This window comes from Tenrec ecaudatus, chromosome 7 (assembly GCF_050624435.1).
Source record: "Tenrec ecaudatus isolate mTenEca1 chromosome 7, mTenEca1.hap1, whole genome shotgun sequence".
Classification (NCBI taxonomy): domain Eukaryota; kingdom Metazoa; phylum Chordata; class Mammalia; order Afrosoricida; family Tenrecidae; genus Tenrec; species Tenrec ecaudatus.
In genome coordinates, this window is record NC_134536.1 from 8,601,283 (window position 1) to 8,745,461 (window position 144,179).

At 46.0% G+C, this 144,179-nt stretch overlaps 1 protein-coding gene and 1 non-coding gene across 2 annotated transcripts; both read right to left on the minus strand.

Annotated features, from left to right (window-relative positions):
- Positions 1-3,463: 3,463 nt before the first annotated feature.
- Positions 3,464-115,435, minus strand: FNDC1 (fibronectin type III domain containing 1). Its single transcript, XM_075554307.1, has 20 exons — positions 115,248-115,435; positions 61,791-61,997; positions 58,239-58,337; positions 55,934-56,051; positions 53,381-53,568; positions 52,537-52,644; positions 47,695-47,883; positions 43,056-45,620; positions 39,332-39,432; positions 37,759-37,870; positions 35,108-35,623; positions 26,766-26,834; positions 24,629-24,772; positions 22,247-22,477; positions 16,274-16,382; positions 9,962-10,041; positions 6,699-6,728; positions 5,825-5,986; positions 4,404-4,526; positions 3,464-3,834 (listed from the first exon to the last, which is right to left on the minus strand). The coding sequence occupies exons 1-20, from the start codon at positions 115,342-115,344 to the stop codon at positions 3,719-3,721; spliced, it is 5,364 nt and encodes a 1,787-aa protein (XP_075410422.1). The 5' UTR covers positions 115,345-115,435; the 3' UTR covers positions 3,464-3,718.
- LOC142454061 (small nucleolar RNA SNORA42/SNORA80 family) lies at positions 68,229-68,362 on the minus strand. The gene has a single exon (XR_012785592.1). It is a non-coding gene; the product is annotated as a small nucleolar RNA SNORA42/SNORA80 family (small nucleolar RNA).
- Positions 115,436-144,179: the final 28,744 nt, after the last annotated feature.

A 144,179-nucleotide genomic window follows, 5' to 3' on the forward strand; every position in this document is an offset into this window, starting at 1 on the left:
GTCAACTGGAGGGATCAATGGCTAGAGGGGGACACAGTGTTTGGTGCAGTAGCAGGTAAAGATGGTGAGGAAGACCCTCAATGTGATGGGTCGTCACCAGGACTGGGCAACTTCTCTTTATGTTGTAGGTGGGTAGCCACAAGTCAGAGCTCACTCCATGCAACAGACCACAATTTAATATAGAATAGTTTATAGATGGTTCATTCTCTTAAAAAGTTTTTTTCTTGTTATGTCCCTGTAAACGGCCTTCTTAAAATGTGACTTCCAGAATTTACACAATACTAAAAACTTCTCTGGCTGTAGGTAAATCTGCAGCACAAGACCTCTTTAGCGTGTGAAAGAGCAAGGTTGTCACTTAGAGAACTTAGGTGTGCCTGACCCGAACCGTGATCTTTTGAACCACCTCTAATACATGTGAAAGTTGGACGATACATGAAGAAGACCGAAGCATCAATGCATTTGAATGAAGGTGCTGGTGAAGAATATTGAAAGTACCATGGACTGCCAGAAGAACAAACACATCTGCCTTGAAAGAAATATAACCAGAGTACCCCTTAGAGGGGAGGATGGCGAGACTTTTTCATACATCCTTTGGACGGGTTATCAGGAGAGACTAGTTCCCTGGCAAAAGACATTATGCTCAGTAAAGTAGAAGGGTAGCATTGTACACAGGGTCTCTGAATCAGAAACTACTTGATGGCATCTAATAACAACAACAAATGTAGACTCATTTAAACGACTGTTGCTATCATTGTTAGGTGCTGTTAGTTGGTTCTGACTTACAAAGATGGTTTAACCCAGTTTGGACAGAGTATTTGCTAATAAAAGTACCTAAGTTTAGATTCTCGTTTTCTGTGTGTGTTTTTGTTTGGGTAGCTGTATCACCCGAGGACTGTATTTAATTTCCATTTGAAGTTGAAAACATTTATTTGTAATAAAAGTTCAGAGTTTTGCAATCCAATACAGCCTAAAGATTCCAGGCTGGGTTCAAAAACCATTGTATGACTGAAGGCCAGTGACTTATTTATGTTTCATGAAATGAGACTTAAATTCTTCAGGGGAAGCATGCCGTGTAGCATATGAAGTGAGCGTAAAATCCTTCAGTGGGAAACACACCCATTATTCTATGAAAAGTATGAATCACAGGGAGAGGTTGGCTGCCTGTCTATGCTGAGCTCTAATCCCCATTTCTTCCCAAATCAGCCGCATCACCAAGACAGGCTCGCGGGGTAGACCACGTAGCTCTTCTCATGTGCACACATTTTATACCCAAAGAAACATTTCCAGGAAATGTGAAATCTGCTAGTTCTCCCCAAAGGGCCTCCGTTTGGCATCGTCCTCACTCTCCATTAGCATCCTAGAAAAGGTGCAGCGGACAACACAGCAGAAACTGGGGTGTGGGGGGGCGGGGTAAAAGAAACAAGCCATCTGTTTATCAGGAGAAGTTAGTTATATTTAAAGATTTTATCTCTGGCTTGTTATGGTGAAACATTTCTGGATATTAAAATAAAGGTTTTATTTTAGTTATTCTTGTAAAGTAATCCCCCTTTCATGGACAAGAACCCCCAAAGCTATGTGAAAGCTCCTACTCTATTTTGCAAACTGAAATGTGTGTAACATATGAGATGAGTATCTAATCTGTCCTCGTAAGGAAGTCTAGTACTTTCCCAGGCAGCAGGCTGCCTGCATTTCCTGCACTGGTGTCTCTTGTAGAGCCGGAAGTACATGTGAGACACCATAGCACCATCACCAGCACATGATTTGTTTCCTGGTACATTCTATCAGGTTCACCAGGATTCACCTCACCACAGACTACAGAGGCTTTGGGCAGGAGCCGACACTGCATCCTGCCATTAATCACTTACATAACAGTGAAGCCCTCAGGTTGGAAAAGAAAGAGTTTGTCTCGAGTTCATTTCCATCAGGTTTGGTTTACCATGAAATCATAAGAAGACAAAACCTATATCCCATAGAGCTGCCTGGGGGTCACAGATAGCAAAGCCCATAGATAATACATCTTCTCTGAAAACATTCCATTCAACTGTCCTCAATGAAAACCCTCTCTTGCCTGCAGTCCAGAAAGACGAGAGGCTTATTGCTTGTGTAAACCATTTGGAACCTACAAATCTAAACAACTATGGGAACTTGGTTACAAAGTGTGGAACTCCCCCTTGTTTGTGTTACTGGTTCTTGAGAGCTGGACCACTCCTAAAGTCAATGAATAGGGTCTGGCCAGACCATCTGGCCAGGGAGACCACCTGGGGGCTAAGACTGACAAAGCTTCATCAGGCATGATGTCATTGATGATGGCCACGGGAGAGGGCTATAAAGGCTTAGGAAGATGAAGTGCACTGGAGCTGCTTGTGTGGAGAGAGTTAATAGTGAATACTCTTGGGAGGGTCAATGTGTCCACTAGGCACTAGGCACACTCTGTTCTGAGCACCCTCCTGGACCTTGCTCTATGAGTTTCTTCTTCTCCTTGGTGTAGTAATGATAGGTTTTTCCCTGGATGCATGAGTTATTTCAATGAATTATCAGACCTAAGAAATAGAGAAGAGGTTGCTAACCACTGACCTAATACCAAGTGAATGGAAATGAAAGATAGAAACAGCCAGTGTCTGCTGACCTGACCCCAGGTGAATAGGAATGGGTGAAAGGGACTGTGCGGAGCATCTGGGGTCTGTGCTAAGTAGGGAAGAAAGGCTGAAATTTCCACAGGACACATTTGTGATGCAACTGGTGTCAGAAGTGGGATTCACTTACACGGGCCTGGCTTTGGACAGTCACCACCTTGAGAACGGTGACCTGGAATCCTGACTGGTTGGTCATTTATATGAGCTATCGCAAAGGCATAATGCATGTTCCAAGTTCAAGAAAAGACCACCACCTGAAGTAGAAAGTACCCTGCCCTGATGTGCGGTTTAGTTCAGGTACAGACCCCTGATAGTATCTTAACATTCCAGGAACTCCCCTAGTCCAATAACTTTGTACTTCGGTGTACATCTTCCCTAGAAACTTCTAGATGTTAACAAATAGCACTTTTGTTCCAAAAAGTCCCACACACGTATCCATAGTGAACCATTACAAATTTAGCCATTTTAATCAATATTCTTGCAGACAAGAAGGTATATGTATATGCATATATACATATATTTATATATAAAAATTGAGAATTTACAAATAAGATTTGATACATTTAGCTTAGCAGTGGGTAAGTCCATGGGATAAACTTCAAGTGGGATACAGTTGCACTGGTGGTATTTTTAGTCATTCCATTCTACTGCATACAAAGAGATCTGAAGCATACAGTCAGTGAGCTTTGTAGGAGTGCAATGAAAAGAAAATGTGTTTAGCATTCCGTGAGGCAAACTTAGCATGTTCGTGTTGTTCCCTGCAGACACAAAAATGCCTGAATTTTGTGTCCAAAAAAGATTGAAAATCACAATGGAGCAGTGGCCTCCCCTGTAGCGGACATTTCTGATGTCTCTGGGGATGTGCTCTCGCCAACAAAAAACTGAGGAGAAGCGGTGCAGACGTCCTGATTGAATCCTGTTTGTTGTCCTGATCATGAAGAGAAACAAGAGTTCCAGATGGAAGATAACCAGGATGTACAGTGTCGCCACCTGCAGACAGGAGAGCAGATCGCCTGCCCCCGGCCCCTAGTGCAAGTTCGTCCATGGGGCAGATCAGGGTAGCTCTCAGCATGATTGCCCTGTGGCTACCACTTTCCGGGGATGGAGACCCCACACTCATACCAACCCACATAGTAGTAGGGGGTTCCAAAGCCAATCTGACCAAAGCTGACAGGTTCCTGGCGATACTGGCGATGGTAGCCTGGAAGGAAAAAGGAAAGAGAGGGAAGGGAAATGAGTCAAAAGCGCCTGAACCAACAGGGAAAACTGCATCCTTACAATCTCTGTTCAGATGGAAGACCTTTGATTGATTGTGTTTATGGCAATTGCTCCTGCCCAATAAGTATGACCATTTTGGGGTGATGGTTCTCCGGAGTAGGAGGCTCTTCCCAGGCATGATCTAGGGACTACAGCAGGGCCACAGGGTTTGTCACAGGTAAGAAATTCATGACCTCTGAACCTTGCTCACTTGCCATATGTACTGTAAGTCACTCCCTCTTACATACTTTCAACATATTATTTTTTTCCCCAGCTACAGGGAATGCTCCTGTGAGCAGAGATGAGATCATATGCCGCTTTGTGAACCTTCTCCTCCAAAGCCCACCTTAAGCCCAGCACCTGGCAGGAGGATAGTGTTGGTTTGGTTTTCACTTTTGAGGATACAAAACGCTACCAGCATCCATTGTCAAATGGCAAATGGAAAACTGCAGCCATGAACGTCCTCCTCTTCTTGCACCCCAGTACAATGGATCAGGCACTTGGCCACATTACCTTGGATCGGAGGCAAGGCTTCTATGTAGGACTGAGGCCCTGTTCTTCCATCAAGGTGTGAATCCACAAACTGGCAGTGGTCTTCACCTCTTCCCCAGCTGTCTCCAATGCTGTAGAAAGTGTCTGTACAAAGGAGCATAGTGGGCCAGTAAGTAGCCAAAGAATGGTATAGTGTTGAGGAGTTTCACACACATTGGAGGTGCTCGGCACATTAATTAACCTCCACGTGCCATACTTACTTTGTATGGAAATTGTTGTTACTTCCGCCAACCTGTTCAGTGTTGTAAAATATTTATCATACAGCAAGGTCTTAGATGCTAAGTACTGAGCAAATGTTCAATAACTGGACAAACTACTCAGAGAGGATCAGCTTATAAGTGTTAGATTTATATTTTTACTCCTTGTTTTTGTTTGTTTGTTGTTTTGTTTTTAAGAATTGGGTAATTGTGGTAGTTGCAGAATGTATTAGGAGTGTTTATGAAAGGCATGAAGGTATGTAAAATAGTAGAACCTATTTTCATCCACAACTCTTTTATAAGGAAAGGTGAATGTGTGTGGGGAGGGGGGGAGGGGGGTGCACATAACTGTCCATGGTGCTGACCTTCCATTCACAGTAACCCTACATAGTAGGACAAAGTGGCTTCTCCCTTCACTGGGTGAGTGGGGATGGCTGTGCTAGTGCTCCTGGAGACTGTGGAGCAGGAGACGGAAAAGTGGGGGAGCGATAAAGAGCAGAGAGAGCCAAGTATGGAGGGGGTGTTAGGAGAGGCATCAATACAGAGAAACTGCCATGGTGATGGGGAGGCTGGGGAAGGGGTACACAAGAAACAATAACAAGAAACAAGAAAACACGGCCGGTGACGAACTAGACACCACCGGTGGAAGAACTTAACTACTATATGTATCCAACAATGGAAAGTTTTTAAATTTTCTAATTAAAAGACAAAGGGTGTGTGTTGGGGTGGCACGGGAGGGGTAAACTGTCAGCTGGGTAGAAACCGTGTGGTTATAGTGTTCGTCTTCCATGGTCTTCAGGTTCCTTTTTGTCTTAACTGCCTAACATCACGGAAACGACGTAGCGTTTCGCTCTAACACAATGTCTTTCACTCTACAGCTTGCCTCTGTGAAGTCGTATGAGTGGAGGGGCTGAGAGGGGATGGTCCCTGATCACTTCCTGTTTTCATTGTCCATGGATGAATGGTTCCAGACAGGCCTTTGCCTAGCAGTTCTCGGGTTTTATCACTAAAGAAGCAGTGGAATTTTTTTTTCTCGTCTGTCCCAAGTAGAACTGGCTGAATGATTGGCATTTCAGGCACAGTGAGGTATGGTGGGTCCATGCCTCAAACAGATTCTGACACACCTCATTTGTTACATTAGCTCCTGAAACGATAAGCATCGTCCACATCATCCCAAAGACCTACCTTTCAGGTTATCACTGAGGTAGATCTTATAACGCAAGGAGTTACAGAGGACGACGCCCACAAACTTCCTGTACCATGTCCGCTTCACGTACTTCCGGCCGTGGCAGTCGGTGTAGCCAGGATCATGTTTGAAGGCAAATGGGATCCAGATGGGCTCACCACCTGGATGGTACAAAAGACACCTCTCTGAGCCCTGGGGCTTCGCAGAGTCGAGTTCTGCCCAGAGTGTCAGGAGATCTCACTCATCCATGGGCCTTTGCGTCCTCACAGGGTCTGTCTGTGGAAAGCCTTCCCATCTCCCCCATGGGTACCTTCTTTCCCTCTCCCCACCTTTCTAGGTTCTGCAGTCCCATGGGGGGGGGGGACTCCTTTCTGCTGATCAGTTGAGGTCTTGCCATTTCAACTAAGAACTCCAAGAGTGAAGAAAAGGCTTGAAACTCCAAGGAAAATACTCTGGAAGGGCTGTCGTTTTGAGACATGGCACCCTCCCCTTAAAGTGCCTAAACAGTGGGGGTTATCAGTGTGTTTGACAACCAAGAAAAGATACGTTGCACACAGTGTGTTTTGCTACCTTTTGAGCAATCTAAAAAATCCAAAAGGACTGCATAAACTGCGTTGTCTGCTTCATAGCTATTGGGTACCCATCATGGGTTGTTCTAGCTATTGGCTGCTATGGGCTGCCCCTCCCCCCACCATCACTCCACCCCATAAAAGACCCCCAGGTCCTTCTTTTCTTCACATCAGGAAGCGGCCAAACCATAGCATTTGTCAGAAAATCCTAAAAACGAAAGCCGATGGTCCAGCATTTATATTTGTCAGTAATCAAAGCAAGCTCATATTCCAGAAGAAACCTGATCTCGGGCGAGGCACTTACCTGGTGGCCTGACGACTAGCAGGGGGTTGTCTGTGGAGGGAGAAGAAGACAAATAACATCACTACACACCAACAGCCCAAAGTGACGGTGCTGCCAATCACAGCGACCCAGGCTGCCACTGATTTGTAACAATAATGCTCCTTGGGTTCTGTCTCCCAGCCCTATTCTCTTAACACTCTTTTTAGTCATATTCCCTTGTGATTTACTTGTCAGCCTTGACTAGCGCAGGGGTTACGGGGCCAGGCCTCCCTCACAGTCAAAAATCCATGTACAGCTTATTGTGGTGGCTTCTTGACCAGTGTGGGGCTGAACAGATTTTTCCCCTTGTTTCCACGGTAGTGAGTTCAAGTGTTGTGATTTTCTGCTGAGAATGCTGGTGTGCAGGGGGAAACGCAGCTAGAAAGTGTAGGTCCCTTTCATTGTGTATTGGCATTGGATGACACATCATCACCCCACTGTTTTGAAAAATGCCTGCCTTTGATAAAAGGGAAGAACATGAAGGGGGTGGAAAAGGTCCCGTTATCTTTTAGTTTCATTTTTTTCATGCACTTTTTGAAGGTACCCCCACTGCCACCTAGGTGGAAGAAAGCTATCTTGTCAAAACTTTGCATTTTGGAGCCAGATAAGCATTCAGACCCATTCCTATCCTCGGGTGCATCGCAGACCTGAGTTTATTGGGATGTTTTCGGGTCTGAATGATCTTATATTTCTCCAGATCCTTTGATCAAATGAAGTTTAGTAGTTGCCATAGATCCATCTTATGTTTGGAAAATGCGGCCATCAGCACAGAGGTATCTCTAGGCTGACATTAATCACCGACCATGGCTGTTTCTCTCTCTCTCTCTCTCTCTCTCTCTCTCTCTCTCTCTCTCTCTCTCTCTCACACACACACACACACACACACACACACACACACACACGAGGGAGAAAAGAGACTCTCATATTTCACAGGTTAGAAACACCGATGAGGTCTTTCATCTACAGTCTTAGTGCATTGTTTTCATAAAATATTATATTTCCCACATATTTCAATTCAATAGATTTTGAGTCATTGTTTTAAAAACCCATTCCTATGGCAAATCTTCCCAGATGATGCTACATTAGGGGAAATAGAACCAAGTAGAAACTGCAGCCACTTTGGTTAGAGACCTGGTTCAACCGGGCTGAGGGAATGGGCCTGGCTTAGGGCCACAGGTTAGTCTGAATCCTCCAGCTGGTTTGCTGTATGGCAAGGTCACTGAGCCCAGAATGGCCACAGGGCACCAGCTCTATCATGTGTTGCTCAGATCACAAACCAAAGGAACATATTCTTCTTCTTCTTTTTTGGAGGGGTAAGGATAAAATAATAATCATATAAAGATAAAAATACAAATACTGAGTAAGAAAGAAAAGACCATCATCAATATTTTAACAGCCAGGGAAGAAATGTTTGTCATGGAACAAGTAAGAAATACTTGAAACTAGAGCAAATTCGGGTTGGGTCAAGAGGGAGGTCAACTGACCAAGGATCAATTCTGATCCAGCATAATCAAGTTTACAATGATCTCTGTCTGACAGTAAAGTTGCCTGGGACCCTTGCCTGCGGCTACAGGGGGTCTGCCAGACGCTTCATCAGGCTAGGTACTGTGCAGATAAATTGTAGGCTCCCACTGCCCTTGTCCTCCAAAGCCTTCTACAAATTGGGTGTTCACAATGTAAGTTCCAGTATCATTCCCTTCTTCAGATTGGAATTATATTATTTACAATCCTTGGATAACACAAGCTGGTGTGCCTCTTCCATGAGGACCTCATTGACTCCTCACTGGGATGGCTGCTTGTTTGAAGACAAGCCTTTAAGACCCCAGATGCTATCAGGAACATATTCCAGATGATTGAGTGAGGCCTGTTGGCCCAGTGAGCGAAGCACGGGAATGTTAACAAAAAAGTCATCTGGTTCCAACCCACCAGCCGATCTTCAGGAGGAAGATGAGGTCGTCTGCTCCTGTAAGGATTTACAGCCTTGGAAATCATAGGGAATGGTCTTACTCTGTCTATAGGGGAGCTTGAATGCCATGGTGGCATAGAGGTTACACAAAGGGCCGCTAACTGCAAGGTCAGCAATTCAAAACCACCAGCCCATCCTGGGGAGAAAGATGGAGCTTTCTACTCCTGTAAAATTATAGTCTCAGAAACTCACAGAAGCAGTTCTACTCTGTCCTATAGGGTCAGTATGAGTCGGCATCAACTCGAAGGCTGTTTGGTTTTTTTATAGGGAAGCTATGAGTCAGAATGGACTCAAGGGGACTGGTTTGGGGTCTCATGCACAGCCACCACCATCTCTCAGCGGACGTTTGTGAACTGCTGTGGTGCTGAAGAGGATTCCGTGGTGCTTCCAGACTTCAATGGAGTAGGAAGAAAGGCCTGGAGATCTGCTTCTGAAAAGCAGCCAAAGAAAACCTCTGGATCCAATGGGTCCATCCCCAACCGTGCAGGACTAGGTTGGTTTCCTTTTGCCATGAGTTGGGAGCCAGTTGCAGGTCAGGTCCCAGCATGGTTTCTGAACACCAGCACCCACAGGGAATCCTCTGAGTGTTACTGCTGTGACCAATATGTCTAGCTCAATCATCAACAGCAAGTCCAGCCACCCTGCCTCCTATAAGGGCCGTACCTCAGGGACTTCGTTTATTGGAGAAGCCACTGCATTTCAGCTATTTACTGAACAACAACAAAATAAAACAAGTCTGTAACCAAGCTTTTCACAGATCCATCCAAATTTGTTCTTTGCTGAAAACTAACCCCTCCCCCCTTTTGTTGGCGTTAACCCATCTCCTCTACTAGGTAGCTCCAGTCAAGCCTACTTTTAATGTTATTTTGCATGTTTTCACATAGGAGAAAGAAAAGGATGCCTGGTTTGTAACGGGCAATCCGGTATCCGCCTTTTAAGTGAGAAGTGAGAATTTAACATCTTTCACATTTGCTGGACAGGAGTCCTTATTGTCGATCAGGGGTTGGCAAACTTTAGAGATCGAAGAGCCAATCCTGTCCCTCACAGCAATTTAAAAATTACTCAAGAGTTACAATAGATGTAATTTTATAAATAAATGGCATCACCACGCCCTGGACATGGATATATTTGCATCTTCAATTTTACGTCAGAGTCGATGTGCGTCTCAGAAGAGCCACGTGTGGCTCGACAGCCGCAGTTTGCTGACGACCCCTCGTCTAGATTCGTCCCTTGGTGTCTCAGAAACGAGAGTGCCAACGAGAACGGAAGTCGTCCGTACCTGATTCTGTAACGAAGGAGACGGAGGGGCTGACAGGCCCATAGCCGTGAGGGTTTTTGGCTTGAACTTTGAAATAATACCTGAAAGTAGAAGAAGAAGAAGAAGAAAAAGGGTTTTGATAGGGACAATTTTCAAACTTTCTGGATCAGGAGACAGATTCCAAAATGAGTCAACGAATACTGGGTATCAATCCTTGAGTCTTATTTTTACTTGTTAAAAACAACACAGGTCATCGGTACCTCTTCATATTTTCCTGACCTTTTCCATTTGGGGTTGACTTCTCAAAATCAATTACATGAAAAAACAGCATTGACAGGGAGCACCAGGGAACAGAGAGGTGTGGACATGCATGTGGGACTTCTCACCCCAAGGATTACCCCATCTGCAAAGCTCTCTCTAGTTGCCTCTCTGATCAGCTGTTCCTCTGACCCCTCCTTGCTAGGAACTAGCTCCTGCTAAAGCTCTGCCGCAGTCCAAGAGGAAGGCTTGGAGTTGAAACACTCTACCAAATACAATCCAAATTTTTTAAAAATAAGACCAAAAACACTCTTCTTATTACGGTTTGGCTGGAAATTTGCAAAGCAAATCCATTTTCTATTCAACAACAGATACACAGCCCCTTCCTGCCTCCTGAGCTGTGTTTGGGGGACAATGCTGCCCTTTGGGGCTTGTATGGTTGATTGTTCTCGGAAGCGTGCTCTTCCCTGGTGCTACTCTTCACCGCATATACCTGTAATATGGCCAAAATTGATCTCTGGGTGTGGAAGGTACATAATCTCCTGTCAACTTGAGTGAAGAGGTGGAGTCTAGTCTGTCAATCAGGTCAGAGCCAATGAGGCCTCTGTGTGGCCATGGCCTTCTGAGGATTCTGGGAACTCCTGTCTTCCTCTCTGGAGGGAGGACACACTCTTTGCCTCACATTCCTGTTGACAAGCCACATGGAGCTGATGGACCTAGAGCCCTGGATCTGGAGGATTCATGTGAAGACCCATGCCAGCACTGAGATGCTTCCACTGCCACTGGATCTAAGAGACTTTGCACCCACTGGCCTGTGATCTTCCTGTATTTGGCATCATTGCATGGCTTTGTGAGTCCAGAGAGGAATTTATGGATTAGTATCGGACATATGGGCTACTACAAGACCTATGGACTTGATCTGGACTGGGTTGGGATGTTTCTTAATATACAATTGCTCTTCGATATAGTCTTTTACACATATATGACTGTCAATGAATTTGTTTCTCTAGTCTCCTCGGACTTACACACTGGGGGAGGGAAGGTATTCAGTTTCAGGTTTGAAGGCTTTTGGCAGGGCATCTCCTCAGGCTCCAATAGTTTCTATCATATCAGAAAAATGGTTTTTGTTTTTTGGGTTTTTTTTTTTTAGTTTGGGTCCACATTTTTCCCCCACATAGCCAGAACCTTTTATTGTGATCCCGATCAGAGCAATCAGTAGGGGTAGCTGGTCACCATCTAGTTCTGGTCTCAAGGTAGTGGAAGCTGAGGGTCAAATGGTTCATTGGCCCTGTGGATTCACTGCTTGCTTATACCTTTGATTTTCATCACATTTATTTCCTCCAGTCAGAGAGAGACCAATAGTTACACCTTCCATGGCTTCTCCCTCACTTTTAAGATCTCAGTGACTACTAACCAAATAAAATGTAGAACATTGTCTTTGTGTGTCTATGTTGTGCTTATTGACCTAGAGGTCCCCTGAGACCCATGCCCAGTGACCCAATTCTGATCATGCCAGGCCATGGAAGACAGTAGGATATCTGACCCAGTCATGGAGCAACTCATGGTTGGCAGAGAGGATGGCAGCAAGCCTAAAGAAAGAGCAGTAAGTCCAAGAAGGGGAAGTGGTGGAGGCTTGCAGAAAGAAGGGTTTGTTGAGGATTAGACTTTGGCTTGGAGCAGAGAATGTGCAAGGCAGTACTTCCCTGGGCCGATTCCTAGCCAAGTAGGTGGGGAGTCATCTTACTTTTCCATCTTATAAGCTGAAAGGCAAAAGGTGGATAGAAAAAGACGAGACCAGCTTCAGGGTTGCAACCCACTACCTCTATGCTTAATCTTCTGTCTTCCCTTCACACCCGGGACTCCACATGTTCTACGAGGGGGTACCCCACAAAACTGATTTTTTTTCCAAGGCTATGTATTTAATTTTTTTTAGAAAACAACCTTAAAAGTGCTCTTCATTACACTTAATACATTTGTCAAATCTGTAATTCCATTCTTGGAAACATTTTTAAAACTCATCTGTTAGGATGGCTGATAGAGCCTCCCTCGTTTCTTTCTTCTTCACCTATTCTACGTTGTCAAATCACTGTCCTTTCATGTCTCTCTTCATTTGAGGAAACAAAAAGAAGTCACACAGAGTGAGATCAGGTTAATAAGGTGCGTGGAGCAAGAAAGACATGCTGATGTTTGCCCAAAACTGGCACACTGAGATGGCTGTGTGAAAGGTGCAATGTCATGGTGGCAAAACCAGTCCCCCGCCTGCCACAAATCAGGCCTTTGGGGTCACAATCTTTTCAGAACCCTAAATAGAAACCTTGATTGAGATTGTGTATTTGAGCACAAGTACACGAATTTTGTGAACATTTTCATCTGTTCGGGAATTTGATGGGTGTCCAGAAGGAGGCTTGTCATCAATCGACATTTTGCCTTTTTGGAAACAAGAAAAGCACTCATACACTTGAGTTTTTCCCATTGTGGTGTCCTTATAAGCTATGTTCAACATCACCGAAGTTTCTGCAGCATTTTTCCTGAGCAGGAAACAAAATTTCAGGAAATAGCCACATGCTGTTCTCTTAAATTGGCCATCACACACACAAAAAACAAGCTTCTAGCGAAACTGCTTTTACAAAAAAGTTCACTGTGACCAGAGAGAACCTTCTCAGGTGACACCACTCAGTGCATGAACTCAAATCGAGTTGCTCAGAGCTCCCTGAAAGCTCCACCCGAAGAGCTTTTTCTGTAGCAACTAGGACTCTGGCAGGGTAGAGGATTAGGAGTTGGATCGGCAGTCTGAATGCCCCAGCTGCATCATGGGAGAAAAATGAGACTTTCTACTCCAGTTAAAAATGACCAGTCCCCCATCTGCCACAAATCTGGCCTTTAAAAAAATCATTTTACTGGGGGCTCTTACAACTCTTAACACAATCCATACATCAGTTGTATCAAGCACATTTGTACATATGTTGCAATCAAACATTTCCTTTCTACTTTAGCTCTTGGTATCAGCTCCTATTTTTCCCCTCTCTCCCCTCCCTCCCTCCCACTCTTGTGAACCCTTGATTAAATTATAAATTATTATTGTTTGCATGTCTTACACCATCCACTGTCTCCTTTCATCCATGTTCCTGCTGGTTGTCCCGCTGGGCGTGGGGTTTTTTAATACCTCAACCTTGTGATCGGTGCCCCATTTCTCCCCCTTCTCCACCCACCTTCCTCCTAACCTCATCGTATCTCTACTCCCATTACTGTTCCTGGGGAGGGGAAGGGCAGTATCTTTCCTGGATTCTGTGTGTTGACAGTTCTTATCTGTACTGGTGTACATGCTTCAGTCTAGCTGGGTTTGTGAAGTAGAACTGGGGTCATGATAGTGGGGGGAGGGGCATTAAAGAATTGGAGGAATGTTGTGTGTTTAGTTAGTGCTATACTGCACTCTGGCTGACTTGAACCTCCCTTGTGACCCTTCTGTCAGGGCATGTCCAATTGTCTACAGATGGGCTTTGAGTAACCACTCCAATCCCCCTCGTTCACATCAATATGCTTGTTTGGGGTCTTCTGATGCCATTGACACCTTGAGAGCACTCAGGCTGGTGTGCTTCTTCTATGTGGGCTTTGTTGCATCCCTGATAAATGGCCACTTGTTTAACTTCAAGCCTTTAAGACCCCAGATACTAAATCTTGTAATAGCCGGGTACCATCAGCTTTCTTCACCACATTTGCTTATGCACCCATTTTGTCTTCAGCGATCATGTCAGTAAGGTGAGCACCACAGAATGCCAGGTTATTGGAACAAAGTGTTCTTGCATTAAGGGACTACTTGAGTAGAGGCCCAATGCCCATCTGCTTCCTTAATACTTGATATATAAATATATGTATATGGGCCTATATCCTTATTGTTATATATTAATATATTTACTTATGTACATGCCTATATTTATAGCTCTATAAATGCCTTTTACCTTCTAGCTCTTTCTTCTATTTCCTTTTACTTTCCTCCTGTCCCACTATCATGTTCGACCTTCATTCAGCTCTCAGTAATTTCCCTTGGCTACATTGCATTTGATCTAAACCCACCAGGCATTCTACGCCCTCCTTACCATCAAATTTAGACCACTTGTTGTTCCCTTGTCCCTGGGGTTTTTTTGGCTTCCCCCTCCCTTTCCCCCACCTTCCTGTCTCCCCTGTCCCCCAAGAACTGTTGGTTCCATTATTTTCTTCTTGGGATTATTTATCTTGCCTATCTTATATAGATAGACATGAAAGGAGGAAGAGGAGGAGAAGGAAGGGGCCTACAACAATTTCATCTCCACATTTCGCTAGTGGCAGAACCTAGCACCTGGATCGTGAGGACACTGATAACACAGGCCTCTGGGGGGTAGTAGTATACCACTGCTCGACCCTCATGTGCTGGAACCTTGCCTATGTTCCTCTCCAAGGGAGCTTTCCTGGTGATCATTAACACCCAAACCAGACTGTATGAGAAGACATGAGCATTAATCCTGTTTGTAACTCTAGGAACAAGCATTGCATACTGCCCACTCAGGGCGAAAAATGAATGACACTCCAGCCAGCAGGCCACTGCTCAGTGTAGGCAGACATATTTTTAACCTATATGAAGGGCTACCATACATCTTTCTTAAGTGGCATGAAATGGACTTCTTGGAGTTTAAGTGTCAGCTCATCACAATGGTGTTGTTGCTATTAGGGGTCAACGAGCTGGTTCCTACATAACAAGACTATGTACATCATGCCCACAATCTTCATTATGTCAGAGCCCACTGTTTCCGCCACTGAGTCAATCTATCATTGGGTATCATTCTTTCTTCTTCTTGCTGCCCCTCAACTGTACTAAGGATGGAATCCTAATGGAACTAGAGACTTGTCTCTCCTAATTGCATGTCTGAAGTACGCGAGATAAAGTCTCTTCATCCTCCATTCCAAGGAGCATTCTGGTTGCATTTCTTCCAAGAAAGATTTGTTTGTTCTCCTGTATGTCTATCATACTTTCACGAGTCCTCATCAACATAACAATTTAAATACAGCATTTTTTCTAGTCTTCCATTTCATTATCGAGCTAATTAGAATGCTTAAAAGAAATCCACAGTCATCAAGTTGATCCCAACTGTAAATCTGTACAGGTTTGGAGAGCCTCAACTCTCCCCTTAAGAGTGGCTGGTGAATTTGAACTGCACACCTGTGGTTAGCAATACCCAGGCTCCTTATTAAGCTGCACCAGTGACTCTGTGGGTTAAGCACTGGGACGCAAGGTCATTAAATCAAGTCAATCAGCTGCTCTACAAGAGAAAGAGGATGCTGTCAGTTCGCACAAAGACTGATCCTTTCAGAAACCACAGAGAGCAGTTCCACTGTGTCTTCAGGGGTCACCAGGAGTAAGAATCGACTAGAAGGCCATGGGTTTTTAAAAATCCCATTAATATTATACATAAAAGTGTTGCCACTTAGTGTCACTAGTTGGGTGACTGAAAATCAATCGATGTTCTTTCAACCTAGTTAACAACCTTTCCTTCCCAAATGGAAGTTAGCATGTGGTCTCTGGGTCTCATGAAACAAAGCAGAGGCAGTCCCAAGGGTGTGAAAGAGATCTGTTCATAATTGTGTCTTAAAACGTCATAGGCTAGTCACACCAGGGGCATACACTGAGCTTACTTCAGTGCAAGGAAAGACTGGAGGCCTGCTCAATGATTTAGAAGCTGCCTAGGCAACTCATGAAGGTGATCGTGATGAAGAGTCTGTTGGGAGTAGGGCTTCGTTCCATTGTTTCAGAGTGAGGAGGGCAAGTTCCCAATACCATTAAAGGGCAGAGAGGAGCTGTCTATAAGGTGAATGTTCACAACCTAGGGAATGCCTGTATAAACATAATAGCCTGTCCTTACAATACAGGCAGCAATTTTCTCCTAGGAAAAATGGTTGGGATACAGTAAGCATACTTTGATATTCTGTAAGAAAGAACTTAAAATAAATCAGAAATACATGTTGAGCAATCCCCTCATTTTCAAACTAAGTCAGTCTGTGGCCACACAAACATTGTTTGGTTTCCAAGCAATTGACACCTCATACCTTGTGTTTGGCTTCAGGTTCTCGATGGGCAAATGAGTCACCGATGAAGATTGAGTGGACCACTTGTTCCTGATGAAGTCTTCATAGGATGCGCTGTAGACCAGGTAACCTGCCAATGGAAATAAGGAAGAACCCATGGGCATCGAGGAGGCAAATCCCATGCAAGGCACAACCCATGGGGAGAAGGATGGGGATGAGACAGCATGAGAGACCCAGCTTTGGGACAGAGGCTCTGGAAGAGGATCCATGAACAAGTGTTGTTAACATTGAGGTGGGTCAAAGATGGCAAGTTTCCAATGGGGACTGAAAGCTTTCTGGGTAAAGACAAGCAGCAGGAGAACATCAGCAGATCAAATGCATCTAAATGGTAAACGACTTTATTGATTAATGTTGTTACCTGGCCAAGAGCTATTTTGATGACACAAAAGAGTGAAAAATTAGATTAGGGTCACTCTATGGAGTGGGATGGTGGAACATGAAAGCAACGGAAGCCAAAAGGAGGGGGCTTTGAAGCCCTTTCCACATAGAACAGGCATTAAGGACAGTCATTCTTACTGGTTTTCCAACAGATAGCTCACATACTCTGTAGTGTGTTGTGCTATCTCCACAGGATTCTCTCTCACTTTTATGATGAGAAAGTTGTAACTAGACATGCTGGGTAGGAAGGTTGCATATAGGAGTGATGCGCAAACACAAGGCTGTCCCCAGGCTCCAAAGTGTGCCCTGTAGAGCCTAGCCCCTGAGGAGCAGGCAGTATAGCTCATCCTCTTGAGCCGGTAGGTTCCACCAGTTAATGACTGGATTCTGATGCCTGGATTGTTTCCTGCTTAAATTTGTGTCTGTCTGCATTTGGAGGACTCCACGGTTTTGACAATGTGCTTTCCTGTGGGTCTGATCTGCAGGAGCACCTTTTGTTTGAACCCCGCCTTGTTATGCATTGACTTGACTACGTGGGAAAGAAAGGCCAACAAATGAAAACTTGGCACAGCACGCAACATATCCCACAGCTACCAGATTCTAAATGCCCTGCTGGTGGATTCTGATAAGGGGACCTTCTATTTAGGGAGGCTTGTGGGTTGCTATGATGCTGAACAGGTTCAGTGGAGCTTCCAGACAAAGATGGAGTATAAAGAAAGATCAGGGGAGCTATTTCTGAGAATCAGCCAATGAAAGTCCTATAAATGGAGGCACAGGGCATTTATAGAGGTCTAAATACAGGCATGTACATGTGTAAATATGTTTACATATGATGATAGGGAAATAGATATATGTACATGTATTTGTAGGTTAGTATTAAGGTAGCAGATGGACATTGGGCCCTTAATCAAGCGCTCCCTCAATCCAAGAACACTTTGTTCTAATAACCTGATATTCTGTGGTGCTCACCTTTCTGACACAATCGCGGAAGACAAAATGGGTGCATAAGCAAATATGGTGAAGAAAGCTGATGGTGCCCAGCTATCAAAAGATATAGCACCTGGATCTGATCCAAAGAGCCACACACACACACACACACACACACACACACACACACACAAAGATATAGCACCTGGGATCTTAAAGGCTTGAAGATAAACAAGCAGTCATCTAGCTGAGAAGCAGCAAAGCCCACATGGAAGAAGCATACCAGCCTCTGTGATCATGAGGTGCCGATAGAATCAGGTATCAGGCACCAAATACCCAGAACAAAAAAATCGTATCATTGTGAATGAGGGGAAATGCAGAATGGAGACCCAAGGCCCATTTGTAGAAACTGGACATCCCTTTACAGAGGGTCGTGGGGAGGAGACGAGCCAGTCAGAGTGCAGTAGAGCACCAATGAAACATCTAAACTTCCCTCTAATTCTTTAATGCTTCCTCCCCTACCCCACTATCATGATCCCAATTCTAACTAAGAAATACAACTAGACCAGAGCATGTGCATTGGTACAGATAAGAGCTGGAAACACAGGGAATCCAGGACAGATAAATCCCTCAGGACCAATGTCAGGAAGATAAGAGGAAAGTGGAGGGAGAAAGGAGGAATCAATCACAATGATCTACATATAACCCCCTCCCAGAGGGATGGACAACAGAAAAATGGGTGAAAGGATACATTTGTCAGTGTAAGACATGAAAAAAAATTAATAAATTATCAAGGGTTCATGAGGGAGGCAGGGTGGAGGGGGGGATGAGGAACTGATACCAAGGGTTCAATAGACAGAAAATGTTTTGAAAATGATAATGGCAACCAATGTACAAATGAGCTCCACACAATGGATGGATGGATGGATGGATGGATGGATGGATGGATGGATGGATGGATGGATGGATTGTGAAAGAGTTGTATGAACCCCAATAAAATGATAAAAGACACCCCTATGAATCACCACAGTCCAATTCTATTGTATATGAAATTATTATATATGTAGGCTGACTCAATGGTAACTAAAAACAACCACACAAATGAGTGAGTTTCAAAAAGGTCCATGCAATATGGGATTAGAAGGTAATGGGGCTTTGCCATGAGCATTCTGAAGCTCTCTCGTAGATCCATTTGGCATCTTAGTTCAGCAGGTAAGAGAATGAGTAGTTGATTCCCTCATGAAAGAAGATTTTCTCCTTCCCCCTCGGGTTTGCCATGCACTGGAATGTTCCATCAGCAGCAGCATGGTTCAACTTGAGATAGGAGGGCCAGTGTCTATGATATCCATGGGAATGTCCTGGGCACTGGTGGTTAGTGTGCCATTGAGTCAATTTGACTGGTAGGACAGGGTAGAACCACCCCTGTGGGTTTCTGAGACTCAAACTCTTCAAGGGAGTCAAGTGCCTCACATGTGTCCCCCAGAAGCACTGCCTCTACAGATTGATAGAGGATTTCACCTGAATTAAGTTCCAGAGACACGGATGTGGGAGGTGAATTCTAGCAGGGCTTGGTCCTCACTGCACTGGCCCCGTGGTGCCTCCTTGTAGCCAAGCAACTCTCCCTTGTCAGTGTTTCATGAAAGCCCCGGGGATCTCAGAGTCCTGGCGTAGTTACGTGAAGAATGTATATTATGTAGCTGATCAAAAGCCTAGTAGCTTAAAATAAGGCCTGCAGTTATTTCTGTGTGTGTGTGTTTGTTTGCGAGCACACATGTGTCCATGCTTTGAGATACTGTTCAATTAATAAAAAGATATATATTTGTTTGTTTTCTATTGGGAAGATACTGGACTTCACAGGAAAGGGCCTGTCGAGCACATTCAGACAAGCACTTCTAATTTCCATTGAAGAGACACATTTCCCGCTCCTTGTCCTCTTACCACCTCTGTAGACTCTTTAGGGCCTCCTTCCCTATGTCATGAGTCCTACTTCTTAAGCAGTGGTCAAACCCCATAAGAGAAGCTGCTCTTTGACTGTTATTAGAGGTTTTTTTCTAATTCTAAGAGATAAAGTTGTAAATGTAAAATAAAAGCACTAGGGAAAAAAAGAAAAAAAGCACTAGAAATTCAGAATTATATAATTTTTTATGTAGTTGTTAGGTGCTGACGAAGTTGGTTCTGACTCAGAGTGACCCTATGTATGACACAACAAAATATGGTCTGGTCCTGTGCCAGTTTCACAATTGTTATGTTTGAGCCCCTCATTGCAGCCACTGTGTCCGTCCATCTTGTTAAGGGTCTTCCTTTTGCCTGCTTCCCCTCTACTTTACCAAGCATCGTGTCCTTCCCCAGGGACTGGTCTCTCCTGACAAGTCCAAAGTACGTGAGACAAAGTCTCACGTAATTCTATTAACTATACTAGCATAATAGTGACAGATAATATATAAAATTCTGACCTTAAATACCACCACCACCATCTACCCTGTGATAGATAGGTTTATTGTGCCAACCTGGCCAATAGGAACATATGGGATTAATAAGGTCACAATTGATTGGAGGGCAAATGGATAAATGGTTCATCAAGGCCTGCGGTGATCAGACTAGTGTGGGGTTGATGTAGCTGTTCTCTGCCTCAACTTGTGCGCTACACTACCTGTGGGACAGCCAACCCATGAATCATGTTGCTAAAGCTTGAGGTTCCTTTGAGACCTGCTTCACCATGCTACTGGTGTATACATCGCTTAAGCCTGTCAGATCCTGTCATCTTGCATTACTTGAGTTTGATATCTCATCCGGACCTGCTGCGCTAAGCTCATGAGCTGCTGATTATTGGTGAGCCCCCTGGCTGTTTGCTGTTGTGGCCGGATTGCCTGCATTGCCCTAAGGAAGACTCAGTTGGCTGCTTCCTTGACCTTGGGCCCAGCAGCCCTCCTGAGTTCAAGGACTCCCAGTATATTAACTGTTGCACAGAAGTCCCAGGTGTGGTGAATGGAGACCTGGTGTAGGCAACTGGAGACCAAAGACAACTGTCTTTTTCACTCCCTGTGAGACATTCCTATGGACAAGACACGTGGATCTATGCTAGAGCCCTGGAGCTGAAAGAGCCACATGGAGATCCTTGACAGAACGGAGATGCTTTCACCGCCACTGGATCCACAAGACTTTCCACCCACTGGCCTGTGATCTTTCTTCCTGCATTCAGCTTCATTGCACGTGCTGCATGTGTCTGAAGAAGAATTTATAGACTGGTAACAAGCATATGGGCTAATATCAGATTTATGGACTTAACCTGATCTGGATTGGTATGTTTTCTTAATGTACCATTGCTCTTTGATATAAAGTTCTCTCTTATACACATATAAGTGTCTATGAATTTATTTCTCTAGTTAACCCAGACTAACACAAACCCCAAGACACACAATCATACACATACTCCTTTCTCTTATACAATAGAGAGAGGAAGAGATGATTCAAGGAAGATACCTATTCTCTTTTTACAAAATATACACTGATCCTCATATTTTGGAATACCCCGGTGGTGCAAAAGAGCCCTAATGGCTCTACAGGGAAAGTGCTGGACTGCTAACCACAATGTTGGCAGTGCAAAACCACCAGCCACTCCTTAGGAGAGAGAGAGGAGACTATCTGTTCCTATAAAGATTGACAGCCTCTAAAATCCTATGTAGACTTGCCATGCATTGGAATCAGCTCAATGGCAGTGGGTGGGGTTATAAATGGTTAAGCGCTCAAGTACTTACCAAGAGGTTGGGTGTTTGAGTCCGGGCAGAGACTCCTTGGGAGATGGGCCTGGAAGTCTGTTACTGAAATGTTCAGACCCTTGAAAGCCCTGTGGAGCACTTTTTCTTTGCACACACGGATCACCATGAGTTGGAAACAGCTTAACAACAGCTAATAATGACAACATCCCCCAATAGACTTGTCTCCTTGACAGAGTCAGATAAGCTAATAAACACTCATAGGATGAAGCCTGGCTCATACACTCAAGATCCTTGAATATTTTCCTATCAAATCCAATTCCCACAGATGAGAATTCAGAAGCACCATAGCGCACAGTTGAAGCCCTTTCCTCACTCTTGCCAGAGTACCCGATCTTCCATGTGAATATTTCCAACTCCCTGGCCATTTATAGGATTATAAATGTTCGAATTGCACAATATTTTACAGGCATGAAAGATGAAGTAGCTAGCTCAAGGTCATAAAAACCCGTCAGAACAAGAATTCAGGTCTTCTGATTTCCATTCAGTGCTCTTTTTACTACCCCCAAAAAGCTTCCTTGATTGTCCACATTTAATTCTGTTTAAAGATGTTATCTGAATTCATTCATTAGTCTACTCATCCACCCATCTGTTTATCCAACAATCTAGACACCCATTTATTCACCTATCCATTTGCCCATTCATCTAACCATCAACCCATTTAACCATTCATCCATTCATCCAACAATATATCGATCCATCCCTCTATCCATCTACCCATTCAACCATCAATCCATCCACTCACCCATCTCCATTCATTCATCCAACAATCAATCCATCCATCCATCCATTCACCCACTTGTTCATTCTCTGCTTGAAGATCAATGGAAACACAGAGCATCTGCCTAGAACATACCTGTTACCACATCTCCTGGCGTGGCTTTGTCCCAGTCCATAATGACAAACGAGTGGCAGCCTTCCATGGCCACAACGGTGATGTTGCGAGGAGCATGCTGAGGGGCTAGATCACTCTTCCTCAGGTCACTGGGAATGATTTCGGCCAGGCTATCTACTTGGAAGTGGTCTAGAGCATCAGTCAGAGAGCATGGCGATGAGGGATCCTTACTTAGGTACGTCACATAAGGAGCTGGGGGGAAAAACAACCCAGAGACGTCTAATCAAAATGCTGAAGGCTTTTTCTGGACTCAGGAACATAGCTACTCCATGAAGCCCGACCTGCCACTCAGTGTCTCTCAGATAGACAGATTCCAAGATCACTGGTGCAAACCTCAACGTCTAAAGCAGCACCCCACCCTCCAAAACACATGCCCCCAGCTCTCCCTACTGATCCTGAATAGACCCACATTAACCTTTCAATCTGGTATCTTCAAAAGATCCTGCCGCCCCGTCTATACCAATGACTACCTCCTCAAAGTGATTATGAAGGACTCTTTAAGGGATCATTTGATCTAACACAGGCCTACAATGTCTTGTCATTCTTTTGTCCAGAGGTTTGGGAACGTGTAAGTCAGAACCAGCTGACACTGACCTAGAGTTCTCTACACTCATTTAATTCCTAGACTGTTTTAGATCCAGAAAAAGAAGACCCCTGACCAACATGCCCACCCTTTACTGGACTGCCTCCTAGCCCCAAACCAAGCCCTCTGGGAGCTCTGCATGCAAAACCAGGTCAGAAAAGCCTTCTACAACATTACTCCTCTGTAGAACAATGTCTATTTACCATCAGGGTCAAGGTCACGCTTTTTCTGTACCCATCACTGCAGTCTGTACAAGAGCCCTGTGAGTCAGGCAGGGCATGCATTGCTAACCCCATGTTCCGGCCAAGGCTACAGATGATGAGAGGGTACCAATCAGGAAGCAAGGGCTGGACTGGACATCCTTTAATGCCTGTCCACCATTTTAAAAACTCTACCCCATTCTTTACAACGTGAGAAATGCCTGGGGCTTGATTCATACAAGACTCTCTAGCACTCTCAAGTGCAACAGTCTCTGGTGTCTTCTGAACATTCCAATGCGTCTTCTTTGGGCACCGGATGCTCATTTCGAGTGGCTGTTTGAACCGAATGTCATTTTCAGTTCTGTATTTCCAATGCTTTTTATAAAATTCGGTCTTTTAAGCTTGTCCCGGGGTCTACGGGGAAGCTTTGGGGAGGCGTGCTGGCTGTTTAAAGCCATAGACATATGAAAATAGCCAGATGATAGTCAGCACTTCAGGCCGCAGAAGCTGTCTCCGGGACAGCTAACAATAGCACTGAAAGTGATTCCCTCTCTGCGAGGAACTGGAGAGAGGAAAAGCGGGGCCTGTCAAGTTCAGCCAGGCTCCTGCCCGGCACGGAACCCCGCAAGCTTGTGCCTCTGGAATGCTACCTCTGCGCTGTAGTGTGGGAGGTCTAGGCACTCCGTGACCACATCATGGCTGGCAAGACCAGTTCTCTGCTCATGGCAGGACATTTGCTTTGGAAACGGGAAGGTGTGCTATTAGTTTAAGCTGTTTCTTGTCTCCATCCGTCATCTATGAATCCAACAGCTTCATTAGTAACGTTCGTTAAGGGCATGGGAAAGGAAGGCTCACCCTGGACTGAGCCATGTCTCAGTTAAACATAACCTCCTACTTGACGTGGTTTTATTGACTGAGGGGGAAGGGTGAAGTAAATGTCCGGATCCCAAGTCCTTGAGGAGAATGTAGGCAACAATGGAAGGAAAAGAGCTCTGGCTTCGACAGATTACAGCCACTCTTGGAGACCCTGGGGGACAGAGTAGAATTGCCCAATAGAGTTTCCAAAGACTATAAAGCTTGGGGAGCAGATTCCACATCTCTCCCCCACAGAGCCGCTGGTAGATTTGAACGGCCAACCTTTTGATCAGTAGCCTAATGTTTAGGTACCACACTACCGTGCGCCTTCTCAATTTGGCCAACTGCAAATCTTTTAGAACAAAGTTAGCAACCGCAATGTGGAGGACATCAGGAGTGATTCTGCGCTCAGGAAAGCTGGCTACCTTAAGAATACTCATTCTCCCTGGGCCCCGATGACTTTTTTAAAATGTTGTTTACCTAATCTAGACAAGGTCAGCCTTTCTAAGCTCTGCATTGTCCGGCAACAAGCTGCTTCCTGCGTTCTCGACTCTGACTCAAGAAGAAAGTAAATTAACATGCACATACACAAACCTGCTCTCACAACTCTAAGCCAAGAGATCTGTTGTGTTCTTCTTTTTCAAAGCACCAAGGAGTGCACAAGTCAACAACTCATATTTCTCTTATTAAGAAAACTCTATTTACCAACAAATCGTTTCTTTCCGGCCAGATCGAATTCCTCCTTGGGGAAAGAGCTGATGGGCCCTTCCGGTGAAATGACTCTCGGGATTTCTACAGTGGTTGAGGGCTTGGTGGTTGCCGGTGGGCTCACAGTCTCCAATTCGTAATCTGAAAACAATTGGACGGGTTTATCATCGGGCACTTCTGACACAGTGACACTATGTCCAGGCAAAAGGCACCTTTACAAGGTTCAATTCTCGGTTTTAGACTATGTGTATAAAAGGCAAGCAAAATGGAAATGCACGCTGTGGCTACACAGAACTGGTTCCTCATAAAACGGGAGAAGGATTGAAAAAGTTCGGGGGGAAATCCCATAGTGTTTACATCCATTTTTCTGTGAACTTTTGGAAGCATCCCTGTCATAGCTTTTCCCTGATTTCAGTTCTCTCAGAAGAGCAGCTCCAGCTGAGAGTAAGGAAGAGAGAAAAGAACCCCAGAGGACCGGCAGAACGGGGCCAAGGAAACAGAGCGGGAGCCCTTAGGATGCGCCCAGCTTTGGGTCTTAGGTCCCTGGTCCAAGGCCATTCTCCAGGTGGGTGAGCTTTCTTTTGGAATCGTAGAAGATTCACACCAAAAGAGAGCCACCCTGAGCACCTTTCTAGACTTATCTTTGCGAGTGGCCTTTGCTCTTTTTTCTTTTGTTCTTTTTTTTTTCCAGGAAGTGGGAATGCGGCTCGTTGTGATGAAAGCAAATCTCTTCACAAAGCAGAAAGAAAATTAATCACTTCTCCCCTTTCAAATGCTCAAAGATCATGGGAAAGTTTGGTATTTTCAAAAGAAGAAGAAAATAAGGATGGTGAGACTCTGACTCACATTCTTTGGAAAAGACCAATCGCTAGGACTCAGACATACAAACATTCGTGGTGAAGAGGGACACAGGACCGGGCAGTGCGTTACCCTGCTGAACGTCAGCTGGTCACGTGTCTCAAAGCATTAAGCCAAGAGATTTGTTACGCTCTTCATTTTCAAAGAGCCAAAGAGTATGCAAGTTAACACCACTGCACGGTGACTAAGAATAAGCCTTTCCCAAGGTGATCAGAATCCTTCATATGCTTTCTAGGACCTGCTGGTTTTGCTTGCAAGCCTCGGGGTGAAGCCACTACGGCAAGCCGTGGTACAATGGCATGACGTGCCCACTTGTAATGGAAGTCAGCGAAACTGTAGCTAACAGATGGCAAATCGGGAGTCAGAGGCGAGCACTGGGCTGGGAAAAGACTCTCAGTAGACCTCTTCAACTGGAGAGTCAACCTATAAAACACAGGAACCCAAACACCCAGAGACCCTGTAGTGATCACATGCCAGTTGCCATGGGCTGAACCTAGGTCATGGTAACCTCATGTATGCCAGGAGAACTGCTCTCTGCAGGCTGTCTCTGGGGAAGGATATCATGCTTGGTAAGGTAAATGGCCAGAAAAAGAGAGAGGATCGCTATGTGTTGGAACTGGCTCAACATCACCTGACAAAATGAACAGAATTTTCAGAACGAGGCCATCAGGCCTTTCTGCCCAGGCCCCTTGGGGAAGACTTGAACCTCCAACCTTTGGGCTAGCAACTGAACAAGTTAACCATTGGCACCAACCAGTGACATAGGCATATCGAGTGACTGGCCCAGAGACTGTTTGAGACCTTCTATATTTTCAATCCTATAAACTCACCCCTTCTTGCAGAGATGCTACATAAGAAATGAGTGCGTTGCCAGCATCACCCTTTTTATGACATTCGAGAAGGAGAGAAAAAGAATGGACGAGAAAGGCTAGAGAGAGGAGAAACTGAGGCGTTGGCTGTTTTAAACATGGTGCTGTGAACAAAGGTGGGAGGGGAGCACAGAGGACCCAAGACTCCCCAGAGAGGGGGGCGTGGAAGGGAGGAACGAGGGCACACGGAAGCCACGTTTGCCGATCAAGCTACTGTCTCTCTTTAGACCACGCCACAGCTGGGGACAACTTGGGAGAGTGGAGGGCCAGCCAGTCACCCTCTCTGCACCCAGCCCAGGTGTCTGAAGGAAGCATCAAAGGAGACCGTGCATCTCATCATTGGAGTTGAAAATTGGAGGCTCTGAGAGGCAAAATGTTGATGGCAGTGGTGGTCCAAAGCCGTGTACCTTCATCATAGATGGCGTAGACTTCCTCGGTGGGCATCAGTGCGTCACTGTCCAAAGCCGAGCCCTCATCTGCCAAGGAAGAGAGAAGGGGTCACCGAGGCTCGCCTCTCCCCTCCCCTCCCGTCTCAGACCCTCCCAGGGCACGTCAACCCTGTCCACCAGCTTCCCTGGGAACAGGACACCAAGGTCAGGTAACAGGAAGAGACAGGTAAGCTCTGCTTTTCAAAAATTCACTTTAGGCCACCTTGCTTTTGTGAAAGACGATTTCCATAAGGCGGAGAGTGGAGCAAACGCTCATCCTTCTTCATCATTGCTCTGCAGACAGACAAGCCTCTCTGGGCCAAGAAGGGGCGGTGTGAATCCCACACAGCAGTGAGAGTCACCCAGAGAGTCACTTTGGAGTCAAGAACATTATAGCTTGGAGAAGATTCACAATGTGCCTAGAGCCACAGAGCTGGGAAATGACAAAGCTAAAGAGAATCTGAACTCCATGCCCTTTGGTTCCTAAGGGTGTTTACTGTAGATTTTTAAAAGCTGCCTCCACTTTCTAAATGGTGAACTAGTACATCAAATTGTTAAGGAATTCTGTTAGAATTATCAACCCCATGTAATGAAGGGGAAATTGAAGTCAAACATGCATAAAACCCTCTCCATTAACATTTTCCCCATGAGGAAATTATCTATCATTCACTAGAAATACTCCCAAATAGCAATTATTCCAACCTCTTAATGCCTCATTTGAATAACATCATGGAAGTGACGGTGCCAAAACCAATATCAGCAGCAGAGGACATAGGGTCTGCCTGTCTGACCCTCTGTGTGTTACAGTGGGCAGCCCCCAGCTCATTTCAAGCCCAGGTAAGATGCCAGAGCCCCTGCTGCAGCCGCCCCACTTCTGTTGGGGTCCCGGGATCTCAGCTCGAGCCACAGTGATAGAATCTACCCTCCAAAGGTGAGCAGAGCCATTTCATGTAGTAAAATCATTAAACCCAGTTTTTTCCATAGGTCATTCCAATGTCAACCTGCCTGTAGCCAAGAGGAATTCCTTCTGGGATGGGTGTAATCAGAACCACCTCAACCTAAAGTTTGGGGTTATCTTGCCAAGCTGCCATTTTCTTTCCCTTGTCAATTAACCTCAGGAGGACAGTCTTGTTTTCCCTCCTGACTTGTTCGTTTCATTGGGCCTGGGATTTCTAGCTAGAACTGCTTCAAAATAACCTCACCACCATGGAGTCAATGCCAACTCATGGTGAGCCTGTAGGACAGGTGAGAACTGTCCCTGTGGGTTTCTGAGACTGTAATTCTTTACAGGAGTAGACAGCTTCATCATACTCCCAAGCAGAGGCTGGTGGCTTCAAACTGTTGACCTTGCAGTCAGCAGCCTAACATGTAATCACTGCACCCCCAGGGCTCTAGCTGGAATTGCTAGGTGGTGGCAAAAGGTCAATGTGCTTGACTTCTAGCTCAAAGGTTGCAAATGCAAGGACACTTCGAGATGCCTTGGAAGAAGTGCCTGGTGACCTACTTCCAAGAAATTGGCCACTGGGAATCCTTTGGTGCACAGTGATGCCCTGGAACACCTAGAGCTGCCATGAGTCCACTCCATGGCAATCGGCTTTGCTATTTTTAGCCAGATCAAGTGTGGGTAAATGGTACAGTTTTTGCAACCCAGTGTGAACATAAAAGTGAAAGAGTATAATAATGTGTGTTTTGTGGATTTTGGGCGTTGAGTGTGATTCTCCAAAGTGCTGAAATATCTCATGTGCATGTGCTGGATCACAGAAATAATGCCTTTTATCTACCAAACAAGTTCAGATTTTGAGATGATGGGCAGCGAACTCCTTTGGTATCAGTAAGCTCCCCGCAGGGCCATCTGCAGCTCTTTTTCTACAGCAGGTGTAATTTTACTAGAATAACACCATCTCGAATCTAAGTGACTTCCGGAAGTAATGGAGTATATTTGCAAAGAAGCTTCTTGAGAAAGTGACCAACAGAATTAGCCACACTTGAATGCCATCCTGAGCCACGTGTAACAACGCAAAATGTGAGGCATCCGAAGTTCACATATCCATTGATGTCAGAGCCTCAGATCTCTTCCCACAGAAGTGGCTCCCAACATTTGTCATATTGATGTGATTTATTCCAAGCAGTCTATACAAATCATCCTGGTAAATGAATGCAAACCATCTCCAAAGAATTAAGACCTTCACTCCAGAAATAAAATGAGGGGAAAACATTCTCAAGAGAAGTTGTCATTGAATAGGTAGACAATAACCATTTGGAAATGAAGACTATTAGCAAATCGCAGGTCTGATCCAGCTCAAGTGAACTTTCAATGATCCCCTTTGTATTTTTTGTCTTAAGGGGGGGATGTGGCAGGCAATAAGCATACATGCATGGCATCCACAAACAATGAAGACTACACAGAAATGCTGGTTGAGTTACTGTCTTAACCAAACATATCAAGATTATTCCTAAGACATGCTTTTAAAGTCAGATTCTCAAGGGAAATAAGAATATCATGGTTTCACGAGGGAAGCCCAAACTTTGAGATTTGAAAGATGATTTTTAATAGATAGATAGATATAATAGAGAGCTATGAACACCATTTTAGGATGTTGAATCTTGGAGTTGATGGCAGTGGTCAACAGAGTGGGTGAGGAGTGAAGGGGAGAGGGGCGGAGGGACAGGTAAGTCACCTGATGACCACTCCAGGTGCTAAAGCACAGGCATCATATGGTAAACACCTCAGGCTCCTGAGCTACCAAGCACCGCATCAAAAGCTGTGGCCAAGGTTAGGTGAGTCTGCTGTGTGGAGAATGGTGTCTCAAATGATATTCAATAAAGCAAATGTGAGCCAACATGAGAGAAAAAGCAACTGTGTGTGAGAGACTCCTGGCCTTGAGGTCCTGCTAGATTTTGAGTGTGGGAACTGGGTGGGCAGTAAAGTTGGGGTGACGTGAGGGCAGGGGGCAGTTCCCACTCAACACTCTGAGTGGTTCTCATTGCATCTCTGCTCCAAGAACCAATACGGTGTTCACACGGTGCATTTCAGCACATCGAGCCATGGAAGGATGTTCAACTAAGAAATGGTATGACCAATAAAATGGTTTTAAAAAGAAAGAAAAAATATTTGTCCAAAGAATATATTCTATCTTACACAAATAACACGTACTTTCTACATCGGTTTGCCAATCACTGTGCCCCATCCTGGGAATACTTTTGTTAGGTTGCACAATAATTTTTTACAGCAATATGGCACGGTAGCACCTTAAAAATACCTTTCAGGAGAAAGCGCAGCAGGTAAACAAACCTAGAACGCGCACATTATTTGCGTAAAGAAACCGAGAAGGGTTTATCAGGATACAAAATTTAACTGTGCTCATTTTCATAACTCATACAAGGAAATATGAACAATAGCTATGCAAAATCATTCATCGTTAGGGAAATGAAAACCAAGATCACGGTGAGATATTTTTAAATGAGAGGTACACTAGGATACTCATCACTGAAAAAGGAAAATAAGAAGCCCTGGTGAGGACGTCCAGAAACTGGAACCTTCATGCAGTGCTGGTGGAAATAGAGAATGGTACAGAAGCTGTGGAAATGTGTCCGTTCTCCCAGAGAGCGTGCACCAGCGCTCGTTATCTCACTCGTAGGTATAGCTCAGGACATGGAAGGCATCATATCCACACAATACTGTGCACCGATGTTCACAGCAGCACAATGAATGAGAATCAAAAAGCTAAAAGAACACCACAGGCTAATCAACCAAAGAATGGAATACCAAAGATGGTATATCCATGACAGGGATATTCTTTGGACCTAAAAGGAAAGTAAGGAAGTGCTACATGTGATAACATGGATGAAACTTTAAAACATATACGCTAAGTAAAGGCCATGTATTGCATGATTTGATTGACATAAATGACCAGAACAGGCAAATCTATTGAAAAGAAAGGAACAAAAGAAAATATCAAAATGGATGTCAGAGAAGAATATGAAACTTGCTTTTCATCGGGTTCCTCTGAATAATACAGTACCAAAGGCAAATGGAGGAAATGATGAAGTCAAAGAGCTGAGCAGAAAAATTTTAAAGACAGCTCGAGAAGGCAAAGTAAATGCTGTAATGAAATGTGCAACGACCTATAGTTGGAAAACCAAAAAGGAGGGGCACGCATAGTGTCTCTTACACTGGAAGAGCTCACCAGGAACTCAAGCTTCATGGTGCAATATTGGAAGATTCTATGGACAAAAGATGGAATCATGCAAAAAGCATCAAAAGATGGAAAGAATACAGTCACTGTAAAAACAACCTGGATGATATTCAAATGATCTCAAGATGTAAGCATATGAGGAAGAGCCAATGGTGCTGGAGGTAGAAGTTCAAGCTGCCCTGAAAGCAATAGCCAAAAACAAGCTGCAGGAATTGATGGAAGACCAATTGAAAGGTTTCAGCCAACTGACGAAGCACTGGAAGCACTCCCTCATCTGTGCCAGAAGATTTGGCAGACAGTTGCTTGGCCAACAGACTAGAAGAGATCCACATCCGTACCCATTCCAAAGAAAGATGACCCAACTGGATGCCCAAATTACAGAACAACATCATTCCTACGACATACAAGTAAAACTTTGCGGAAGATCACCGAAAATTGTTGCAGCCGTGCATTGATAGAAAGAAGGCTGCCAGGACATCGTGACTGATGTCAGATGGATCTTGGCTGAAAGCAGAGGATAGCAGGAAGGTATTTATTTGTGTTTTATTGACTATGCAAAGTAATTCTAGTGTATGGCTCATAGCAAACTATGGATGACCTTGAGAAGATTGGAAGTTCTAAAACACCTCATTGAGCTCACCGGAAACTTGTGCATGGATCAAGAGGCAGTTGAGCAAACAGGGTTTATCTCCAAGGGGGAAAGATGGGGCTTTTTACTCCCATAAAGAGTTACAGCCTTGGAAACCCATAGGGGGCAGTTCTACCTTGTTCTATAGTCACTATGAATCAGCATGGACTCGATAGCAGTGAGTTGGAGTGGAGTTTATATGCAGATGGCACAACTTTGCTTGCTGAAAATGAGGAGGACTTGAAGCACATGCTGATGAAGATCACGTGTAGTACCCGTTGCAACTCACTGTGAAGAAAACCAAAATTCTCACAGCCGCACCAATAGGTAACATCATGACAAACGGAGGAAAGACTAGAGTTGTCATTAAGGGTTTTCTCAAACTCGGATCTACAATCAATGCTCATGAAAGAAGCTCTCAAGAGATCAAAAGATGCATTACTGCATTGGGTAAATCCGCTGCATAAGATCTCTTTAAAGTGGTAACAAGGAAGTTGGTTTGAGGTCTAAGTTGTGCCTGACCCAAACCATGGTATTTTCAGTCACTTCACATGCATGTGAAAGTTGGCATTGACTAAGGGAGACCAAAGAAGAATTGATGCATTTGAATTATAGTGCTGGCAAGGAATATTGAAAGTCCCGTGGATTGTCGAAGAGCAAATATCTCTGTCTCGAAAGAAGTACAGCCATAGTGCTCCTTAGAGACAGGACACGTGGTCAGGAGAGACCAGTCCCTGGAGAAGGACATCATGCTTGGTAAAGTAGAGGGGCAGCGAAAAAGAGGGAGACGCCCAACAAGATGGATTGACACAGTGGGTGCAATGAGAAATTCAAACATAAGAACAGGTGTGCGGGAGCACGCAGTGCTCACTCTAGTGCACATAGGATTTCTGTGGGGGGGGGCGACTTAACGGAGCCTGACACCAACAACAGACAAACACACAGTGACAGGAAGTGGCCGGTGCTTTCCAGGGGAGAGGTGCGAGAAAGAGGAGAGACCGCTGAAGGATGTGAAATGTCTTTGGGGGACAATGAATAGGTTTTGCAGCTTTCAACATCTCTCTGAATATAGTAAAAACCACTAACTTGTATATTTAAAAAGCTGAACTTTATGGCCTGTGAATGATGTCTCAATAATTCTGCTATAAAATTGAAAATAGTGAGGACTAGAATTCATACAAAGAGAAAACAAATTAAAGTTAGTGGAGCAACAGAAACTTTAAAAACTGAAGCCATGCCATAAAGTATTTTTAAGTATTTTAAAAATAATAAGCATTTTTAGAATACAAAGGACATTGTAATATTTATGAGAATGTTACATTTCTCTAGCAAATTGTAATTGTCCTCCTGGGACTTAGTACGTATTCATACTTAGTTTCAAAACGTGGCCTATAGGAAAATGATAATGAACACTTAGATATATTTTTGGTTTAGATTAGGAAATTAGAAGAATGGATATGAGTGAAGCAAAAAAATATAGACATACGCCTATATAGACGTAGATTCATATACATACACATACATGCATGAGGTGGCTTCAAAACGTCCATGGAAAATAAAATTAAAAGGCAATGTCGAGAACCTTATGCTCAATAAACTTAGTCAATCTTATAAAGATAAATATTGAATAACACTATTATTATCAGGAAAAACAAAGAAAAACAAATGTGGTTTTTACACCATAAGATTTGATGACGATGAGGAGCAGAGACCGGGGTGGGAAGAGGAAGAGGGGAAGAATAGGTTATTGGGAAGGAGGAAGGAAGGAGGGGGGAGGGGAGGGTGACCACAGTTATGGAGTGACTAACAGCATCTTGTTGATTTCACTTGTTGAGAGGGGCTATGGAACTATCTACAGTGTTTCTGTAAAATCCAAAACAAAAATTTAAAAAGCTCTTCAGACTCCTTACCCCTGGGACCTAAATATTGGTCTAAGGGGCTAAAGGGCAAAGGGAGCAAAAAGAAAAACTAAAATGGACTTGGAGTCTTTACTGACAAGTTCTTTTCAAATATATGGGGTCGGGGGCGTGGAAGGGCAATGAAATTTGTCCTTAAACTTTTTTAAGTCGTGTGTGTGTGTGTGTGTGTGTGTGTGTAAAGGAAAGAAAATAATGACTTTCATGCCAAATAATGACCCAAAATATCAATGAAAAGAACGTGCAACAGGTCTATTAAAAGCAGACAAAATAAAATGTGAAACAACGATACTAGTAATACATCGAGTCCACAGCAGCTGCTTTTCTGCTTACAGCCGATTATCTCTTCTAGTCACACTGCGTGTTGCGTTTTTGGGAAAGCACGTGCATGTCTGCGGAAGTAGGAAGTCAAGGAAAGCAGCATCGCATCGGCGTAGCTGCAGTTCAAAGGTAAGTTCAACTCTCCTCGCTGGGAAAGTTGAACGCGTAAGAACCTTCCTCCCGCTGGCCCTCCTCCCTGGATGTGAGTTCTTGTCCACTGGTCTGAGTTTTTGGAGAGGTCAAACTTAACTTTATGTGGAACTCTTCCCTGCGTGGACTGACTTCAAAAAAAAAGTTCCACTCTGGGCACCACGCTCCGGTCCAAATTGATTGGACTTATCACAGTGAAAACTTCTGAATGTGCCAGGAATTCCTGAAATGAAGGATCTTCGTTCTGTCTTAGCTTAGAAACATAGATTTTACCAGCGGCTCTGCACTTCATTCCACTTGGATAAAGATGATAGGCTTGGCTCCCACATTCGGGGTCCACAGAGGACGGAGCAAATAGAAAGATGACAATTCTTCTCCATCATGACAGGGCCCTTCTGTTCTTTAAGGTGAAGGTGCCTGCAGCTCTGGTCGGAAAACAGGCAGACTTGGGCAGAAGGTGTCCTAGAGTGGGGACATGGTGCCCTTTGACCTGGCATAGAGCCCAAGTTCCCAGGAGAAGCCCCATCACCCAGAGGTTAGCGTTCTCCTGAGGGTCCCCAGAGGAGCATCCCCTTTCCTGGCCTGCACTGGTCAGAAACGCCTTCACCTGCCAAACGGTCTTGGGAAACACAGCTTTTCTTGGAGACTCACAATGAGACCATTCAATGATCTGAGTAAAAATGCCGTTTAACCTTGTGTGCATCACAATTTATCACAGCATCCTTTCTAAAATGTCAGAACGGCTAATCTACCAATGTTCTGTGGATCACACCTTAGAAGATACTAGTTCACCGTAATCGTGTCTGTGTGTTCGCTAGTTGACCTGAGCTCCAACAGGGGCTGCCGGACATAACGCAGGATGTGGAGTTAATTCTGATTTTCAAATAAACAGTGATTACTTTTTTTTTAAGTGTAAATATATCCCTGCAATGTGTGTATTTACGTAACCCGATCATCCGAGTTGTGGTTATCAACATGGTTATCAAAGCTAAATCTCTGGCGTTAGAAATGGCGCCTGGAGCCATTGGGCTGGCTTGACCCTCCTTCCATCCTGCTCCGGAATGCAGCATGCTGGGTCAGTGGGGTACCCTTACAATGAAGACCACTCACCTTCTTCGGGGTAACACTCAGGGATCCCGTTAGCATCCATGATCTGGTTGCCATCTTCATCGTGCTGTTCTACAGTGCCAGGGGGGCAGGTGGGGACTGCGGTGGTAGGCGCAGGGGTGGTGGTAGTAGTCTGTGTGGTGGTCCGGACTGTAGTCCGTGGGCGGGTGGTGGTCGTCCGGCGGGTGGTAGTGGCCGTCCGGCGGGTGGCGGTAGTTATCCGGCGAGTGGAGGTGGTTGTGGGTCGTGGGGTTGTAGTGGTGGGTACAGGAGTGGTGGTGGTGGTGGTGGTGGAGGAGGTGGTGGTGGTGGTGGTGGTGGAGGAGGTAGTGGTGGTGGTGGGCTGCACACTTGTGGTTGGGGCACGGGTGGTTGCTCTGATGACCTCCAAACCTACCAACGGCTTCCCTCCGAGGCTCAAAATAGGCTTGTCTGGAGCACTAGCCAGGGGTTTGCCATGTCGCCCCTGCCCAAAGAGGGGGAGGCCATCGGGGCTCACCATAGGGGTCCCGCTCAGATCTGAAACAGAGCCAAACAGAACCCATGCAAGCCATCACGTAATTAGAGAAAGATTAAAAGGAAAAGTGTCTTCTCAAAGCACAAGTGTTATGTTTCAATGAATACAAGACAAACATGTACTTAACGGGCTGTCAGCTGAGGAAGCAGCTGTTTCTAGCCTTATGCTATTGGTCGTGCGCTACATTGCCCTGGGTGTCGATGTGAATCTGCCATCTGGCTGCCTGTAGCCCCGAGAAAGCACGTTGCCTCTGGTTGCTGCTGTGTGACATGGAGTTCATTCCAAACTCCCAGAGGAAGGCTGGCTGCTCCACGGGGTTTCCTAGCTGCAATTTTCATGGAAGCAGACCGCCAGGCCTTTTCTCCTGCGGCTTCAACCCACCCACCTTCCAGGTCAGGGCCGAGGACTTTACCACCGCCCCGTCCCCGGAGGCCTAGTCTCAGTCAGGAAATGCAACTCCTCACATTCCCAGTCTCCTCCCTCGCGGGAGGAATAGTGCTACAGCTATGCAGGAAAAATGCTACTTCTAGGGAAACTTTGTGATTCCAAGTTCCAATGATTGAATTCTGTTCGCAGCGGTTTCTTCTCATTTTAAGTCGAGCCCCATCACCAGATGAAGGTGCTGACGGCTTTTCTCCCACGGGCTTTACTCCACCCACGTGACTGTGGTGACTCTACTTTCTGGAGACAGCGCTTCCTCAGGCGTACTCTGAGTGCTTCTGACCTGAGGGACTCATCTTCTGGCACCGTCCTCCGACAATATGCTGCATCTGTTCACGAGGTTCTCAGTAACTGACAATGTTCCGATGCTATTCGTAGTTCTCAGCGACTAATTCCTCGGTCCACTTCAGAGGATTCTGCTGATTCTTCATAGTCTGTTCTTAGTCTGGAAGCTCTGCTGAAACCTTTCACTTTGGGTGGCCCTCCTGGTTTGTGAAACAGACCAGCTTGGCTGTGGCATAGCTTTAAGCATCACAGTAATACACAAACCACGACAATAGGACAAACTGACAGGTTGTGACAGGTGCCATTCACTCAAAAACTCAATTGGCATCAATTGATTCTAACTCACAGTAACTCTAAAGGGCAGAGTAAACTTGGCCTTGAGGATTTCTGAGGCCATAACTCATTGTGGGATTAAAAAGCCTCATCTTTCTCTCATGGAGTGGCTGGTGGCTTTGAACTGCTGAACTTGCAGTTAGCAGCCTAACACATAACCCACTATGCTACCAGGGCTCCTCTACCAGGTGTCACCGAGTACTATTATTCTTTGCATTTTCCCCAAATCATTTAAAGCTGTGGAAACAATTCTTAACTTATGAGCCATCCAGAGACACCAAGCAGGATGTGCCCAGCAACCTGTAGTTTGCTGGAGACATCTCAATTTTAGGAACATAAGATAAAGTCACATTTTAAGAGGGTGTGGTCTGTACAAGAATATGTCTAAAGTTGCATCAGGACAAATATTCAGTCTGCCTCTCGTGAGGTGAATTCCTTTCTGTAGAACAAAGCCAGCCAATGTCAAAGAGGAAAGGGGGGGAGGGGAGAAATGGGAAGAAGAGGTGAAGGAAGAGAAAGAGGAGGAAGAGGTGGCGCCAGAGGAATATACGAGGAAGAGAAGGAGGAAGAGGAGGAGGCAGAAAAGGAAGAAGATGATTTAAAGGAGGAAGAAGAGGATAGAGGGGAGGAAAAGGGAAGGAGAGGAGGAAGAAGAAGAGGATACAGGGGAGGAAGAGGGAAGGAGAGGAGGAAGAAGAAGAGGATACAGGGGAGGAAGAGGGAAGGAGAGGAGGAGAAGGAAGAGGAGAAAAGGGGAGGAAGAGGGAAGGAGAGGAGGAGGAAGAAGAGGATAGAGGGGAGGAAAAGGGAAGGAGAGGAGGAAGAAGAAGAGGATACAGGGGAGGAAGAGGGAAGGAGAGGAGGAGGAAGAAGAGGATAGAGGGGAGGAAAAGGGAAGGAGAGGAGGAAGAAGAAGAGGATAAAGGGGAGGAAGAGGGAAGGAGAGGAGGAGAAGGAAGAGGAGAAAAGGGGAGTAAAAGGGGGACAAAGAGGAAGCGAAGAAGACACTTCACCTTAAACTAGCTATTTAAAAAACCTTTACAAGACTCTTTTCACCCTAAACATCATTCTGACTTACCCACAATGGTCCTCCCGTCTCCTCCTAGTTTAACCCGTAGAGGATTGCCATTCGAGTCTTGGAGGTACCTTCCTTCTGCATTTAGCACTAACCCACGGTCCAGATCCACGACCTAGATCCATGATGGACATGAAAGAGTAGTTGGGCATTTCACAACAGCCATGGCTAATCCAATTGCATGCACCTCTGTACGGAACTTCCATAGAAAGAAACCATCAGAGAACTTGTGTCCCGGTCACTCAACATGCTTATAAAGAATAGAATGCTTTTTTCATACTACATGGTATGTACTTCCTTGCCCACAAAACATGCCGATTATTGTTGTAAGTTCTCAACTATGCTTGCCATCTAGGGAATTGTGTCTCATACTGCAACTTAGAAAGTGGCCTAGCAATTGAGGAAACATTCTAAATAAAATATGGCACATCCATGAAATAGAATACTATGCAGTCAAGAAAAAGGGTGGGTCTTCATATATATTGGCACATATGGGCATGGGTGATGAGGAAACTACGATTACAGGAATGAGATTTTTCAGAAATAAAGCAAACTTATTTTGTAAATAAATTTAAAACTTCAACTAAAAACAAAAAAAGCCTGGAAAGACAGACCGTGAATCACTGATAGTATTTAAGGCTGAGAAGTGGTTTGGGGTGAAGCTATTTTTGCCCCTGTATACCTCAGAATTGCTTTAATTTCTTTCTATGAACATGTATAGCTGCTGAATTGAAAACATGAAATGTCTCCATTTTGCTGTGGAGGATAAAACTCAAGGCAGCTGTGACAGAAACATTTGATTTGTAACTAGATTGCCTAATAGAACATGTGTATAAACTTAGCATTTCAAGGACCTATAGACTATTATTGTTTCTGGCTGGACACATCTCATGCTCTACACCGGTGGCTCTCAAAGCACGGCCCTGGAGTAGGAGCCTCAGTAGGTCCTGGGAACTTGCCAGGCCCTCCCCACAGCCTGTGCTGGAGAAGTGACACTGCTCGGGGCGATGTTGACAACATTTGAGAACCAGTGCTTGGCACCTACAGATCATCGGGGCCCCTCTGCAAGGAGACCACTTTGCTAAGGGTTGTTATGGTGATTAAATGAAATATCTTTCTATACACCATATCAATTCAAGATTGACTACTATAATGTTTCCATGTTCATCTGCAATCTTCTTATTTAAGATTCCTGATCGTTTTCAAAATATGTATCTTAAAGGTCATTTTCAGATTACCAATGACTGAAATTTTCAGGGAGTCCTTTAACAAACTTTCTTAAACTGTATCCTTACAAATGAGAAGCTTTGACTGGAAATTCTAATAAATCTTTATGGTGTTTCTTGTTTTGGTTTGGTTTGGGTTTGGGTCTTTGGAAAGCTATTCAAAGAAAAGAGTTAGTTCCTCAAGAGAGGTTAAGGATTTCTGAGGACAGAAAGGAATGCTTGCAACGATCTTCACATATGCGTGGTTACGACTGAAGGTGGGAAAAGAGAAAGGTCACTTTATTAAGTGGTATGCCATGTCCCACAGCATCAATCCAATGACTTTGAAAATATAAAGAAGTTTACCCTACCCACGTGGTTCCTTGAGGGCCATTGATAATTCTTTGTCCACTTTGTCTTCCATTGCTCCCAGGAAGAACATTCCCATCTAGGTTTGGTCTGCCGTTATAACCTACACAGCACAAAAACATAAAATAAAATAACAGACTCGGATGAATCCTGCAATCCTGAGAAGCTGGCTTCGTACCCAAACATAAGCCGTAACACATTATGCACATTATTTCAAATGTGCTTTGAAATAAAGAGAGCTTTAAACCATTTTGCATCTATTGGGCAATCCCAACTCACCGCCATGGAGTTGATGCTGACTCGTAGTGACTCCACAGGACAGGGTAGACCTGCCTCTGAGTTCCCAAGACTCTGGGAGTAGAAAGCCCTGTCATTCTACGTTAAATCAGCCGACCTTACCATGCCTAACCACTAGACAACTAGACAACCAGAGCTCTTACTCTCGGCAACGATTGTCATAAATTGAGATGTCTACAAGGTACGCCAGAATGTCCACTGCAAGTATCATGGAGTCCAGTGTGTGATGATGCTGAGACAAGGAGAGGCTACAGTAGTGTTCGCTTTCTGCCAGCCAGTTGGAAGCTGGAGGGAGAGCTGGAAGCAGGGAGACAGCACTCTCTGAAGTGTGCTGGATGCTTTCCGGTTCTTCTCAGCAGATGACATGAAACATGACAACTGCTCCCAGCGACTTCGCCTCACCGTCACCAGTGTGTACATGCACACTACTGTCCCAAAACGTAGTGGCCTCTGTGTGGCTGCTTGGAAAGTATTTGCTAAGGAGAAAGTTTGCTACCACTAACCTAAAGGTGGGCGGTGTGAACCCACCTCGAGGTGCCTCGAAAGTAAGGCCTGCTGGGCCTGGATAGGACAGAGGCTGTACACTGGTACATATGAGGGCTGGAGGTACAGGGAATCCAGGGTGGATGATACCTTCAGGACCAAGGGTATGAGGGACGATGCTAGGAGAGTGGAGGGTGAGTGGGTTGGAAAGGGGGAACTGATTACAAGGAGCCACATGTGACCTCTTCCCTGGGAGAGGGACAGCAGAGAAGGGGGAAGGGAGACTCCGGATAGGGCAAGATATGACAAAATAACGAGGTATAAATTACCAAGGGCACATGAGGGAGGGGGGAAAGGGTAGGGAGGGGAAAAAAAAGAGGACCTGATGCAAGGGGCTTAAGTGGAGAGCAAATGCCTTGAGAATGATTGGGGCAGGGAATGTATGGATGTGCTTTATACAATTGATGTATGTATATGTATGGATGGTGATAAGAGTTGTATGGGTCCCTAATAAAATGTAAAAAAAGAAAAGAGGAGAAAAAAAATGATTAGGGCAAAGACTGTACAGATGTGCTTTATACAATTGATGTATGTATATGTATGAACTGTGATAAGAATTGTATGAGCCCCTAATAAATTGTTAAAATTTAAAAAAAAAAAAAGTAAGGCCTGCTGATCGTCTGTAAAGATGAGAGCCAAAAAACCCCTGTGGAGTTGGAATTGGCTCCACAAAGGTTGTGTGTGGTTGATAAATAAGACCGCAAAGGGTTGACGCCCTGCTCTTTCCTCTCCCCAGATTCCATGTGCCCCCTTCGCGTGCCTCTCTTTCTGACTCCTGTCATTTTTAACCAGCTACAATGGCCGGAGGTTTCACCTGGAGATCCACTTAGAAGAAATCAGTCTTTGAAAACCCTGCAGAGCCCTCCCTGTTCTACTCTGACACCCGTGGCGCCTCTGTGAGTCAGAGGCATGGCCATGGCAGCTAGTTCCAAACCCAAACCAAATCGAGTGCCATTGAGTCAAAATCATTACGGGAGTAGACAACTGGTGGGGTCGAACCCCAGACCTTGTGGTTCTCAGTCCACCATTCCCCCAACAGAACCACGGGGGCTGCTGGACAACCAGTTAGGTTTGCTTAACTAGTCAATGTTTATGGGGACCTGACCTCCATGCAGGGTAGCTGTCTGCATGTCTATACATGCGGGCTAAAACTGTATGCTATGCAGGCTGATGTATACAAATACACTCACCTGAAGGAGTTTCACTCCACACTAATTACCAGCGAGGAGAGCACAAGGTACATTAACTACATGCAGATGTAATGCCCTGAGGTCCCTATAAGACGCTAGTTCATAGCTGCCCACATCCTGCCTGTCCTTTGAAGCCGAAATATAAGACACTCGCCTGCTCAGGATTGCTCTATGTGGCTCTGCCTCCTGCATGTGTTTTCTGGTGTTAATCGGCATCCTTTGGATGTCAAAGCAGCCCCTACCCAGCGGGAGTGTTTCCCAGATTTGCTTCATAGAGGGTTTTTAAAATGCAGAATCAACAAGAACAAGACGGAGCCTGAAGACCTAAATAATCAGTGGCTGCTGAGTCCTGAAGTACATGCTGGCAAGTTCAGCAACAACTAAACATATCCCAAGACACACGCAGGGCTTTGAGGCTGGCTGTGACACATGTTCAGCAATTAGGAACATGTGCTAAGGCACCCTGTTGGTGCATCCATTAAGTGCTCACCTGCTAACTACAAGTTCATGGAGCCCACTAGCCACTCTTTCGGGGAAAGAATTGGCGACCTTCAGCCCCAGAAGCCCAATGGGGTCAAATGGTTCTCTCACATGGGCTCACTGTGAACAGGCAGCTGGCCGCACAGCACAAGCATCTGTTGAGGAATTCAGTGACGGGTGGGGGGCTCCGGATTGACAAAATAAAACCCTCACTGCCATCAAGTCAATGCTCCGAGACTGTAACTGCTTACACAGTAGAAAGGTCCGTCTTGCACCCTCAGAGCTGCTTGTGGTTCTGAACTGCTGACCTCACGGATCACAGCCCAATACTTTACCACTATACCACCGAGGCTTGTCTCTGGACTGGACTATTTGACCTGAAACTGCAGCGGAGCTACTGCAGACTGGTTGTCTGACCTGGCACAAGCCAGCACCACCTCTGCCCCCCTGTGCCCCTCCCTATTTGAAAACTTCGAGTAAGGAATGCAAACCCCACGAGATGGTGATTGTGGTTAAGTGCCGGCAAGTGGGCTCTAGGGGACAACAGCCCCAGGGCAACTGAACACACCACTGCCTGCTCCTGAACCATTCTCCATCGTTAGGTTGGAACCCACTGCTGAGGCCACTGTGTCCATCGCCCTCTTTTCGGTGACATTACCAAACATGAGACCCCTCAAAGTAGGTGAGAGGGGTCCAAACTAATTCCCTGCCCTCTTGTGCATTCTCACACACATCACCCCTCCCTACTGGACACGGTAGAACTGCCCTTGCGGCTTTCAGGGACTGGGACTCTTTAGCAGAGTAGAACACCTCATCGTTCTCCTGTGAACCAGCGGGTGGTTGAGAACGGCTCACCTCGAGGTTAGCAACCCAACTCGTCACCACTGTGCCACCAGGCTCCTCGGGGAGATAAGAGGATGGAATTAGGGCCATTTGTAAAACTCGCCACAGAGTGTGCATCCTCATTAAGAGAAGGAATCCTCCCGTAATTGTTCAAACATTGAAGATGAAGAAAAACCAAACGCCCCGCCTTAGACTGACAGGGGTCCTTTGGTTACCAAGGCTGAAATCTTTAGGAAAACACCCCCAGCGGGGCAGCTGGCCAGCTCCCAGATGCCCATCTTTCAGGTAGCAGCTGTGTGTCACCCCTGTGTCACCCAAGCTCACAAAGAGCACTACTAAAACGCATGACAAGAAAGGGACAGTAAAGAGTCACCTTGTCTCGAGGAGGGCCTGATTGGCGCGCGATGCAGAGGGTTCCGGAACCTGGAGTGCATCATCCGCTGCCGCAGGGACAGCATCGGGGTGGGGACCGCGTGGTTGGGGGGTGGCGCGCGTGTCGGGGGCGATGTGCGTGCTGGGGCGCTGGTCCCAGGACTGGGAGAGCTGCGCGGGGCGGGCCGCGGAGGCGCCGGGGAGGCGCGGGCAGGAGGTCGCCTTCGAAGGGGTGCGTCCTCTTCCTGCCTGGAGCGCCCCCAAGGCGCATGGGGCGAAAGCGCTGGCCTACGCGGGTCCTCGTCGGGCCCCTCGGCGCCCGGCTGCCCCGCGGGGACAGCAGAAGGCCGCTTAGAGGCCGAGGCTGGGGCGGTGCCGTGCTGGGAGGCTCGGGGAAGGTCCACCACCTCCTCGTCCTCCGCGGACGCGGACGACTTCGGGGACGTGGGCGGCGGGGACTCGGGCTTGCCCCCCGCGGGCTGCGCGGTGCGGGAGGGGACGCGGGTGCGCGGGGCCCAGCCTCGGGGGACGGTGGCGCGGCCGCGGGCCTTCTCGTCCGCGTGGCCGGCCCCGGGCTGCAGCTGACGGTGCTTGATCAGGCCAGCATCGGGCTCCCGGGCTGTGGCCGAGCGCGCGGGGGGCCGCACGTCCTGGGCCACCCCCTCCGAGCTGTCATCCTCGTCCGGGCTGCTCTCGGGCTCTGAGTCCCGGCTCTGCGGAGAGGGTGCCCACCAGGGTTGGCGGGCCCTGGGGCGCTGAGGATGAGAGGATGAGGTCTGGGAGTCAGTGGGATGTTTCTGGCCGGCTTTGGAGAGCGGGTACCCCCGATCCTGCTCTTGGTGACCTCGGGGCTGGTATGGGGACACAGGGCGGGGCGGCCAGGCCTGCTTCTCAGGAGCGGAGGCTCGGGAGCCCAGACCTTGGCCAGATGCTGTCCTTCTAGGGACACTGGGTCGGGAGTGGGGTTGTGGCCTCGCCTGAGAGGAGGGCTGGCGCCCTGGCGATATGGGCTGAGTCCAGGCGACATCGTCGCCCTTGGAGTCAGAGCTCTGCTGAGTCTCTTGTTCTGGGGACGCTGCGGGTGAAGGCCTGGAGGATTGGGGGTTCTCTGAGAGAGGGTCTTTTCGTCGCAGGCTGGACCCTCTCTGCAGGATCTTCCTGAGGTGGTCCAGTCCCCGGGAAGCGGGCACCTTGGAGGAGGAGGAGGAGGAGGGCAGGACGTCATTGACAACGGTGGCGGGCAGCGGCAGTTCACCCTCAGGGGGGTTCTCACCATCATCGCCGTGGCCACCTGCGTCAGGCCTGTGGCTGGAGGGCACCTGGGGGGAAGCCGTAGTCTTGGAGGCTTGGGTTCCAGAAGGCTGGAACCGCATCCCTCGGCCATTGCCAAACCTGTTCGGATATCGGCCGTTGGCCCCAAAGGGCCTGTTTCTGAACAAATTGAGATGGCCAGAGGCGGGCCTGCTGGCCGGCAGCCGGGCTCGGAGCGTGGGGGCTGGGGCCTCTGTCTGCCTGCCCCTGTATTCTGCGTCATTGTTGCTGGCGCCATCGGAGGTCTGTGCCCTGGAGGAGAGCCGGGTAGAGGCTGGGGAAGGTAGCTCAGGCCTGGATTGTGCGTTCTTGGGGTTGGTGGCCCGCACGAGGTGACCGTCCTTGAGCCCCCTGGAAAGTGGAGCATGCGGTTCCGGTGGCAGCAGCCTAGGTGAAGCCCCAAGTGGGGACAGTCTGGAGGGTGAGCTTGGAACACTGAGCTTCTCCTCCGGGCCCCCAGAATGGAGTGTCCTCCGTCCCGAGGGCACTGGGCTTCTCTCGCGCCCAGCGCTGGTTGCTGACTGCCGGCTGGCCGGCGGGGCTGGCCGAGAGTGTGCTGCGCCTCTAGAAGGCAGTTTCTCCGAAGTCTCTGACTTGGGGTGGGAGACACTGGCAGCGCGCCCCTCCCCATGCTCCCCATCCTCTTCCTCATCGATGGGGTCGTTCTCAAAGCTGTTGGCTGGCAGGTTGGCTGAGGGCTCCCTGGAACTGGGGTGCCTGGAGGTGCCTTGCCTCAGCAGCTCCGTTTCCCCATCCGTGTGGGTGTGCTGGGCAGACAAGGTGGACATGGAGGACGAGGCCTCCGGAGCAGGGCGCGAAGGCAGGGAGGAGCCGAGCCTGTCCGTGGCTTCTTGTCGGGAACCCATTGGCATTTGGGCTCGAACCGGCGCCCGCCCAGGAAGGAAGGCACCAGTGAAGGACCTCTGAGAGGGTGGCCTCACAGTTCGCCTTTGGTCGCGGGTCTCAGAGGCCGACGTGGGGGGGTCTGCACGCGGTTCGGGCTCCTCCTCGGTGAATTCCGTTGACTGAAGGTCCACGTCTTCGGGCTTTGGGGGACGGAGCTGGGGCTTTCTGGGGCCCCCACCGTTCACCAGTATCTTGTTCTTCAAGTCGAGAAGCGGGGAAGAAACAGGCAAATGAGCGTGCCTCGAGGAAGCTGGGAGTTTGGGAGAAGATGGCACAGGCTTGGGATTTCCAGGTTGGAAGTCACGTTCCTTGTCTGCTCCCTCTCCTGCCTCGGACTCCTGGGCACTGGCTGTAATAGATGGGAGAGAATGGACCGTCAAGGGAAGAAAGCCCAGCGCTCTCCCCCACACCACGTGACCGCCTACGATGGCGGTGTGTAAACGGTTAGACAAGCACTGCCCATGGCATCCTGCGGCTTTTCATTCCTGGCAAGGCGGGACACTTTAGTTCCCCAAGTAGCGCAATTTCTGTGAGCTTTCTATTAGCTCCGGGGTCCTATTTTTGCTCTAAGTGATCGAGAGAGTCCTAGAAAATGTGTGGGGATGGACCCCCTGGGCACTGAAAAAAGCACCAGGAGCAGTTGTGAAGGAATTGTGAAATAGGAGTATTTTGAAGTCATCGATGTGATGCCGTGAGTTTCTGAGCACGGAGTTGCCCGTGTGTTGCAAATGAACAACCGCCCTTCTTGACGATGTGGAGAAGAAATGTGGCTAACTGCAGACAGGATGCACGCTCAGTGGGGGGGGGCGCTGTGTCTGCCTCCCAGGTGTTGGGCTGAGCCACACTTCAGAGGCATTCCCAAGAGTTCTCTGCCCTCTTCACATGTCCTTCCTTGCCGGGCCCCTCTTCCTTAAAGTCCCTTTCATCAGGAACCTATTTGCAATCCCACAACATGCCTTAAAAGAAGACTCCTGGATAGGACAAAGATCACGCGTACAACATGCCCTATGGTTTCCTTGTCTTTTCAGCGTTTTAATGTTGTACTGTGACTCGGATGAAGGTTGACTGAGCAGATCATCCGCTTTTTTAGCCAACAATCCAAACACATTCTGCTTTGCGAGTCCCTTGCAATCCCTTCAATACGCCATCGCGTCTCCCATTACCTCATTGTGTTTCCTGTTCCCAAGCCTCCTTTCGTGGCCTGTCTGAACTCTGTGTTTGGGTAACTGCTGTCCTTTGGATCTGAAGTGGTTGGTTCTTCTAAGGTATGCATGCCTTCCTCAGTAATGGAAGGTGCCGTCAAGTCGGTTCTGACCCCTAGTGACCCGTACATAACAGAACTGCCTGGCCTGCACCATCGTCACACTGCCCCTGTGCTAAAGCCCATTGTGGCCGTCACTGAGTCAGCCATCTCATTGAGGGCCTTCCTCGCCCTTGCTGCCCTTCTACTTTAATTTTAGCAAGGGACTGTCCCCCTGTAAGCCTGTCTATTGTTGGGCTGAAAACTGAGCCATGGGAGTGAGTTCAGTTCCAGGCCTGAAGTATGAGTAAGGGTCATAGTCTCAGAGGTTCCAGCGGCCTCTAGCTGACCAGTAAGCCTGTCCTCTTTTATGAGGTGGGGTTTTGTTCCACCCTTTTCTCCCACTCTCTCCAGGACCTTCTGATGTGATGCCTCTCATTGCAGTTGGTAGAGGTACTCTTTGTTGAGAGTGGATTGACAGAGGGACAGGGGCCGGAGTGTGAGGGGAGGAAGCTGGACTGTACGCAGCAAGGGTGGAATCTAAAAGAAGCGAGGTACATTTGCTTCGCCTGGTTTTATTCTAGGACAAAATGGTGTAGCATTGCAGCAGACGATGGGAGAGAGAGAGTAGGCGGTTGTTTGTTGAAAATGTGAAGAGGCAAAAAAGGAACATGGAGTCTGAAAAGACCCCCTCTTGAAGACTCCTTTGGGATCATTGCTACCTGGTTTGGTTTTGATACAGATCAGATCAACTGGATGACTGGGAATTCCCCTGAGCAAAGCTGGGTCCGACCCCCACCCCCACCCCAAATGATGGATGGAAATTCCATGCGATATTCAGGAGTTGAATAGGGAACATAGTCAGCATGGTAACAATTTAGCATGTCACATTCCATTTCTAAAGCTGCCCTTTCCGGGTTGCAATAGACCCAACACTGAGCAGTGATAAATCTGTCTTTTGCAGGAGACATGTTTATAAGTTCATTTAAATATATGTTAAATAAACTAAACACATTTTGGTATCTTTTAAAAATGCATACACAAATCTACCGTAAATCTGTAGGCAACTTAGCCCTTAGATGGAAAACAAAAATTAACCATGGGCCATGACTTAAAGAAACACAAAACAAACAGCAGCAATGACAAGAGAGAGGAGGGAGAGCAGGAGTCACGGGATGCTTACTTGTTGGCATAGCGACAATGAAGGCTTTGGACTGGGGACCCTGTCCTCTCCTGTTTGCGGCCCGGATTTTGAAAAGATAGCGTTCCCCAGGCTGTAGACCATCCACCATTGCAGAAGAAGTCTCTCCGGGGAAGGTGAGGGATTTTGCTCCAAATGGTTTGAGAGCCGGGGCGTATGAAAGAATGTATTCTGAAATGAGTTGGTAGATGGTTGGAAGGAGGAAACAGCAAACAGTCCTGTGTCCATCAGACAGACCGCATGGGCAGAATGAACTGGAACGTGCATTACTGCCATGAATACACCAGCAATGCACATGAAGCAGCCACTGGAGCAGACAGACACGGCAGAAGGTGAACCGCATTCATTTGGGTGACCAGACTGGCTCTGTGGTTAAAGAGCTGGCACCTCACACTTCGAACAAATGACACATATGGAATCTTCATACAACTGACCAAAAATATTTACTCTGTGTGTGTGTTCATCATAAACACAATTGGGTAATTTGCTGAGATGGAAATAATACATGCTGAGAGCAGAAACTGAAGACAAAGATGTGACAACTGCTAGGAGTTAATGCTGAATGTTGACATCGTCAATGGATTCCGTTTATTAAGCTCTGGCTGTTTTTGTTAAGATACATTCTATAGCTAGGTGCATTCTAGACTTGCGATCTAATTGTACTTTGGTAGGGATTTGTCCAATGTTAACAGGATATATTCACAGCATTTAAAACTGAGGACATTTTGCTAAGTAGCAGCTTTCTGTGATGTCTAAGGTTTCCATCTTTACCTGGCTGCATGTTTAAGCAGAGCTCCTCTGAGGCTTTGAGAACCATGGAGACTTCAGTCTAAGGAGCTCGGACAGCTCTACATATGGGGAAGCTGCCACACAAGAAAGTCATCATTTGAACCACAGTCTTCACTTTCACTGCTCTGTTCTCCATGAACTCAAGATTTATAAACCTTATGATAAACTTATTTAGAAAACTTATTTACAAAACCAGATTCAAATCATTCGGATTGTAGAAAAATCCAGTAATTGTCATCCTTCCTAGGACCACATGGAAGATTTTGCCCCCTTTTCCCTACATGGCTAATCTTATACACACACATTCATTTTAAAACGTTTAACCAAAAATGCTTTTCCAGTGTTGATCTGGAAAAGCCCGGCATTCTTTTCTCATTGAAAATGAGCAAACTAGTTATTTGTGGTGGCCAAAAGTAAGAATTCAGAGTATCCACTGTCTACAAAATTTTGCAATTCAGATTTTCTTACAGATTCAATTGATCTGCAAAAAAAAAAAAAAAAAGCTAAACTATGTCACAGCATAGACTTCTGCTCTTCTCTAGATTCCCCATACATAGAACATGTTCCGGTACAATTATGAATCTTGAATCCCACAACTATAGCTTTGAAAGTACTCGGGATGAGATGTCTGACTTCTTTTGGACATTAAAAATTCGCTCTCTCTTATTATTTCTGCCAGTGCTTACTTGACTAGGGCATGATTTGAACCAAAGAGCTATGAATCTTGACTAAGGAGGTGGAAGGGGAACAGAAAACAAAATAAATATATAAATAAATAAATAAGTGGCGTGGTATTGAAGTCACTAAGAAACAAAACATTGTGCTCAGAGTTGATTTCAATTCATAAATCATGATGGAAACAGACCACCACATCTCTCTCCCGTGGAATGGCCACTAGGTGCATACTAATCCCCCCCACCCCCCGGGTTTATTCAGGGGAGGACAATTAATCACATTTCTTCTTCCTTGGGGAGGTGATCTCCGACACTACCTAAGGGTGCCGGGAGGGGAAGACGGGGGTCTGGAGAAGGAAAGGAAAGGCCACAGCAGGGGAAATGGCAACACAGGATCACAGGCACTACGGACGGACGGACATCACAAACACAGCAGAGGTTGCAGGATGGGGCCCCAGGTGGGGCTTCCAGTCACCCCAGGGGTGTGGGGAGGGAGAGAGGGAGGGACCAGAGTTGGTTTGGCCCAGAGACCTGTTGTCTCTGTCCTCTGATTTCCTAGTAGCCCGGCACAAAGATGGACAAGGACGTGGGATGCTTCTCCCTAGAGTCCACTCCTCACCCTCCAACCCACACCTGACAGGTCTTCTTAGCTGCTCCCATTCACAGACTTGCTCAGGGGATTTCCCCCTAATCTTGATCAGGGGCATCCCTGCTTCCCACAAAACACAGCCTGCAGCTCCAGAGCAAGCACTCTTTCTCCGACTGCCCACACCCCCTGGTTTTCCATTGCCCCATTGTCAGGGAGGTGGGGCATGCCCCACTCTAAGCCCTGTCCATCTGGGCCATGACCATGAGCTCACCCCAAGGAAGTGGTCTTGTGCTCAATTCTACTTGCCTTGCTCAGGGTCTGCATCCTTTAGAAATGCTGCGTGTTCCAAAGAACATTCCTTCCATAGACCCTGGTCTGAATCCAAGCCCTCTCTACTCTGGAGCTTCACTCACTGCTGGTTCAAGCCCCACTGCCTCTAAAATCATTCTCTCTGACTTCTTCCAAACCATGTTTTCATCTGCCATGTCACACTCTTTCCATGGCCCCATCCCTTCTCAAAGTATGTTTTCCAAGCCACGCCCCCCCCCCCACCAAAAGTTCCCCTGTCTTGAGACTCCAGTGTGTCTGTAGTTTATCCGAATGCCCTGCTCACTCTTCCTTCCCGCGCTTGGGTCCCAAGCTGCCCTTGCTGCCCCAAGCCCCCACCCAGTCTGCTTTTCTCCCACTCTCGGGATTGAAATTTACCCTGGCCGCCCCTATTGAGGCAGTGCTGGAAGAACCAAGGCCAGAGTTAAAGGCGGGGAGGGGGAGAAAGAGGAGAGAGTTTGAGGTCACACCCACCCTCCCCACAACCGAGGTCTGCTCCTCCCAGAGCCCCCAACCTCAGGGGACAGCATTGTGGAGTAGAGAGAAGTTGAGCGATGCAGGGGAAGGGGCTAGATTGAGAGAGGCGCCCACTCCAGACCAGGCGCCTGATGCATGGAGTGAAGACAGGGCTCAGACAGATATATATGTACACACACACACACACACACACACACACACACGGCAAAGACAGAGTCTCCTAATTTGAGGGATGGAGAGCTGGGAGTGGGTTGGGGAGGGGCAGGCCTTCTCCTCAGCCCATGGGGTCCTCCTGGGCTGTATTCACGCATTGGAGGATTGGTCCGCTCCTACTGCTAGCTTTCAGATCGCAGCCAAGTTCTTTAACCACCAGAGCACCTAATACAATCACTGAAGAAGCAATCACGGTTTTTTGAAAACTAAAAGAAATAAAATCACATACACGTACACACATGCACGCACACACACGCACGCACGCACGCACCCGCGCGCGCACCCTGAAAATTGTTATTCGATTGTTAAATGCCTTATTGGCTTCACCACAGCTTGGGGAGAGTCAGGGTCTCAACTGCTTCCAAAATAATGATGAAGAGGGGCCAGCTAACTGTCTCTCCTCTTCATTTGAGGATTCGAATGGGAAAAGAGAAACCAGCAAAATAACAGAACAATGTAGTCTTTTAAAGCTATTATCTGATGAAATATTGTTTGGAAAATCCATCCTTAAATTAACTTCACCGTTCCATGAAAAAAACCTACTACAGACCAGAAAAAAAGTAATACATAGTCAAACGGGGCGGGGGGGGGGGGGGACATGTAAAGTTTCTAAATCTTCTATGGAAATTAGTGGCAAGTTTTTTTAATTCTCCAAGTTTACACCAACATTTCAAGGTTTATGGGCAGATTAGACTTAAAGCTGTTTTCCAAATTTTAATGAGACCTTGAATAAAATCTCCATTCCTTCTGACCCTTTAGCGACCTTTGTGCAGGATGTGATGGAGAAACAATCCCAATAGAGCCCTTTAAAAAGCCTCCAGAGTCTAGAAGTTTCTTGAATAGGCTTTTTAAAACTTAAAATGGGGGAAGGGAGGGAAAAAGAAAGAGCTAATACCAAGGGCTCAAGTAGAAAGTAAATGTTTTGAAAATGATGATGACAACATATGTACAAATGAGTTTGATATAATTGATGTATGGATTGATATAAAAACTGTAAGTGCCCCCAATAAATGATTTATTAATTTTCAAAAAACAGAAAAAAAGATATTGATTCATTTTGGAAAAAACTTAAAATGAAAAAATTTTTAAAGCTTTTACATTGAAATGAAAACAGTTGTACTTTTTAGTATTTTCAACAGACTATCTTTTTTCAACTTAACTAGCTGTTCTTATTTTATTTTTTAATAAGATACAGTATATTTAATTTATTTTAAGGCATACTTTCCTTAACTGCCCGCTCCCACCTCCACAAAAGGGAATAAATCAATTTTCTGACAAATAGAGAGTAAATCCACTCTCTAGCAAGTATTACTTGAGTTTTTCAAATCCACGAAGACACTTATGAGATCATTAAAGATATTTATGGTCTCATGGGAATTTCTGCTAGTTCCCATTTTCCATAATTCTACTGGAACAACAAGACCCAGAACATGCACACAAAAGTATTGTTTGGATGAGTCAAAGTTACAATATCACACCTAGAAAATCAGAAACATCTGCCTAATGACAGCACAAGGGATTGCCTGCAGAGAGCCTGAAAAGAGCAGTCATCTGCTTCATGACTACCTGGACATTGCTGAGAATGAACCCACGGCACCTTTCCCTGGGACTGGCGCCTTCCGTACGTAGCGGCATCCCATTTCTCCCTCTGTCACCGAGTCTGTGGTGAGAGGCACAGTAATGGTCTGCCTCTCTACTTCTGCTCTGTCACCTGCAGGTAGCTGCATCTTACACTTTCAATGACAAGATACCTACCTTTCACTTTCCCCTCTGTCTCTGGAAGTAGATCCCAAGATGCAGTGACGGCTGTCAGTTTGCCATTGACTGGCCAGACGTTTAAGTTTTCAGGAGCTGTGGTAGGAGCTACACAAGGATAAAGTGCCAAACAACATTTAGAAAGTGTCCTGATGAAGTACCCCAAGAGTGACGCATGGCCCCTGGGCACACATCCTTGACTGAGAACGGCTGTGACCAGCCGTACTGTGCATGAGAGGCACGTCTGTTCTCGCTCCTCCAGGCACAGCTAGCGGGGTGGCTCTGTCGCTTCTACCTGCTCTTCTATGAGCTGAGACCTACCCAGGGACAGGCTTTTAGGAACTCAGAATTCCCTTCACTGCTAAGTATTAAGAAGTTACAAAGAAGGTTACAATCCAGTCCCAACTCCATCTTAGTAAAACCTACTAAACCCGCATTTGAAAGGACATAATTGCTATCTTGGATACAGGGCAAAACCTCCTCCCAGAACTACACTGAACCTCAGCCTGAGGGGAAAAAAGCACTCTAGCGCCATGTCTTACCTGAGGGCAGCCATGCAGACAAAGGCGGTTTATGTAGACCACACACTAGACTTGACTGTGCGCCAGAGTCAAAGAACTAACAAGCTAAAGAAAACATTCAGGGAGAGGATAACACATGCACCCCAGGAAATAGCTGCTTGGCATCTCTGCGTTCATTCTTGAAAACACCGCCAACTGAGGCTCACATGAGTGCTCGGGCTGGCCTTTGACCCGACTGGCTTCCTAACCATCTGCCTCTACTTCTTATTTTAGGAAGAATTCCCACAGATTGAAAAACCCCAAAGGTCATTTTAAATACAGACCAGATTCTGGAGTTCTCTGGAAGACGGAGGTGCTCCATTTGCCATCTCTCTCCCCCTGAGAAATGCGGACTGCGAATTCATACATGGTGTCTGGGGCCAGGTTCTCCACCAGCACGCGCCTGTGGGCCATCTGCTTGTAATCCCATCGTGCTGACTCGCCCTTCTCTCGGTAGCGCACTGTGTACTGTCTATAAGAAAGTGAAATTGGACCTTGTGCCCAGTCAACCAGATTTTCTGAAAATAGACCTTAAATTCCTTGCTGTTTTCCCTTCCCCAGAAGTGATGATTTGGGGGACTAAAGTAGGGGAAGCAAAGAAAAGGCTAAATCCTTGGCTCTAAGAATCAACTTAATTTCCAAGCAGGACTGTCTGAAGCAAGTCAGGAAAGCTGAAGGTTACTATCTTTTCAAGACGGAAAAGTCTTCCTCTCCCAAAGACGGCATAATGATAACAAAAGGACTTAGGAGGATGAGCGCGTTATCCAGGGTGTCAGATGTAGGAGGATGTGGGCGGTGTGCACGCACTGTGGAGATGAGCAGTTAGAGACTGGAATCACCCAAGGCCTCGTGCCTATTTAGAAAGGAGAGACATAAACACCGTCTCGCCATAATCTGACCCAAGCATAGCTCTGCTAGGCTCAGGAGGAACTGGAACACATGGCTTTGAACACGTTTTACCATGACACTGAACAAAATACACAGCAAATAGAGCAGGAGAGGAGAACTAACTCTCGGACGGTGCTCTAGGGTGCAGTTATCAGAAAGAGCAAGCTTCGGTGTGACCACGCGTGGAAATACACCACAGCCTCCCGTAGCCCCAATCTCCCCACCACGTCAAGAGTCACAGTGAGGTTTACGGCGCTCCTTTTCCCCAGAGTGTGTGTGTGTGTGTGTGTGTGTGGCTCCTTTACAACAGAAAGCATTTGATGAGTTCAGAATGTGTTATTCATTATGACACTGGACGAGGAAAGGAGCTTAGTGGGATAGAAGTCATGCCAATTAACAGTAGTTCTCCTAAGAAAAACTCGAGCCTTCTGTCGCTGTCTTCAAGCTGTGGGAAGCCAAAGTTTGGGCCGTTATTAAGAGCACTTTACGTGCACGGCTAGGCAGATACTCGGGACGACCCTTTTGCAATCTTTCAAAAGAAGCGATGTCTTTTTGATGGAGCAGAGAGTGAAGGAAACTGTTGCGCAATAAGAGCAACACAACCATCATGTAGCTCAGCATCGCGGTCTACCCATTTTGAAGTCTTTGTCTTTGCTCACTGCAGATAGGTTCGCAAGTTACCACATAACAGTACGGCCATCGGACTTCTAATTTTCTCTTGGGATATAAACACTGCGGTCATTCCACAAGTGAGCCGTTGAGGACTCTTTGAGCCGACCATTAATTCCATGGTGTTCACCAGCGGCCTTTAAAATGCAAACCTGATTTCTGTCTTAACAGCTGGTTTTCCTTCTTCTGCATTTGCAATTAAATATGTAGACCAGCGAGGTATAACATCGTGGCTTAAGAGAGGTTGTTTTGCACCCAAGAGGAAGCCATGAACCAATTGGGTGCTGGATGAAAGATTAAAGTGGAGCGCCTATGGTCAAGCAGTCCCTAGGTGACGCAAATGGTCAAGATTCATGTCCACCCAGAGGCACCTGGGAAGAAAAGTCTGACAAACTACCTTGGGGGTAAGGTGGGGGTGGGGAAGTAGTCCTTCAAAACCTTTTGGAGCATGGTTCTACTCTGATATTCATGGGGTCACCGAGGGTCTGAGTCAGGTGACCTGGCCCTCTGAGCAAGGTGTTAGATGTCGTCTGCCACTCTACATACAGAGCCTTCCTATAGCGAATCTTTCTGGGATAGCAGGAAGAAGAGGGATATTCTTTCCATGGCCCAGGCAGAAACAGAGCTTTCATGAGACAAAGCAAAACACAAACAAGAGCGAAAAAAGAGATGGAATCTAGGAACTTCCCAGACATAAAACTTAGGGCCAGTGAGAACTGAGCCTGCTGTGTGTATAAAAATCAAGGCTCGGGTAGCTCCTGGTTTGTTGAAAATGTGTGAGCATTTTTAGGATTAACTAGATTGCCAGAAAACAGTCTACCAGGCAGCTCCCAAACAGTCTAGCATTCACATATGTCAGAAAAGCAAATCACTAAGTACAGTGGGTTCTTGTTATTCATGGGTTCTATATTGGCTAATTCACCCACTGTTGTTAACTTCCAACCAGTCGAGTCTGATCCATGGTGACCGTCTTTCCAGACAACAGAAGAAAATGCTGTCCAGTCTGGCACCATCTTCACAATCATCGGTCTGTTTCAGTCCTACTGCCCCATGCCCCAGAGTCAACACAAAATTCCCCCACAGCCAGTCATGCATATGGAGTGCAGGCAGAAACCCTATATGGTACACAAGGCTGGTTGGGTGCCAGAGAGCGCAGGGACCGCAGGGATTTAAGGAGCTATAAATATTGCAGCCAATGAAAATGGACTGCATGGTTCCACAGGGCCCGAGAAACCACAAATATCTGACATAGAATGAAAACAAAGCAGTAGGGGGAGTACCTGGATGCAACCGCTTTCTTCTGTTTTTCTATGACAGGGTCCACCCAGGCAACTAGCACCGACTGGGACGACATCACTCGGACGCTGATGTCTTGGGGCACGTCCAGCTCATCCTCTTCTGGAATGACAAGACGATGCAGAGAAAGGCTACCACTTGGGAAAGACTCTGCTCTGAGTGTGTCTGTGTCTTCTGAGTCTACTCCCCATCCATACATTTCTTAAACAGGCTTAAGGTAGGAACCAGGAAATGAATGGAAAGTTAAGCAATTCTTTGGCTGGCCGGGGTTGAGGAGTGAATATTAAACCCACTCTGAGAAATTGGCAGTTTGTTTCCCTTGGTCAAGGACACGCTGGGAGATGATATGATCTTTGGGGGAAACAGAAGGTTAGAATGGAAACGGCTCCATCCAGAGCATGAAATGACTATTTTGGTTCAACCCATGCTAAGAGTCTGGTCAGGATGAATGTCCTTGGATTTTAGAATCTGAAACTCCAAGGAAGATTAAGATTTATATTCAGGGAAAAAAAGATTTATATTCAGATATGAAATAACTTAAATTTGACAACTTCTTAAGAGGTTTATTTGTATCACCCCTAGGACATCGCAGCCACCACACTTGCTGTGTTTGCTCAGTCGTGTCTTCAGTCTTGCTTTTTGGTGTCTCAGGTCTGTTTGCTTGGCTTGTTCACTTCATCTCTCAGGACACATGGTCCCAAAGGACAGAGAGGAGGTCAAAACATTGTTACGAAGGGTCCCATCAGAACCTCTTCTACAGCAGTGATGAATGGATAGTGTGGTAGTCACCTAATCTGGTGTCGATTTGAGGATGAAGAATGTAGGGGTGGAGTCTAGGCTGTCAATCTGGAGATAGCCAATGAGACTTCTGTGGGCATGGCCTTCTCCTGAGAATTCTGGGAAATCTTGTACTTCCTCCTTGGAGGTGGAAGACACCTCTCTCTCTCGTTCTCTCTCTCTCTTTCTCTCTCTTTCTCTGCTACTCTCTGGGAGACAATGCAGAAGACAAGCCACATGGACACAACCAGACCTTGGTAGCTGGAGAGGCCACAGAGAGACCCCTGCCAGCACTGAGATGCTTACAACGCTGCTGGACCCAAAGACTTTCTACCCACTAGCTTGTGATCATCCTTCATTTGGTTTCATTGCATGTGTTTCATGAGTCTGAAGAGGACTTTATAGATTGGTGTCAGATATCTGGGCTAATAGCGAACTGTGGACTTGATCTGGACTGGGCTGGGATGTTTTCTCAATATTCGATTGCTCTTATATATAAGTCTTGAGATATGTGGAATTTCCATCTAACAATGTACAAAATGATAATATAGTTCATCTCCTGTTGTAAAGTCATAGAAATGCAGCCGTTGTATTGTGTGTTGTCTCTTTAAATCAAGGCAGATGCTCCAAAAATGGCCTACAGTAATACCTCGTTTTATTGCACTTTCCTTTGGTATACTTCACAGACTTGGCATTTTTGTTAAACAAGTTCAAGGTCAGTGGGAACCCTGCATCGAAACAGTCTACTGGTGCCATTCTTCCGACAGCAGGAGCTCACTTAGCGTCTGTGTCACATTATCGTAACCATCACACTATTTCACCTTTTCATAATGTTACTGAACACTCAACAGACCATCATATAGGGTAAATGTAGCTTTTGTGTGCATTTGGAAATCCAAACAGTCACATGACTGACCTTCTTGTAATACTTTATTGCAGTGGTCTGGAACCAAACCCACAGGTTCTTCAGGGTCTGCCTGTTTGTACATTGTTAATATAGGAAAGACTTTTGTGAATGGGCAAGGGAAAACTCCTTCCTCAACAAGTGCCAATAACAATCAGGCTATCGGAACCCCTGTTACATCCACCATGGTATAGAATTTCAGCTGAAATAACATTCCAGTAGACATCTGCAAAGTCTTTCCTCCATGCCTACCGTCAAACCTCTCAGGCTCACAGGACATCACCAAGGGCAATTTGCATGAATCTGATGATGCCCCCAAATAGGATGAATGTGAGACTGCTCCTTCGAGGTGAACCTACAGCCCAGAGACACCATTCAAAACATATAGTAAAATGCCTCTCAGGGAGGACCCTCACCATAAGAGCACTCCAACATCTGAGTTAAAAGAAATACATGTGTACTTAACATATGACCAGATTCTCCTTGCCGCATCCTTTTACACACAAGGAAATGCATGTCCTTTGTCACACATGCAAGGGAATGCAGTGGATGTCACATGACATTCATACTGGACCCGAGTTTGGCTAAATGCATTCTTGGGAACATACCTTCCATTTTCCGCTTCGTTAAGGCTGCCCTGAAGACTGGTTGGCTTCGTCCCTGGGAGTTCATGGACTGCAAGGAGACTACATACACGGACTCGGAGGCTGCAGACCAGAGAGCAGATGGGGCCAAAGAGAATAAGAATCTGTGCTTTGGTTTCCTCAGGAGCACACATCACATCTCCTCTCCATTCAACCTCGGAGAACTTCCCCACCTCTTAGCATCCCTAGGAGGTGCTGTCTGCTCAGCTGCTAACAAAAAGGTTGATAGAGTGAGTCCAGTCTGAGGGACCTTGGGGGAAAAAAATCACCTGGCAATGGATTTCAAAACTCAGCCATTGAAATCCCTAGGGAGCACAGTTCGACTCTGTCACACTTAGAGTCACCATTGTCACCCTGGCAACTGGTTGTTGTTTTTTTTATAAGTAAGGACATAAAGTTAGAAAACTTGAGTGCCCTGCTCCAGATCACACACCCCTAAGAAAACCTTTTAGGACTTTCCCTAATCTTTCTTGAATAAGGAATTGCTAATGGCTTATTCAAGAAAGCCTGGTGGCCTAGTGTGCTACTAACCACAAGGTCATCAGTTTGAAACCACCAGCCACTCAGCAGGAGAAAGATGAGGTTGTCTACAAGATTTGCAGCCTTAGAATCCACGTGGGTGGGTCTGCCCTGTCCTAAAGTTGAGTCAAATCAACTTGATAACATGGAGGTTTGTTTGCTTGTGTTTTTTGTTTGTTTGTATGTTTTAGTTTTAATGCCTAACTCTAGACTCTGTGGACCATGATTCCTGTAGGCAGCCTCATACATTAAAGAATCAAAATGAAGTAACCAGATATATGTCAAGTGCTGATAGTTATGTCATCTGATAATGCATGGGTCAATTAATAGAGGTGGCACAAAGACTCCAAATAAAATTTATCATGCCAGGACTCCTGCTCTTCACATCGATACACTTTATGAAATAAACCCTGCATTTTTACAAACATCATATGGAGTCAAAAATTAAAACAGACCTGTGTTCACACAACTGCTACAGAAAGACCTATTTGTGTGACGTGGACTGAGAGCTCAAGGGAAGAAGTAATGTGACAAAATGCCCTACTAGCTCACCAGGGAAGTTCAAGCCATGACAGGAGCACATTACTTACATGAAGGCATGCACAGCGGTCTCCCAGGGATTTTTGAAATGTATTTATCAAGTGGAAGAATCACATTTCTAGCACTTGGATTCCCAGAACCCCCAAATGAGCTAGACAGAGGAGAAACTTCAGCTCTAGTCACGTCTTAGAGCTGTTGGAAGTGCGCCAAGAACAAACAAAAAGACCTGCCACTCAACTTCAAAATCCCAGAGCACGTGTAAAGAGCTACGTGTGAGAGGCTATCATCCATCATTCACCAAGCACCAAGAAGGAACTAAATCCCCAACATCAAAATACCTACATGTTTACAAGGCACTTCTTGAAGCCCTCGTTTTGGAGGGTGGGGCAGAGGGGTTCTCGGATTCTTGATTTTCTGTGGTCTCAGAATTACTTCTGAGAGTTAATGTGAGGGAAAATGTGGAGCCTGTGATGTTCAGAAGACATGGGGTAGCTTGCTGAAAGTGGAGAAGTACTTGAAGCATTTTGATGGAGATCCAAGACTACTGCCTTCAGTAAGTATCACACCTCGTTATAAAAACAAAATCCTCACAATTGGACCAATGAGCATCAGCATGCTAAATAGAGACGAGACTGACGTTGCCAGGGATTTCCTTTTATTTGGCTCCGCGGTCAGAGCTCGCACAAGCAGCAGTGAAGAATTGAAACCATGTATCACACGGGGAAGGTCGGCTGCAAAAGATCTCTTTGAAGCGCTACAAAGCAAGGACGTCACCTTGCAGACTGAGCCATGGTGTTTCAATCTCCTTATAGACTTGCAATAGCTAGATAACGACTAAAGAAGACCAAAGAATTGACGTCTTTGAATCATGGTCTCGGTGAAGGGCGGCGAATGGACTGCCAGGAGAATGAGAACTTCTGTCTTAGAAGTATAGCCAGAATGGTCCTTAGAAGCAAGGGTAGCCAGACTTCGTCTTCTAAAGACATGTTACCAGAAGGGACCAGTCCCTGAAGAATGACACCATGCTTCATAAAGTAGAGGGTTAGCCAAAAGGGGAGACCCTTAAGGAGATGAATTGACACGGTGGCTACAGTGATTGGTTGAAACATAGTCATCCTTGAGGGGATGGTGCAAGGCCAGTTAGTGTGTGGTTCTGAAGTACATAGGCTTGTTATGAGTGAGAACCAATCTGACATCTAACAATGACAAAACTAAGCTTGGTTGATCATTTCAGAAACACTGTACCACAGTAAACCCTAATAACAACTCCCTGTACTGGGTAAGTCTGTATTTGGTGGTAAGAAATTCACAAACAACTACTTTCTGAGTCCTGACACACAAGTACACACCACAAGGCTCAGAGTGGATTAGTGACCAGTGCCAGGTCATGACCAATAAGTGGCAGAGTCAGGCCTCAAATTCAGGTCTGTGTGGCTCCAGAGCCCATATTCTTTATTGACACAGATGAGGTTCAATGTCCCAGTTAAATGGGCCCTGGCCTGTTGGGACCTAGGAATTTACATTCTGAGAAATTCCAGGGGAGCAGGACATACAATATCATCCTTTTCTTAGAGACATAATGAAAAATATGTAATGGTGTCAGAATGTCTGTCTTCAGATTATTGGATAAAGGGTGGAATTACAATGCCCAAGATGATCCCTGCACCCCTAATCCAGTAACCCCCCAAGAACCCCTGTCAGAGCCACCACGATCTCTCCAACATGCTTACCCAAGTCTCTGACCTCAGATAGGTGATATACCCCAGAGTCTCAACTGTCAGAGGACTTCCAAACTTCTCATTCCTTCTCACTACTCCCTTCTACCTGGTACTTTCTGTTTCTTCGGTCAGGAACACCATCTTAACATCACCTCTGCAGGCCCTTGCTCAATTGTTGACTTTCCTGTTGGGCCTTATATGGCCATGCACTGAAAGCTGGCTCATCCCACTGGTCCAGCAAGCCCCATACCTGGATCTGTTCACTCTAGGCCTATCCTGCTCAGGATCTGCTTATTATCTGTCTCTCTGAGGGACTGTGGGACCCCACAATGCACCTAGCTTGGTGCCTAATTAGAAGGCATCCAGTGAGGCACGCTTGATGGATGACTGGAGGTTGGGACATCTGCTGACCAGACTGCAGGCCAGTTGTCTCTGAGTCTCATTGTCTGAAGTACTCCATTTCCTTTGGCATCGCTGGGTTATGCAATAGAAGAAAGGCCTGTGCCTCTGCGCTATAAGAGTAGTTCGTGGGAGGGAGGCCCTGTCCGCGGCCTAAAGGTTAAAGTGATGGGAGGCTGGGACTGGCGGATGGAACAAAGAGCAGCTGTTTGAAAAATGGTAAATGACTTTAAAAATGAAAATTACATCTGAAATTTCATGTTCGGTATGAGATGCTTCTAAATCCTGAAACAATGGCAAACATCGTCGGCATATTGAATTCCAATCACTCACAACTCACCGAGCTTTTTAATTTCATGTGTTCGCTCATCTCTCGTCAGTGGGACATAGTTCATCCTCCGGCCACTTTCCCCATAGCCCAGAAGAAAACCTCGTGATCTTCGTGAACTCTTGGCTCCGGATAGTCGTGGGGCTTTCCACTGGACGGAGAGCTTGTCATCTGAAGATCGGACCCGCATGCGCAAGGGTTTGTTAGGCACTTCCTTTTCTTGAAAGGGACAAGACACAGATACCGTCAGACAGGACCTGACCTAGACTTTACCATGATGTACATTAATAAGGTCTGCCCACAGACTGAGCCAGGGCAAGTAGTAGCTAAGCTTCAAACACCAATGGCTGGTAACGAGTTCTAGTAGGAACAAAGATATCAAGGATCCATCCACATGTTCCTCCCCGTATTTCATACCAAGAGGCCTCAGGAACTTAAAATGAAGCATACCAGGCTGAGAGACTGCCGGCTAGAAATGCTGGATGTTTTATAATGGTCCTTTTCATCTCCTTCCTTTTGCCCCCTTGAGGCCCAAACTATACATCCCCTGGCATGATTTAAAGGTCATGTAAAAATAGAGCAGAAACACATTATGTGTTATTTGTAACTGTCGTCCAGAAATCTTTTTTTATTGGGATATTGGAGAGATGGCTGTCTTTGCCTTCACATGAGCCACTAAGAACTAAATCCAAACTCATTTCTGGTTTGGATTTTTAAAAAATTTTTAACATGTCTAAATCTTGACCCTGAAGACAAACTCTAGCCATGCCTGGTCTCAGTCTCTTTTCTGTTGTTTTCTTCTTGCTTAGTTAATCGATTTCAAGCAATCCTCTTGCTGAACTATCAATTTCAAGATATGCTAACTTTCTCCAGCTGGTACATCTTGTGGCCAATAATTGGTGCTTAAAGTTTTGCTTTTACATTAAGAACTGGTCTTTTGGGAGAAAAAGAACTTAAATCATGTAACCACCATGATGTTCATTTCTAACAATGTATCTTAATATTGGAGTACTTTTTTGGAAATCAATTTAGGCTAATGCATGTCTGTCTAAAAGGATTTCCAAGCACATTCTCCCACTATATATGCTAATGAATTTAATGAGACTGTAAAATTCCCAGCTAACCTGAATTTAATGAGACTGTAAAATTCCCAGCTAAACTAACACATCAACACCAAAGAATAAAAACAAAAATTAATGAAATTATTAATGTAGTCTTCAATGACAATCAATAGTCATTTAAGATGCTTATTACAATAATAAGACCCCCAATTCCACCTTTCTAATTCTAACCAAGAGAACTATTTGTCTGTAAGTTAGTTGAAGCTACTTCACCAATTCCTGAGCACCCATTACTAAATAATTAATAAGCAAATACCATGTACATGGTTAAACAAATATTCTTCCAGATATACAGAGTAGTAACTAGACTAGTTACTTGCTAATATACCCAAAGGACTAACTATACAACACTTTGTCTTCTGTGTTGGTATAACAAGTGTGATTGTGTTGGTGGGTGGGTTATTAATCTGATCACATCATTCCAAGCTAAGAGATGGACTCTTGTCACTTTCAAAGTCTAGTCTGTATAAAAACCAGGAGCATCCAAGTGATTATAAATCGGACAAATATGTTCATTCACAGATTTTTTTAAAGTCTTTGATATTGATAGTCATACTCATTAATGATGAAGCCAACCAGTTGATCAATCCTATGAGTTCCTATTTGGGATTTGTTTCATATTCATTATAACGTGCCAGCCAAAGTGTCTATAAAGAAACAGATTCCCAAATCTGTGACCTGGAGTTATCCATGGTGACCGTGTCATAGAAGTGGGCATGAGGGTGTCTCTGCTGAGCAGCTCTCATGTGAAGCTGAGGTAAGAATTTTTACTTTAATATTGGAGGAATTCTTTTCCTGGAAAGAATATCTTGTGAAGAACAAAATTTAGACAAGGAGCAACATGTTCCGTCTCATTTAAGAGCAAGAGAGCTTTTGTTTCTGTTTGAAGTTGGCAGATACTTGCAGGAGTTAACCAGCACAAAATACCTAACAAGTTTAATTTCTCAAGAATCGTGTCCGTGTCATTTTGAGGTTTCTGTAACATGACAAAAAAAAAAAATGTCGCCTGCCCTGTGTGTGGAGACAGAGGTCTGGCGAGAAAATTCTCAGGGAAACAAAAACCTGGCTAACCCCTCTCTTCATGCTTCTAAGTCCTTCTTCCTTGGTGGGTGTCCCTGATTCAAACTCCACATCATCACCAAAAGCCAGCGTTAAGCGAAGAGCCTCCTCATGAGTGGTACTTGAATTGCCAGCCACTGTCCACCTGTAGCTCTGAGGGTGGATCACCTGAGCTTGGGATTTGACGTCATTAACTGGCCAGCTTTGGGCGAGGGCCATGGCTAAGTAGAAAGGAATAAAAACAGCACTAAGGTAAACATCATGTCTACCAATCATCTTTGAGGTTTATTTTACTTTTGTGAAGAGCTCATCCCTCCTCTTCAAGGGTTGGAAATGACCGTGCTCACAGTCTTTGGGTAGAGCCACAGGGTACCTCTCAACACCAGGGAAGCAACCACTGGGGCAGACGCCCGTGGTGCTGTCCCTGGGTGCCCTGGTCTCAGTGCCTCCCTGCCTAGCGCCTCCATCACAGAAAACGACATGTCAACCTGGGGGTTGTGGCGTGATCCCCAACAAAATAGGTAGATTCACTTCCAGCACCAGCCTTATGAGGGTGTCCTAGAACAAAAGTGACTAAGCCGAGAATGAATTCTCTGCCCAAGGCCCTGCTCCAGTCTGGGACCCCCTCCCACCACCCATCCTACTGTAACACCAGTTTCTGGGACCGCGGTATCACCACTGGTGAGAAGCAGGGCCTGACCGTGGCGATCCCTGACACGCAACAGCAAAAGACTGGAATTTTAAAAAATAAATCAATGAAAAGATCATTGGATTTTCCTAAAGCGATGGTCCCGGATGAGAAGAAGGGATGAAGTTCCAAGGACAAGAAGTTCTAGTAACAAAAGACACATGTTTCTTGTCCGAGAGCCGTGTTGCTGTCCCAGCAGAGCCTTCAGAGGCCACCCCAGGCCAACATAGTGTAATGCCCGTGACAAGAGAGTTCGAGAAAGTGATCACGGCTAGCTTCTGCAACCCATATCATCCCTGTTTTACATAAATCCTTATCTTTGGTAAGAAGCAATCATCTGGTCTGTTAATGATATCCTTGCCATTGCTTCGAGGTGAGTAGGATAGATATTCTTACCCCCATGAGCTAAGTGAGGCTCAACAAGGTTCAGGAACTTACCCGTGGTCACACAGCTGGTAAGTGCAAAGTAGGAACCCAAATTCGATCATCTGGATTCCAAAATCCATGCTCTTCTAACTGTCACTTCCCACCATCTCACCAACCACCCAGCCACTTCTGCAATTCAGTGCAGAGCAAGTGTTTGGAGCCTACAGTCCCCTTCAGAGTGTGAACATAATGCTTTGCCCAGTGGGCCCTGAAAGCATGTGTCAAACTGAATCTGACAGTATGTACACTTGCTCAGCAGGTAGCTGAATATAGCTGGAGCTCCCAAAGCTACCAGCAAGAACATTACATAAAAAGAATCATTGTCTCGGGAAAACCTACAGAAGAACGGAGGACATTGCCATGCTAAACATAGCAGTCTATCTTTCACATCTCTGGTTTTAAGAAAACCCACCACATTTTCCCCCCAAATATTTGGAAAACTCTCGTTTTAGCATTCTGCATTTTAGAAACCATCGAGCTTCTGTCCTAAACCGTCTTGTAATCCTCTTTTAAGTTGATGGCACACATTAGAAACAAAACTCTCCAGATGTTTCCACTTTGTTCGCAATTAAGTTATTTCAAAGTTCGCTCTAAAGCCTATATGGTAGTCTCACAAAGACTTTGAATTTTCTAATAAATCTAAGTCTTTTATCTTGAAAACAGGAAGTCACATGTGCCAAGAGTTATCGAACTCACGTGTTGAGCGTATTCTGAGCTTGGCAGAACGCATTCCCTTCATCTCTCTTGATATAATCAGGTAAATCTTACTCAGAACTGATCAATAGCAGGTGATCTACAGCAATTAATTACACCCTGTCCACTTGGCAAGCCAGTTGGGGGAAGCAATGTACTGTATTCTATTGTATTGCTTATTAGACATCAGAAAGCCAAATGGGTTAGACCATTCCTCCTGATTCCTATCACCAACAACGCAAACTGTCAATGATTCTGAAATTGTAGAGAACGCAAATCTGCTCTTTTCACAAAGAAAGGAAAGCCCAAAATTCAGCACAAGGCTTTGCCCATTTGCAACTCCACGCCAGCTTCTGAATTGGGCTGACACAGACTCTAGGTCAGAGCGGTTTGAATCTGAGTCTATGACTTGCTGGCTCTGGAGCTTTCAGGATCTTCTCTGAACCTCCGTGTCTTCAGGTGTTGTGACATAAGCCACAAGAAACACTGCATGCAGTCCCTAGCATATACTGCCCGCCAAGCCCACAGCCGCAGGATTGCTTTTGACCCTATGGGACTGAGGAAAACAGCTCCTTCTTGGGGAATCTGAGACTAAATCTTTAGGGAAGCAGACAAAATGGCATATATTAAGGAGTCATTAAGCGAGTTAAGCAGGCCTGGGGGAGCAGTGATTAGGCACTTAACCGCTAACAGAAAGGGTGGCAGTTCTAACCCACCAGTCTCTCATGGGAGAAGAGATCTGGTCATCGGCCCCCATAAGGACTACAGCCTAGAAAACCCTCTATGGAGGATCCTCTGTGTCACCTGGAGTCACTATGAGATTAAATTAGCCCAACAACAGCCTGTGTTAGTTGTGACTGTGATAAACATGAAACCCATCCTCCACGACACTCTCGAGAGTAGTGGGTGTGAGTGAAACACAGTACTTACCACAATGCTCTGCACTAGAAAGGGTTGACTGGTCCAGGCATACGCTACCAAGAAGTATCTACTTGCCAAAGTCTCTTCATATTGAAAATCCTTCCAAATAGGAGCCTGTGTGGAGCCAGCTGATTCTTTTTCTCACCATTAGCTGAAAGCAGTACTCAGGGTCCTCAGGAGTACCCACAGAGAGCCGTTCTCAACTGCTCTAAGTCTATTCTGTTGGCATGAAAAAAAGAACCTGAAAGCAGCTGTCTGGGAACCAGCTCTCTGGTGTGAGCAGGTCTGAGCTACAGGACTCTTCTCCTTTTCTAGCAGAAGGTGGGCATCACTCAGCATATCGCTTTGAAGAAGTGGTTTCTCAAAAGAGGACTTGATGCAAAGGGCTTAAGTGGGGAGCAAATGCTTTGAAAGTGATGAGGGCAAAGAATGTACAGATGTGCTTTATACAATTGATGTATGTATGGATTGTGATAAGAGTTGTATAAGTCCCTAATAAAATGTTTTTTTTTAAAGAAGTGGTTTCTCCACTGCCCACTCTCCAACTTGATGTCCTGCTGACCAACTTCACATCCCATCAAGCAGCTGAATGTCCTAAATGTCATAAAGATAGTCCTTCATTCCCTTCTGTCGGCCTAGGCTACACCTCAGGCACACCTTCCTCCGTCAGGACCCAGCCACGTGCCAGAGTGTAGACACTTTCAAGGTTTAGGATAAGGAAGAAGTGGGACACACGAGAAGAAAAAGAGATAGAGCAGAAAGGGGGAAGTGAAATGCTTGAGAAAGATGGAGACAGGATGACACTTTTGCCCACTGCACTTTGGTTTGAACTCCTGGCCCTGACTCTGTGCTCTGCTGGCCCAATGTCAGTCATTGCAGGTTGGCAGGCGGGTCACGGCAAGCATCTCGCCAGCCTCTATCTACTGACTGTTCATTCTTTCTGGGTGAGTTCTGACCCATGCTCCTCCCAAAATGCTGGTAAGTGAAGCACACAGCTCTTCCACACACCTCGCAGTTGCAATGCATACCCTCAAGTCTCCCTTAACTGCTTACTAAATGAGTTTTCATGTGATGTTGGGATGGGCCCAGCTACTTAGCAATAATAAGGGAGAAGGTGGTGGAAATTCAAGCCAGGTTCAGAAGAGGAACGGGCATTCATTGTTGATGTCAGATGACTCTTGGCTGAAAGCACAGCATGCCAGAAGAAAGGGGTGTGCATCATAACAAATTATTGACAATACCTTAAAGAATAGAAATTCCAGAATGCTTCATGGTGCTGAGGCAGAACTTATACGTCGACCAAGAGGCAGCGTTCATTTAGAACAAGGGATATTACATGGTTTAAAAAGCAGAAAAAGTGGGGTTGGGGGTTATGTCTTTTCACCACACTTATGCAATCTGTATGTTGAGCAAATAATCCAAGAAGTTGGACTATTACTACTAGGCTTGTTTCACTGGTAAATAGGCTGTTGTAACGCTTAGGACACTGGGTGCTAAACAGAAAGCACGCAATAAACAGAATATTTATCTGTTTGTTTGTTTCACTGTGCAACCCGCATCAGTGTCTGAAGCCCAAGGGGCAATGCCAGGCAATGGTTGAGAGTTAGAGTTTGCTCCAGCAGGGGACACTAGGAGAGGCCCATGGGGTCGGGCCTGCCATAAAGCCAAACCCATTCACAATAAGCATAATTTTTAAAATGAAAAATAAGGGGGTGGTGGGAGAAGAAAGTGGCATCAGTTTTGGAAGAAGGCTCACTAACAACATGTGATCTGTAGATGGCGAAACCCGGCTAGCCAAAAATGAAGAGGACTTGAAGTATTTACTGATAAAGATCAAAGACCACCGCCTTCAGTGTGGATTACATCTCAATGTCAAACCAAAAAGCCAAACTCGCTACCATCAAGTTGATTCTAACTCACAGCAGCCCTCGCACCCAAGGAGAACGCCCGCTGTGGGTGTCAAGGCGTAGAGAACTCCATGCTTTTCTCATGGAGTGGATGCTGGCTTTGAACGGTTGAATTGACCCCGTGGCAGTGGGGTTGGTTTTGCTTTACCATGAAGTTATAGAGGATTTCATTTCACTTGGATCCACAATCAATGCCCATGGAAACAGCCGTCAAGAAATCTAATGACATCTTAAGCTGGGAAAATCTGAATCAAAGTCTGTAACATGTTAAAAAACCAAGATAGCACTCCGAGGACTGAGGGATGCCTGACCCAAGCCATGGTATTTTCAGTCCCTTTTCAATGCATGTGAAAGTTGGACAATGACTAAGGAAGCATAAGGCAGAATCAATCCCGTTGCGTTACGGTGTTGGCAAAAAACATTGCCTGGACCATGGAATGCTAGAAGCATGAACAAGTCAGTCTTGGGAGAAGTACAGCCACACACCCCCTTAGCAGCAAAACTTCATCTGCGTGCCTTGAACATAGTATCAAGAAGACCCAGTCCTGGGAGAAGAGCATCATGTGAGCAGAGGCTCAATTTTCAGCCAAATAGCCAGGTCTCCATCGGGCAACAGTGACACTCCAGAGCACAATCAACCCTGCGAGATCACAAGGACAGCATTTGCCAAGAACCGTGTTCAGAAAGGTCGGGAAAGGAGGAGGAAGGGGAAGGGCAAACACAGAGAGGAAGTGGGGTTACACTGCGGGGACTGCAACCAACGATGTGAGACAAAAGGTGTATAAACCGTTGAATGGATAGCTTATTTGTTCTGCAGACCTTCGATCAACTCACAAAACAAAAAAGTTAGAATAAACACATTTGAAAAGAAAGATCTCTAGATCTACCACATGGTGCTTTCCCTCCCAGCTACACCTCCTGGGTGTTTGCGAGGCAGTCAGAGTTCAGGTTCTTTTCTGATCTCCAAACACCTGAGATGAAGGCACTTGATGCCTCTGTGCTCCATTCCGCAGCCCCAAGTATAACACAGGCACACCTTACAGATGGTGGAAGCAAGAGGGATTGCTCAGCATTACTGGGAGTTATGTCTCAATTTAGAAGGTTGGGGGTGGGGTAGGTGTCTTCATTTTTAAAAAGAGAATTCTAGTTGTTTCAATGAATTTTTAATTTGTTGTGGGCGTGTGTGTTTTCGTCTCTAAAGTCCTTCTGCCCTGTTTAATTTGGGAGTGGAATGGTAAGTAACTTGCCTTGGTTTTCTGATAATAAAATATCTTGTTTTGTTGAAAGGCGCTTGGTTGCCTTGCTGTGACATTTTTATCTTTGCTGTCATCCACTTACAAATAAAGGCTCTGTAACATTTACAAGTGAAAGCTCCAGCGACCACATATGAGCAATTTGGTGACTTAAAAGAGAAAGCACTTTCCTCCAGTGCTAGTGGTGGAATTTTCTGGAACCTCTATAAGAAGTCATGACCTCTACAGAGGCACCCCAGCTCTCTTCCCTCCTTTTTCTCTTAAATGTTTAGGGAAAGTTCCATGGACATACGGTCAAAAAAATAGGTAACTGGCCCCCAAGATGTCGGTCTGCGCAGCATCAGGTAACTACTCTAGGGTCTTTCAGGCCTTCCAAATTCAACAGACCTGTGATGGTCACACGAACCCACCCACTGCCACTGAGGCGATTCTGACTCATAGTCAGCCTGCAGGATGGAGCAGAAGTGCCCTTTAGGTTTTCTGAGAGTGTTAAAGGAGCAGTTGAGGCACAGGAGGAAAGTGGTTACAAACAGAGTGCACCAGAGATCAGCAGCATAGATTTGACTTGAGCAGTTAAGACTTTGTCAGCAGATCCCCCTGGGATGCATGCTGGACCTGATCTGGTTTCCAACATTTTCTGTATGTTTGGCTGGTATTGTTTGGTTTGGTTTTTGTTTGTACATATTAGGGTGTATACCAGAGGTGTTAGGTTATCAGGGGTCACCCTCTTGAAGTTGTGTTACATGTTTTTTGTTCTTCGATGTATGAAACCCAGGATTGATGAACCTAAAGAGATAGCAAGTAAAAGAAGGGTCTTGGGAGGAGGGCGTTACAGTGGTAGTGACAGGGAGAAGGGGAGGTGATGTCAAGCAGTCCATGTAGAAAAGGAATGTTTGGAAACTGATTGTGGTAGCAAATGTACAATTCTGCTGGATGTGATTGAACAATTGAATATATGTATGATATATGTTTGAATTATCAATCATTAATAAAGGAATATATGAAAAAACAATCACAGTCTCAGAAACTCACAGGGGCAGTTACCCTGTCCTAGAGGGTTGCTGTGAGTCAGCCTCAACTCAATGACAATGAGTTTGGTTTTATGGTTCTTATGCTCAAGGAGGAGAGGGGATCGACATGGAAAGTCACAATTGTTATTTCAACCTAAAGTTGCTCTAGGTTTGGGGGAAAGGATCTACTAACAGAGATGATAGTCTTTGATTCAAGTCATTAAAATGTAAATGAAATAGGTTTAAACACACGGTTCCAGGAGTTCATGGTCTTGGCTCCAGGCTTGCTTGGTGAAGTCCCAGAAGCAGTCGTGCTATTGATGGATTCACTAATTGGGTCACTCTGCTGACACCGTTGGCTGACACTGACACACTTCAGTTTAAATAAACCAAGACACCATCTGTACTGGCTCCTTTGGCAGAACTCATGTCAGTACAAGTCAACAAAGGGGCCCGGTGCACAGAAAAAGGGCCACTGGACAAGGCACTTCCCCATTTATGATTGGAGGGAATTCCTTATTCTGTGTACCTTGTGTGTGTGCAGACACATAGGCCACACATAGAAAGTACAATTTGACGCTGTTTTTCCTTCACTCATCTGATACCTGGGAGGAGCCCTGGTGGTGTAGTGGTTACATGTCGGGCTGCTAAGCACAAGGTCAGCAGTTCAAAACTACCAGCCACTCTGTGGAGGAAGATGAGGCTTTCTACTCCCGTAAAGAGTTGCAGTCTCGGAAACCCACAGGAGCAGTTCTACCCCATCCTAGGTGGTTGTTATGAGTCAGAATTGACTTGATGGCTGCGATAATTTATTGTGCCAGCCTGGCCGATAAACACAAGTAGGATTAATTGAAGGGTGGAGGGATAAATGACTCAGTGAGCCTCACCTTGCTTGTTCTGTGCCTCAATTTAAAGGAGTACACTACCTGTGGGGTGCCTAGCCTGTGGACTGTGTCGCTGCAAGTTGAAGTTCCTTTAATCCCACACGATTGGAATGTTCGTCTCTGGAGCTGGGGACCAACATTTGGTGACAGTTGGTGACTTGCCTTTTTGTTTGCTGCCTGGATATATATAGCCCTGCTCTCTCTACAGAAGGGGACTGGCAACTGATGGCTCTCAAGCCTTAAAGGACTGCTAGTGTCTCACTGCTTTATAATTTAACTGCTAATTTCTTGTATTATCTATCTGTATATAATTTAACGGTTCATTTCTTATATTACATATCTATCTTTATAAATATATTTATATATAATTACTAGCAATCTGGTTTGTCTCTCTAGAGAACCCTGTCCAACACAATGGCCATGAGTGAGACTTTGATATCTTAACTTGTTGGCATAGAACATCCAATATAGGATGGGTCAATAGGTGCATAAAACCATTTTTCAAAGATACATGTCATTTCCAGTTGTTCAGCATCACTCATCAATTCCCTTGGAGCCATCGACTCACGAAACTTCTAAGCCAAAGGAAATTTTAGAAGGCTTCTTGTTGAGTACCAGCATTTTACAGGCAAGGTATCTGATGGGCAGAGAAGATGGTCGTTTTTGATCTGAGTCTGAGCCAGGACCCCAGGTGGGAGTAGTGTAAATGATGATGGTTGAATGGGTCAATTATTAGTATAACATAGATGTGATCCTTCACAGAGCTGACATTAACCAAAATTGAACCCTCGTTTACCAGATGGGGAATGTGTTAGTCCAGGTAGAGTAGATAAACAAATCAAGAGACATTAATATTTGTATAAGAAAGAGTTTTATATAAAAGAGTAATTGTATATTAAGAAAGCAGCCCAGTCCAGTTCAGGGCCATAAGTTCGATATTAGCCTATATGTCCATAGGCTATAAATTCCTCTTCAGACTCGTGCAACGCATGCAATGACACGGAATGCAAGAAGATTACAGGCCAGTGGGTAGAAAGTCTTGTGACTTTGTGGTGGTGCAAACAACTCATCTCAGCACTGGCGTGGGTCTCCACGTGGCTCCTCCAGCTCCAGGGCTCTGGCCGCATCAGGATAGCTCCACGTGTCGAGTCAACAGAAATGTCTCTCAGGGAGTGTCTCTGTGTCCCAACTCCAGTGAGCTTTTTATCTCCTTAGCACCTCCAAATGAGGTCATCAAGCTGGAACCTGATAGACAGACTAAACTCTACTCCTTCGAGTCTCAAATTGACAACAGATCATGTAACTACCACAGGAAACCTGGAGAAAGTAGTGAACCTGGCCCAGCTGAGTCGCTGCATTGTTTGGCAACAATTTGAAGGGGTCTATGTGTCCTGCCTCCATCCACTCCCATATCGCCCGAGTCCCAGAAAAGAGAGAAACAACTTGTGCCCAGAGAGCCTGCAGAGAAGCCAAATGACAGTATCAAAATGTGGGTGGCGCTGTGACATCTCTCCCTGTAGACAGAGCATGGGGAGATGGGCTTACATCGCAGCCGGGGACTGCACATTCAATACAAAGAAAACGTTGTAAGCGCTATGAGTTGAGCTGCTCTGAGAAGAGGCCCGAACATCTGCTGAGAAGCTGTGCTTTGTGCGTATTCCCATCAGCTTCTGATCCCTAAATGCAGACGTTTCTATGAGCCACCCATCAAGAATCTGTCATCTTGCCCACCTCCCACGCTGCCTAGCATGCTCCCCCTCTCCCTCCCCTGCCTCCCCGCCAACATGAGCTCTCTCACCCACACCTCCTACGCTCCCAAATTCACTCTGCTTATTCTCCATCACAATGTCTGGATGGTAAATGCCCCATGATTTACGATGCTGTGCATTGTTTTGTTGCTATTGTTGATTTCTTTATTTTCTGTCATTCTTACTGGAATGTAAGCATTACTGAGAAGAATGCTTGTCTGTCGCCTTCACCTAGAACTCTGCCTGGAAAATCCCAGGTACGGGATGCTTGCCAAATAAGCTAAAGAACTAACCTGCTATTTGCAGGTAAGCACTACGAGACCGAGCTGGGTGTGCGCTAGCAACAGGGGCTTTCTAGGATTTAAGCAAGCTGAAGTCACTGTTTCCAGGGGAAGAAGAGAATGGGTTCCCCCTGGTACAAACACAACCAGAAGAATGTTCTTGTTGAAGATGCTGTCAAGCAACCAAAGTAGAGCCCCTTGAGACCTGTGCCAGGTGTCGACACCGGTGACTGCGTGTTGTGACAGGCCCTTCTTTTGAATGACTCACTCACTGCCACTGAATCAGTGCTGACTCACAGTGACCCCTGTGGGTGTCTGAGACTAACAGGAATGGAAAGCCCAGTCTTTCTCCCACAGAACTGCTGGTGGTTTTGAACTGTTGACCTGTGGCCTTCAGAATATTTCTTCTATCTGGCAGAGTTATCACATACCTGATGAGTCGCTGGAGAAGGACATCATGCTTAATAAATGCGGGGGGGGGGGGGAAGCCCCAAAGAGAAAGGCCCTCCAGGAGATGGATTGAAACAGTGTCTGCAGCAATGGGCTCAAACAGATGAACCGTCGCGAGGGTGGCACGGGACGGGGTGGTGTTTTGTTACGTTGTCCATTGGGTCACTGAGTTGGAACCGACTTCATGGCACTTAACAATGACAACAAACTTGTTCTCAGGATGACAGCATCGCCTGTTTTCCGAACCTCATTTAAAAAAGATATAGATGTATGTACTCAGTTTCATCTGGAGTACTTGAACCTAACGTATGTGTTCTAGCGAGAGGAGTGGGCTGCAGAAAGTTTGTGGGGAAAGGAAACTCAACGCCAGTGGAAGTTTCCCACAGACTTTTGGAAATCCCTTGCATTTTTCTTTTAGAGTCTGCATTATAATCTGTGCTGCAAATATTTTCAGTCAGCAATTGCTCCTGGTACCATTTTGTTCCCGCGGTGTCTGGCAAATGAACCGTCATGCAGGTTGGCACAGCGCTCTTGGGCCAACCTGGGCCCACAAAGGCTTCTTCAGAGAGACGCTACAGTCATACACATATTCACAACTCACAAAACCAATATCGAGGTGGATATGATTGTCTCTGATTCCCATTGTTGCTGTGACATATTTTAGTCAGAGAAGCGGCGAACACACTCACTGGTGTTTTTATTAAAGTATGGATAAGACATAGATTCATAAAAACCAAGAAAATCGCTTGTTCTAAAACCATGTCATTCAGACAACCTTATCAAGAAGACTATGAGAGGAGAACTGTAATCTGAAATGCAAAGTGTCGTGTGTCTATCCACACGCATTGAAGGATTCTGTGAGTTTTGACGTATGTGTCTATCTTCGGGGCTGACCAAGATTCAAAACAACCCTGGTTTGCATGTCTCCTGGGTGTAATACCGTGTCACCTGCTTACTGCCTGCACTTTCCAAAGGCTTTCTGCACTTCTAATTCTCTCCCTTCAAATAGTCACCCACTCGCTCACCTTCAGTTCCCACTTCCATAACATGACTACCAAATCCACATCTCATCGCTCACTCCTCTTTTCCACCCTTCTATCCCAACCACCTTCATTTCCATGATGACGCCCAGTGGTCACCTCATATCCCACATCTCATCTCAAAAAGAGCATCTCATCTTTTCTTACAAGCCAATGTCCTCTTCTTATCGTTTTGTACGTCGACCTCCTCTTCACACGAGGGGACTTGGACAGGTAGAATGAAAAGGCCGCAGAATGTTCTCAGGGACATTTTGAAGCCCCCTTGTAGAAAGGGACTTTGAACCCCCATCAAATCTGATCTGAAAGCAGATTGTAGCATTGTTCCACATACTCACCTTCCCCTCGACAATCATGCCAGATTTTTTTTAACATGGCCCATGAAAATGAAACATAGCTCTTTGCAGTATTACCCAGCCAGACTCCAACACAACTGCATGCGTCTTCCGTTACTCTATTCATTATGAATTACATACATTCAGGGAACACAGGAGCACACGTCAATACTTCTCTCGGTGCGTCAAACAATGTGACCACACAACATCCAAACATAAAACATACACGCAAATATGGAGCAGAGATGGAAGGCAGGTTATCTCCTGCGTCCTCTAAAATACCTCAAAGTTTTAAGACAAGAGAGCAAGACTTGAGGTAACGTATTTTCAATAAAAGCCACAGTTTGGCGGTCACGTTTCCTGAGGCCATTCCCAGGGTGTGGGAAGAGTAACTATCCTAATCAGGCCAGTGCTGCCATCTCAGCCACCATATTTGCCTGTTACCAGGGCAACAGGATTCCAGAATACAAGTAAGGGGATGGAGACAAGACGGTCCCCCGACACCAGACCACAAATGAGGAACACCACAAGAACAGTGAGCGGTGAGCAACACTGGCTGCGTTCTGGTGCCGCAGGTGCAGGCAGCTGACCAGACTGTGTGGCGTGCGTGTTAGTGTAGCGATGGGAACGCCACAAAGGTTTATCAGAACACGTGTGCGACTTTGTTTCAGTGAAGACATGAACCAAGTGAGCAAAGAATACCTGTGGTGGTTTCATTAAATGGTCCTGGACCCTTAATGGGAAACCCATCATCAATCTTGATCCATTCACCTCCTAAATTAGGAAAATGCAACTTGATCGTTAGAAACAAGGACGCCTGGGTTTTCCACATTTCAGCGCATCGCTAGTACATATTGCAATGATTTCTCTTTTCAAGACTTCAGAAGAGTCTGCCGGTGCCGGAATAGCAAGCAGACTCCCAAGCTTTACAAACAATGGTGTGGTCTTTTGCATCTGGCTTGCTCTTGTGTCCTCCAAACTTTTAGGCAAAAGACTGATAAGGACATGAAGATGTCCTTCAAAGGACAAAGATGTCCTTTGGGCAGATTGGTCTAAAGACATATTGTGTAGGGTTTACTAATTGGACATTCATATTAACTCGCAAAGCAAGAAGGGCTCTAGTTCTGCGTCAGACTTACCAGGTGAACTCTCGGCTCTGTAAACTGGACGGCTCACTCCACTGTGATTTTCCGCAGTGACCAGCACAAAGTACACTACCCCCGGCTCTGAAACATATGGTTCGTGTCAAGCCACCGTTTCATATCTCTGAGAACGGCACTGCTCGATTCCCTAACACCAGTGACAGCAAGCTTTAAAAGAGTCAGTGATCAATCTAACTGTACCTTTCTCTCTCTCCCCCAAATCACTCACATATTCCTCTCATGCAACTGAAAAACAACTGACCCAAAGAAAACAAAATTTATTAGGTACTAAGTACATGAGAAGGGTAATAAATCTGGATTCATGAGCAGTCAACATGAAAAGCTTTTTTACGTAAGACCAGAGTAAAGAACGGGAAGGCGCTGTTCACTTAATAGATGCTTGAACAGACAGCGTCAGTAACTATGAATGCTATCTCCCATTGGAAGTTCTAAATGGAAATCTCCAGAAAATAATAAGAACATGTCAATTTAACTATAAGGTATAGCACATGAAATGCAATACCTAATGAATTCAACCTGCAAAGACTCATAAACTCTTCTTTTGAAAATCTTATTCTGTTTACATGGTGTCTTGGGTCAGGTCAACAGAAAGCTGGCAAAATGTTCCCTGGGGTCTTAGTAGTGCTAACTGGAAATACTTGGGCTTTTCTTTTAAATTAAAATCTAGGGGTCAAGGTCAAATGGTGGAGCTCTCCTTGGCTGAGTCTTAAAATTGTCAGAGTATAAAAGGAACCCGAGATCCTATGTTACAAAATGGGTGCACCCACTCTTGCAGCTCCCGAAAATCAAAACTGCCTCATGTTGGCTTCCCTCAAAAGGAACCGGTCTCTTGTGAAAGACAATGGAGGGGTCAATTCCTAGAACAGAAGAAAGTCTGTGGGCCTTAGAGGGGAGGAGGGGCTGGAGGTGCAAGAGTTCGTTCTGTCAGTGGCAGTCATGGCCGTGACTGTCCTCAGAGCGAGGAGCATACCTTGCAGAGAACTTCCTTCCTTCAGCCAGGGGCTTTAGAAAGCCACCCAGATGACACCATCTGGGATGCCCACTGTGCTCAAGGCTGGTCTGATTTTTTGGCTGACGATGGCAGGGCTGGTGGCGTTTAGGGATTGGCACGACCTGCCATACTAATTGGGAAATGCTCTGGGTTTAGATAAAATGCTGGATCATGCACCTCTGGGCACTTTCTCTGTTCATCTTCAGCTTATTTGTATTTCAAAGAAGTTTAGTCAACATGTCTCTGATTCCTGTACAACTAACTAATCAGAAGGTTGCTTGGGACACACTCTCTGGTTTTCAGTGCACTCTACAGTTCTCTTCAAACATGTTTTTCTTCTCTGAGCAAGGAAATGTGACCTGTAGTCGGTAGAGCCTCCAGTGAATCTCCAAGTACTTTTCACTGAAACCGTGAGGAGGGGCATCTGGTCTCCTTGATCTCCCTGTTTCTACATCTGGTTCTGTCATGTAGAGAATCCATATCACAAGGCAGGAGGCAGAGGAGAAAGGGAGTGGTTGCCTCTGATCTGGGGAGAATTGTTGAGGAGCTACAAGTTGGTTCACCACCACCCATTGAAAGAAGGTGGCCAGAGGTCAAGTTGGAGATGGGAGCAGTTTTCATAGAGACTGATTTCTGTCACCTCTTATGATCCATCTTAAGTTTGGACCACAAGAAGATGGGAGAATATCTTCAAAATGGAATTTAAAGCTCCTGGCATAAAATATAAATACATGAATCAGAACAAAGAGGATTCAGAGGATGCAATTCAATATCTAGGTTCAAAACCACCTACATCTTCACTCACAAAGCAAGATCTTTAGGCAGCACTTACAGAGCCACAACTTTCAGAATCAAATTTAATGGTGGGATGGAGAATTATACCTCTGAACCAGAGGTTCCTTTCAGGGACGTATTACTGGAGTACTTTCTAAATTAGAAAGTCCAACATTAAGTTCTAAAGTTGTCTGGTAGTCAAGTTCTACTGAGATTAAAAATAGAGATCAACACATTTTGACAAAAGACCATTTAGAAATGAAGCTTCGTTTCCAACATTCGTTTGGAGAGATAAATGGGTCTACTGAAGAGTTAAAATGCATGATGGACAAGACCAGAGGTCCAGGGGGAGGGCTTTAAGCAAGGGCATTCCTGAGGAGCATCTCTGCACTTGACTGGCCATTCCCTGAGGACCACCAGGTGCTCTAAGGCAAGGCCATCAACAGTGATCCCAGGAATGTAACTGAGAATGTTGGTTGACACATCAACCTGCTGAGAACAAGGTCATGGCATCACTTACCCACATCCCCGATTAGGAAGGAGGATGTCTCCGCATTCACCTTGATGTAGCTAAGGCTTTTCAGTGACTTCCCATAGGCAATGTTGTAATACTCCACGGGTCTACTGGCAGCATCTTTGGGTGGTTCCCACGTGACCTTCAGGCCCATTTTAGTGGACAGCAGTCTCACATTCCTCGGCTTCAGAGGGTGATCAGCTATTCAAACAGCGTAACTATCAACTGGTGACAATGACATGTTGGGAAATGGCTTTGCTCCCCCAATGTACATCGATACCGTTAGCACGTGTGCACGCACACACACGCACACACACACACACACGAAAGCAAATGTTTTCGAATCGGTTTTGTTCTCAAGTACCATCCTATTTAGACATCAGAACTAGATACCAGGCAGACAAACATACCCAAACCCACCAGCTTTGGAGTGTTTGGGATGCTGATGGGTGGTACCCAAACCCAAAGTGGAAGAAGTTAAAAGAGACTCAAGACATTCTCTGGCTTCCTTGTGTTGTCTTGCTGTGGAATGAATAATGGACTCGTAATCTAGCGTAGTCTTCAGAGGCATTCACATAGAATGTAGTATTCTCTATGACATGGTTGGACGGCGTCACTAAAATACCTCTGGGAAGAAGACTACCAATCTCTCCTGATTGAAATGTAACGGTCACTGGGCTCCTGGTGTGTGAACAGAAGCATTTGATTCCATAGTGAAAACAAACCAAGATGATCAATAGCTTGAAAGGGAGGCAAAACTTGCTTTTATCAACATATCCCTGATGTAAATGTTTTCATATTTTAGCCCCAAAGAACAAAAACAAATGAGGAAGGAGCGCCTTAAGTTATGGGGTTTTGAAAAGTTTTCCTGATTTTCAAAAATACCCAATGAATCATAACATATTGGTTAACAAAATTTCTCAGCTCCTTATAGTAACATAACATTTCATAAATACCTACTAAATACTTGTGCCACATTCAAATACATTTTGGGCAAACTTGGGTCTGAAAATGCCCATGCAATGTACAGAATATGCTCAGGGGAGGGGGGGCGGGGCTGGTAGGGGAGGGAAGTAATCTAAGCAAGACAAAATCTTTTCGTTTAGTAACATTGAGAAAAGTGAATTTGCAAGTCCATGGACTGAAGGGGTGGGACTGTTTCAAGGTGACACATAAATGGTTAGTCTGTGGTTTGTCAGCCAGGATGAAAATCCTGAGCAGAGGAGGTACAGACGGTTCTACAATGCCTCTGTTATTCCTCCAAAGCGACTCTTTTGCTCTGGAGGAAACTGGCTAGCTGAGGAACCAACTCCTGACATACATCCCAAGTATCAAAGGATCTGATGGCATTGGAAGCACTGGAGAAGAATTTCCATGTCAGAAACAAAGTCATGATGGTGAGCAGTGGTCACAGCCAAAACCCACAGAGCACTCCCTTAGCTTCACAAGGGAGGAGCCTGAGGTAGGGGTGGAAGCGGAGGCATCAAGGTAGGAAGTGACCTTTAGGGAAACGTGAGTTGCGAATGAGCTTCTGAAACCCTTTGCCTCGGGGGTGGTTCTGACACCTACAGACCCTATAGGACAAACCTAACTGTCCCGTGGTGTTCCCAAGATTATAACACTTTACTGGCTCAAGTTGCCTCATCTTTCATGGAGTAGCTCAGGGATTTGAACTGCCGACTGTGCGTGTAGCAGCTCAGCCTTTAGCTGTGCCACCAAGACTCCTCAAATTACTTTCCAGAAGCCCTCAGACTGTAGTTGTATGGCAGGTAGAGGTAGAGACTGTATAGGCGTGACTTCCTGGGTCTTTAAAACGAGAAATCGTGACTTTCCGTCAATAATTGTCATTTACCTTTCCTTCTTTGGGAAATTCCTTTTCAAAGAACGGGGATTCATGTCCCTCAGCTTCCCTTATCTCTCCCAGAACCACCCTGCAAAAGCCTAACCTCCTTCCCTGCCCTCTCCCAGACTCACTCCTCCCAGCTGTAGTCCCAATTCCTCACCCCAGCAGGAATCATTCCCAGGTGTTGGGTATTGCCCACGGAGGGCTAGAGAAGCAAAGCAAGACACCTGAAAGCTTGGCCAAGAGAGGTGTGTGGCTGGTGTTTCTCCCAAGGCGGAAAGCGAATGAATGGATATGAGAATACCCCTTTGGTTTCCAGTCCAACCGCAAGTCTTTTTGAAAAATGGTTAGACCTTGAGCAGACATTGTGATACATGAAACATATCAAACCCCAAACACTGCCCCATTTCAATGAATGAATGAGAATGACCCTTTACAGTTCAACTCCAAAGAATCGTTAGATCTTGAGCAGACATTCTGATACATGAAACGTCAAACCCCAAACACTGCCCATTTCCTATTGAGGGCCAGAGATTCCATCAGAACACAACTAGTTCGACAAGAACAATGACTCTGTTGTATTTCTCATATCTGAAAAAAACAACAGCTTATAGACACACTCACTTTTCTTCCCCGCTGTACCCTGCTTTTACCTTTGGACAATGTCTAACATAATTTCCAATTAAAAAAATCCGAATCCAGTTTCCAGTGATTGGCTGCTTCAGCCCTAAGGAGAGCTAACTCAAAACCCATTAATGTCTCTGACAAGAGGCACAAGGCAATGAGGAACAAAGGCAAAAAACCTCAAAGTCTACAGCTGCCTAAATTGAATGATTATTGGTCCAATCTGCCTCCTCAAGTCAGCCTTTCCAAGTGTGTCCACAAATGAATTTTGTTTTACCTCCTGCCACAAATCCAGTACATCACACATTCCTCTGGTAGGCCTTCCATATTGAGAAAAGGGGGAGATGTAGCACATCTACTCGAAAATAGGTAGACATAGAAGAGTAAATGGAAAGAAAAGATTTGGGAAATGCCCAAACTATTTTAAGTGCTTAAATTTGTACCAGTGCATGAGTTGTCCATAACACACACCCTGGGAGCAATTACCTCCCTCCCTCCTTATTACAGACAGGAGTCCCGGTAGCACAGTGAGTAGTTAAGTGCTTGCCTGATAAAGAAAAGGTTGGTGGTTTGAGCCCACCTATCACTCTGAGGGAGAAAGATGCAACTTCTGTAAATGCTGCACACTTGGAAACTCCAAGGATAGAAACTTCTCTATCCTATAAGGTCACTATGATTTGGAATTGATTTTATGGCAACACATTTGGGTTTACAAGGGGTACCCCCCAAAAAATAGAATTGCATTGGGCAAAGCTTTTGTAGTACACCTTTTTCCCACTAAACCAGCATCAGGAAATTCACTATGAGTTAGTGCATCCAGTGCCCTCACATGGGAAGGTTCTCTCTAGTCACAGTGAATTTTTTCATAAAAACAGTTTTGCTCAAACCTCGTTTTTTGTGATGGCTGATTTAAGAGAACAACATGCAGCTGTGAAATGTTGTTTCCTGCTTGGGAAAAATGCTGCAGAAACTGTTGTGATGTTGAACACAGCTTACAAGGAGAGCATTTTGGAAAACTCAAGTGTTTGAGTGTTTTACGCATTTCAAAAAAGGTGAAATGTCAGTTGATAACAAACCTCATTCTGTACGTCCATCAACTTCCCAAACGGATGAAAATGTTGACTCATGGTGTGTTTGGAGTTTATACCACCAGGTAAGACTTTTCATCAAGCTTTCTATTTAGAGGTTCTGAAAAGATTGCATAGGAATGTGGGACATAAAAAGGCCTGATTTGTGGCAGACGGGGGACTGGTTTTGCCACCATGACAATGCACCTGCCCATGCAGCCATCTCGGTGCACCAGTTTTGGGCAAAAAACAGCATGCCTCTCTTTCCCCACGCACCTGACTCACCTGACCTCACTCCATGGGACTTCTTTTAGTTTCTGGAAATGCAGGGGTCATGAAAGGACAGTGATTTGATGACTTAGAAGAAGTGAAGAAATAAAGGAGGGAGATGCTGTCACCATACAAACAGACGAGATTGAAAAATATTCCCAAGAATGGCATCACAGATTTGACAAATATATTAAGTGTAATGGAGAATACTTTGCAGGTGATAAGGTTACTGTGTAAAAAAAAATTAAATACATAGCTTTGAAGAAATGTTCCTGTTGGTTTTCAGTACTCCCATGTAGAGTACAGATGAGGAAGTAGATGAGGCCTAGAACAGTCACAAAGCCACCCTAGTGATGAAGTCACTCAACTTGTCTGACTCTTCCCGCCATCCACAGGCCCCAGAATCTATCCTGGTCATCAAACACCAACAAACCCATTGAAAGCTAGTTAGTTTAGGAAATGACTACTATCCCAGAGCCAGTTGTGAGGCCTCCAACATGCTTTGTGTTTCTACTTCTCTCCTATCCTATGTGCTCAGGTCCTTTTCTCTTGGGTATAGTGGGGTTCACTTGGACCCCCACTTCGGGGCCCTTCATCTGAGCGTATCCTCTCTGAAGGGAATGGAATAAGTGGATGTTGTGTCGTCTTGCGGGGATATTTCCATTCTTACTTAAAACCACAAGCCAGCAGAATGACTGTGATATTTAATAGGGACATTGAGGTCATAGAGTTACCTGGTGAAGGTCATGTTTTACCATAGAAGCCTCTGAGGACTCAAACCTTAGAGATGGCCTTGCATTACAATCCCTTGTTAAAAAAGAAAATCAATCCCGAGTTTTAGTTTCCCCAAAGGCTTAGACCAAGCAATATGCCACCCTCTCCTTTTCCTAGACCCATACACACACACACACACACACACACGCACACACACACGCGCACACACACACACGCACATGCACACATACACACACACACACGCATGCACAAGGGGCCAGTGAAAGGGAAACATGACAAGGCCACTTGATTTTCATCCCCCTGCTACTGTCGTTAACTTTGATATTAAAATTGGTGTCATTTTTTTATGTTCTTCAGTGAAGGTCACCCATGCCCAGCTCAGGAGAGAAATGGATAGAACTGAAACAGGATGACATCCCTATCTACTGACCCATCCTGTCCCTGATGTCTTTAGCGCTAAATGACTGTGCCAAACCAACGTCTATCCCCAGAGCAAGCAGTACAGGCAAGGGCCAGGCAAGGGTGTGGGAACGTGGATTACTCGACCACAGCATAAAACATGACTGCTAGCTCTATCCCTAATCTTCATTTTAAAGTTCCAATGACCTCGTTTATTCAATGTGAAATGAAGGCACAAGAGGTGTGCACATTGTTTTAGGATCTTTGGGCTGCATTTGGGGTCTGCATTATGGTAACACACGGTGGTCTCTTATTTATTGGTATGTGCTCATAGAAACGTCAAGAACAGACTTCCTCTATGCTATATGGAATCCAATGAGCATATCTTCTCGAGCTAGAAGCCGCCAGTGGAATGCCAGTGGAATGCCTGTGGGTCGATCCCTGCTCTGGTGACCTCACCTGCGTCAGGGTAGAAGTATGTTCCACGGGGTTTTCAACGACTGATTCTTCCAGAAGTAGAATTCCGGGCCTTTCTGATAAGGTGCCTCTAAATCCCTCCATAAACTGTCTCTCAGCCCAACGAGGATGCTGAAGTGTAGTCAAGGTGGGCTGCAGGGGAAGTGATATCCCAGCACTGACGCATGCATGAGAGATGAGGGGTGCGATAAGCTTCTGTTTTCATTTTCACGGGATGCAACGTGAGGAAGGGAGATGGAGTTGCAGCTGAAGGGACTTGAGGTTAAATAAAAAGAAAGTCCTTCTGCATCTCCTCACACTCAAGGCTGCCTGTGTGAACACCGGCACATGGTCAAGATGCCCCAGACTGAAGAAGGAAACCAGTGAGTTTTTGCGACCACAAGAAATGTCATACCATGCTAAAGTTTATACCAGTCATTCCACACAAAGTACATACCTCTCAACTTGATACACGTTCAAGAATATTTTGCCAGGTATTTGATGGCAAAAACCAACAACAACAACAACAAAAAACCCAAAACATGTTGGCGACCTTTCGGGCACCCAGTCAAAATCAAACCAAAACTCAAATCCATTGTTTGGCCACAGTGGCCCTAGAGGACAGAGCAGAAGTGCCGACAGGGTTTCCAAAGCTGTAAACCTTTACGGAAGCACAGCACCTCATCTTCCTCCTGTGGAGCAGCCAGTGGGCTCTAATCACCAGGCAGTAGGCCTACTATTAAGCCTGGTGCGACCAGAGCTCCTTACAAAGCTGTGCCTGGGTGAACACCAGACTGGACATTGCTGAGTCATCGCTCCTATTAGACCTTTACTAGGGGCTGTTTGGAAATGGAAAACAATCCCCTAGATTTCTTACTTTGGTCTAACTCCAGATGCCAGGTGTTGCCCAAGAAGGTCCTAGAAACCCAGTTTGTTTCCTGAGGTCAATGTGTGGAGGAGAGTCTGCTCAAAGATGGATGCCAAGATTCGAATGGCTCTGCAGTATCTGATGTCAAGGGGTCCCCAACTTCCTCAGTGTACCCTCGAGGATTCCTAGAGCTGATGAATCCCCTAGCAGAGCCTGAGTCCCCTCTGGGGCAGTCTCACATGACCAATGTCTCCAGAGCCTAAGCATCACAGTGGATGGACATGACACCTTCACTTCCCAGTCTCACCTGCCCACTCAGCACTGACCGATCCCCACACTAGGTGTTCAATTGAACAGGTGACTATTAAAGAAAAGGGTGTCAGGGAAACTTAGATGAATGAAGTCAGTCCAGGGAGTCATAAACCCAAACACCTACAAAGACCAAGAAAGTCAAGCAAATACGTGAAGATGTAACAAGTCAAAATGGAGAGTATATATTCTTCCTAAAGTCACAATTGTATTTTCAGTACTTGTTGGGAAAAAAAGGAATTCAAGCACAATGTCTTCAGGTATTCAAAACATGTTTCCCCTATGAAACTAGAAATCATAACTTTTGAGTTAAATCTTTGAATTTTTACATTGATTGATAATTAATTGAATTTTAAAGAATGCTGTCTAAGGAAATACACACATGTATCTGTGCATGCACATATGTACTCACATACACATAAGCATGTATACCTACACATACACGCCAGATTCAATCCATCAGCTATCCATTAGTTGCTGATTGAAATGCCCTTCTAAAGTCCTACTTTCATTCTGAGTCTCCTGTTAACTCTGGGTCTTAAAGGAGGGTCTGTGGAATGAGATTAAACTGAAAATCTGAAGAACAAGAACCACTCCACTCCTTCTAGGCTTTAGGTACAAACCTCTGCAAGGAATCACATCCACTTCCACACCTCTCTTTCTCCTCTGAGACCCAAAGGCTCTAGGAAAGCTGACCTGGCTTCAAGGTCAAAAGGAAGACCCATCCCAGAAGGACCTTGGGCCTCTACTCAAGCACTCCCTCAATGCATGAATACTTTCTTCTATTAAATTGGCATTCTATGATGCTCACTCTCCTGACACAACTGCTGAAGTCAAAATGGGTGAACAAGTAAATGTGGTGAAGAAAGCTGATGGTGCCCGGCTATCAAAAGAGATAGTGACTGGGGTCTTAAAGGCTTAAAGATAAACAAGCGGCCATCTAGCTCAGAAGCAACAAAGCCCACATGGAAGAACACACCAGCCTGTGTGATCGCGTGGTCCCAAAGGGATCAGTTATCAGGCATCAAAGAACAAAATATCATATCATTGGGTGCACACCTCCATGATACGATCGCTGAGGACAAACGGGTACATAAGCAAATGTGGCGAAGAAAGCTGATGGTGCCCAGCTATGAAAAGAGATAGTGTTTAAGTGGAGAGCAAATGCCTTGAGAATGATTGGGGCAGGGAATGTATGGATGTGCTTTATACAATTGATGTATGTATATGTATGGATTGTGGTAAGAGTTGTATGAGTCCCTAATAAAATGTAAAAGAAGAAAAGAGAAAAAAATGATTAGGGCAAAGACTGTACAGATGTGCTTTATACAATTGATGTATGTATATATATGAACTGTGAAAAGAATTGTATGAGCCCCAATAAATTGTTAAAATTAAAAAAAAAAAAAGAGATAGTGTCTGGGGTCTTAAAAGCTTGAAGGTGAACAAGCGACCATCTAGCTCAGAAGCAACAAAGCCCACATGGAAGAAGCACACCAGCCTGTGCGATCACGAGGTGCCAAAGGGATCAGGGATAAGGCATCATTCAAAAAAAAAATCTTGCCATAGTGAATGAAGGGGGAAGTGCAGAGTGGAGACCCAAAGCCCATTTGTCGGCCACTGGAGACCCCCTCACAGAGGGATCTAGGAGAGGAGATGAGTCAGTCAGGGTGCGATGTAGCACCGATGAAGAATACAGCTTTCCCCCAGATCCTGGATGCTTCCTCTCCCCCAACTACAATGATCCGAATTCTACCTTGCAAGTCTGGATAGAGCAGAGGTGTACACTGGTGCATAAAGGAGCTGGAGGCACAGGGAATCCAGGGTGGATGATACCTTCAGAACCAGGGGGTGAGAGGCAATACTGGGAGAGTAGAGGGTGAGTGGGTTGGAAAGGGGGAAACAGATTACAAGGATCTACATGTGACCTCCTCCCTGGGGGACAGAAAACAGAGAAGGGGGTGAAGGGAGACGCCAGATAGGGCAAGATATGACAAAATAATAATCTATAAATTATCAAGGGCTCATGAGGGAGGGGGGAGTGGCGAGGGAGGGAGAAGAAAAGAGGACCTGATGCAAAGGGCTTAAGTGGAGAGCAAATGCTTTGAAAATGATTAGGGCAAAGAATGTATAGATGTGCTTTATACAATTGATGTATGTATATGTATGGATTGTGATAAGAGTTGTATGAGCCCCTAATAAAATGTTAAAAAAAAAAAAAAGGAAGACCCATGCAAGGCTTCTTTGGAGCAGAAGATATGGTGTGCAAACCAGGCTACTACTACTACTACCACCAATGGCTTTCACTTATCTATCTATAGCCTTACCTTTCCAGACCAAAATTTCCAACTGCACAATCACTACACTCATGTAGGTTGTAAACTAAACTTGTCCAAGATTAAACTCAATACCTTGCTGTTTAATCAACATCTTGGTTCAATGAACATCAATGTTCCAAAATTGGTGTTTACAGTCAACACTAAGTGATATAATCATAGCATGTTTGCAATGCAAAAACAAAAACCAAATATGTCTCACAGAAGAGAAACTTTGCCAACTGTGGTGGTTACATTTTATGTCAACTTGAACCTGTGTGAAAGTGTAGGGGTAGAATCCAATCTGTCAGTATGGCAGTAGTAACCTGGTGATGGCTTCTTGAAGGTGTGACCAAAAATACAGTGTGAACTTCTCTCCCTCAGTTTCTTCACTCTCCTTGCTTGCTGGGATGCTGTGTCTGCCTCCAGGGGGGGGGGGCCTCATGTGGGCTTTTGACCCTGAGAGCCAACCTGGGAGCTATTGTCATGTTCCCACCAACCTTGGATCCACAAGACTCTGCATCCACTGGCCTGTGATCGTCAACTTGCAGTTCAGTGAGTCTGAAGAGGGCGCTAGGTAGCACCAGACCCATGGATTTGAGTTGCACTTGGCTGGAACTGCTTCTTGACATAAAATTACTTCTTGATATAAAGTTCTTTCTTATACATAAATGAATGTCACTGGTTTTATTTCTCCAGACAACCCTATCTAACACAGGCTGATTCTCTGAAAAACTAGAAGGAAAGTTCAAAATTAGTTAATCACATTAGCTAATGGTAAAAGTAATCCATATGTGACACAGTCATGGAGAAATCGTTGCTTGGAAGACTGATTCAGAATAGCAATCAGATATTGCTGGACCCAAAGTGGGGTTTCTGATATTGTTGTTCCTTTGTTTATTTTGGTTTATTTCTTTTTAAATGACTTATGGTTACTTTCTAACTTGTCTGCCAATTTGTCCTACTGTTATGTCTTCTTGTGTGTTGCTGTGATGCCAGAAGTTATGCCATCAGGATTGAAAGTACCAGCAGGTCACCTGTGGTAAACAGGTAGCTCGGTAGGGCTTCCAAACCAAGAACAGATGAGGAAGCAGGAAAATATCCACTTCTGGAAAAAAAAAGAGCCACTGAAAATCTCATGAGTCGCAGTGGTGTGTTGTCTGATATAGAGTCCGAAGATGAGACCAGCAGGCTGGAAGACAGACACTCAAAATAAGACTGGAGAAGAGCTTTCTCCTCAAAGTAGATTCAACTTTAATAATGTGAATGGCTAAAATAAATAAGGCCATCAAAGATTAGCTAGAATGAGTAGAGATAAATATCCTAGACACTAGTACAGTGGTTCTCAACCTTCCTAATGCCGTGACCCTTTAATATAGTTCCTCGTGTGATGGTGAACACCCAACCATGAAATTATTTTCGTTGCTACTTCATAACTATAATTTTGCTACTGCCATGAATCAGGCAACCCCTGTGAAAGGGTCATTTAACCCCCTCAAAGGGATTACAACCCTCAGGTTGCACTAGTGAACTGAAATGGATTAGTATTGGCCAATTTTAATCATGGTTTTATTTGTCAGTAATGAAAAATTCAAGAGGAATGGTATTGCAATTATTGTCAAATAGGATATTTCAAGACCTATCTTGAAGTGCAATGCCATTTGTGACAGGGTAATGTCTGTATTCCTACAAGGAAAATCAGTGAATACAATTTTATTCAAATATATACAACAAATGAAGTCAAAGATGAAGAAATCGAACAATTCTACCAAGCTTTTAAGTCTGAAGTTGATTGATATGCAATCAAGATGCTTTGATAATTACTGGTGGTAGGAATGCAGAAATTAGAAACAAAGAGAAAGGGTAAATAATTAAAAATATAGTTGTGATAGAAACAAAGCTAGTGCTCATATGACAAAATTTTGCAAGACCAAGGACTTCTTCAAAGCATGTTCTGTTCCTTTTTCAACAATATCAACAGTAGCTCTACAACTATACACAAAGACCTCAACCAATGGCATATATAGGAATCAAATTGTCTACATATGTGGTAGATAATGGTGGGGAACATAAGTCTCATCAACTGAAATGAAATACCCATCAACAGTTGATGATCAGAAACATAAACTTTAATTTACAATGTTAAAAAGTTCACAATAACAAAGATCTACCCCCCCCCCAAAAAAAAAGGCTAGGAGCTAACTACAGAGCAGACCATCAATTGCTCATATGCATGATACAAGTTAGACTGAAGCTGAAGAAAATAAAACAAGGACACGGACACAGGAGCCAAAAGACAACCTTAAGTGTATCCTGCCTGAATTCCAAGATTATCTCAAGAACAGATTTGAACTACTGAGCACTAATGACAAAAACATCTTGAGGAACTGTGAGGTAATTTCAAGAACATCATACACGAAAAAGTTTGCATTTTATTAAAAAGCCAAAAAAGACTAAAGTTGATGTAAGAAGAGACTATGAAACTTGCCCTTGAATGTAGAATACATTTTTTAAATGGGAAAAAAAAAGATTAATTAAGAGTTGAACAGAAAGCTTCAAAAGACAATTCAGGAAGACAAAGTAAAGCATGAAATGTGTGCAATCTGGAATAAGAAAGCCAAAAGGGATGGACATGCTCAGCATATCTACCGCTGAAAGAATTCAGGGGGTAAAAAAAACAAGTCTTGTGCTGCAATATTGCTTGCTGAAAGTGAGGAGAACTTGAAGGACTGACTGATGAATAGCAAGGAGTTCAGTCGGTGGTATGAATTACAACTCAGTGTAAAGAAGACCAAATCCTCACAACTGGACCAATCAGTAATATCATGATAAATGGAGAAAAAAAGAGAAGTTTCAAGGATTTCATCTTGCTTGTGTCCATAATCAATGCTCATGGAAGCAGTAGTCAAAAGATGAAATGATTGATTGCCTTGGGTTAGTCTATTGCACAAGACCCCTTTAAGTGTTGAAAAGGAAGGATGTTACTTTGAGAACTAAGGTGTGCCTGACGCAAGCCATGGTATTTTCAATTACCTCATATGCATGTGAAGTTTGGACATTGAATAAGGGAGGCCAAAGAGAAATCAATGTATTTGACCTACGGTGTTGGTGAGGAATATTGAAAGTACCATGGACTGCCCAAAGAATTAACAGATCTGTCTTGGAAGAAGTACAGCCAGAATGCTCCTTAGAGGCAAGGATAGCAAGACTTGGTCTCAAATATTTTGGACATGTTGTCAGGAGAGATCAGTCCCTGAAGAAGGGCATCACGCTTGGTAAAGCAGAGGGGCAGCAAAAAGAGGACGGTCCTCAAGGAGATGGACGGACACAGTGGCTGCAACATGAGTTCAAACGTAAAAAACAAGTAGGATGATGGTGCAGGACCAGACAGTGTTTTGTCATCGGTCAGTGGAAGATATGAAAAAAATAATAACAATTTATAAATTATCAAGGGTTCATGGGGTAGAGAGGAGTAGCATGGAGGAAGGGGATAAAATGAGAAACTGATCCCAAGGGTTCAAGTAGAAAGAAAACGTTTTGAAAATGATGATGATCGCGAAGGCCCGCGGCGGGTGTTGACGCGATGTGATTTCTGCCCAGTGCTCTGAATGTCAAAGTGAAGAAATTCAATGAAGCGCGGGTAAACGGCGGGAGTAACTATGACTCTCTTAAGGTAGCCAAATGCCTTGTCATCTAATTAGTGACGCGCATGAATGGATGAACGAGATTCCCACTGTCCCTACCTACTATCCAGCGAAACCACAGCCAAGGGAACGGACTTGGTGGAATCAGCGGGGAAAGAAGACCCTGTTGAGCTTGACTCTAGTCTGGCACGGTGAAGAGACATGAGAGGTGTAGAATAAGTGGGAGGCCCCCGGCGTCCGTCCGTTTCCCCGACCAAAAAAAAAAAAAAGAAAATGATGATGATTACAAATGTACAAATGTGTTCGACACAATGGATGGCTGGATTGTGATAAGCCCCCCAATAAAATGAGGTTGAAGTTTTGTGTGAACCCCCAATAAAATGAATTTAAATTTTTTATAAAAAGTGTCTTTATTAGTTGGAATCAACTCAAAGGCACCTAACAACTACAATGGACTAAAGTCAAGGGGCTGTGGAAAAGAAGGCCCTTGTTGACATGGATTGTCACTCTCTGCAACAATGGACTTCACAAATTGGGATGATTACAAAGATGGGCACCCTGGGTCAGAACCAACTGGGTGGCACCTGAAACCACAAGAACATTCTTTGGCTGAAAACGGACGTGTTGGCTTTTGGATCATGAGACTGTGGAGGTGGCGTCCTGGAGCTTCAGCTGTCACCCAGAGAAGGAAGTACAGATGATGAAAGTCTATGTGATAGAGCCCCCATTCTCCACTGGCATTCCCACAGTCAGTGCAACCTGGCCCTTCCCACATCGGCCACTCCAGCTGATGGGTCCTGGAACTTGAATTAGTTCAAGCTGGGTTTTGCCCTGTGTAATCAGAGCCTGGGGGTTAGTGCACTATTCATCAAGCGAGAGCTTCAAAATCAAGATGAAAGTCAAAAACAATTTTCTAAATCCACCTCTTGCAGCCAGAGCATTTGGAGACAGAAGCTGTCAGTGGAGACACAGCCACAGACAGTGGTGAATATGAGTCCGTTTTGCCTGCCATAGCTGGCTGCCTACTCACTGCAGCTCAGCCAGCTTGGCTGTGCACCACAGAGGAGCAGGTAAGGACAGTGTTGGTCGCAGAAAAAACACCCAAAGGAACATTTCGTGCTTTTGAAATGAACCAGTCACTTAAAATATCAAGAAATGTTCAAATGATTTCTTAAGTATACCAACGATTGCTCGTTAATGCAACAAAACCTTCATGTTTATGTCAGTGGCTGTACTTCGTCTGTGTTTGAAATTCAAGTTCGACTTTCCACTAGCAACTGCCAAGTACTTCTCAGACTCAGAAACAGAAACATAGACTTCAGTGTAAGCACAAGCCTGGCACTAGGAGTCCCAGAAGAAGTCGAGATGGACTGAGATCCCAGTTGGCTTAGAAGAAAGCTGGTCGGATCCCTACAGTGTCCACATGACCCCAGGCAGCACAGGGATCTTTAGACACTGTGGATGGTTGGCAATGTGTGAGCCCTGAGACCAGGGGTTCATGGGAAAGGATGTGGCTTTGAGGACTAAAGTGTCCCTGGCCCGAGCCATCATATGTTCGATCACCTCCTGTGCATGTGAAAGTTAGACGTTGAATCAGGAAAACCGAAGCAGAATTGATGCGTGTGGATTATGGTGCTGGTGAAGAACATCGAAAGGACCACGAACTGCCAAAGAACAAACAAATCTGTCTTGGAACAGGCACAACCAGAAGTTCCTAGAGACTTTGCACCTCTCGGCAGGAGAGATCAGCCCCTGGGAGTGTGGAGGGGGCCGGGGGCAGGCATCATGCTTGGTCAAGTAGAGGAGCAGCGAGAGAGAGGAAGGCCCTCAGCAAGATGGCCCGACACAGTGGCCGAGACAATGAGTTCAAGCAGAACAAGGTGAGGCTGCCGCCGGACCCGGCTGTGTTCTGGTCTCTTGTACATAGAGAGCATCACTGTGAGTTGGAACTGACTAGGCAGCCTGAACAACAATGACAACAATTAAATCGTCAGTCTTTTGGCAGCTGTGTGACTGCAGGTTCCCCCTAGGGGGCGGGGGTGGGGGCTGGGACTGGGTAGACGCAGTTCATGTATTCAAAGAACAGTCTGACTCCTCTGTTGACCTCTCCCTACATCACGAGGCTCAAGAGAAACGCTTCCCACCCTCCACCTTGGTTCTTTCAGGACGAAGCAAAACCCAAACCAGTGGCCATCACTGGATCCGGTTCAAGGAGGCTGCGTCGGTGTCAGAGGGAAACTGTGTGCCCCAGGGTCTTCCTGGCCGATTTTTCCGTCGGGGATTTCCAGGCCTTTCTTCCAAGGCACCTCTGGGTAGACTTGAATCTCCACCCTTCCCGTGAGTCATCCCAGATGTCAGCCCCCTGTCCCACACAGGGACTCCTCTTTGGCCCTATAATGCCTGAATTTTTAATTTCAGGGGAAATTTTTTTTGTTGTTTTTGTTCTTTGCTTTCATAGTTATCAATATATTGTGCATATACATTTTAATTAAATGTTACAAAAATGTCGCACTCAGTGTTATAGGGATAGGAAGAATCAGACGCACCTGTGGCCGTGGGGCCGATGCTGACTCAGGGCGACCTCATGGGGGACAGAGTGGAACTGCTCTGCAGGGTTTCCTTGGCTGACATCTTTGTGAAGTGGAGTGCCAGGACTTTCTTCTGCAGCACTACCAGATGGGTTCAAAGGGCCAGCCTTTCAGCTAGTATTCAAGTGACTAGTGCCACCCAGTGACTTATAAGGTCCTTCACTCAAACGCCAAACTCACTGCTATCAAGTCAATGCTGACTGGCAGCAACCCCCTGTGGGTTTCAGAGACTGGCACTGCTTACAGGAATAGAAATTCCAGTCTTTCCCCTTCGAGCTGCTGGTGGTTTCGAACTGCCAACCAAGCAACCCCAGCCCAATGTGTAACCACTACACCACCAGGGCTTGTCCTGTCAGTCCTTAGGGGTAGTTATTTAAAATAGTGATCTCAGTCAGAACTCAGGTGTTTTCCTCCGCTCTCAAGTTAATTCTAAGTATCTTTTGCTCATCGTGTCTCTGAGTTCCAACTGTAGAACCCGTACTTTGAGCTCCCAAGGGTGTAGGATACTTTGATGTTTTCATTGATAGTGTATTTGTGTCAATCCCATGATAAAAGCCGTTTGCTTCATCACAGTTTCAAATTTGCCACGAAGCTTCCATGTTGGTTGGCGTTCACCTAAGTTCATCAAAGCCAAATTCACTGCCATCACGTCCATACCACTCACAGCCACTCTGTAGGACAGGGTATACCTGCCCCATCCAGTTCCTGAGACCCTAACTCTTCACGGGAGTAGAAAGTCAACTTTCTCCTCCATCAGTCCACAGTGGCTCATCGAATTAATGCCTGCTATCTGACCTTGGAGAAGCATCAGGGAAGCGTTAGGCTGCTGACGGAAAAGTCGGATCCACCAGCGGGTGTGTGGGAGAAAGACGAGGCTATCACTCTCACCAAGCCTCACAGCCTCTGAAGCACTTTCTGGGATCCCTGAGCCTGAGAGTTGGCTCGAGAGCAATGGACTGGATTTGGATCTGACCTTGCAATTTCCTTTTGTTTGTTTTCAGTGTCACTGTGGTGGTTTGTACATTTTCAGCCCAATGAACAACAATTCTTGCAATGCTGTCAATGGGCACACACACGCTGAAAAATGACACCAAGATACGAAAACAAAGCTCCCAGACTAGAGTCTAGGGCGTCTGCGTTTGTCAATGTCCCCAGCACCGCAGGGAGGAGAGTGCTGGAGAAAGACCCCCTCCGCCACCACCTAGGGAAGCCACACCATGTCTATCACCACAGAGGTACCAGGGCAAGCCAACTTCCCACCCTGAGGGGACCAAGCCCCCCTCCCCCTGCCCGAATCAGACCTGGGCTCTTGTGACCCACATTCTTTACAACCCAATCAGCCCCAGGTAGTAGTGACTTCCTGGCTTCTACTGCATGTCTCAAAGGGTCCTGTCATTCCCCTCCACTGGTGAGGGCCTATGTGAACAATGAGAGAACTCAACATGCCCTCTTTACCACCACTACCGCCACCGCCACCACCGCAGGCGCCACATCAGAACTTCCTAGTGGACAGCAATGCCAGTTGTCCACTAGTCAAACTGTGTACCCCTCAAGCTTCTCTCTGGAGCCTGCAGGGGACATTGGCCAAGCCTGAATTCCCTACCATCCTCTGTGGTCCAGCGGGTCCAGGCTGTTCATGACAACAAAGCATCATTGATTCCAGTAGAAAGGCCAGACTCTCAGCACGCGTGCCAATGTGCATATAAAGGCGCCGAATGGCTGTGGAATACAATTGTGAATCACATTTTTGCTTCATGAGCTCAAAGGAGGCAAATGGGCCGACTCTGGGGTCAGAGCCATTGGGGTTCTCTGGAGAGAGTCATCAGAGCCATCTTCCCGAGCCTCCCTGCAAGCACCGCTGAGCTTCAGTAAGTGTCCAGAGGTGGTCCTCACATGTGGACTTCAGTAAACTGCCACCAAAACCTCAGTGGCCCCCTGGGAGCCCACATCCAGTTTAGGAGCCACGGCGGGAGTTCACACAGGGGGAGTGACAATGGAGCTGCCCAAGAAGAGCTGTGCCTTCAGGACTCAGCCGGATGTCCCACAAGACCATCTGTTCCCTGCAGGCAGCTGCAATCCCGTGGTGCTGCTGACCACAGGTGTCCCTGCAGATGTTCTCAAAGCCCCTCAAAGGTCATTGACTCTTCTGATAAAGGTCAACCCCAAAGTTCAAGACCCTGGGTTGTATGTGGATTTGTATTTGAGGGAGAATTGGGGAGAAGACAGTAAGAGCATCCAAAAAGGGAGGTCACCTCATGACTCTCCTTCTGTCCTTCCCTCCTCCCTCTCAGACATGGGGAAGAGGAACGAAGCATACCACCACCCGAGTGGGGCGATGCAAGGAAGCAGCGAAGAATCCTGCCCCAAGATAAACAGCATGGGGCAAAACAGGAGTACACAACACTTGGATGCACCCTTGCTCCTTCATGATGTTTCCTGAGACCCTTAGACTGTCTTCCCACAGGACCCATCCCAGTTGAGTTTCCCAACTAGGTCCTAAGAGTTTTAAAAACTCACTGCTCTTGGGTCGATTCCAACTCATGGCACCCCTGTAGGACAGAGTAAAACTGCTGCCTAGGGGTTCCCATTGGCCGCCATCTCTATGGAGCTCTGGTACATAGTGGTTACACATTAGGCTGGCAACCTCAAGGTCAGCTGTTGGAAACCACCAGCCGTTCCTCATTGGAAAGATGAGGCTTTTGACTCCCGTAAAGAGTTACAGTCTCAGAAACCCACAGGAACAGTTCGATCCTGTCCTAGAGGGTCACCCTGTTGGAACTGACTCAAAGGCAGTGAGTTTGGTTTGGGATTTTTTTTAGTCAATCTTTATGGGCGTGGACTGCCTCATCTTTCTCCTTCAGGGTATCTGGAGGGTTTGAACCAGTGACCTTTCGGTTGGCAGCCCAACATGTAGCCCACAATAACACCAGGACTCCTTTTAAAAGAATTGGGTAGCCTGCATCCAATTCAGCAACTGTAAGTTGCTGATCCAGGGGACAGTACCACTTCTGCCCCTTCCCTCTTCCACTCTAGAGGCCGGAATACAATGTCTCTTGCAGCTGGAGTGGCCATGTGGTCAGTGCTAGACAAGGAACTACACAAGGAAGTTGTTCTTGTTGTTAGGTGCCCTCTGATTGGTTCTGACCCATGTAGAACCCAACAAAACACCATCCTGGCCTGGATCATCCTCACAGTTGTTGCTGTTTGGGCCCATTGTTGTTGCCATGGTATCAATTCGTCTCATGGAGGGACTTTTTCTTTCTCACAGACCCTCTACTTTACCAAGAAAAATATCCTTCTCCAGAGACTGACCTCTGCTGACACAGTGCCCCAAATGCTTGAGATACAGTTTCAGAGGAGCTGATTGTCAACTCCAGGCAAGTGTTTGTAAGAGGGCAGGCTCAGCTGGACTGAGGCTTAGCGTTGGGTTCGTTCTTCCTGTTTTCTTTAGTCTGGGGTCTCATCATGATGGCTAGAGGTGCAGCAGCCAACATGGGACATGAGGACACCAGTCAGAGAGTGATGAGCCAGTTGTGGATGGCAGAGCGGTGGGGAAATGGCAAGATTCTGAGTGCTTGACAGTTCCGTCAGACTGCTGCCCCAACTAGTCTGTCTGCCTGCAGGTTTATTGATGAGTGAGATAGATGATCGCCTGGCTTGCTTAGGCCTCTGTTGACCAGTTATGGCATTATGACCTACCCATTCCATGCACTATTGGACCCCAAAAATTCCCACCACTTTCCTGCTTGATTTCCCAAGGAGAGTTGCTTTGTTGTAACTTCCCTCTCTGTTTATAGTTTCTCAGGATCCGCTCTGGCATGACCACGAAGTGGCACTGCTTTCATGGTCAATCTGCCATTAACTCCAGTGAGGACATCTTTCCACCAAAAAAACAAAACAGAGGCCACCAGAAGCCAGAGTCAATGAGCAGGCAGGGGTGACCACTGGGGTTTGGGCTTCTTTAAGCTCTGGGTCATGTTATTCAGGAACCCAGGGAAGCAAAAGCTACTGTGTTTGAGAAAAACAAGATCTCTTCCCCATCAAGACCAGCAGTCCCTCCCCAGTGGCTTGGGGAAGTAGAATTTCAGGGGTCCTGGGTGTATATTTACTCACACCAATGGTAAGAGCACAAGGGACTGGGAGGGTAAGTGCTCCTGGAAAGACAGCACTCAGCCCACCTTGCTGTTGCAGGGGTCAGAGCCTAGCGGGGAGCCAGCTCTGTCCGCATTTCTGTGGGATCTTGTGCACATTCTTCAAATTCAATCCACAACTGAGAAACCGTCTCTTAAAGAATTGCCATTGTTGCTGGTCCAGCTTAAACTCAGCCTACTCTCACTGGCCACTGGCCTGCCGGCCAAGGGAAACTCCCTGAAATGCATTCCTTTGCCTCAAATGTGGAAGTCATTGGGTAGCTATGCTAAACGCCCCAGCGTCGCCCCCAATGAAAGCACTCGGGAAACGGCCTGAGACGTGAGGCCAGGCAAATGCGGTGGAGAGGTAGCATTTTTTTTTTGTTTTATTTTTGAAAAAAGAGAGAGCAACTGGGTCAGATCTGGCAAGAAGATGTTCACAACATTGACTCAATGTCGACCCAGATTGCTGAAGAACCATTCTCTAAGTGATGGATTCGTTATGAGTGAGCATTGGCTAATGATATTGCAGAACAGAAGACAAAAACAACACAGGTGATGAGCAGAGGTGGGCATTTTTTTTCAGTTTCTGCAATGGGTCCCCTTGGGATCAAAACCAACTGTAAGGAAGTAAAAGAGAGCAATATTTGTTGAAGAAAGCCAACAGATACTTACTGAGTACCTCCTACCCATCAGGAGTCCCTGAAGAGGGTTAACCAATGGTCAAGTGCAGGTCTGCTAACTAAAAGGTTGGCAGTTCGAATGCACCCAGGGCTGCCTCAAAAGAAAAACCTGATGAGCTATGCAGCCATGGAAACCCTAAGGAGCAATGCCACTCAGCACACAAGGCGCCACCATGAGTTGGCATTGACTCAACAGCAATGGGGTTGGCCATCTTGCTTTCTTCTTTCTGAGTCTCTCCAGGGACTGGTCTCTCCTGACAACACGTCCAAAGTACATGAGACACAGTCTTGCCATTCTTGCCTCTAAAGAGGACCCTAAACTTACTTCTTCCAAGACAGATGTGTTTTTCCTGTCAACAGGCCATGGCGCTTTTGGTATTCTTTGCCCTCTAGCCCAAGGACTGCCAATACGAGGACTCATATTTGTAATTTCTGACTCCACCCCTGGCTCTTCTCTTAGCGGGTCTGACTGCTCCCCGTCATCAGCGCTCCCTGAGAACTCGGCTGTTGGAGGACGACTGGAGAAGAGGGTTCGTTTTCCATGCAAAAGACAGTGAGGCTTGGGAAAATCAGAGCGCAATGGAACGGCCTTCTTTTCCCAGATCCCTGACTGGGAGCAGTTGTATCACTTTTCCGTTGCTCCTTTCATGGAAAATATGTTTTTTTCTTCTTGGGCAAGTGTCTGCCTGGCACGGGCTCCAGCTCTCATGGGCTTCACTGAACAAATGAGCCCGAGAAGCCAGGAACAAGAAGACAAGTGGCATCGTGGGTGCCCGAGAGGGGAGGTTTTCAGGCAAATGAGAAAGGCCATCGGTGTGAACCAGATGATGGCTGAGTATGTCACCCCAGCCACAGCCACAGAGAACTCCAATAGGCCGCCGAGTCGCTCCACAAACAGTAACCTCCACTGGTGCCTCTTCTTTCATAGAGCTAACAGTTCCCCTGCCCGCCCCCACAGAACTGACCTGAGAATTAAATGTGAAAAAGAAATCAAAGCAGTCGGCAACTATGAGATAGAACAGGACCGGGAACGGCTGATGGCACCGATTAACCCCAGGAAAGCAAGGCCAGCCACGACTCCCCAGAATCTGAGCGCAAAGCTAGTGCTCCTCCCTGACACAGCGGAAGCAGTCTCCCTGACACAGCGGAAGCAGTCTCCCTTACTTAGCAGTCTCCCTGACACAGTGGAAGTAGTCTCGGTTCTGTCTCCTCCTCAGGCTTGGGGAAAACACTTTCAATTATTCTTTTAAACCCTTGAGAGTTTCCGGGAGGTTCTATCCCTACTGTCCCCGCTCCAGGTGACCTATCAGCTATGTGAGTCTCAGAACTTCCCAGGAAATTTTCACCCAGTGAAATCCCAACACCGTGCCCGCCAACTCCCGAGGGAAACATATATGAGTATGGCACTCTGTCAGGCAACTTAGCTCTCCCAAACCAGCACTTCCTGGGGTAGGGGAGCTGGGGGATAGGGAGTGGTAGCAGTGAATTAATTCCATTTGAATGAAGCCTGTTTCATAAGAAAGACTGTGGTTGATAGATTTTTCTTTCTTAAACACCATATAAGACATCCTATGGCTTCCATCCCCTGAGGGAAGCGTTATATTGATCCATGAAAAGAACACTAAGGGTATCAAATGTCTACTATCAGCTGAGTGTCAACCCCCTAACCAGTTACCACAGAGTCAGTTATAACACATGGTGTGCCAGAGTAGGACTGTGTATGTTTCATAGGGTTTCAATGACTGATGGGGGAGGGGGGGTTGAGTGGACTTGAACCATCAGCATGTTGGTTAGTAGCCAGTTGTATGGTTTGCACCATCCAGAGGCCCCCAGCTGAGTGCCAGTAACAATAAAGTTGGCCAGAGTCCAGAGGGTGGCACTGATGAGACCCCAGAAGCCTTAACTGGGGGTCCTCCTCGTGTTCCGGAGCACTGGCCACTGCTTTCCATGTCTGGATCCTAAGAGGTCATTTAGTCCAGGCCACTCTCCCATCTGTCTCAGAAGAAGCGCGGCTAGAGTGCTCCTGAGAGACAAGGATGGGAGACGTCGTCTGACATACTTCAGGCATGTTGTGAGGAGGGACCGGTCCTTGGAGAAGGACATCATGTTTGGCAAAGTAGAAAGGCCAGCAAAAAAGTGGAAGTTGCTAGGTCAGGTGGATTGGTACAGTGGCTGCAGCAATGGGCCCAGACATAGGAATAATTGTGAGGATGGGGGAGGACCGGGCAGTATTTTATTATCTTGGGCATCAGGTCTCTATGGGTTGGAACTAACTCGGGGGCCCCCAACAACAACCCTCTCAAACAGCCTGACCTTCACCCCTCAGAACACTGAATTGCTTCCTGTGGGAGGTATCACGGTCAGTACCCCATGACCATCAGTCACCTGGTGTTGTGGGTTCTTCAGCACCCCAAGAAGAGACTCGAACAATCCCCCAAAGAGAAAGGCAATCTGCTCAACCTCAGCCCTCCATCTCCTTGCTCAGGCTTCTTCCTCCTGAGGCGCTGGAATCATAGATACCTCGTGATGCATTTAGGGAAACAGGTCATTCCCAGGCCTCCGGGGAGCCAACAAGCTTAGTGATCTCTGCCTCTCCTTTCTCTTTCCTTCCAGTTTGGTGGCTTCCTTGCTTCTCTGCTGGTACACAGCACTTCCCCACAGGAAAATGCTTGGATTCTCCCAGTCTATCAAAACATGGGAAGAGGACATTGTGGGGTGGGGTTGAAAAGTAGACTTAAAAAGCAGAGTGAGGCCAGAGCATGTGTTGTAGGAGAAAGAGCCCAGCTGCTTCCAATGCTACAGGATCCATGAAGAATGCTGACGGGAGGCAGAGTCATGGCCCAAGGGCATTTCCTGGCCCTCCGCTCAGCAGCTAAGAGAGTCCAGGCAGAGAATACAATCAGGCAAAATTAAGACTTTGGCCCATCCCAGATTTTACTAAATAGGAAAAGATGTCAAATAAGTCAACCCAATGTTCACTCAAGCAGGCAAAAGTCCTCCGGCAGAATTGGTGGGTTCTCTCTTGCATCTTGCTGTTTCCCGTGCATCAGTGTAAAAACACCAGCACCTTCACAGCATAGCCAGGTCGTCGTGTCAATGATGAAGTACTAACTGATCCTATAATGCTACACTTATCACATTCCATTGTCACGGTGTGTTGCCATGTTCATCTCTAATGTGGAGAATTAAATGTGAAAATTGGAAATGGGAAAATGGAAAATTAAATGTGCCTTTGAAATATGACCTGGGTGAAGAATATTGACTATATCACAACCGCCAGAAGAGTAAACAAATCTAAAAGAAGTACAGCCAAAATGCTCCTGTGGACTTATCAGGAAGGACCAGTCCCTGGTTCCTAACGTAGACGGTCAGTGGAAACGAGGAGGACCCTCAGTGAGACGGCTTGACACACTGGCTGCAGCAAGGAAGGAGAGGAGGGTGCGGGACCAGGTAGTGCATCCTTCCCTGTGCACAGGGTCATTGTAATAAACAGGGACTGTCCTGACACTTAGAACATCCCATGCCCTAGAACCTATCATAGCCTCTGGCTCAGAGCAGCTCTGAATTGATTACCTAATTACTTCATTGAAGAATGAAAGATCTGCCGGGCTTGACTTAGAACGTGAAGGCCACATAAAAAGTCTTGGCACACAGGGTAGGCAATCAACACACAGGACGTGACATGGTGGATTCTGTCCTTCCACACCTCAACTAGGGTCTCGTGTTGAAAACCCACAGACTTCTTGGCCTCTCTCACCTGCCTGAACAGTGGTGGTGTTGGTAGGTCCTAGGGACTGAATTGTGGGCACCAAAGAGATCTGGTGAAGGAAGATCCCACATGAGCACTGGGCAGCCCTCTCGCTGTGTGATCATTACATCATCTAGTGTCAATGTAGGAGGATTACAAGTAAAGGGGTGGAGTCTGCCTGTGTGCATGGCTTTCCCCAGAGGGTTCTGGGAAAACTCTGGGATTTCCTCCTTGAAGACGGAAGACATACTCTCTCTCAGATCACTCCCTTGGAGATGCTCTACTGACAATGCTGACTTCCTGTGAGATGTCCCTGAGGAGAAGCCATGATGCAGCTCTGGGAACTGAAGGAGCCCCATGGAGACCCCGGCCAGTGCTGAGATGCTTCTAACCACCACTGACTTTGCACCCACTGGCCTGTGGTCTTTCTTCCTGCATTCAGTGTCACCGCATGCGTTTCATAAGCCTGAACAGGATATCAGACATATGGGCTAAGATCAGACTTATGGACTTGATCTGGACTGGGCTGGGATATTTTCTCAATATTCAACTGCTCTTGTCTATAAAGCTCTTTCCTATACACATATGAGAGTGTCCATGAATTTCTTTTTCTGGTGTACCCAGACTAACACACTCTGCCTCTTCCATGCTTCCCACAGACCAGTGAGCTCTGGCTTTGGAGGAAACTCAGCAAGACGAATTCAGTGTTGTTTCCAATTAGGAGACTTCCCTGCACACTCTTTTGCTAAATTGTTTATTAAATGCTAATTAACTCCAGCTACAGCATTGATCCTTAGAAGATTCCACCAGTTACACTTCTTCCAAGAACAATACACCCTTTATCTGCACTCCTGGTTTGCTATCTTTAAGCCAATGATCTATCCGTGATGAAAGAGCTTTCTAATCCTTAAATGACTCAACTTTCAAATAACCTCTGGCACAGAACATCATAAAAGATTTTTTTTAAGTCTAAACAAATTACATCCATTGATTTCCATTTTAATCCAACTTAATCACCCACCCCGCCCGTAAACTCCAACAATTACTCAAACAGGGTTTTCTCTTAGAAACCACACTGAATTCTACCCACTGAGGCTACACTCTTCCAACCTCACCACCTTCAAAACCAATTCACTCTAAGATTCATTGCCCTTTCCTTGTTTATACATCTCACCAGACCACCAGTGAACACATAGATCTCATGATTCCTTAGGACCAAATGAGATTATTCCAGAAACATCTAAGCCATCTCAGAAAAGACATGACAAAAGAGGATTCTTCTAATTAAGTTAAAATAGTAACTGTCTCTCCTTCTATGAAGAAACCCCCAAGACCCAGAATAAGCAAGGAAATGTAAACAAATCACCACATAAATGGGCCAGGATGTGCACTACCCACCTGGCCTGACTCCATGCTCTGCAAGCAGGACCATCCAGGAACTCAGGGGGTGGCACAGTGCTTCTGAAATGCATTTGTGACCTCCATCATTTGTGGTAAAAGTCAAATTTCAGGACCTTCTGGCTGCTGAATGCCACCATCTCCCACGCCCACCCCTGCTCCCAGAAGACCACAATGAAGCAGCCATCATGGACCCTGTGGCTCCTCAATTACGTGGCACTGCACCATGCCTCTGTGCCCATGATTTCCACATGGGGAACTGGAGCTTCTTCCACCAGAAATGGCCTCTCTCACCTGCTCTAGTCCTGCTTCGACAGCCTGCTCAACTGTCCCCTCATTCAGGAGGTTTTCTGCTGCCTTCTAGACTGATTCACTCCCACGGCACCTGTTTATCACACTGCCTCTGCCCTTTCCCCTCTTCCCTCCCGCCATGGTAGCCTTCAGAAGGTAGAGACGGTGTTGATTAGACTTTGATTGCCTTGTCTGATACGTAATAATGCTCACAGGGCAGGAGGGCAGGGGCCGCAGGTGAGGACTGAACAAATTCACCTATTTCAAATATAGACTCACACATGCTCGATACTCCCATTTGGCAGATGAGAAGACCAATGCCAGAAGCGTTATGGCTTAGCCCAGGTTCGACAAGACAGCACAGGCTAATGGCTGGATACGGCCTAGCAAAGGGAATGACAAGAGCTAAAGTGGGCGTGGCACTGTCAACTCTCCCCTAAAATCAAAACCTGGCCCTTAACAAATGCAGCTCTTCTGACAAGCTCAGAACACCATGAGAGGTGAGGATGAAGCGTTCGCAAGGTTGGCAGCTTGAAACAGACCCAGGGACTCCGAAGAAAACAGAGCTGATAACATGCTCCTGTAAAAATAAAGCCTGGAAAAACACAGGGAGCACATGGGGTCTGTGTGTCCCATGGGGTCACGATGAGTTGAAATTGACTTGATGCACCTGGCAGCAATGACATGTTAGCATGGAACACTTCCCAGTCTTATTACTTGATTTAAGTCCACTCGTGGCAGTCTAGTACATTCCAACTCACAAGGACCCTACAGGACATGGTAGAACGTCCCCTGTGGGGTTCTGAGGCTGTCACGTTTTATGGGAGTAGAAAGCCTCAGCTTTCTCCGCTTTCTCCTGCAGAGCAGCTGGTGGTTTCAAACTGCTGTCCTTGCGGTTAGCAACCCGATCTGTACCTGCTCTGCCACCAGGGCTCCTACTTGAATGTTTTAGAGCAAGGTAAGAGACTCTTGGGAACCTTCTGGTAAAATATGGACTGACAGGATCAAAGTTTGATGACCATCATCTAGGACCAAACATGGTAGAAGAGCTAATTTAGTCACAATATTAAATATTACATGTTTATGTAACAAGTTCGACATGGCATGTGCTTCAAGGAGCTATGCTGCAGGTCTTAACAGGACCCAGGAGGGGAAGACACTTCACACAATGAAGATCTGTTTATAACAGGGAATACGGTTCATTCCACTCGACGTTCATTTAAGCCCTACGCAAGCCTGACAACACATTAGAGTGTGTGACAGAATTGCTTCTCCACAGCCTGCAGCAATGTGGCAAGAGTAGAATTCAGAGAGCGCGCTCAGCAAACCTCACTGTCTCCAGGTCAGATAGGAAGAAAACAAGGGGGAGGGAATAAATAGCCAGACCAACAAGACCCAGAGTAGTCTGCAGGAAGGCCATGGGATTTGGACCCAGAAGACTGCCAACTCTGAGAAATCATTTAACTCCTCTGAACTCAGCGCCCTCAATAGTAAGATGGGTTCGTTACCTATTTCACAAAGTGATCATGAACATACAGGGAAATAGTAATTTCTTGTTAATCCTACATCAGCAATCATCTGAAATGTCCTTGACCACACAAACCTTCCAGGTTACAAGCTTTAGCATCTCTTAGGAACAATTTGTCATGTGGGTTTGGAATCTCGGATTCCTCTCCCTCCCCATCCCTGGTGGTACAGTGGTTAGGAGTCAAGCTGCCATCCACACGGTCTGAAAGATTCACAGTTCGAAACCACCAGGAGCTCTGTGGTAGAAAGACTGGACTTTCTACTCCTGTAAACAGTTATAGTCTTGGAAACCCAACCGGTAGGGGGTGGGTGGTCACTGAGTAACACTGACTTGATGGCAGTGGGTTTGGGTGGGGGGGGGGGTTGACCACAAGACACCAGACTGCAAATATCTTTACTTGTACCCTTATCTTTCTAGAATATCATTTTGTAAGATAGTAAATCTATTCATTACAGAAAAAAAGAAACTGCTAACATCTAAGGCACTTTAGCTTCCCAATATTAATAGAAGTAAGTGAAAACCCAAAGAGGAAAATGGGGATTATGTGGAATGTACATTATAGATGCTGCCGCTGCCGCCATTGAATCATACAGTGTTATCACGTTTCTAATCAACAGGAAGAGCTCTCAAATTCTTATTTCTAATTTCATGCAAAATTAACACTGGGGGTGGAGGAAGAAAAGAGAAAGAAGCTCAAGCTCGGGGCTGACTTTTAGCACCAAAGAGACAGAGTCTGAGCCATCGCCGGCCCCATCCCCTGCCTCCGCCCCTACCCTCTCGCTCTCTTCCAGAGGCACCAGGGGAACCCCAGCAGCTAAGGGGCTGCCAACAGCTGTAGATTTAGGATCTCTGCTTTCCCAGTGTCTCCTGGACATTCACTAACGTGCAGCCAAAAGGACGCTCCCCCAGGGTCTGGCCTCCCTCACCAGTCTCTCAGGGAAGTTCGATGAATAACAAAGAAACCGGCGCTGTGGGAAAATCAAATCAGATAACTCAGTTTGTCCTAGTGCTCTTATCTGTAGGAAACCCCAGCTGCTGCGAAGTACTTTTCTCAAAAGAGTGCAGGGCCCCCCCCACACCCCCACACCCCCACACACCCCCACCCCAGCCCCAGGAATGAAAGCGCCACGGGAAGGCCGGCAGCGCCCTCTAAGGGCAGCCAAGCGCAAGCGCAAGCACCACCCCCTCAGGCCAGTCAGGTCTTGGCTGAGGACAGACAGATGCTTGGAGAAAAATATGCCTTGCAGATGACATCACCTTCCACTGGGGGCACGGAGCTTCCTGATTCACCATTTCTACATTTTAACCATCCAGCTCATACTGAAGAATTTTCCTTAAGGAAAAAACAATCAAACAATTCCCCAAATTAAATTCAGATTTCTCTGTACCTAACATGAAAATAACTTCTAGAGAAAAGGGAGTGGCTGTTCACGCATATGAATAACCAAATAAAAATTAAAACCAAATTCACTGCCCTCGAGTCAATGCTGAGTCGTAGCGACCCGTTAGGACAGAGTAGTCTGCAGGAAGACCATGGGATTTGGACCCAGAAGACTGCCAACTCTGAGAAATCATTTAACCCCTCTGAACTCAGTTCCCTCCGTAGTAAGATGACTGCCCCTGTGGGTTTCTGAGACTGCAACTCTTTACGGGACTAGAAAGCCTTGTCTTTCTCCTGCGGAGAGGCTGTTGGTTTCAAACTGCTGACCTTGCAGATGTTTGAGTAATCAGTACCCAATGTTCTAATACATGTCTACCAAAGTGGGTCAGGGGGCAGCAGTGGCTCAGCAATATTGTTCTCACCTTTTCCCCTGCGGGAGACCCAGGTTCAAGTCCAGATCAGTGCACCTCCTGGGGAACTATCATCTATCATTGGAGACATCTATCATTGGAGACTAGGTCAGATGAGGAAGAAAGGCCTGGTGATCCATTTCCAAAACTAAGCAAAGCCACCTGGATCACGAAGGTCTAATTCCCCACTGTTCAGTGGGTGGCTGGGGACCAGGAAGCATTTTGCTACAATGTTGGTAAATGTATCGAAGGAAGAAGCCTCACCACCATCCCTTAAGCTACTTAGTTCCCTTTCCCAAAGGAACCAGCATTTTCCGTGTCTTATATATCTGTAAATTGGCGCAAAACCTTAACTATCACAGTATCCTGTGATATTTAACTCTATCACAGTTGATAGATATGATTGATACAGATATAGATACAGATCTGTAACTATCCGTTTCCTATGAGCCCCGATAGTATAGTGGTTAGGCATTGGGCTGCTAACTCCAAGGTCAGCAGTTTGAAACCATCAGCCACTCGGTGGGAGAAATATGAGGCTTTCTCCTCCTGGAAAGAGTTACAGTCTTGGAAACTCACAGGAGCAGGTTTACCCTGTCCTATAGGATTTCTATGAGTGAGCATTGACTCAATGGGAGTGAGTTTGATTGCTTTATCCTAGTATCCTCATATAAAATTCTATGCATTTGCAAGTAGATACACATTAATATTCTTTTTCTCCTTTATTTTCACAGCTTTAAATGCTCGCCTCTATCTCATCTAACTTACGTTCCTGAAGGCCCAATGCCATAGATTCAATTCTGATGCCCAACAAAACCTCCCCCCACCCCCGGCAGAGCAGAGCGACTCACACAGAGTGCTCACGGCTGTACACAGCCTTCATGGAAGCTCGCTGCCCCATCTCTCTCCCAGAGGCCCCCCGTGGGTTCAAACCGCTGATCTTTCCCTTAGGGAGGAAGAGCTTTAACCACTGTGCCACCAGGGCTCCTTTCAGGGGTGTTTGAAACCAAGATCCACTTGTAGCTCAAGGAATTCAGAGATCCCCTAAGAAGCCCTGAGAAGAGGAGCATCGTTCAGCCGGCAGGGGATGAGGATCTTCCTGCAATGCTTGCTTGTGTGCCCCACTCAGGGCGACCCCACAGGACAGAGTAGAGCTGCCCCAGTGGGTTTCAAAATGGTAGCTCTTCATGGAAGAAGAAAGCCTCCTCTTCCCCCTGCAGAGCAGCTGGGAGTTTCAAACTGCTGACCTTGCACTTGGCAGCCCACAGTTTAACCCATTATGCCAAAACCAGGATCCCTCTAAGCCACTGAGTTGGTGGTCTTCAGCTACAACACCCACAGGACACGAATGCCCTCCCCTGCCCCCTGTTTACAGGGACCGGATCTTTATGAAGGAGCCCTGATGGTACAGGGGGTTAAGCGAACACTTGCTAATCAATTGCTTGGTGGTTCACACTCACTCCTGAGAAAATGATGTGGCAGTCTGCTTCCATAAAGATCAAGCTGTGTCTTACACCATCCAATACATCTATTCACATTCAATTCTGTTGTCCGATCCCATCAAGTGGAGTTATATTGGATTATGTAAGATATGTTAAAAAGGGGGGGGGTAAAGGGGACCTGATATCAAGGAGTTCAAGGAGTTCAAATGAAAAAAAGATGTTTTGAAACTGATTGTGGTAGCAATTGTACAATACTGCTTGATATGATTGAAGGATGGAATGTTATGCTATCGGGAAGAGCTCCCAATAAAACGATTAAAAATTAAACAAGAAAAGATCACAGCTTTGGAAATCCTATGGGGTTTGCTCTCTGCCCTATGGAGGGGTTAAGAGTCCACCTCAGTGGATTGGGTATTGTGTTCTGGTTGGGTTGGGTCTGGATGAGTCCCATATAAACATGATGGGGCTTGAGAAGAAAGATGTGATATGGTTCTGCCACGTTCGGCTGATAACTTCCCGGGGAAGTAAATTGTCAAAATGGGAATGATGACAGTCATATGGATCCAATTCAATAATCCTACTGTATAACTAATGAACTAAACAGGTCTTCCAGCTGGGGGCCTCCAACACATGCCAGCAAAGGAAAGAGAGCTCCATTCTCTCCTCTGCTCTCAGAGGGGAGTCCCCGGGTGATGCAAAGGCTTCATGGGCTCAGCTGCTCAATGAAAGATTAGAAGTTCAATTCCACCCAGAGGTGCCTCAGAAGTAAGACCTGGCTGTTTGCTTCCAGGAAACCAACCATGGAAAACACCATGGAGCACAGTTCCACGTGAACACACATAGAGCCACCCTGAGTGTAGGCAACATGCTCAGAAAGGACGGACATAGAAGGGAAATGTGAGAGGCTGCCTCCGTCTCTGCCACTGACCCTGCAGAGCTAGAGGCCCCGTGGGACCCAGGAAAGGCCCTCGGCTGAAAGGGAGTCTCCCATGAGTTGCTTTTCCTGAGTGAGGACCCCAAGACTACCGAGTGGATAGAAGGTGATGTGGAAACTCACGCCAGCCATCCTGGTCTTTAGCCTACTTCCCTTTCCACACACCAGTGGTTCTCAACAGGTTTGGCCTGAGGAGTCTGTTCTGCTATTAAAATTCATGCGGATCCCAAAAGAGGCTTTGTTTGTGTGGGTTTCATCCATCCCTTGAGAGCTGCGGAGACGTGGCATGACAGCTGAAAAACCTTTTAAAGCCAACACTCATGGCCATTTAGTCCGTTCTGACTCCTGGTGACTCTACTGGGCAGGGTAGAACTGCCCCTGTGGGTTTGTGAGACAGTGACCGCCACAGACTTTACCAAGGGTTAGCAGCCCAACACTTAGTCTCTGTGCCACCAGATCTCCTGGGAAATCTTTTAAAGCGTATATTGAGGATTTCATTTAAAGTTACAGTTGCAAACCATTCAGCGTTGACACAAGCAGCATAAGATTCATGTAAAAGAAGCATGTTTTCCCCCAAACAAAAGGAAACCAACAGCCTAGCGACCTGGCCTTATATTTTTACCAACAGAAAGAAGCGAGCTGGATTCTTCCGTCTGCTCCTGCATTTGATTTCATGTCATGGGCCATGTAGGTTGACATGCCTAGAGAAATAGGCTCACATCGATAGCGACTGAAAGTTCTGCAGATGATGTTGGAAGGTCTGTGATCCTTCACCAAAGCTCGCCAAGTACGACTTTTGTGGAGATTCTGAACAAATATAGACCTTGTTTCGGGAGTTTGTTACATTAAAATCCATGCATCTCTCTTGCGTTTAGAGTGACTCTTGCACCCTTGCATGACTTTGTGACACTGAGTACCGGGCATTTGGACTGTTTGCTTCATCATTTCAGTATGCCCATCATCCAAATGCGAATATGCTCGTCACAAGGGATTTTCAAATCACACTCATTGATAGCATCACCATCTGATCAGGAGAACCTTTAAGGTTTACAAAGACTTCAAGCTCATGCAACCCAGTTTGGCAAAGATGCTCATTTTTACTTGAACACTCAAATTTTTTTATTCCTGGCAAGAAACACTAGCATTTAAAAAAAATGTTATCTGCCAAGTACCCACGTTGGAATAGCTGCCGTTGGTCTGTAGTCAAAGTAAATATGCTCTTCAGCGAACAAAGCAACTAGCTCAGCCGCCATGCCAGCTCTCCCTTCCGTGTCTTCCTGGCGCTGACACAGCACCTGGTACACGAAGCGCTTCGTGCATACTCTTATCACAATCCAACTCTGAAAGGGGCAGGCTTTGATGTGATCCACAGTTTGCATTTTTATATCAAAGGCATTCTTCATAGAAACTAGCAAGACTTTTCTTTGACTGCAAAGGCACGAAGAGCCCGGTGAGGGCAGCACAGTTGGCGTTCACTGCCTGGAATCCTGCAAGGGGCCAGCAGCGCTTCCTTTCCAAGCTCGGCACCCTCAGAGCAACCGCCAGCATGGTGAGAAGGGGAAACAGCATCGTAGTATTCCTTTCGTTTTGCCCTCTGAGAATCCCTGAAAGGGTCTCTGGGACACTGCCCCCCTGCAGGTGTCCGCAAACCCTACTTTGAGATCTGCAATTACATTCCATGTTCTCAAGTGTCTTCCTCTTCTGTTTCTTTGTTTCTTAACCAGCCCACCTCCTACACATCCCCTGTTTCTCCTCCTTCCAGGGCGCCTGGCCCTAAACCGCTGCCTCTTCGGCCATCATCTGTCTTTCCTGGACCTTCCGTCATCTTCCATCAGGAGCTGATTCTTTTCACCTTACATTACAATACCCTCGACCGATTTTATAAATATATTCTTACCAGTAGAGAGATGACTAACATTTGCTTAATGCACTACCCTCTTCCAAGAGCATGTGTATTTTAAAATTGTTCTGCCCAAAAGAGCAACTCTGAATAATTGATTCCATCTATGGAAATGATCTAGGCATTCCTAGTGTTTCTTAACCTGTAGGGACAACCAATAACCCATGGTGCCTACGTGCCATGCCAACAATGTCAGGCTGGCAGAGTGCTCACTCACGCTGGCAAGTCCTTCAGGTGCAAAAGGGCATTTGACAAACACCAGTGCCCCCTCCCTCCACTTCCAGAGAAGGTGGCATTCTACCAAGACCACTAGACTGTCTTCTCTTTATCGCCCCTGCTGCACAAAATAAGCTCTTGAAATGTGATGTGGTTGGGGGCCATGCAGTCTATTCTAACTCACCCCAGGTAAAGGAGCAGAATGACCCCTAAAGGTTTTATACAACCCTGGTGGTTGTAATGGTTGCACACTGGGCTGTTAACCCCCAGGTCAGCAGTTCAAATCTACCAGCCACTCCACAGGAGAAAGACAAGGCATTCTACTCCCGTGAAGAGTTGCGGGCTCAGGAACACACGGGGGCACTCCACCCTGTCCTACAGGGCTGCCGTGAATCAGAGCAGACTCGGTGGCAGCGTGTTCTATTTGAATCTTTGCTTTCTTCCACGCAGTCACTGAGTGGGTTCAAACTGCCAACCTTTTAATCAGCAGTCAAGCACTTCACTGTTTGTTCCACAGCGAGGGGTCCAGGCACTGTCATACCAAGACACTACTCTCATCACAAGTCAGGGTTCTCTTGGAGTGAGCTGTGAATCGGTCCTACAATCCCATAGGCCCAACTACAAGCCCTGATCCCAGCCCTTCCCAAAGCACAGACACTTTCTGATTGGGTTGAAAGGAAACCTCCTGTGGCATTATCGTGGTTTGGCTCTGTTCTGATGGACAGACCCTGACTGTGGTTTTCTTATGACATTCCTGCCTGTTCGCAGGGAACCAATCACATAGTAGCAGAATGCAGAAACTTTAAAGAAGGAAATTTTACATCACCCACAACCCTCTTGAGATAACCACTCCAAGAGTGTGTGTGTTCCTGTGTCTCTATCCATTTTTTTAGCGAGTTGTATCCTATCCCATAGCCAGCAGGTGCGAGGGTGAGGCATAATTTTATGCCCAGGTATTCGCCCCTGTGGAAATGAATAGGGGTGGGAGGGGTGGCAGCGGGCAATACTTACCTATTTTGTTTGGCTTGTTGATTCACCCTAAGCCCCAGGGTATTAGGAGCCCCAGGGGTGTAGTGGTTATGAATTGGGCTGCTAACTGCAAGGTCAGTAGTTCCAAACCCCCAGCAGCTCTGAGGGAGCAAACTGAGACATTCTGCTCCTGTAAAGAGTGGCAGTCTGGGAAACCCACAGGGGCGGTTCTACCCTGTCCTTGGGGTGGCCTTGGGTCTGCAAGTGCCTCTGGGACCCTGCTTGAGGGGAGGGTGGGGGTGGGAGGGGGTGCCTGACCCAGTGATTCTACTCCGTCCACACATTCATTCATTCAGTCATTCAAGCAGTCAGCAAGCTGTGCGGGGTACAAGTCAGCCAACAGTGGTCCAGGCTGTGGGCGCAGAACAAATAGGGGAGACGAAAGAAAGAGCTACAATCTGCGCAGCACGGGAGCCACTGGCAGGCTGGCCCCTTCTGGTCTTTCGCGTCCGTGTATCAGAAACGCCTTTCAAAATATGCGTGTCCTCCTGCGCCCTTTTCTAATCTGGTCATCATTTCACTACAAATCCCACGTCAGCCCGGGAAGTGCCAGCGGCCGTCCACTCCAACATTCCAGGGCGCAGTGATTTACTGAGCAGAAGGCAAGCGGCTGGACAGTCCCGCGCGCGCGAGCAGGAGGGCTTCCGGAACACTCCCGCAGGAGTCCACGAGTCCGCCTTTGGGCAGGTGGCCCTGCCACCTGGAGGGGTCCGGGAAAGCTGGCATCCCCAAGGCCCGCTCAGCAGCGGCCCCAAGCCCACACTGCTTTCTGAAAACAAAAACTCTTTCAAGACACAGAAAAGTCTGAACTGCGAGGAGAGGGCTGGAGCGAGGGGAAAGCCCGGCCGTGGGTGGGGACGTTGGAAGGCTCTAAAATAGTTTGACGCCTGCCAACCACTGCAGGGAGTATTCAAAGATCGCCTTCCTAGAGATCACTAACAGGAAGAGGTGGGAGTCCCTGGGCAGTTGGCAGCAAACCTGAACCCAGATGGAAGCCACAGAGACACCTTTCCCCACCCCCACCCTCACCCGCCCTACCTCACACACACCTTCAGGCCCTTTCTGAGACTGTAGGGTCCACATCTGCAGGAAGCGACCCAGGGGGGGCCAGCAGCGCACCTCAAGGAGAACCGCATCCCTAGGATTCCAGGGCACCAGGGAGGGAGCAGGGTCAACAAATGTGGTCACTTCTTGGATTGCTACAAAGTCACCAGCTGAGTGAAAGCCACAGGCCCTTGAATGTGGGAAAGTGTCTGCCGGGGAAGTGGGACCAAGGGCCCCAAGGTTTACTGGTAAAACCAGCCACAACCTGGTCTTTCGCTGTGGGGAATGGGCAGAACTTTTGACAACAGCCTGCGGGCGTTGTCTGCAAAGCACAGCTCCTCTTTCCCAGGCCCGACCAGGCCTTCTCCCGCGAAGAGAGCTCTGACCCAGACCCACACTTGCTTGCCCTATCGCCCCCTCCAGCCCAAGGTCTGCTCCACACTGGTCCTCCAGCTCTCCCACCCACCCCCCGAGACCGCGGTGCTCCCCAGACTCCAAGGTACCCGCTCCCGACGGCCGCGCAGCCGCTCCTTTGGCTCTTCTAGAACTGTTCTAGAATAGTCCTGCCCCTCTGGTCTCCTGAGACCTGCGACCTCCGACCACCATGCTCCCGACAGGTGAGCTCGAGCAAGGGATCTCCAGTGGTCAGAGTGCGCCCCAGTGCCCCAGGGAACTCCTGCGCAGACAGGGCATTTTGCTCGACCACCCCTCGAGGGGTCGTCAGGATGAAGTTATCCGGCTCGGCTCCCGAGGGCCACGGCAGCACCCCAGGCGTCGATGTCACCTAGCCGGACCGCGGTCCCGCGCGCGGAATGCCCAGTGCCCTGATCCCGCGTTCCCACTGCCCTCTCCGCGCGCCTGGTCCCGCGAGCAAAGAAGACGCGCGGATTAGTGACTGGCAGCTAGCAGGGAGCGGTGGAGAGGGACGGCCACGAGAGGCGGAGGACCCCCGCAACAAGTACCTGGAGCCCCCGCGAAGGCGGCGACGGCCAACAGCGCGGCCAGGAGCAGCAGCGGCGGGCAGGGCGCACGCCAGGGCGCACCGGTGGCGGGCGCCATCCGGATGCGGCGTGCGGGGCGCGGGGCAGGACTGGGGGCGCGAGGCGCGGCCGTCGGTCGCGGGATTCAGCGGTCTGACCCTGGGTGGTGCGGGCTGCGCTCCCGCTGCTCAGCCACTGTGGCAGCCGAACCCGCCGGGGCCGCGCCTTTCTACGCGCCCGCGCCCCCTGCCGGCACGGGCTGGGGCGCGGGGCGCTGGGCGGGCCGGGGGAGGGCGCGAGGAGACTCCAGCAAGTCCGCACCAGCTTCAGTCTTGAAAACTGCGCTGCAAACCCATTCTCCCCCAGCAGCTCCGAGAGAGAAAGAGCTGGCCATCCGGAACCCCAGACAGATTAAAACCAAGTTCACTGCCACGGGATCTGTTCCAGCTCATAGCAACCCTATAGAGCAGAGTAGAACTGCCCTCGTGGACTTCCGAGGGACTTACTTTAAATCTTTACGGGAGCAGACAGACTCATCTTGCGCGGGTGGGTTCGAATCGCTGACCTTGTGGTTAGCAGCTCAACAAGGGGAGTTCTATGCAGGAGGTCCTGGGAGTGGATTCCATCAAAGTACCCAGGATCAGTGGCCAGGGAAGTTCCTCCTCTAGTCTAACCCCTGACTAACTTGTCTCAGGGAGTGGCCCCAGGCTTGTAATCGCTCCCCAGCCCCGCATGCACTTGTCTTCTTACAGTCATTGGTGCCTTGGGCATCCACTGGGGAAGGGAGCCAAACCCCTTCACCTGGATCTGCTGCCTCCTCTGCGCTCAGGAATGAGTGACCTCAGACGCCTCTTTGCTCCTCCGGGCTGCCTGCCATTCCTGCAGGGCATCTGATGTGGGGGCGGTGGGTGTTAAAAGGGAGTCCCTGAGAAGTATAAGGAGCCCGGTGGAGCCGTGGGTTAAGCGTCGGACCGTTTGAACCCACCAGTTTCTGTGCAGGTGCAAGATGAGGGGGCTGTCTGCTCCCCAAAATATGACAGCCTAGAACCCCCGCGAGAGTTCTCCTTCCTTGAGGGTCCCGGGGAATCGGTATGGGCTCACGGCAGTGGGTCAGAGGTTAGTAAGTGTGCCGCCGAGTCCAGACTGGCGACCTGCTTGGCTCTAATTCTTCACCTGTTTCATTACAGCACGGCCTTGGGCGTGGGGGTGGGGGAGTGTCTCAGGGTCGGACTCCCAGAGGAGTTCGGACTTGCGGGAGTGCCCGAAAGCTCCTAGGCTCCGCCGCGGCCTGCAGCGCCCCCGGAGGCCAGGCCATGGAGGTTCCTGCTCTGGGAGGCTGAATTTCCCTGGAAGCACTCCTTAGAAGCAAGGATGGCAAGACTTGGTCTTGCACACTCTGGACATGTTGTCAGGAGAGACCGGTCCCTGGAGAAGAACACCTGCTTGGTAGAGTGGAGGGGCAGTGAAAAAGAGGAAGGCCCTCAAAGAGATGGAGTGACACGGTGGCTGCAACCACGGGCCGAGCGTGGGAATCCTTGTGAGGGTGGCGAAAAGCCAAGCAGTGGTTCCTTCTGTGGTGCATAAGGTCGCTGCGACTCAGAACGGACTCAAGGACACCTAATAACAACATTCAGCAAGGTGTAACACTGGAAGTGTTATAGGAAATGTGGACTGACAGAAAATAGAAATACTCTCTCTTTTCTGAATACCCCTGTGTCCCCAAACCGTAGCTGAGACCTATAACCTGAGGATACAGGTGAGACTCCACCCCTCAGTTCCCTATAGAGAACACCTTCCTCCCAGGTCCAAGCCGAAGGAGCTTTCTCCTTGTATCTTGCCCATCCTGTGGGTTCAAAGGGCCCTTGTAGTTTGCAAGTATGTCAATGTTTGAATAAATTACAATAAAACAGATTAATTCTTAAATTAAATGTTTAAGGGGAAATGTTTTCCTACCAGACAGTTGGCTGTGATTGATTCCAACTCCGTGTCAACCCATATGTACCCAACAGTACTGTGCTTGCTCTTGTTGGTTTTGCCTTGTTTTGTTTTTAGTGTTTTGTCCCTACACACACACACACACACACACACACACACACAAAGTGGACGCTTATGAATGGGTTCAAACTGCCCACCTTCTCGTTAGGAGCCAAGCTAGTGACCATTTGGACCACCGGAGATTTCTCTTTCCTCCATGACTCGCTCATGTCCACCGCCCCTCCCACCTCACCCCCCCCCCCCACACACACACACCCAATACTGTGTCATGGAGTTGTGGCTTTGGTCTGCCCAGCACCCTCCCCACCCTGTCCTTCTTTGGGGAGTCGTGGCTCCCTCCCCACTCCAACTAAGTGACACTGGAGGTATATGGCCCTCCCAATGCCTAATAACTGTCCCGGGGGTGGGGGACAACAGCATCAGGTCTTTTGTGACCAGGGCTGGTGGAAAGGCTCCCTCCCACCCCACCATATCTCTGGCCATCTGTGGCTGCTAAGGGATGGTGGCTATAGTGACAGAAAAATGGTCCCAAAGATACTCTGGCCCTGTGAATGTGGCCTTAAATGGGGCTGGGGAGCGTCTTTGATGGTGTGATTAGGTTAAGCATCTTGAGAGGGGGATTGTCCTGGATCGTATCTGGTGGACCCCTTGTTGCAACCACTCACTGAAGCCCTTCCTCTATTTCTGGAACCCTCTAAAAAGAAAAGGAAAGGTAATGTGGACAACAGGTTCTATCGCCCAGCAAATAAAACAACGAATGTGTGCATGGGTGTTTATTGCAGCATTGATTCACAATTAATTTACAGTCCCAAAGTAGAAATAACCCATCTGCCCATAAACTGATGGATGGGAACACAAAATGTATTACAGTATGTCCATACAATAGAACAGAAAATAAACAAGCATATACAAGAGAGAGCCGGTTGGGTATGAACAAAAGGTTGAATGGATGGATGGGCAGAAGGAAGGAGGGAAAAGAAGGAGGGAGGGAGGGAGGGAGGGAGAAAATAGAGACAGGCAGGTAAACTTCATCTCAACCACACCTTGACGTGGAAGAGAAATGACAGAGATTCTTCTAACTGGCAGCAGAAGTCAATAAATGAGATGAACCTGTTCTTTATTTTAACCTTTTATGGGGACTTGGGTGGAGAAGCTTTTATTTTTACAAAACTCTTTTCATTTGGTTCTGGTCCTCACAACCAACTCAGAGGTGCTGCTCTAACGTTCTGATCGAGACAAAGGACAGTCCCTCTCCACTGGGCCACAGCTCCTTCTGAAGTCCCCTCTTGGCAGTGCCCACCGGGCTTCAGTGTGAAGACGGAGAGGACAGATGATGCCTGCTTCACACACCGCCCGCACCCCCTTTCCGCCCCCAGGTCCCAGGCAGGTTTCTCCGCCCTGTGCTCTCATCCCAATCTGGAACCATGCTTCTCAGCCAGCCATGGCCCAAGGCCTCAGTCCTCTCCCCGGCATTTGAAAAGTGTGGGAAAAGCAAGATGCTCCTTAGAAAACTGGCCATAAATCCTTCACTGCCTAAACTGTGCTCCTGTTCAAAGACGTCCTAACTTGTTCCCTCCTCGAGGCAATGCCATGACAAGCCCCCTCCTTCCTGCGAACAAATACACTTGAGCTAGTAAAAGAGACAGGATTAAGACGTCAGGTACTCAGCCAGTCTTTCAGCTTGGAGGTGTGAAATGGGCATGTTTCTCTTGGCACGGCACTGATCAGCCTACAGACCCGGGTCCCGAGTCTGTTCCAGGGTCAGTAAGACATAAGAAAGTAGCTGTGCCTGAGCCATTGTGTCAGTACATCTCCTTGAGAGCCTTCCTCTTTTTCATTGCCCCTCCACGTTACATGATGTCCTTCTCCAGGAACTTGTCTCTCCTGAACACATGTCCAAAGAGGACATTTCTACAGATGCATTGACATAGGTTGAAAATATAGTAGAGCATACAGCAAAGTTATAAAAAAAAATTCTTAGCTATAACTAAATATTTTGAGGACTGAGGGGCTCAGAACCATAGCTTTAGAGGCATCAAGGTCAATTAGAATAACATGCTTCACAAAGACAAGGTTCTACTTTCTACTTTGTTGAGTAGTGACTCAGACCTTTAAAAGCTTGTGAGTAGCTGTGATAGGTAGGTTTATTGTGCCAACGTGGCCAATAGGAACATGTGGGATTAATAAGGTTGCAGTTTGATTGGAGGGCAATGAGACAAATGGCTCAGCAAGCCCTGCCCCTGTCTCTCTTGCTCCCTGGTGATCAGACCAGTGTGCAGCTGCCTTAGCTAGTTCTCTGCCTCAACTTGTGAGCAACACTACCTGTGGGACAGTCAACCCATGGATCATGTTGCTAGAGCTTGAGGTTCCTTTGAGAACTGCTTCACCATGCTGCCAGTGTATATGTTGCTTGAGGTTGAGGCTGTTGGATCCTCTCATCCTGCATTGCTTGAATTCGATATCCCATCTGGGCCTGCTTCACTAAACTCCTGAGCTTCTGACTGTTGGTGACCCTCCTTGCCGTTTGCTGCCTTTCGCTAGACTGCCTGCATTGCCCTAGGGAAGACTCGGCTATCTGCTTCCTTGACCTTGGACCCAGTAGCCCTCCTGAGTTGAAGGACTCCCAGTATAATAACTGTCCCATGGAAGTGAGTTGAACTGAGTCCTTTGTACCGCTTTGTGGACTAATTAGCTGTTATATTCCTTCATGCTGTATGTGTCTATCTCTATCTATCTTTCTATCTATCTCTATCTATATATTCCTAAGTGTCCTAGTTTTGTTTCTCTAGAGAGCCCTGCCTAACACAGTGGCCATCCAGAGCAAAGAAGCATGAAGAAACTCCAAGATGCAAGGAAACAATTCCTCTAAAGGATGAATGGGTCACTTGAACCTAGTCTCCACAGTCCTGAGACCAGAAGAACTAGATACTGCCCAGTGATCACTGTTGACTGTTTTGAAAAGAATGACAATAAAGAGGTCCTAAACTGAGTGGGGGGGGAGGGGGGAGTAATGTGGGACAAAATTCAAGATAATAATTTTTTAAAATATCAAGTTTGCTTATCTGACAGAAACTGGTGGGGAGCCCTGGGACTATGATCCTCAGATACCCTTCAAGCCTTAAACAGAACTTACCCTTGTAGCTCAACTTTTAGCAAACAGTGCAGAGTTCTATAAAGGAAACAATAGCACCAGAGAGATATGCACTCTCTAGAATACCAACCAGGCAAAATCAAAGGGCAGCATTTTCCCAAGAATAAAGTCTAGAAAGCAGGAAAAGACAGGGTGGAAAGACAACTGTAAATAGCAAACCCATATGGGAAGTAGGAAGAGTGGTGTTACTTTGTGGGGATTGGTATCAATATCTTACATCGAATGATACATGAATTATTGAATAGAACCAACCTTTTCTGTCAACTTTCACCCAAATCTAAAAAGTTTTGTTTTTTAAAAATAGTAATTAAAAAAAGTAGTGAAATGTAGTTTTTTTTAAAAAAAAAAAAAAGTAGTGAAAATGTAAAGTGTTGAGTGTTTAAGCCAACAGGAAAGAATTTTCATTTTTCCTTCCTCAGTTGTAGGTAGCAAAACCAGAAAAGTAGTAAAACTGAAGAAAGTCTGAACCACACATTTATCAAGGTTGACTAAATAGTCTTATGTAGCACACATAATATTCCCAAGCACATATGGGACAATTGTAGCAATTGACTCTGCATAGGCTGAGTTGGCAGGGTTCTCTAGAAAAACCAGGACACTTATGATTGAATATATATATATATATGTGAATGATAGGTTTATACAGTGAGAAGGAATGTAACAGCTCATTAGTCCACCCAGCCATACAGAGAGCTCAGTTCAATTCACTTTAGTCGAACACTAATATACTGAAGGTCCTTCGATTCACCGAGGGGGCTTCAGTCAAGTTCAAGGAAGTAGAAAGCGGAGTCTTCCCTCAGGCAAAACAAGCAGAATCTGCCCACAGGCAGCAGACAGCAGGCTACATCAGCAAGAGTCCAAAACAGTCAGTAGCACCGGAGCTTAGGAAAGCAGGCCCTGGTGGGATAACCAACTCAAACAATGCAAAGTGACAGGATCCACTAGCCCCAAGTTCACACGATGTATGCATCAGCAGTGTGGCGAAACAGGTCTTGAAGGAGCCTCCAGCTCTAGCAACATGATCCATGGGATGGCTTGGCCCACAGGTAGGGTAGCACACAGGGTGAGGCATGAAACTAGCTAAAGCTGCCACATGCTATTCCAATCACCAGAGAGCAAAACAGATGGGGGCAGAACCTTGCTGAGCCATTTATCTCATTGCCCTCCAATCAAACTGCAACCTGTTTAATATCTGCCCACATGTTCCTGTTGGCCAGGTTGACACAATAAACCTAACTATCACATAGGCCATTAATAAGTCACATCAAATCATAGTGACTGAAACACCACCATCCTCACAATAGTTCATATGTTTGAGCACATTGATGCCAATCCATCTCATCAAGGGTCTTTCTCTTCTTCGCTGCCCCTCCACTTTATCAAACATGATGTCCTTCTCTACTGACTCGTCTCTCCTGACATGTCCAAAGTACATGAGGGGAAATCTCGTGACCCTTGCCTTCAAGGAGCATTGTGCCTGTACTTTTCCCAAATAGATCTGTTTGTTCTTATGGAAGTCCAAGATTCTTTCAATATTCAACATCATAATTCAAATGCATTGGCTCTTCTTGGCTCTTTTTTGCTCAATATCCAACGTTCACATGCATGGGAAACAATTGAAAATACCATGGCTTGGGTCTAATGCACCTTAGTCCTCAAGGTAACATCTTTGCTTTTAAATACTTTAAAGAGGTTTGTGCAGCAGATATATCCAATGCAATGCATTGTTTTATGTCTCAAGGGCTGCTTCCATGAGCATTGATTGTGGATTCAAACAAAATGAAATCCTTGATAACATCAACCTTTTCTCCATCTATCATGATGTTACCTATTGGTACAGTTAGTGAGGATTTTGTTTTCTTTTCTTTTCTTTTAAATCAGGGGTGTCAAACTGGTGGCCCGTGGTCCACATGCGGCCCCCATGGTAATTTTTTTTGGCCCACGATGCTCTGAAATAAACTGAAAATAGAAAAAAATGTTATGAAGAAGATAGCGCTTAGGGGAGATCGAGGCAGTACCATAACACAATTCCATCATTAAATTTTATTTCAGAGCATCATGGGCCACAAAAAATTACCTTGGGGGCTGCATGTGGTCCATGGGCCGCCAGTTTGACACCCCTGTCTTAAATCATTTTATTGGGCGCTCTTACAGCTCTTATAACATTCCATACATCAATTGTATCAAGCATGTTTGTACATATGTTGCCATCGTTTCCAAAACACTTTCTACTTGAGCCCCTCATATAAGCTCCTCTTTTTTCTCATCCTTCCCACCCTCCCACCCTCGTGAATCCTTGATCAATTATATATTGTTATTATTATTTCATATCTTACATTTCATGTTCACCCACATGTCTGTTATTCGTCCCCTTCGGGGGAGCAAACTATATTGAAGGTTAAAAACCTTGATCTTCATCAGCAAGTGCTTCAAAACCTCTTCACTTTCAGCAAGCAAGGTTGTGTCATCTACATATCTCAGGTTGTTAATAAACCTTCCTCCAATCTGATACTGCATTGTTCGTCATGTGCTCCATCGTCTCTGATTACTTGCTCAGAATGCAGATTCAATAACTATGGTGAGAGGATACAACCCTGAAGCACATCTTTCCATGTTTTAATCCATTAAGCACCTCCTTGTTCTGTTTACACTAACTTCCTCTTGATCCATGTACAGGTTCCACTTAAGCACAATTGAGTATTTTGGAACTCCCATTCTTCTCAAGGCTATCCATATTTTGTTATGACCTGCACAATTGGATGCCTTGGCATAGTTGATGAAACATAAGCAAACATCTTTTTGGTGTTCTCTGCCTTCGTCCAAGATCCATCTGACATCAGCTGATATCCCTTGTCCCACATTCTCTTCTGAATCAGGCCTGAGTCTCTGGCAGGTCCCTGTCAATGCACTGCTACAACCATTGTTGGATGATCTTCATGTGATCTGTTCAATGGGTCTAGAAGAGATTTGATTGAATTCAGTATCATTTCATGTTGTAAACATTTTAAAGAAACCAAGGGAAATTTCATTAGCTGATGCAGAAGAGTTATCCAGAACCTAAGGCAAAAACCATTCTTAATTGTGCATTGTGAAAAGCATGGAAATCCACTGTCACCAGTTCTACTTAGCCCTGGATGGGAGCACTTGCCAACTACTTCTTACTTCTCTCAGGAACATGGCAACTTCTCTAGCTGTCAGTTGCCTTGCCTGGTGCTCGAGAGACCACCTGGTCCTGTATCTTAGTAACATCTAGCATAGCTTTGATTATTTAAATCATCTCTCTCTCTAAGGCCCTGATTGATTTTTTTTTTTGCTTTCTATGTTAATTCCCATCACTGTATTAACTGTCAAATATTTTGAATAGCATTCCCAGTCCCATGCAAACTTTTATGAAACCCATGATCCAGAATTGTACATCTGTTTCCTCTGAGCATTTTTCATCAAATTTTATTTTTTCCAGCTGGTCTTTTTCCATTTCTTTCCCTCTTCCCTTTTTCTTTTTTGTAAGATTTCAGTATGCTTTTGGCAAACACACAGGGGTCCCCTCGTTTCAAAACTTCTAGCATATTCTACTCTTTTAAATTGCAACAAAAGTTGCAAGAGACAACTGGGGTAAGTAGAAGAGACAAGAGTCAAATTACGCATTTTGCCACTTATTCATGATGTTTCAAGCAAATGATGATGGACACGATCTCATTTCTGCATCCTCCCCGCAGCACACACCAGTCCTTGGTAAATGAGTGCTCATTAAATTCAACTGTATTTGTAGTTTGTGTTTTCTATAAATCAGCTGGAGATGTTTCTGCATGGACAGCTAAGATCTTTACATACATGGCTTTTAGGGATGTCATTCACTGTGGTCCTTACACAAATTCATGTCAACTTGATAAAAAAAATTAAGAGGTGGATCTAGCCTGTCAATCAGGTTACAGTCTGATGATCTCTCCTTGTGGGAGTGGCCTTCTCATAAGGATTCTGGGAACTCTTTATGATCCTCCCATCAGAAGAAGTTCTCTCTCTTTCTCTCTCTCTTCTCTCTCATTCTCTCCTTCCCATTCCTGCTAAAAAAAGTCACATGGAGCCATGATGATGGCAGCCACAGCCCTGAAGATGCATCTATTGCCATTGGATCCACAACACTTTCCACCCAATGGCCTACTGGCCTGTGACCTTCCTGTATTTGGGATCATTGCAAATGGCTATGTGAGTCTGAAGAGGAATTTATGGACTTTTCTTGGACATGTGGGCTAATATAAAACTTATGGATTTGATCTGGACTGGGTTGGGATGTTTTATTGATGCATAATCACTACTTGATAAAAAGCTCTCTCTTACACACATATGAGTGTCAATGAATTTGTTTCTCTAGTCCACCTGGACTAACACATTCACTCGCCTGGAGAATCTAAACTCTGTGTGTGTGTGTGTGTGTGTGTGTGTGTGTGTGTGCCTTCCATTTAAAATTTACCTATAAATTGTTCAACTTCCTTTCTTTCAATATATATTTAAAGTAAGAATAAAGTCATCAACAAATATGATGCTTATTAAAATAACTCTCAGTACCACACGCAAACATTCCTTTTGCTGGTGTTTGAAAATTGTCATTATTTACAATGCCAAGGTGCTCCTGTAAGAATACCCCATGTTGGAGTACATAGAGCTTAGGCATAGGGCTCATAGTCTTGTGAATCACTCACTCCACTTACAAATAAATAAAATTAATCTGACGCTGAATCATGCCATCGATTTTACGTCTGGAATATTAATAAGCACCAGCTGCTGTCTGGCAACAAATGAGGTGTCTGGTGGCCAATCCACTGTGGCAAATGGCAGATCACTCCAAAGAAAATAGAATCACTTCATCGGGGAATCAATATGGAACTGAATTAGGAAAGTTGAATGAAAGGAGTCTCTCTGCCCCTCCCGCGCACACCACCACAAAAACATGTACAATGAATGAACCAAGCAAACCCAGGAGCTTCGGGGGTTCACGGAGTACCACCTGCTACCTCCGGCCTGGAGGGCAATTGGGATATTTGTTAAAATGTTGGGTGCAAAGATCCTTTCTATGATTGACAAACAAGAGAGACACACTCAAAGTTTAAAAACAAAAACCCAAGAGACCACCTGTGTTAGAAGAATAAACATTGACGAGAAAGCTGAATAACAAGGTCTTGGGGAAAACAGGGCTCCAGGAAGTTCTGGGTGAGGGTGGGGGTGGGGTAAGAAATACTTGGACAGCTCCCTTGAGCGACCTCTTTCAGGAAGAATCACCTCCAGTCAGTTTGCATGCTCCTGTTCAGGAGTCTCCCTGGAAGGAGGGAGCATAGACTGACTGTTTGGGTGGTATGCCTCCTCTTCTCCACAAGGTGGCGGCATACAGACTTTTCTCTCTGGGGCAAGAGAAGCACCTCCATTGTTCCAAAACAGTCAAACCCTAATAACAAAGTCAAAAAATGAACCTACTGCTGTCCTATTGACTCTAACTCAGAATTACCCTGCAGTGGGAAAGGGTGGAAGTGTTCCTCAAGGTTTCTGAGACTGTAAATCTTTACGCAAGTCAATGACCTCATCTTTCTACTACAGAGTGGCTGGTGGGTTTGAACAGCCAACCCTTCAGTTATCAGGCCATTGTCTAACCCACAGCAGACAGCAAAAATTAAAGACATTTTCTTTGTCTTTTTAAAAATCATTTTATTGGAGGCTCATAAAGCTCTTATCACAATCCATCCATTGTGTCAAGCACATTTGTACATTTGTTGCCATCATCATTTTCAAAACATTTGCTTTCTACTTGAACCCTTGGTATCAGCTCCTCATTTCCTCCCTCCCTCCTCCACCTTCCCTCCTCTCACGAACCCTTGATGATTTATAAATTGTTATTATTTTTTCATGTCTTACCCTGACCACTGAGCGATGTCTCCCTTCACCCACTTTTCTGTTGTCCATCCCCCAGGGAGGGGGTATACTGTGATCAGTTCTCCCTTCCTCCGCCCACCTCCCCCTTGCCCTCCTGGTATCACTTCTCTCGTTATTGGTCCTGAGGGGTTTATCTGTCCTGGATTCCCTGTGCTTCCAGCTCTTATCTGTACCCATGTACTTGCTCTGGTGTAATGGAATTTGTAAGGTAGAATTGGGATCATGACAGTGGGGGTAGGAAGCATTAAAGAACTAGAGGAAAATTGTTTGTTTCATGGGTGCTGTACTTCACCCTGACTGGCTAGTCTCTTCCTTGTGACCTTCTGTAAGAGATGTCCAATTGTCTGCAGATGGGCTTTGGGTCTCCATTCTGCATCTCCCCCTCATTCACATTGATGTGATTTTTTTTGTTCTGGGTCTTTGATGCCTGGTGCCTGATCCCATCGACATCTCATGATCACACAGGCTGGTGTGTTTCTTCCATGTGGACTTTGTTGCTTCTCAGCTAGATGGTTGTTCATTTATCTTCAAGCCCTTAAGACCCCAAACACTCTATCTTTCTATAGCCAGTTACCATCAGCTTTCTTCACCACATTTGCTTATGCACCCATTTTGTCTTCAGTGATTGTGCTGGGAGGGCGAGCATCACAGAATGCCAAGTTATTGGAACAAAGTGTTCTTTCACTGAGGAAGTACTTGAGTAGAGACCCAATATCCATCTGCTACCTTGATTTTAACATATAAATATATGTACATAGATCTATTTCCCTATTGTTATATATAAATATATTGACATGTGTAAATGCCTATATTTAGACCTCTATAAATTCCCTTTGCCTCCTAGTTCTTTCCTCTATTTCCTTTTACTTCCCTCTTGTCGCACTATCATATACAGCCTTCATTCAGGTTTCAGCAATTCCTCTTGGTTACATTATCCTTCATCAAGCCCTACCAGATATCCTATACCCTCCTCACCATCAATATTAGATCCCTTGTTGTTCCCTTGTCCCTGGGTTTGTTAATACCCACTTCTTTTCCCTGCCTCCCATCTCCCATGTCCCCCCAGAACCATCAGTCCCATTGTTTTCTCCTCATTTTGTCCCGCCTATCTTATCTAGATAAACATGCTGAGACAATAATAAGCGCAAAAGCAAGCAGAGCAAAACAACAAAAGGAAACCAAAAAGCCAAGAAAAGCCTATAAATAGTTCCAGGTCTGTTTGTTGACCTATAGGAGTGTTTTCTAGGCGAGTCTGATGGGGTGCCATGACCTGGCCCCAAAGTCTATTATTGGCATTTCCTGGGGACTTCATTCATTTGTTCCACTTGCTGCTCTGTTGCACACCGTTAGCTTTTCATTCTGCTGTGGTGGGGTCAGACTGAGCACAATTTCTACACTGTGTCTTCAGTGTTGCCCCCAGTAGTGCTATGGGTCAGTGAGGGATGTCTTGTCTTGTGGTGGGGCTGGCCCTATGGTCTTCTATATGCATTGGCTGCTCTGAGCAGGAATATCGTCCTCAGGGATTGGTGGGCCAGGATGTGTTCCACTCTTTATCCTTCCCTCTTCCTTTGCCCCTGTGTGCTCTGATCATATATGCCCCTCTCCCTGAGCTGTAGCTTCAGTGCTGGCATCTGTAGTGCATTCTTCTGGGAGTGGAGGGGGTGGTGTCCACGTAGTTGGAATTGGAGCTGGCCCCACAGACCTCTCTATTGGTTCCCTGCTCCATGCTGGTATGTTGCATTCATGCCTTGGTGCACCGGGTTTAAGTCTGGTCCCTCTCTCCCTGTGGAGATATAAACAACACCTTCACCTTAGGTGGGTTAGTTCCCTGGTCCCCCGTTACTTATGTCTTTTCTTCCTTCCTTCCTTTCTTTCTTTTGTTCTTTCTTTCTTTCCCCCTCCTTTTTAGTTGGCTGCCATATGTATCCCTAGATTGGGTCTGACCCCTGAAATAGTAGGTGGCCCTCACCCCAGGAATGTATGTATATAGTAGCTATTCCCCTATGTTCATTTTTCATTTTTAAGCTTACCTCGGCGAACTCATGTTGTACTTGTCCTTTTGTGCTTGGCTTACTTCACTTAGCATAATTTCCTCTAGTTCTTCTCATGGGCAATGTGCTTCATGCTTACATCACTGCTTTTTAGAGATGCATAGTACTCCATTGTATGTATGCACCACAATGTTTCAATCCACTAATTCATTGATGGAAATTGGGGTTGTTTCCAACTCCTTACAATTGTGAACTGTGCTGTGATGAACAATGGAGCACAGATGTCTGACCATGGTTTGTTTCCTGTCTCTTCTGGGTATATGTCTGGTAGGGGGATTGCTGGGTCAGATGGTAGTTCAATTTCCATCTGTTTTAGATAGCATCAAATCAATTTCCACAATGGCTGTACATGTCTACAAGTCCACCAGCAGTGGACGAGAGTTCCTATGTCACCACAGATGGAGCACAACACCTGTTACTTTCTGATTTTTTTAAGTGGGCTATCCTTGAGGGTGTTAGATGGTATCTCAGAGTTGTTTTAATTTGCATTTCTCCTGTGGCTAATGATGGGGAACATTTTCTCAAATGTTTATTGGCCATTCAGATTCCTGCCCTTGTGAAACTTCTGCTCAGGTCCTTTGCTCACCTCCTCAGTGGGCAATTAGTGTTTTTTTTCTTTTTGGAAGTTAGCAGAGTACTGTCGATTTTAGTAATAAGGCCTTTGTCTGGTGTGTCATTGCTAAAGATGTTTTTTCCAGTCCATTGGCTCTCTTATTATTCTCTTGGTGAATTCTTTTGATGTACACAGGTGTTTTATCTTCAGTATATCTCATTTGTCAATTTGTGCCTCCTTGGTGTTTGTGTCCTTCCCTATTTCTGATAGCTTATGTATTCCCTGTGCCAAAGTTCTCAGGTTTGTCCCAATTTCCTCATTGATGGCCCTAATAGTTTGGGGTTTTAGCTCAAGGTCTGTGAGTCACCTTGAGATTATTGTTGTGCATGGAGTGAGGTAAGGGTCTTACTTCATTTTTTCTGTAAGTAGAAATCCATTTTTTTAGCACCACTTGTTGAAGAGGGCATCTGCTTCCCATTTGATATTTTGGGGGCCCTTATCAAAGATCAGTTGTCTGTATGCTGATGGTTTTATATCTGGATTTGTGGTTCTTTTCCACTGGTCGGTGCATTTGTCATTACACCAATACTACACTGTTTTTACCACTGTGGCTGTATAATATGTGCTAAAGTCAAGTAAAGCAAGCCCTCCCACTCTCCTTATTGAGGAGTTCTCTGCTAATTCTGGGCTTCTTCCCTCTCCATATGAGGTTGGTACTCTGTTTTTCCAATTCTTTGAAGAATGATGATGGTGTCTGTATCAAGATAGCATTAAAATTATATAGTGTCTTAGGCAGAACTGACGTCTTTACTATATTGAGTCTTCTGCTCCACGATCATGGGATATCCTTTCATTTGTGGAGCTTACTCTTGGTTTCTTATAATAGTATTCTGTAATTTTCCTTGTACAAAGCTTTTGTTTTTTTAGTCAGGACTATCCCTAGATATTTCAGTTTGTGTTTGGCTATTGTGAAGGGTACCACCTTTATGGTCCCCTCTTCTATGGTCTTGACTGATGTGTATAACAAACAGTCTGATAGACTTCTGTTTGTTGATCTTGTATCCTGTCACTCTGCCATATTCCTATACTGCTTCCAATACTCCCCTTGTGAAGCTTTTGGGATTTTCGATATATAAAATCATATCATTATGAATAACGAATTTCACCTCTTCCCTCACCAGACAAATAACTTTGATGTCTTTTCTTTGCCATATGTTGTTAGGTAAGACCTCCAGTATGATGTTAAATAAGAGTGGGGACAAGGGGAATCCTTGTCTGGTCCCCTTTTTCAGAGGGATTTTGTTTTTTCTCCATTGACTACCACATTGGCTGTTGGTTTTTTATATATAGCTTGTATTATATTGAGGAATTTTCCTTCTATTCCTATCTTCTTGAGTGTCTTAACGGGAATTGGTGTTGCATGTTGTCAAATGTCGATATTATCATATGGTTCTTACAACTTTTTCATGTCAATGTGGCGAATAATACTAATGGTCTTTCTTATGTTGAACCATCCTATATCCCTGGTATGAATCCCACTTGGTCATGGTGAATTATTTATTTCATATCCTTTTGTATTCAAAAAAGGACAATTAAGAAAACAAGGGCAAACAGCATTTTGTTAAGGATTTTTCCATCGATGTTCCTTAGGGATATTAATCTGTAGTTCTGGATTCTTGTGGGATCCTTGCCAGGTTTAGGTATTGGAGTTATATGGGTTTCATAAAAAAGAGATCAGGAGTTTGCTGTCTTTTTCTATGTTCCGTAAGAGTTTATGTAGGATTGGTGTTAGTTCTTCCCTGAATGCTTGATAGAATTCTCCTGTGAAGCCTGGTACAGGGGATTTTTTTGTTGGTAATTCCTTGTTAAATTTGTCTATTTCTTCTATTGCTATGGGTCTGTTGAGATTTTTGACTTCCACTTGGGATAGTCTTGAGAGGGATTATTTTTCCAAGTATTTGTCCATGTATTCCAATTTGTCAAATCCACTGAAATACAGGCCTTCATAGTACTGTATAATTAACATTTTAATTAGGGTCTGTTGTAATGTCCCCTGTTTCATCCCTCATTCTTGCTATTAAAATTTGTTCCTTCCTTTCTTTGGTTAGGGTTTCCAGCAGTCTGTCAATTCTGTTAATCCTTTCAAAGAACCAACTTTTAGCTGCATTAATTTTTTTCCATAGTTTTCTTGTATCTGTCTCATGAGTCTCAGCCCTGATTTTTTTTCATTTGCCATTAGTAGGATTGTCCTGTTGACTCTGCTCTAATTGCTGTAAGTTTTGTGTCAGCATATCAAACATAAGTCTCTCTTCCTTTTTCATGTGTTCATATATTGCTATCAAACCTCCTCTGAAAACTGCCTTTGCTGTGTCCCAAAGGTTTTGTTACACCATATTCTCATTCTCGTTGGTTTCTAGAAACTTCCTGATTTCATCTCTGACCTGGGCCAGTACCCACTCATTTTGCAATAAACAGTTATTCATACTCCAGTTGTTTACCTTATTTTCTTAATTGCCCTTTTGTTGATTTCCAGCCTTGCAGCAGAGTTGTTGGAGAAAGAAACCTGTATGTTCTTTATGCGTTTGATTTTGCACGGATTCGACTTGTGTCCCAGCATGTGGTCTATCTTAGAGTATGTGCCATGTGAGCTTGAAAATAATGTGATTTTTTTTCCATTTGGGTGGAGAGCTCTGAAAATATCTATCAGGTCAAGTTGTCTAATTATAATGTTTAGATCTGTAGCTTCCTTGTTCAGCTTCTTTCCCTGTGATCTATCTTTCTTGGAGAGTAGTGAATTAGAGTCACCTACTATAATTGTTGAGCCTGTGATTTCTTTGTTCATCTTTTGGAGTATTTGATTGACAAATTTCACAGGTCTCTCCTTGGGTGTGTATGTATTGTGCTCATTGGTTCTTGGTCCACTGTTCCCTTGAGCATTATATAGTGCTCCTCCTTATCCCTTGTTATGGCTTGCACCTTGAGATACATTTTGTCAGAGATTAGGATTGCAACTCCTGCTTTTTGAATTGCCATTTGGTTGTTATATTTTTCTCCAGCCTTTGATTCTCAGCCTTTTTTTGTCTGTAATCCTGAGATGTTTCTCCTGTAGGATTGATGGGTTGTGTTTCTAAGCCAGTCTGCTACCCTCTGCCCTTTAATACCTGATTTCAGTCCATTGGTATTCAGGGCTATTAAATCCATTTGTGGACTCTATGATGTCATCTTGTAACTGTTGTATTGGATGTTTACCCAGCTCACTTTCTTTTCAGTGTATTGCGTGTGTGTGTGGTTCATTCTTGCTTTCTTTCCACCCTTGATCCAATGCTATCTTGGGTGCTATTTTCTCTTGATTGTCCTCTGGGTGGGGTTGTTCTATGTGGTGGTCTTTTATTTGTGCTCAGTGATTGCTGTTCTTCTGCCCATACTGAGTCAGCAAGGACCTTTTGCAGGTCTGGGTTTCATTTAATGTGTGCCTTGGTGACTTCTTCTTGGGATTGAGTCTAGCTGGTGTTCTTTCAGTCTCCTGAATGGTAAGCTAGTTTTCATTCATTAAGCTGGGAATGTTTTCCTCTAAGAATTCCCTCACTGTTTTTGCCACTGACTTCTTCATTGTGTCTTGTTCAGGTAGACTATTATTCTAATATTGTTCCTCTTAATAGTATCAGAATTGGATCTCGCATTTTCTTTAGCTTCTCTGATTATCTACTTTGACGGCCTTTCCTGTTTGTTGATGTCTGCCTGCTTATCCTCTAATTCAAAATGTAGGCCATTTGGCACAATAGGCAAGATTCATGTGGAGCACATCACATTTACAAATTTTGTTACATTTATATTTTGAAGTGAGGATTCAGGGATATGAATAGGATAATTAAAACACTATATAATTGCTTTTATTTAAACATATATTTTATTTAATAAATTTATAAAACTAAAAATATTCTTTTTTACCAAAACTTGCCAGCACTTTCCTCCTACTAGTTTTCATTTATCAATTATGTTGTGACTGGAAAATATGACAAAGTAACTAACAAAAATCACAAAATGTTGGACAGCTGAAAAACATGATGCACAATTATAATGACTTCCTACTAAAAATGTTAACTAGCGCTGCCGCTAAGTGTGATTCATAACAGCACAACCCAGAGTGCTATTTTTAACCTTTTTACTCTTGGGATCTGTTTACATTACATGACACTGAGAGTGGCAGACATATCGCTTCCAAATGTCACTGGAACTGAGTCAGCACGTTTATAAACGTCCACAGACCCCCCCAGGAAAGGCAATGGGCCACATGTATACTCGTCTTCAGTAGTTAAAGGGTTAATGAGGGAATTGTGTGTATAGTATTGCCTTGATCTCCCTAAGCACTATTTTCTTTTTTTTTTTTTCCTCTGCCTTTCCTTCCCAGGATGCTTCTCAGCACTATTTTCTTCATGACAATTTTTCTATATTTTATTTCAGAGCATCGCAGGCCACAAAAAATTACTTCTGGGGCCACCAGTATGACACGCCTCATCTAGATCACTGGTGTGATTCTCTGCCTCCTCAAGTCTGTTGGCAAAGTCTATGAATTTGGTACTTGATTTTGTTATCTCATTCCTTAGGTCTGTATTTCCCTTTGGCACATGGCCTTAATCTCCTCTATCATTTCTTCCTTTTTCTGTATTGTTTCCCTCTTATCTTGTGACTCCAAGCAGCATTCTGAAGATTTCTTTCTGTGGTAGATCAATATCTGCTTTTTCTATGCATTTTGTTAGGTTCGGGACTTCTTCAACATTGCCTTTGTTTCTCCTGGTTTTTAGTTGAGGCTTTTGAGGCTGATTGCTACTTGCATTGTGTTATTTTAAAGGAGCCCAGTGCATTCTCCAGAGAACCATAGAGCAGTGGGCTCTCTCTTTGAGAGACTTGTAGGAATGCTTCTTTGAACTGCCTGCAGCTAATTGCACTGTGGGGTTGGGCTACTACTTTATCCTCTTGTGGTTTCACTCATTCCCTAGCCAACCAGTATTATGTTATTTTGAGGGAAAGTTGTATAGTCCTCTTAGGGGATGCTGGTTGGGTGGTTATGGACTTGCCAGGATGATGCTGTACTGGATTATCTCACAGGAAGCCATGGTTATGTGGCCCCCAGTGGCTTGGGGAACATCAGGGGGCATTCTGGGTGCCTGCTGCAACTGGAATGCCACGGAGGGCAAGTGAGTATTCCCACTTTGATGTACAGCACTGGGGATGGTGGGCGGAATTGTGCTAGCCGGCTAGATCACTGCATAGGTGGAGCAGAGGTTCCTGCAGCAGCATGTATCACAGGAGTGTTTGCCAAGCTTCCTTAGGCCATGTGAAACACTACAGCAGGTGGGAAGAAATTCCCTTTGCCACATAGAACCTTGGAGGATGGGCAGGGTCTCCCCAAGCCATGTGGAGTGCAATGGAAAAGGGGCAGAGGTTCCTCCAGTCAAGTGGATCACCCCAACGGGTGGGCTGGACTTCCCCCAGCTGCTTAAAGGGCCTTGGAGGGTCGGTGTGAATTCCCCTGTGGTGGAAGGTGAGCAGGATTTCCCCAGCTGTGAGTTCCTCTATAGAGGACTGAGCTCCCCAAGCTGAGTGGATGGCAGGCATAATTGCCCTAGATGAAGGGGAGTGGCCTGGAGGCCCACAGTGGCGTGTAGGAGAAAAGAGAGGAAGGAAAAAAATGAGCCCATTGAAACTGCTGGGGGGGGGGGGGTAAAATAAAAGCGAGAGACACAAACATAAAGATAATGCTGAGCTCAGATCGCCTGACCATGGGGCTGGGGAGGGGGAGGGCGGGGGGTGTTAAACCATGCCCAGAGGCAGTGGCAGGCTGTGACTATATTGAAGTAAAGTCCTTGGGCTGGCTGAAGGAGCCTGGCTCATGTTGAGACTATGGCAGGGCGAAGGTTAAACCTTAGCTGGCTTCCACAGTGGTAAACCAAATGCCCACCGTCCTCAAAACCTAGTGGATATGTACCTACTTATCTTTATGATGCTCCTTCTGTGACCTAGCAGTGTGGAATTTCTCTGTCAGTGACTCTCCTGAGAGAACAGGGCACGGCACTGATAGCCACCAGCCTGGACTGGGCCCAGGAGTCCAATGCAGCATCCAAGCAATCAGGAAGGTGGGAAGGCAAGATAGGGCTCAGTTCCTGTGTCTCTCTTATCCAAAGCCCACATCCCTTTAGAAGGCATCACCAGGCTGAACCTGATTGGTAGGTTGGAAACCACCCCTACCTCCCACAAAGGGACACCAAGTTGACATAAAATTAACCATCATATTGACCTTGCTTGAGTTATTTAACCTCTGTGTACTTTGTCAAAGTCATCTGCCAGATGAGAGAAATATAGTTCCTTCCTTTTAACATTCTTATAAAGATTAAATGGGTCACTCTTGGGTTGAAACTTCTAATATTTAGGCACATTTGCCCCTACAATCAGCAAATGCAGATGGCTCATTCTGAATTCAATGAAGCATGGGATGCAGTGCTGTCACGTCTTTCATATGAAGGTAATGTTATCTGTGGTGTTAGGTGCCATCGAATCATCTCTGGCTCACAGCAACCCACATACCACAGGAAATACTGCCCCATCCTAGATCATTATCATGAGTATTCTTTGGTTGAGCCCATTATTGCAACCACCGTGCTAGCCCACCTTGATGAGAGCTGAGGGTCTACCTCTTTTTGTTACCCTTCTACTTTACCAGGCATGATACACTGGTCCAGGAACTTGTCTCCTCTGATAACATGTCAAAATACATGAGCTCAAGCCTCATCCTCCTTGCTTCTAAGGAGCATTCTGGCTGTACTTTCACCAAGACAGAACTCTTCTTCGGGCAGTCTGTAGGACTTGAAATGTTCTTTTCCATTACCATAATTCAAAGGCATCATTTCTACTTTGGCCTTCCTTGTTCATTGTCCATCTTACACATGGACATGCAATCAATGAAAATATCATGGCCTGGGTCAGGTCCACCTTAGTCCTCAGATTTGTGGTGGTTAGATTTTATGTCAACTTGACCTTGTGTGAAAGTGTAGGGGTGGAGTCTAACCTGTCAATCAGGTCACAGCCTGATGATGACTTGCTGGGAATGTGAATTTATTATCAAGGAGAAACTGAGGACTTCTCTCTCTCTCTCTCTGCCCCTTCACCTTCCTACTTCCTGGGACTCTGTGTCTGCCTCCAGGGCTGGCCCCATGTGGGCCACCAACCCTGAGAACTGTCAATGCCCTGCCATGCTCCTACTGACTCAGGATCCACGCAACTCTGCACCCACAGGCCCATGATCTTCCTGTCTCCTCCTTCACCTTTCCCCATCATCTGCCTGCAACGACATGAGCCTGAAGAGGGCCCAGTTAGTAATGGACCCAGGGACTGAAGTGCGTCTGGGCTGGGATGCTTTCTTGCTATAAAGTTACTTCCTGCTATCAAGTTCCTTCTTGTACATCCATGAGTGTTGCTGGTTTTGTTTCTCTAGACACCCCAGCCTAACACAGAGGGTGAAGCAGACGGTCAGCAAAAATGAAGGAAACACTCCATGAGATGGACTGACACAACAGCCACTACACTGGCCTGCAACACACCACCAATGGTGGAGACGGTGCACAACTGGGCAGTGCTGTGTCCAAGAGAGGACCTCCTCCTCCTCATACGGTCCCCAGGACTTGAAGCCGACCCAGCGGTATCTGTTAGTGGTGGTGGTGGTGTTGTCTGGAGGTGCTGTTGGGTCACTTCAGCTCAGAGCCACCCTGTGCACAGCAGAACAAGACTGGGATGGACTAGGACAAGGAGAACCTTAGGAATCACTCACCAGATGAGGGTGCAGCTCAGAATCAACCCCTTCTGGGAAGTTTTAGGAGCTCTGGTGGCACAGTAGGTCATGCACTGGGTTGCTGACTGCAAAGCCAACAGTTTGAAATCAGCAGTTCCCCTGAAAGAGAAAGGGGAGGCTTTCTACTCCCTTCGAGGGTGACAGTCTCAAAAATCCAAAAGGGCAGTTCTGCCCTGTCCTATCGGGTTGCTGCGAGCCAGACTGTATGGTGCTATGTTTGAATTTGGTTTGACTTGTTTTTGTTTGGGGGTCGAGGGTGTGGCTCACACACTGTGCCAGAGACACTGGCTCCCCGACAACCCCTGTGTGCAGAACTCTGTTTTCAGTAGCTGGCTTTTCTGAGACGATCTCCAGGCCTTGCTTTCGGGGCATGTCTGGATAGACCCAACTTAACCCCAGCATGTCAGCCATTTTCACCCCACTCAGAGGCTCCTCTCATTAGATGGAAGGCCAGCACTATCCCCACATGACAAACAGGAAAATAAGGGGAGGCACTGAAGCCCCTTGAGGAGCAAGTGGCAGGAGCCTCCCCAAGGCCAGGCCTGAAGAAGGCAACCATACCAGGCAGACAGCTCACCCACCAGCAATGGGCCACCCCCGTGCTGTGCCCACCCAGGGAGACAGCCAGTTCATCTGCCCAGCGTGTGCCCATCAAATCAAAACATGCTGAAGGCTTTGCTTGAGTGAGCAGGCTCCTCGGCTTTGCCCTAATCAGCCTTGAGTTAGAGGTGGCTTGGCCCAGGCATGCTTGAAAGTGAAGCAAGTCACCACAGAGAGCAAGTGAGGGCATAACTTTTGCATAGTGTTGTTCTTATTTATTGGCTGAGCCAACTATCCCGCTTCCCTGAAGGTCTGAGACACCGGGGCCCTGGTACAAGCAAGTACATGTACTGCTGGGTCTTCTTTACTCCATAAACATGCAACTCACCAAACCTGGTGGGGCTGCGCCTGCATGCTAACTTGAGGCTGGCCCCTGGATTCATTGTGGGGGTGTGCATAGCCCTCCGCACCTCCCCCCTCCAATACTGCTACCAGCAGTCTGTCAGGCTGTGGTGACTTGTGTACTGCTGGAAGTACTTCAGATACTGACGGGGTCACCCACGGTAGGCAGACTGCAGCAGAGTTCTAAGACAAAGATGAGGAAGAATGGTCTGGTGATCTACTTCCAAAAATCAGCTAATGAAAACCTTATGGATCATAACAGAATGCTGTCTGGTTTAATCCAAACAACCCACTGTCATCCAGTGGTTGTTTCCACTCACAGTGACCCTACCAGTATAGGACAGAGAAAAACCCCAGAGGATTCTGACTGATTCATTGCCCTTAAGTTGATGGTGACCTCTAGTGACCCTCTAGGACAGGGTCTAACTGCCCTTGTGGGTTTTCAAGACTAACTCGCTACAGGGGCAGGAAGCCTCCTCTTTCCCTTGGAGGGGCTGGTGGTTTCAAACTCCTGACCTTGGGCTTAGCTAGCAGGCCAATGTGCAACCACTAAATCACCAGGGATCCTTTCCAGAAGATTCTATCATCATAAATCTTTACAGAAGCAGATTGCCTCATCTGGCTCCCGCAGAGCAGTGGGCGGACACAAACTTTCCACTAAAAGTCAATGCTTAACCTATCGCACTGGCAGAACTGCTTCCGTCTGGTATAACCAAAAAAAAACAAACCTCGCTGCCACTGAGTTGATGCTGCCTCACCGTGACCCCCTGTGGATTTCTGAAACTGGAGCTGTTTCTGGGAGCAAAATGTCCGGTATTTTTCCTGCGGTGGTTTTGGACTGTCAACCATGCGGATTGAGGTGCCAAGCATAGCCACTCCCCCACCAGGGCTCCTTCTGTCTGGTAGAGTGGTAGAAAATGAGTCTCTAGGATGAAGTGATAAACAGCAAGGGACTTCAGCGTGCCGGTGACTGTGACGATGGTGAAGGATTGGGCATCCGTGTGTTTGTTTGCCTGGATGGTTTGTCCTGAGTTAGACATTCTCGCTTGTAGCAGTTCTGTGTATAGCAGAGCAACACACGACCCAGCTGTGAAGCAACGGCATGGTCTTCTCTAAATTCACAAGGGAGCAGAGACTCAGCCCAAGCCTGATTCCAAGGTGATTCCAAGTATGCCTCCACCCTCCGACCTTTTCACCAAGTCTGACATCAGCCTTTCTTCCCATAGCACTCCCCACCTCTTACTGAGTTCAAGGATTGCTTGCAATGCCACAAGGAATACACAAAACATACCCAGGAATATTGGGTTTACTAGTGCAGATTCAATATACAGACAACGCATTCTTGGTGACTGAAAGTGAGGAGGACTTGAAGCACTTGCTGATGAAGATCAAAGATGGCAGCCTTCAGCATGGATGACAACTCAATGTCAAGAAGACCAAAATCCTCACAACTGGACCAATAGGCCACATCATGATAAATGGAGAAAAGGTTACAGTTGTCAAGGATTTCATCTTGCTTCAATCCACAATCAATGCTCATGGAAGCAGTTGTCAAGAGATCAAAAGATTGGTCTTATTGGGAAAATCTGCTGAACAAGGTTGGTTTTGGTTTTTTTTTTTTTTGAGCACTGAAAAGCAAGGGTGTTGCTTTGAGGACGAATGTGTGCCTGATCCGCATCATGATATTCTCCATTGCTTCACGTGCAGGTTAAGGTAGGACATTGGATAAGGAAGACTGGAGAAAAAGAACAGATGAATTTGAATTGCGGTGCTGGAGAAGAATATTGAAAACCCCATGCACTGCTGAAAGGACAACCTGATCTGTCTTGGAAGAATTAGAACCAGAGTGCTCCTTAGATACAAGGATGGCAAGACACCATCTTACATGCTTTGGACATGTTAAGAGAGACCAGTGCCTGGAGAAGGACATCATGCTTGGTAAAGTAGAGAGGCCATGAAAAAATATAGGATGACTTTCAATGAGATGGATTGAGCCAGTAGCTGCAACAATGGGCTTAAGCATAGGAACAATGGTGAGTATGTTGCAGGGCCTGGAAAGATGTCGTTCTGTTGTGCATAGGGTCACTATGAGTTAGAACTGACTTGGTAGCACCTAACAATAATAACAACAGGGAAGAGTTGCATTAGAATTCAGGATCAGAGATGACTCCCGATATAGCTCTTTGATATCTCACAATACCCAAAGGCAGTTCTCTCTATAGCTCTCAGCCTCTTGACCCATAACCCAAGGAAGTAGATGAGACACACACGAAGAGTAAATGGGCTCAAGGGACCTGAGAAGACCAGGGCTTCTGGCCAGTCATTCCAACTGGCGTGGCTGCCACCAACTGAACTTGTGAATATCAGTATGGTAGTTACATAATTTCATGTCAACTTGTTAAATAGTTTATTGGGGTGGAGTCTAGCCTGTCAATCAGGCCACAGCCAATCATGCCTCTGTGTGGGCATGGCCTTCTCCTGAGGATTCTGGGAATTCCTGCCTTCCTCCCTGAAGGCAGTCATACACTCTCTCTCTGCTTCACATTCCTGTTGACAAGCCACATGGAACTATGCTGATGAAGCCAAAGCCATGGGGCTGGAGAAGCCACATGGAGACCTACACCAGTGCTGAGATGTTTCCACTGCCACTGGATCCACAAGACTTTCTGCCCACTGGCCTGTGATCTTCCTACATTTGGCATTATTGCATGGTTGCATGAGTCTAAAGAGGAATTTATGGACGAGTATTGGACATATGGGCTAATATTGGTCTTAAGAACTTGATCTTGACTAGGCTGGGTTGTGTTTTTCTCAATATACAATTGCTCCTTGATATAAAGTTCTCTCTCACACACACATGAGTGTCTCTGGATTTGTTTCTCTAGTCAAGCCAAACTAACACAATCTGTGTTGATGGGAACTGACGAGGATGGGTCCCAGGCTCAGTAGCTGCTCATGGACCATAAACAGAGTGACAGGAAGCAAGGTTTAGAAAACATCTTTACACTAGGGTGTGTGCCGACCCCCTGAGATGGTAGCTTCCAGTAACTGTGCGACTTTGGGAGCAGTGGCTGCAAGCCCAGCATGTATCAGAGAGACAGACCTGCCAGGATGTCACACCAGGTGCACACAGATACACAGAACGGAAGCCACATACACAGTGACCCGCAGACAGCACTGGCTTTCTCTCCAGTTCTGCTCAGAACTCTGTGGACGTCACTGCGTGGGGTCTTACTTGTTCATCCAGACATGTCGTGTATTCCAAGGGGGTTGGGAATCATGTCACTATAAAGCTGGGAATTTTCTGACAGCATTCTGTGCCTGAGATTTTAAAAACAAAACCCCAAACCCATCGCTACTGAGCCTGTTCTGCCAGGTGGTGAGGCAACCCTGTGCAATCGCAGAACTGTCCCACGGTGTTTCCTTGGCTGCAATCTTGACAGAAGCAAATCGCCGGTTCTTTCTCCCAAGTGCTGCTGGGGGAACTAACGCTGATCTCAGTGTCAAAGCGAGAATGCTCCATGGGGTTCTCTTGGCTGTAACCTTGAGAGAAGCCAATTGCCAGTCCTTTCTTTTGTCGTGCTTTTGGATGCACTCACACGGCCAGCCTTTCGCCCAGTCACCGAGCGAAGAGCTGTGGTCACCGCTCTGTGATTTCCTTCATGTGACCAACCAAGGGCACTTTAAAATGATAGTTTCCAAGGAGCCTAATTCTGGAACATCTTGAAACGTTGGATGGGAGGGCGCAGCTTCTAGTTCTAATCCATTTCCCCTGACTTGTTGCGGGGATTAGACCAGCTGTCCCGCATCAAGCTGCATCTGAACTGAGGCTAGTGGATGAGAGGAAAAGAAAGAGACATGAACAAAGCATGGGATTGGGAGGACAACAGTCTGATGGACTGAAGTCCCGAGTATATTCAAAGCTTGGTTTTTATACTCTTCTTCCAAGGGAATGGTTACAAAACAATCATCAAAGAACTTAAAAAACATTCTGAACCTCTTATCTATGCAGGTGTTACTTAACTAGGCACACTTTCTAAACACTTGAATAATAACAGCACTAAATTCTAAGATAAACACAAGGACATGCAAGGTTCAAAAGAATCTTAAAGAGGTCTTAAAGAACTGAGTTATCTCACACTGCTTTCAGCTGCAAGGTCATAAAGAACTGAGTTATCTCACAATGCTTTTAGCTGCAAGGTAAAAAGAGGCACAGGAGACTAATTAGTCACCCACCAAGAAACACTTTGACCAGCTGACCACCTACAACTTGTTGTTATTGTTGTTTGTTGGTGGATGCTGTAGAGTCAGGTCCATCTCAAGGGACGGACACAGTGGCTGCAGCAATGGGCTCCACTGGGAGGACAGTTGGTGGGGGGTGGTGGGGAAGGACGTGGCACCAGGCGGTGTTTCCTTCTGTTGGATGTAGGGGCGTGGTGAGTGAAACAGACTCAATGGCCCCAACAGCAGTTATATATGTATTCAGACTCGTCTTCACACCCGCCCTGCTGTCCTGTTGCTCTCTCTCTCCCTCTCTCTCTCTCTCCCTCCTTCCCTCCCTCCTTTTCTCCTCTCCCTTTTCTTCCTCCCCTCTGCTCATTCAATCACTCTGCCAAGCCCTGGAAATTAAGGGATTAGAGGGAAGGGAGGTACAGTTGAAAATGCAAAAAAAAATCATACTTAAAAAAATTTTTTTAAACACCATCATTTCTGATCCATCTTTTTGTATCTTCTCTTCATTTCCAGAGGACAAATTTTGCTTATGTCTCAAAAAAAAAGATTTTTTTTCTTTTATCCCAATTGGGCCTCAAGGCAGGTTTTGTCACTGGTTTATCAGAATGTATGGACCAAACTGAAAAAGATTCCGAAGAAAAGATTGCTGAGTGCCGCCAAGGTCAGTTTTGACTCTCGGGGACCCCGGTGACAGAGTGGAACTGCCTGTGGGGGTAGCCAGCTCCCCACAACTAATCACGGGTGCAGTAAGCACAATTATATGGTTAAGATATATAAAGATTATAGTAAAGCCATAGAGAACAATAGAAGAGAGTAAAATAAAGGAGTCAGATACATTTCATAGTGGCATCCTCACCTCAGCTCCACGTGGGGATGGGAGACGAGAGGGCAGGAGAGGGTGATTTATTGCTAACCAAGGCTTATATATTTTGGGGGGTGTACATGCCTCATAATTACAGGTAATTACAGGTAAAGGCATACGTCACAGGAAGAGGGTGTACAATAGATAATACAAGCAATAAGAGGGGGATATACAATTGTCCTAAGTGTAACAGGAAGGGGATGAGTCAGGGGTGTAATAGGAGGGGAAGAACTAGGGGTATACATGTGACAAGAAGGGCGAACCCTAGATTCATGATGGCAACCTAACCTTGGTCACCCTTGAGTGTGCTTGACCTCCCTGGGCTGTCCTTCAGGGAAACAATCTACTACTATTCTTATCAGAAGGGAGTGGGCCCTACTTAGGGTGGGACAGTCTATACAGGATACAGTCTGATTGCTCTAGATGGCTGATAACCCTTAGGGAGAATAACCCCTGACCTACTTCTGTTGACCTCCAAGTGTATAGTCATCTGCCACATGTAGCAAGCAGCTAAGCTTGGCATAAATTTGGGAGAGACAACTTGGGAGAAATCTTTCTGCTTCCCACAACTGCCCCATAGGCTTCCCGGACTGCCGTGCACACAGGAACCGAGCACCGGGCCTCTCGCCCACAACACTGTGGCTGTACTGGAACCACAAGCCCTTCCATCAGCAGCTCAGCCTTTAATGGAAGGCAAAGGAGAGAGAGGAAGAACCGAGAGAGAGGCGTGGAAGACGGGGGAAGGGGGAGGGAAAGAAAGAAGGTCATTGGGAGAGATTCATAGAAGCTGGTAGCTTTCTGGAGAGCCAAAGAGGAGCCCGCCATTGCTCGCTCTTTCTGGAGACACGGTACAATCTGGCTGCTACAAAGACACTTCGGGCCTTTTCTTCTTTCCCGTCTCCAACCACATTCTGTTTTGGCTGCAGTGGCTACAGGCCCTCATGACTGTCTCCCTCCATTCCAACTCGTTATGCTGCCAGGCTCCCTGGGCCAAATGCCACCAAGAAAGCTGACAGTGCAATCCCCTCAGCTTACATAAACACAATAAAAAGTCTGCATGTCTTTTCCCTTTGACCATGTGATTGGGACAATAAAGCGGACTCCTACAACATACTAACATTCATCGAAAATTGAAAAGGGATTCAATAAATCATCCTCAGACGGACTCATATAAATCCATCCACATAGTTTCCATTCTACTGTGTCCGTTGCAGCAATTTATGCCAAGAAGAGAAAAGAGAAGAAGAAAAGCTGTATAATTTTCCAGTAAACTGGTTCGGGCTATTATAAATAAAATGCCAAGTCACCAGAGCAAGGTTTGAGACAGGAACTACTTAAGACCTTTTCAGTAAGCATTTCATTGAG

What these genes read in the sequence shown, in the direction of transcription:
- FNDC1 (XM_075554307.1), bottom strand. Translation starts at nt 115,344, where the DNA reads ATGGCGCCCGCCACCGGTGCGCCCTGGCGTGCGCCCTGCCCGCCGCTG. An exon ending in AACGAAGCGGAAAATGGAAG is followed by an intron (nt 56,052 to 58,238) that starts GTATGTTCCCAA and finishes TTGTCATTCCAG; the next exon opens with AAGAGGATGAGCTGGACGTG. An exon ending in TGAGTGTTACCCCGAAGAAG is followed by an intron (nt 26,835 to 35,107) that starts GTGAGTGGTCTT and finishes CTTCCTTGGCAG; the next exon opens with ATGAGGGCTCGGCTTTGGAC.